This window comes from Anser brachyrhynchus, assembly GCF_964034855.1.
Source record: "Anser brachyrhynchus genome assembly, chromosome: 2".
Lineage (NCBI taxonomy): Eukaryota > Metazoa > Chordata > Aves > Anseriformes > Anatidae > Anser > Anser brachyrhynchus.
Window position 1 is genome coordinate 83625341 of NC_137695.1, and position 144179 is coordinate 83769519.

Below are 144179 nucleotides of genomic sequence, written 5' to 3' on the forward strand. Positions count from 1 at the left end.
TTGGTGTCATCTGCAAACTTACTGAGGGTGCACTCGATCCCCTCATCCAGGTCATCGATAAAGATATTAAAGAGGACTGGCCCCAGCACTGAGCCCTGGGGGACTCCACTAGTAACCGGCCTCCAACTGGATTTGGCTCCATTCACCACAACTCTCTGGGCCCGGCCATCCAGTCAGTTTTTAACCCAACAAAGCGTACGCCAGTCCAAGCCCCGAGCAGCCAGTTTCTTGAGGAGAATGTTGTGGGAAATGGTGTCAAAAGCCTTACTGAAGTCAAGGTAGATCACATCCACTGCCTTCCCCTCATCCACCAAGCGCGTCACTTGGTCATAGAAGGAGATCAGGTTCGTCAAGCAGGACCTGCCTTTCATAAACCCATGCTGACTGGGCCTGATCGCCTGGTTGCCCTGCAAGTGCTGCGTGATGACACTCAAGATAATCTGCTCCATGAGCTTCCCTGGCACTGAGGTCAAACTAACAGGCCTATAGTTCCCCGGGTCTACCCTCCGGCCCTTCTTGTAGATGGGCGTCACGTTTGCTTGCCGCCAGTCGACTGGGACCTCCCCTGATAGCCAGGACTGCCGATAAATAATGGAAAGCGGCTTGGCCAGCTCCTCTGCCAGTTCGCTCAGTACCCTCGGGTGGATCCCATCCGGCCCCATCGACTTGCGTACATTCAAGTGTTGTAGCAGGTCGCCAACCATTTCCTCGTGGATAGCGAGGGCCACATCCTGCTCCCCATCCCCTTCCAGCAGCTCAGGGTACCAGGTATCCAGAGAACAACTGGTCCTGCCGCTAAAGACTGAGGCAAAGAAAGCATTGACCACCTCAGCCTTTTCCTCATCTTTTGTAACTAAGTTTCCCCCCACATCCAGTAAAGGATGGAGATTCTCCTTAGTCCTCCTTTTTGTGTTGATGTATTTATAAAAACGTTTTTTGTTATCTTTAACAGCAGTAGCCAGATTGAGCTCCAGGTGAGCTTTGGCCTTTCTAATTTTCTCCCTGCACAGCCTCACAACATCCTTATAGTCCTCTTGAGTAGCCCGACCTCTTTTCCAAAGATTATACCCTCCTTTTTCTCCTAAGCTCGAGCCACAACTCTCTGCTCAGCCAGGCCGGTCTAGTTCCGCGTCGGCTCGTCTTTGGGCACGTGGGGACAGACCGCTCCTGAGCCATTAAGATTTCCTTCTTAAGGAGTGCCCAGCCTTCCTGGACTCCTCTGCCCTTCAGAACCTCCTCCCAAGGGACTCTGCCAACCAGTGTCCTGAACAGCTCAAAGTCAGCCCTCTGGAAGTCCAAGACAGCGGTTTTACTGGTCCCCTTCCTGACTTCGCCAAGAATAGAGAACTGAACCATTTCGTGGTCACTCTGCCCAAGACAGCTCTCGACCACCACATCTCCCACCAGTCCGTCACTGTTTGTGAACAGAAGGTCTAGCGTGGCACCTCCCCTGCTAGGCTGTCTAACCAGCTGCGTCAGGAAGCTATCTTCCACGCTCTCCAGAAACCTCCTAGATTGCTTTCTCTGGGCTGTGTTGTGCTTCCAGGATATGTCTGGGAAGTTGAAGTTGAGAACAAGCGCTGACGATTTTGCGGCTTCTGCCGGCTGCCTGTAGAACTCCTCATCAGTCTCCTCATCCTGGTTCGGCGGTCTATAACAGACCCCCACCAGGATGCTTGCCTTGTTGGCCTTCCCTCTGATCCTAACCCATAGGGACTCAACCTTATCATTCCCAGCCTCAAGTTCCTCAACATCTAAATACTCTCTAATATAGAGAGCCACACCACCACCCCTTCTGTGCTGCCTGTCCCTTCTGAAGAGCCTATAGCCAGACTTTGCAGCACTCCAGTCATGAGAGTGGTCCCACCACGTTTCCGTGATGGCAACCAAGTCATAGCCTTCCCGCTGCACGATGGCTTCCAGCTCCTCGTTTGTTACCCATGCTGTGTGCATTAGTGTAGATGCACTTCAGTCAGGCCATTGCCTTCTTCCCCGGCTTTGCCATTGTTCCCCCTGGCACAGCTCCAACAAGCCTTCTTTCAGCCCCATCCCCCTTCTTTCCTAGTTTAAAGCCCTCTCAACAAGCCCTGCTAGCTCCTGGGCTAGGATCCGTTTTCCCCTTAGAGATAGGGACCCATCTGCGGTCACCAGGCCGGGTGCCGAGTAAAGCGCCCCATGGTCAAAAAACCCAAATTTCTGTGTTGGCACCAGCCTCTGAGCCACGTGTTAATCAGGTGGGCTTTCCGTGTCCTCTCGGTACCCCTCCCTGCCACTGCAGGGATAGATGAAAACACCACCTGTACTCCCACTCCATCCACTAACCGTCCCAGTCCCCTAAAGTCCTGTTTGATAGCCTTCAGGCTTCTCTCATCAATATCATCACTGCCAGCCTGGACTATCAAAAGAGGGTAGTAGTCAGAGGGACGGACCAGGTTGGGAAGCTTCCTGGCAACATCCCTGACCCTGGCCCCAGGGAGGCAGCAGACTTCCCTACGGGTAGGGTCAGGTCGACAAATAGGGCCCTCTGTTCCCCTGAGAAGGGAGTCTCCTACTACGATCACCCTTCTGTCTTTCTTGGTGGAGGCAGTCTTGAGGCGTGGAGTCGGCTTCCTCGTCCTAGGCATCCTCCTGGGTAGACTTTCTACCTCGTCCTCACCCACCGGTCTCTCAAGCTCCAGGGCCTCAAATCTGTCACGTAAGGGCACCTGGGAAGGTGGGGCCGGTAGGGGGGGGTGTTGCCTGAAAGGTCGAGCAGGGACCTGTCTCCATCCCTCCTCAACTCTTAGGTCGCCTCCCTCTGCCCAACAGCGACAGGGCAGGGGGTCCATCCCCATTAGGGGTGTCTCACCCCGGTACCTCTCCTTCAGGCCCTGCAGGGAGTCACTCCACCAGTCTATCTCCCGCTCACACTCCCTGATAGCCCTCAACCTCTCCACCTCCTCTTTGAGTTCTGCCACCAGTCGGACCAGGTCATCCACCTGCTCGCGCCTCACACACACAGTGCCTCTGCCTCCCTCAGATGGCAGCAACAGGCTCAGACACTCCCTGCACCCAGAGACCTGAACTGCCGCATTGTTGAGCAGGCGGTCAGTCTGGGTGGCCACAGACTTTCTAGAGAGCGCTCTGCCTGGTGAAGACCATCGCAGCCTAGCTAGCGGTCGACAGCCGTTAAAGATGTTGTTCTTATGGGCGGGGGGGAAACTCTGCCCTCTCCGCCCACCCTGCTCACCCTGCCTGCGCGCACTGCCGCGCAAGCTGCCGTGCCCCGCCCTTCTGAGGCGTCACGCCCTGTTCGCCGCGCTCCTGGTCGCTCGCGCTCCCTAGGGGCTGCTTTTGAACGGCCGGGGAGGGGGCGCTGCTGGCTCCGCCTACGCCTCGTCAGCCTCCCTCGCGGGGGCTGCCGGGTCCTGGCGGCTCCCTCGAGCGGCCTCGATGTTGGAAAAAAAGCCCTGCCTGTCCCGATCCCCTGCTCTGCTGCAGAATGCGTCTGCCCCGGAGCCGATCGCCTCGGCAAGATTTACTTATAAAGTAAGTCTGTTTCATCCCCTGATATTTGAGGTCAAAGCATACAGTGTCTTGTCTGATCCTCTTCCAGTCATTGAATCAGGATGTGTGATGGGTACAACTCTGTTCTTTTTTTTCCTTAAATACTTTGAAGAAAATTGGCTAGTAAGGGAAAGCATGCTAGAATATGGATGTGCTTCCAATTATCCTAATGGACTATAGAGCTCCACAAAATCATTAAGGTAATCATGCATTCTAATGACTGTGCCCTTGACACAGAAGTAGCAAAACATGCAGCTGATTGTGAATAAATTGGCATAACCAGGAGACAGTTAGCACGAATTTATACCCTGTCCTTTGTGAAGGAAGTTGTATATAGATCCATAATTACAGCTGAAGCACAGAGGGTTAAAGGCACCTGCAGATTAAACCATTTTGCCAGCACCTTATTCAGGGATACCCTCTCATGTAAGGCATTGACGAATTCAGAACCAGTGTCTCTTTGATTAATGATCAGACAAAATTTGGATTCAGTGTTACCTCATGCTCTCTGTTTAGGTGCAAACCTTGTCTTTGCTGTTAAGTGATATGTACGGCTTCAGGCTGAATTCAGACTGCATGCATCCTACCTGTAAAGAGGCAAGGTATAAACCTGTAACAGTAACATTTTGGAGTGCTGCAGGATCCTAGGGGTGAAATCCTGACAGTCACAGGATAGTTTTGCTGCTCTGGGCACGTATTGGGAATGAAGGAGATCTGAATGCTGAAGCAGCTTTTCTCACGCTGAGGCTGAAGTATTGCGCTGAGTAGCATGAGACTGAAATCAATAGCTGGGAAACTTTAGATAGCAAAGTAGCATGCGTGTTTCAGTTAGTGGGGCTCAGCTGGGGAAGTAAAAGAAGGAGCTAAGCAGACAGGACGGTAAGCAGAGATTTCAGGGTTAGTAGCTAAAAGCTCTCCTTTAGCTGCTCATAAATTAAACAGTTTAGTCACACTCAAATATGAAAGCTGGAGTATTCTCAGTCAGACCATTTCTGATTAATGAAGTGCTACTGCAACAATACATGAATCTAAAGAAAAAGTCACCATTTGTGTAACTTAGGACACAAATTCCCTTCTGACTTTACTTCCAATGAGTGTAATCTTATATGTTAGAGAGCATCTACTCAGGGGAAAGTCTTTATTGTCACCTATGCATCATAGCCCTCTTTTCCACATCATTTCTGTCTGTGATCAATCACTACCATTTTCTCAAACTTCAGTTTCTCTTTAGCATACATGCAGCTTCAAAGGAGAGAAGAAATCTTACTGGTTTCCAGAAACGACTTCCTGGAAAACCTAGAAATATAGACTGAATTACAAATGGTTCTAAAATTCAGTGTTGATGGATTATCATTGGTAACCACTCAGGGAGGTATCAAATGGCTTTGCATGTAAGGCAAGCTTACTAATACTGCTGTTGTAACAGGCTATTACAATACAATCAACAGGTAGCTCTGTCACTATCACTGGAGTTAAAATATGATTGCCCTCACAACTACAGGCATAAAAAAAAAAAAAAACATAGTAACAATCCACAAGAGAGAAAAGAAATAGACTGGAGTATGTGATACATTTATTCCGTCTCTGATCACCCCCTGTTGCTTAGAGTAGGCACATTCAAGGAATTCACAAGATTTGCTGTTAATAAGCAAAGGCTGCCTGATGATCAAGTGTCATTTCATGTCACTTTTGTTGTCATACTTTTCCTTTTAAAAACAAGTAATTTGTATGTTTTCTTTTGCTTTTAGTGATACAAGTCTTCAGAGAGTCCTGACCTTCTCATTTGTACTTCCAAAATATAGTTTGATGGTTGACATGCATTTTCTTCATCCTGTATTTACTGGTAGTTTCTCATGCCATGAGTCAGCATGCTCAAGTTAAGTACTCAGCTTCTCTTCTCCTGGACACTTACTATGTATTCAAGCTTCGCGGCTGCAGATTTTGTTCTTGGAGCAGTGTGCTTTCTTTCTGTGGGGGCAGAAAGCATCTTCTAGATGAATTGACTGGCATACCTGGGGGGAAAAATATAACATAGATCATTTAGCTACAGAAAGTTGTGGTGCTTCAATTTGGAAAAAGAGGAAAAGTACCTTGATTCTTGACCCAGATAGGGTGTTAAGGAGCTTTACTTATGTAGGGGTTGGAAGACACAGAAGTTCTTCATAATTAAGTGATTTCTTTTTCTCCCATCTTGACAAAACAAGCTTGCTTACTTGCAGTCTATTGTCAGTTACTGTCATTGCCAGTAACAACTGTTTAACTTGCTTACAATAGAGTTTTCTCCATTATTTCCTTTTCATTAACTATTCTAGTGGGATAAAACTTAGTTAAAGTAAATATTTTTAAATTTTCACGTAAATGCAGACCTGAGTTCACAGTATGACCTTGTGATTTTATACAAGAGGTATGAGAAGCAATTCTACTTGTACCACAGAAAATATCATTCAAAAAAGCTAAAAGCACTTTGGTGTCAGTTTCTGTGCTAAGGGACTAAAAATAACTACTGACAAACCCCTTATATGTATACTGTAGCAGCCAATTCTAGGCTTATGTCTAGAAAAATATCATAAACAGTTGCAAATGATAACATTGGAAATATTCCTTTCTCCTTTTGAGAGGTTATATCTCGCAACTGAGAGATAGAACTGTAGGGTTTTCTGACGCAATTTCTAAAATATATCCAGGTCACAGGTTACATATTGTAGGTTAACAAATCTAGTGTGTGCCTGATGCAGTATGTGGTGTTGTTCTGAAGCAAGTCAAAGTTCTGCTTTGTGTTGTTTATATTAGCCATAAACCCAGTGACTCACATACAATAGTAGTTTTTTCACTTATCACTTCTGTAAATCAGAAAATCCACAAAGTAATTTTTTTCTGTAATTTTTTAATTGCTTTTAAATATTATGCATTGCATAGCAAAGTCTAAGTCCAAGTTACTCTATGAAATGTTTTGAGAATCAATGTTTCTGTCATGAAAAGCTGGAAGTTGGCTTTTTCTTAGTTTATAAACCTAGGGAATTTAAGCAATACAAATAATGGTGTTTTTTTTTTCTTTTTTTTTCTATATATATAGGAATAAAGAATACATGAAATAAAACATTTAAAGCATTTAAATTTTTTTTTTTAAGCTTGTTTAGTTGTAAGTGCCCAGGCGTTGTTCTGTTCACTAGTCTATTGGATTCTCAGAGCAAACTATCTTGCAGAAATGTCAGATGTTGTATAAATAACAGAATTATTTGCCTTTCTTGAAAACTAAAATAATCGCTTTCTTGTCTCCCTGAGCATATTTTCTGTGCAATACAACATTGTAGACTGCTAATACTTGTCTAGTCATAGTCAAGAATAGCTGTTTGAAGAAAAGGGCAGATTGTATATCAGCACCTTTGATGATTACTCCTTTATCTTATGATTTCTTCAGTTTTTTTTCCTCAAAAATATATATATATATGTATTTAACCATCATTCTCTCCTATTACTTTGAGCCTGGCCTACTTGTTAGGACTGTTGTGTTTCTTTCCTGTTTTTTGTTGTCAAACACTGGACAAATATAAATCTGTTCTTTTTTTTTTTCCCCTAGAAATTAATGCCACTGTTTTACATACTATCAGTACTGAGCGCATAGTAACAACATTGTTAGTGCCATGTGATGTTACTGGATAGAATCGCAGTATAGAAAGGTGCAAAAAGATGTTTTTTCTTTTTTTACTGACTCTTGTCTTGAGAAAAAAAACAGGTGAAGTGAAGAGATGAAAGTTTTTTAAACAGCGGAATGTCTGAATTGAACTTTTGAAACCCAGCAGAATGAAGAGAAGAGTTTCATGTTGTGATTTCAGAAAAGCAGTTTGTATAGATGAGACCTGCTTGACAAAATCAAATCCACAGTATGTGGCTGAAGTTAAAAATAAGAGCAATTTGAGAAACAAAAATGGAAGTTAATCAGAATTTCATTAAAAAAGGAAGATAGTGTCATCATTGTATTAAAAATTTGTGTTGTGAACTGCTCTTTGTTTCAATAAGGAAATGAGGTAGTTCTGATTTTCCTTCAGGTTCCAGGGCTGTCTCTAAGGCAGATTCACAGATTCACAGACAAACAACACACATCTAGGGGGAATACTTTTTTAACACCGTCTAGGTTCTTAGTATAAAATAACATAGGCTAGTGCTCAGGAGACAGGTTCATGTATTTCTGTCTAAAGTTAAGTAAAAAGAAACAAGATATTTGCATTGCTGTACAAAGCCTACTTTCTTTATGCAAATAAAGTATTCATACACTGTTTGCAAACATCTGCTCTTGTGAATGAATGTAAAGACTGTCAGCACTGAGTACTGCATTTTGATATAAAAATAATTAAAAAGGGGAGCAATGTCCAAGACATATCTGAATTTAATCAGTCTCAGCAAAGTGACTCATTCTTTGTTCTATGATATGCATTATATGAGGAATCAAAAACGGTATGTGTAGCTTCTAGCAGAAACTGGCATTATTCTGGACACTAAAAATATATTATAATTTATAATTTCATAAATATTTTGTATAAAACATACAAACTTAAGATTTGAGAAAGACTGTAAATACAAAAAAAAAATCAGTTGAGAAAGGCCAGTGAATCTGTATTTAACTGCTTGTGGAAAGAGAGTGGATGGAAAACTTAAAATGGGGAAAAAGAATGAGCACAAAACCAAAATTTAAGAAATGCATTCGTGTAGGTGAGGAATTATCTTTACAGATTTTTAGACTACAGTATGGTGTATCTGATTGTCAATATGACAAACACTAGTGGCCTACCACAGGTGCTCAGTGAAGAATGGATACTCCAAATAAATGTGTCCCAAGAATGCACACAGAGCTGTAACCTAGAGTAAGATCCAGGATATGTTTCATAGAAAGGAAGTGTACTGTGGAAAGTCTTGTTTCACTCTTTCACTCTTAACCCAATTTTAATAACAAATATGTTAACAAGCTATTTGTAAACACATGCCTTTTTATACCCATTTGTAGTGCTGGAGAAGGAAAAAAAGTGAAAAGACAGCGATTTTCATAATAAGAGGCATCATTCACAAAATATGTTCTGACCAGTTTCTTCTCTTTGGCAGTGTGTATTGCACGGTGGTTTGGGTCTTAATATAACAACAGTTCAAAGAGAGGAGGCTGTGTTCACTAAATGCAAATCTTGTTATGCAAGTGTTATAAAATTATAAGGCACATGGCCACAAATCTTATTAATGCATAATCAGTAACAGCAAGGGCAGATAGAATAAATACATTTCTTCGCTTGGAATCAAAAACATAATATTTGTGTGGTTGTACTGTAATTTCTGGACTGTTACTGCTTGAGTTAGTCTGCAGATCTTCTTGAGTAAAGACGAGCTTGAACAACCAAAAGGATTCATGGATAACACAGTAAGTGTTCTTATCAGAATTATTGAAATTTATTTATATTACATAATACTTTGTTTGGTTAAACCTAGACGGAGCTGAAAATAGTAGTGTAGCTAGCTTTCAGAAAGTGAGTAGGTATCCAAAGTGTATCTAATATATATAGTTGATGTCCTTATTATCTGTATATCTCCATAAAGCAAATGCAATTTGAAAGGCTGTCTGCAGCATTACACTACTGCAATTCTAATAATGCAATTCTAGTACAGCTCTTTCTGTTGAAGACTATTTAAAATAAATTATAATGGGGTTCATTTATTTTGTGAGAGGCTATTCTGTAGTTTTTTCACTTAATGAAGAGCACCAAATAAAATAAATAATAATAATAAAAAAGACAGCTGAAAGTGATGACTATAGTTCTATGTAAGTTCACTTCATTTAACTTCCAGCTCACGTCCTGAAACATAGAAAAAATGCAGATTTTTCTCCAAGATTAGATTTCAAGCAGGAAATCCATGACTTGCTAAAAATGCTTTGGTTAGGTCACCATTGTTTTTCATTTGTGTCAACATTTGATCTATCAAATTTATTTGCACAAAGGATGATGAAAGTAAACTCTGAACTCGCAAAACCATGTTATTAGGAAGTGATTATATTAATTAGACCATCAGATGTCATGTTTTTCTGTCAGGCTTCTGCTTCATTTATAATGGATAAATTAGATCAGCTTTGAGGATAATAGGAGCCTGCATAATATGCAAGACTTTTGCTTTCATTCTTTGCTGAAACTGACAGGTGCATATCATGTAAATCAAGGCATTTTAGAGAAAGAAAGCACAGTGATGTTATTCAAGGGGCTTTGGGCTATCCAGGAGAATCGAATTTATTCCTACTTCTTCTGAAGGTAGTGGTTCTGTTTGGGTCAGATTTATTATATGAATAAGATGCAGCCGTAAGTGGCTGAAACTGAAAGCCTAACTGTTATTGAATCCACAGCCAGTGAGCATGAGATGAACTAAAAGTAAAAAAAAACCAAAAACCAAAGCTTCATTGTTCATCTTGGCAACCAGTCATGAGAGAAGCCCATTCTGCAAACAGTAGCCTAAAATATTTTTCACTTTGTTCCCAGGGTGTGAAATGATTATGAATTCTACTTTGTACTCTGAAGGCTAACAATAAATAGACAAATAAAGCTCCCTTAACACATGCATGCATTCCAAGTGCAAAAAACAAACAACAACAACAAAAAAGCATTAAAAAAAACACATGAAAACCACCCCCCTTCTTCAGTATAAAATTTAGTACATATGAGGACAACACTGCAGAACAGCAGAACACTCCACCTAATTATTTCTCAATGTGGTGGTAAATTTACTACTAGGGTACAAATTAATAAAATAAAATCCGATGCTAAACCATTTAGTTAGGAGGCTTACTTTACCTCACTAATTATAAATCCCACAAAGTAGTTTAATATTGTGATTCAACATTTTTTAATGATAACCCTTGCAAACTTGCAAATTGGTAGCAATCAAGTGATGTCTTAAAACTGTTTAATCATGAACATCTAATGATCATCCATGAACATCTAATGAATGTTCAAGATTATTGCCAATACCTTGCAGCTGGTAATAAACCTTTAGTAAGGCTGTATATGTTTAAGAGGTGGATACACTTGATAAGATTTCCCTTTCACATTCAGTGTAAATTATGTACTGTAACAGTAGATCAAGACTTGGCATACATAAAAATTTGTTAGTTCATGTGCATATCCAGATATCTGAAACACAGACATTGCCCTGAGCACACATCAGCTAAACTAAATAACATGCCACCTAAAACAGGTTGGACTAAGTACCTTTTCAGCCTCTGTCTTCAGCTAATTCTGGATAGGCTGGGGTAGCAGGGTGTAGGGAGAAAGTACTGATGCCCACTGGGAAGGGGCAGGACTGGTTTTCATATATACTCCAAACAATAGTGAATGCTATGCTTACTTTGAGAGACAGAGAAATGTCCTAATTTTCAGTGAAAATTAATGTTACCTCAATTCCAGTGATTAAAGGATGGGTCATCCATATCTGTTTTGACTGTTGTTGATAGTTCTTTCATTCTGTTTATTTTCTAAGCAATTTGTGAGGGTTGTGTGGCCCTCCTTTTGTCAAGTTTGTAGATATCCCGTCTTCTCCTTTCAAGTATTTATTTCAACCAGCTCATTTTGGCTGGAAAATGCTAGCACCATTACAGTAAAAACTGATGAAATGATGCGTGACTTCAAGTCCTGTTATAGAGTACCAAGATACAAAGCTCTTCCACTTTTACTAGCTGATGTTCAACATCCTGGTGAACTAATGAAGAGGAGTTAGTTACTCTTCTTTCTGCAAATGCTCTGGCCATTATGGAGAAGGACATGTTATCAAATCCAGCACAGGAAGGAAACCACAAAAATCTTGGTAAATAAGCAGATTACAAAAAGTATTTCTCTTCCTTCTAATGTTGCTAAGCCCTGATCCTCTTCTTCTGATTTTAAATTTTTACTGGAAATTCTGTAAGGTACAAGATATGAAAAGACTGACTGTCATTGATACAAACAGAAAAATCGTTACCTACAAATATATGCTAGAATTTGTTCTTTGTCTTATTGTTACTTATTATTTCCCTGCATTTAAATAGTATTTGTGTACACACAGTCTTCAGAATGTTTGTTTGTGAACAGGAAGTCTTTGGTGAATGGAGAAAGCAGAAACTCCGAGCTTTCTCACCCCCTCCCCATGTAATACTTCAATTTTCTCCCATATTTTAGTTAAACTTTGGAGTTCTCCCATTTTGACTTAGTGCATGGTATTCTTTCAATTATTTACCCACTTCAGTGAACTTTAATCTTTTTTAGCAAAATGTTACCTTTGACCTTTATTCTGTGGATGATATTTTTATCACATATTTTCACTCAATTTCCATTATTTCAGTCACAAACACTGTTCTATCTAGCAGTCTGTAATGTATGGGGATTCCTCTATTCACCCATTACAGAAGTATTTATTCAACTACACAGATTTTCTTTCTTCATATATTGAGTAGGAATAGATTTCTGAATCCCTTTTCTGAAGTGCAATCTTGCTGTTCTATGCTCACCGCTTCAACTTTTACAGCAGTATATGTGTATTTTTCTGTTTATAGCCATTTGGTCTTCTCTATTCAGATACAGTCATCAACAACATTTTTTTTGTGTGTGTGTGTGTGTTTTGTTTGTTATTAAAACATGCTACTCCCTTGGAAATAAGGTAATTACATTCATGCTTTGTACACATACCTACTTCTCCGCATGTAGAACTTCTCTTCAATTTATCTCTTACTTTGAAAACTGTTCAGTAATTTCACTAGAAAAAGAGATAACAGGAAGCATAGAAAACAACAAGTTGCATGGGATCTCAGCAGATCATCTTTAGCAACCTTCAGCTGTATTGAGGGCTAGCTTCAAAGTTAGATCAATTATGCCAAGTGCTATCTAGCTATCTTTGAAAATCCTCCTGGGTAGAGGATTCAGAGCCTCTCTTAGAATCTCCGTTATGTCTCCCTGTGTCTAACCTCTGTCACTGTGAAGACTTATATTCTACTGGAATCTCTGTCTCTGTCTCTGTCTCTGTCTCTGTCTCTCTCTCTCTCTCTCTGTCTTTCTTCTCTCTCTCTCTCTCTGTAAAATTTGTTTTCTATTTGCAGCAGAGTTTTGTCAATCACTATATCAACATTATCTTCTGCACATCCAGGAACTTCTCCTGTGGAAGTTTTGTAACTGGGATGTCTGGGAATGATACAAATGTTGAGGTAATCCTTTAAACGTGTGCATCACTTGCAGCTGCACATTGTCCTGCAAAAAGTTCCAAAGATTTGCTGGGGACAGTAACTGAAATTCATATTGTTTTAATTGGATTTGTCTTTGGAAAGACCTTTCTGACTTTGATAGACTTATACTCAAAATTGCATGAAGTGATTTTATTCTTATCATAAACAACACCTGCAACACTTTTTGCTATGAATCTGCTGCTGCAACACAGACATTGTCCTGTACCACAGCTTTAAGTGATGTGAGTGCCTTTTGGAGATGCTGTGTTATATGCAGGGGATGTTGTTCCTTGTTTGTGCAGAATGAGCTTGGATCAAATCCATTTTATTCTTTTCATTAAGCAGCAGCCAGAGAGAGAAAGGAGGTACTGTTTTTCTGTTCCTGCTTTTTGTGTATATTCCAGACAAGAAAATATCTGCCAAGACATTGACAGTGGGCTTTCTGCCCTTCAAAGGAGAGTGAAACTTCCAGCAAGAGAATAATTTTTATGTAAGTGAATTTAACATCTGTCAAATTTCTGGTATGACGCACATGAAGCTCATGCTATTATTAGGTCATTTTTCTTGAATGTTAATGTAGAGGTGCTACCATCAGTGGGCAGATGAAGATGTGATATGACTGAGCATCTTCTGAATGATAGAGGGCTGCCATTTGGACATGAATCCAGATAGACCAAAGAGTCAGTAAGTTTTTCTTAGTCAAGGAGAAAGTGATCCCAAAGAAAAAAGTGCTGCATATCACTACTCACTCTTGTGCTAAGGAGTTTCCCAATGGAGCTGGGAGTTAGAAAAGATGAAACTGTCAATGTAAAACTGTATGAATGAGTTACTGAGGCAGATAACTTGCTAAGAAAGGTATGGAGGAAATTCCCCTGTCTGTATTGCCTGCCAACCTGCTAGTCAAAGCTGAATTCATGCAATTTTGACGTCTAGTTTCTACTGGGAGTGAAAGGTACCAAATTCAACATTAGTAATTCTTAACAACATTTATTTTCTCAATGATGTTTTATTTTTAACATGTATTCTTTTGGATTTGCTTGTTTGAATAATATCTCTTTAAAAAACAACTCAGATAAAATGCTATCCAAATGAGAGTTATGATTGTTGCTTCAGTCGCTTTGTTTTGGCTGTGACTGACAATTTTACCTTTTGCTGAGGGACGAAGTAGTCACTGCTATTTTTGCTGTCTTCATGACAAACAAATGAGTCTATGCTGTAACAGGTCATCACTCATCTTGTCGCTAGGACAGTTATTGCACTTATTTTTCTTTGCAGAAAAGGACTGTTGCTGAGCACATGCTACCTCAGGCTACTGTGTAATGCCAATGTCAATTGAGCTCTGAGTCATAGAATTTTCTTTACTGTTTTTAAAAGCCCTTTAATGGAGATGGCACAGTAAGTTTTCAGCTAACAGAGCTTTTATTGCTAGCACTGTTTGGGCGCATTTCTGCCTTAGTAAATTGCTGCCACTTACTGCTGGATTTTGTTCTTTGAGGAAATTGACCTGCATAAATCCAGACAAATTTGCAGATCAGCATTCAGATTTTGGGTTGCAGTATTGAAACAAGGTCTACAACAAAACCGAATGCATCATTTCTTCAGAAACTGCAGTCCTGAAAATACCATTAAGGATGAACTATGCCCACTGAAAGTAATCTTATAACTAATATTTTACTCAGTTCTATAAGTACCTGGGATTTATTTATATGTTACAGGAGTAATTGCCATTCACTTGTACTGAAGAAACAAACAGTATTTTCTTATAGTTTTTGTGTTAATGAGATTTTAAAATCCCCCCCCCCCCCGAAAGTATGAAGTTTGGTGGGTTTTTGGTATTAATGTATATATCTTTACTTTGAGTTAAAACTTGTATGTCAAGACACCTAAGTTAAAGAAATTGGTAACAAACCTCAAAAATTTTTGAAAAGTTTTTATATTAGAATCTCAGCATTTGATTGATATAGTGACTTTATTGAGAAGTATATGTTAGATTTCTCAATTTTTATCCTAGACTTTAAGGAAAACTAAAGAAACACGCAAAAATGAATGTAATTTTGAAGAAGACTGCTAAAACACCCAATGTCTGAATAATACTTTTTTAATTAAAATGACCTCAGTGTGCTTTAAATTTGTGACTTGGGTTAATCTGAAATAAGGCCACTTTAAATATAAAAACAAATATGTCTACAGAGGAAAGTACAGTGCAGATTGACTAATACTCTACAATAATACTTTTAGTTAAATTAATTTTTGAGAATCGTAATAGAGACAATAACCTTATTCTGAAAGTTTTGTGCTTATGAAATAGTATTATTCAGTGGTGGTTCATTAGCTTGTTTTTTAGATTTGTGGGAGCGAGAAAATATACTTGCACACAAAACTGGTGAGTATAAAGATTCTTAATTCAAACTGCCCATGTATGAATTTAAAGTAGATTAGCTAAACAATTAATTCATGTTATGCTCTTTTGTCCACAATGATTTCAGATGTAAATAAGCCTTAAGGCCATTTTGAGTCTTAGCATAAGTTCATACAAGATTTTAATGCAGCTTAAAGATCATTTTATATATATATATTTTCTTAGCAGAAGTGTTTGAATGTTTTTTTAATCTATTTTTAATTATATATATATATATTTATTTCATGTATTCGCTTAAAACCTTACCTGGGCTCCAAAATTATAAGTTAAAAAAAGAAATAGCCTCAGAATGGCAGATTCTACATCACAATTTGCAACGTAGAGTGTGTTATGAGTCAGGTGGAGTATCATACACCTGGTTTTACAGTCATCATATCTGTATGATGCAGTAGTAGTACATCTTGAACAAAAGGAGATGAGCTTTTTCAAAATGAATTGCCTGTAAATACAATAACAGATGCATGTATTAGTCTGAGCCAAGAGCCCGAGTTTTTTCTCTTCTGTTTGAATTCAGTCATAGAAAAATTATGCCATATTGCATCTTTATATACAGTTAGAAATGGACCACCAAAAACTGTTTGGAAAGCATCAGAATGAAACTGACTTGATTAATTATTTCATAAAACTGGTGTAAAGGAGACAGTGAGAGCTCACTGTGGCATGGACCTGATGCTGGTAACATCAGCAAGAGCTTCTGGAGCATTATACATGCCAACTGACTTAATAACACTACCCCCATCATCAGCTGTCAAAGTGGTGACAGGTCCCAGTAGACCTCTGGGCTGTAATGAGCTCTTGGCTAAAATTTGATTTTCTGAATTGGGAATCTATCTGTGAACCTTGCTGTTCCTATACTTAGAAACCTTTTCATTTCTTCTCTGAATGATTTTCCCCTCTACAACCATTTGTACACAAACCAACAAAATCCTCTGGCTCACTATCTCCTTCTCCTGCTTTGTTTTTAATCCACATCACTTTTAGCATTTGTGCTGCCATTCAGAGTGAGTTCTGCTTTTGACTGTATGTCTACCATCACATGTAGGAGTACAGAGAAATGACTTCTCAGCTAGTGCCGAGCAGGAGGCTGTGGCACATTACAGCCCTGGCAAGAGGCTCCAGGTACCAAATAACTTAAATGCATCTTTATGCTGGCATTACTATATTGCTTCTGGTTTAGGGTTTACACTTTCGATTTTTCCACACTGCATTCATCTTATTCTTATCTTAGTTTATTTTACCCAGAAGACAAGAGGGGTATCATAGTATGCTATACTAACCGAAGTTCAGTTTTGCATGGAATGTTTTTTCAAACTTTGTTTCCTACCTAAGTTATGCCTTCAGTGCGGACAAACATTCTAGAAAGAACACAAAATTAATGTTATGAAATTATTAGGTTTTCAGGTTTTCAGATACTCTCTGGAACTTCTAAATCATGGATAAGTCAGTTATCTTTTCATGAATTTGGATCACTGATTTATGAAGGTGACAAACGCTGAAGTTAAGTAATAAAATTCTGTCAAATTCTTAATAGTATGTGAGAAGGAAATTAGGTGCCTTTATGTCTCACTCTTTGAAAGGAGAAACATTTTTCCCCCACTCTATAATGTCTCTCCTTTCACTTAGACAGAAAATAAATGTATTACTGTTTTATTATTTTTCAAAACATAATAATTCCTTACACCTTTTGGACCTACATGTCAATATTAAACATAGCAACTTATAATTTAAGAGGATTATTACAGTATTCTACATAAGCAGGTTAATTAATTCCCTAAGGGAACTAATGATACTGTGCTTTTGGTATAATCGTGTTAATTTCCTGACTGTGTATTGAATGTACAAGCAATTGGATAAATGCAATAATAGATCCTCTTAGAAATCTGTAAGATTCTGTAAAGTGTTAAATGTGTTAACTAGCTGCTTGATTTCATGCTGGCACCCCCTGTTCAGAAAGCAACAAAATTGGTTTACCTGTGCCAATTAGATTTCTTTTGTATCAGTACTGAACCCCTATTCAAAAGAATCTGTTGGCACTCCTTAGTGAGGAAGGAATTAATGTGTTTATGTTGAAACTTTGGATCAATCTATTTGTTTCCCTGGACTATCTGGCTTTTTCTGATGGAGTAATTGAATCCACAGCAAAAAATCATTAGTTCACACTGACAGGACCAAGAAAATATATCCTGATTGTTTTTACCATAGTTACAGTCATTTTACAAAGGTAATTGAGATGTAGTAGTATTATACCAAGGTTCTCTAACATGTAAGTCTAAAGACTAGCATCTGTGATAATCAATCAAATTATTTCTTTCCACCAGAATGAAATTTTGAGAACACCAGGCCAAGGCTAGGGAATGCATCTGGTATGTGTTTTTTAGACAGACTAGGTTTCTGTGTACCTTGAGTACTTGATAAAGAACTGAATTAAAGCAGTCCTTAATATTTTAAGGACTTTTTTTTTTTTTTTTGAGAGACACACCACAAAATTTTCACTTCTACTAATTTTGAGTAAGATGGCAGTTTTCATTTATTCGCATAAAGCAATATAAAGAAATAAAATATCTTACCTTAAAAACAATGCTATAACACACCATATTTCCCGAAGAGTCAGCTTGTACTAAATAACACACAATAAACATAAAAATCAAATATATTTTGACCAAAACTCATCCTCTGTCCTGTAGTGAACAGATACTTACAAATTCATTTTGCCAATAAGGTAATCCTCAAAAGCAAGGAGGATATTTTAGGATTTTAAATGAAGACAGAAATGCTGCCTAGGTTATGTTTTGTTACTCCTCTAGGCTCAGCCTCTTTCTTCTGATGGCATTTTTAAAACTACAAACATCAGTTTCAGTACTATTGCAGTTGCTGCTTCAATTTGCATAGAAACAGATGAAAACATATTAAGTACTCCAGTCTTTAGAAATACCAGGATATTTTAATCTGATCAAAGTCTTTTGAAATACAGAGTTATTTTAATCTGAACATCTGTAATCTGCATAAACCAAAGATAAATTAGTAAAAAAACAAAACAAACAAAACAAATCCCCCAAGTCTGACTAAAACAACATATCAAGTCTTATGAAGAAAATTTTATAACAGTTTTTTCTCCCCCACAGGTTTAAGAATAATGAAGTTTGCTTTCAGGTCCCCTGACTTATCTCCTCTCAAAACACATCACAATATTGTAAGGTTTTCTAGTAGTGAGTAAGCATTTATAAGCGTTCTGCTGATAGTAAAAACACTATTCTCATTATGTAATGTACCTTGGTTACAGAATTAAACACATTTATTAGGTTTATTATAATTTCCCTATTTTCTCAAAGTGTAATTACACAAGACAAGATTTCTTTCTTTCTTTTTCAAGTAGAAGACCCATTTGTTTCTAACTGGATTTGTTTGAAAAGCAAGTTGTTATACAATCTGAATTATAAATAGAAATTCAGGGAAGTTTCAAGGAAGATAGCATGAGCATGTTCCCTGAAAAAAAATAGTATGCAACTGTTTTAGAGAGATAGCGAATGAAATCATTCCTAAGCAAACCTCAGGAGACAGTACCACTCAAAAAGTATCTGTACATATTTGGAAGAAAAAAGAAACAAACAAAGAAAACAATAATAATAATAAAAAAGAAACTAATACACTCAGGGGAAAAATAAGAAAAATAAAACCAACATGTATTCTAAGACAATTGCTTCATACTTTTTACAAGGAAGGACTATGGAAGAGCTGACTGATAGCTCTCTGAATTCCCACTGCAGGTGGAAATACAACTTTGCTGGTCTGACTGCAGTGCAGTGGGTGTACTTAGGTGTCTTAAAACCTAAAACAGCTTAGGCCCATCAGTGGGAATAACAAACTGCCCTGTGATGCTGAGGACTTCAAAATCCCATTGATTATCTTTTCTGCATTTTTCTGAGACATGACAATCTCCTTCAGTATGGAATTCCCTTATAAGCATATTTTGTTAACTTTGACGCTTTCGTGTCTCTAAATATAAAAGGACGTTCCTTTTCTTAATCTGAAGGATGAGTGTACTCTTATAAGTGTGCTCATACGTTTAAATTCTAATTTTTACCCACATAAACTTAAGCATGTGTTTTTTTGTATTCTGAAATATAATTTACACGTATGATTCTCTTCATTGTAGTATTATTCTTCTGAGTTAAATTCAATAGTCTGATGTTTATACCTAAGTATTGCAATGTCCTTCTACTTTCTCATTCTGCTGTACTACTGTCAACAACACCAAGATTTTCCATAGCAAGCCATTTTCATTAGAATATTTATTCTTTTATAATCCTTAAATTTCTGGCAAATATATTTTGTTCTTGAATAGGTATTTTCTATTTGAATACTTCATATTTTGTATATATTATAGGAATTATTTTGTGCAGTGTATTTGTCTGAATTTCAGATATAATGCAATTTTACTATTGTCTGCTCCAAATGTCAATACATTGCCATGTGCCATGACTGAATACTATTACAGTTACTTTCTGCTTGTTTGCAATGACTTGGACAATTCTCATATTGATTAAGATAATAGTAGTTTTACATTATAATCAGACTTATGAAAATTCTTATTTCTGGAATTTGATAGCTATACAATTAACTTTTTTTTTTTTTTTAATTTTTTTAGGGGTTTGTGTGTTTACCCAGTTATTTGCAGTAAAATCCTGGATCCTTTTGGAAATCCTTCTCTCTGACAACAGCATATAGTGTTATGAGACAGGTATTGCATTTGGAGGTGTTACACTCTGGTTTCATAATATTATTTTATATTCTTTCTGTATTACTTGCCTATTGCTTTGCAAAGCAATAACAGATTTTATGTAAAAGAACAGAAAAAAGGCAAGGAGGAATCTTGATTTCAACCTGCATACTTTTTAATAAGCTATTTGATAACAAGTTTGAACTCTAATGTTAGCCTCTTTGAATATTGCTTTTATAGTGTTATCTCATGATAGAGAAAAAAAAACTTTGTAATCACTGCATTACAAATACCATTCAGAAGCAAGAGAATTGTATACATGTTTTATGTATACATGTTTTATGCCCTGCTTAGTGCTTTGAGAAAAGATTTTACAACCCCCCAAGGAAGCAATAGCACTGTATGGAACATGTAGGCCAAAGACAGGAGTTAACTAGTTTTTCAAAGGGTGAAATAAGTCAAACTTGGATTGTAACAGCAGATATCTATACTCTGGAATAAAAAGAGAAGTCAAATTTTAAATCATCAGTACTCTAAAAAAGTCTTTGAGTTTCTCTGTTGGGGAAACTCTTTGTTAACTGAGGTCAATCCTTACTGCACCATGAATAAAATGACCAAAAGCAAGTGATGCACTCTTAAGCAGAAAATAATGCCAAAGCTGGGGAAGACAGGGAGTCTACACGCATTGGCATATGTTAGTTCTCAAGTAACCATTTTTCTGTTTCAGTTAGTTAAATACATCTTGTTTGTTAAGTTAATTTCTTTTTGTGTATATGGGTGGGATGGTGAGGAAGAGGATATTGAGTTACAGGGATTAGGGATCTAGGGATTAATGACAAATAGAAACTTGAAAGTAGCTGGTCCTGGACTTTCTGTTTGTGGAATAGTGTAGAGATGCTGTAAAGAAGGTGTATTTTCTTTAGGAGTCTTGTATTTGGAAACAGGCTTATGCTCTATCTTCAGATCTGTTCTCTCTACTTCTCTCTCTCTCTATAAAATTTTATACTCATTCCTATCAAAGTTTTCCTTTTGTAAGCAATCCTGCCTTTTATAAGCTATTCTGAATAGCTGAAAAATAGCTAAAAAATCTGCTGATTTGTGGTTTTCATTATAGTTTTTCATTTCAGTTAAGTACATGTAAAGAATATTTTTATTGATTTACAAATAGAGGTATGCACATGTTTTCAATTTGATATTAAATATTTGAAATAATATATTGAGACGTTCAATAATGAGCAAGAAAAGGACAGGAATACATGCCATGTTAAGGAAAATGGTGCATCTTTGGCAAATACCTAAAAATAAAACTGCTTCTATAAAACTAATGCTTTTTTTACATGAGTGTTATGTACACCTAGGGCCTATCAGAATCTCTCACATCTTAGACCAAAGCTAACATCAGTGGTTTTCTGTTTAAAAAATCATGGATTACAGATAATGCTTGTGCTTCCTTTGCTACTCTTCCAAGCTCAGTGTTTTCAGAAGGGCAGACTGGCAGACCCCTATTATTTAAGAGAATATACTGGAATTTCTCTGGCCATGCATTTGTTCCAGACTTTTTTTTTTTTTTTAACAATTCAATGAAAGTATGTGTTCTACTGTGTTGAAACCACTTAGAGAAGAACCACAAGTACTGGGGAAAAAAAATAGTCTTGGATATGTGCCCTCTGAAAAGTGTTTAACAGTCTCCAACAACTGCACCATGTGAAATATATTTACCCTTATTGCTACCCTTTGAACAAGGAGACGTTAAAACTCTTGAATTCAAGAAGCGTATGCTACACAAAGCACACACCTCTGAATTCAAGAAGCGTATGCTACACAAAGCACACACCTCTAAAAGATTAGCAATTTTTATCTTCTTACATTCTTTCAAAGGAGCTGATTAGACCAATTATTTGTTGTATTTCAAACAGAGCTCAGTATCAGCATTGACTTCCTCTAAAAGCAAGCTGCAAGAACAGATGAGCATTTTTCTTTTTTCTTTGACAACCTGGTACTTTATGTATCAAATCTTTATTGGATAGGAACCAGCAGGGTCCCATTACAATCTGATTATGGCAATGAAAGCTCTGATACCATACCCTCATTTTTTTTTTTTAATTTAAATTTTGGTTTTCTGTCTTTAGTTGCAGTTTCTTTTCTATTAATATTTTCTTTCAGGTGCAAAGTGCACTGCTCAATAATCAGTATTCCTTTAAAACTTTAGCTGCATTTCAGTCTTTTATACCTTGCTAGAAACATATTTACTACATAGTATAAAAGAAATAGCATCTCCAGGATTTCTCTTCCTCCAAGTTTTAAATGTAGCAATAAAGCAAGTTTCTTATAGTGTGGCTAGACATTTGTATGTCTACTACATAAAATTCTATTACACTCTGAAGACATGATGTACACATATTTTCCTCTTAACTGTAATCTACCTTTCTGTTACTACCATCCTTGGGGCAGTCACTCATCTGTTGTACTTTTACCGTGTATCACCAATACCAAACCTAAGAAAGCGTGTAAGTTAAAAATCATAAGCAACATGTTAATTTGCCATCGTTGTCTTATATTCAGTAATTCTATGACCAATCAGCTCTTCAACAGTAATATTCTAAGTATGTGATTGTTGTCTGATTTAATCTTTTAACATGTAGGACAGCAGCCTAAAATCAGTTCTCTGCTATGCTTCAATTTTAAGGCTGTTAAGAAGAGTGAATAAAAACTCAAGAGATGTAATGTCACAGTAAGGGTCTAATAATCACCATAAAAGCAAGGTGCTCAAGTTACCCAACATGTTTTTATCTGCTGTGTCTTGTTTATTCCAAATTCTCTAGTTACACTTGCATCTGGGAGGCTAGTAAATATTTTTTTCCTTTTTTTTTTTTTTCCCCAGCTATATTCTCATTAATAACTCAGCCTTGGCATTTGTTTATAGAAATTACTATTCTTATCTCTTAAGAAGAATAATTTCCATGGCTGGAATTTTGTGCACATGCTTATAGTATGGATGCTTTTTCTCTTCCTCATATATAGCTTAAAACATAGATCAAGTTACAAGATTAAAATGGATCATGTGTTTATCTTTAAAAACTAAAAACAAACAAAAAAACCCAACCCAAACAAAAAAAAAAAACTACAATGACAAAAAACACACCTGTGGGGATGTCTAAGTTATCCCATGTAGTATCTTTGCTTTTATAAACCTCAAATTGGAATACATAAGTATATAAAGAAGTACTTATATTTAAGGGATAAGAAGCATTTTTTCAATAATAATTTTCTTTAAGCTTGCTCACCCTCTTTCAAAAATCAGTTCCAAATATATTGTTCCTAAGTCATGCCTGCCTAGTATGCTGCTTTAATCTGTTGTGTCCCATATTAAAAGTACTTCTGATAATCTGTTATAAATCTTTTCTTATTTTCTATGTGGTAGCTACGAATGGTTCCTCTGTTTCCTCTCTGCTTTTTTGCACACGTAGTGACTTCTAACATCGGTAAGGAACAAACATTTTACAATGGTTACAGTCGCAATATTGTAGTTTGAGAGACACTCATGAAGCTTATGAAGCAGGCTGTGGAGATAGATCTGCAAGAGAAGAGCAACCTCCCCTTGAAACTGGCACACAAAATTCCTGTTCTGAAATCTCAATATTTGCAGTTCTGAGAAAGTTATCAGTAAGTTCATTTCCTACAGCAAATACATCACTGTTCTATATAACGATGTTCATACAGCCCACATCTGCAATCTGTCACTATCCTATGATCAGGAATACAACTTGCATTTCTGTGAGTATTACAAAATGAAAAGTCAAGATAACTGTATTTTTAATATTGGTCCTGCCTTGAAACTACATGTTTCTGACCATGTTCTAGATTTCAGTGCCTAAAAGTTCATTTTCATTTTTTTTATTAATCTGAAAAAAAAATAAAATTTGCTGATGTCTGTCTCCATTTCAATGTCTGATACAAAAGAAAATTCACACAGTGTGTGACTAAACATTTTCTCTTAATGCAGTGAAGGTTCTAACGCTTTTTAATTCACCATGTAACGATAACTTGGGGAAAAATACTTATTCTCTACCCTTTGACTTGACTGAATTCAGAAGACAGCTAAGCACTAGATTCTTTCAGCATAAATGAAGTGAAAAAGCCATAGTTAGTATCATTTGACTTTCAATGCTCAATATATCTACCTAACTATCTATCTGTTTTATTTATCTCTATTGTAATACTTACAGATTTTGGACAAAAAGGTAGTTGATATAGGGAAAGAGAGTAGTGGACCAACATAAAATCATTGGTCACATAGTAACAAATACCATTATGACGGATGGACATTGATTGTAGAAGACAGACAGAAGTGTAGCATAGCGGCATGTCAGTGTAGTAGTATAGTAGCTACGGTATAGCTTATAATCTGTACCTTTGGAACAAGAACAGTATTGTACCAGTGTTGTATTGCTTTCTTACTAGAGAAAAACAAGTGTTTGTAAGGTGTATCTTTAAGAATTCCATTCAAATCTTCCATTCATGAAGAATTTGTTTTTGCGTATCCACTATGAGAAATAAAAAAAAAATGTGATTTTTTGGTTTTGGAGATAGGAGAAAATGAGTGGAATTTTACAACAGTAGTTAACACATAGCTGTTATATGATGTATGAAAAAATCTTGGACAAAAATATGACCAAGATGGTTATCCCATTCTCTGTAGAAAGAATTCCTATACATAGTGCAAGTAAGACATAATCTTCAGAAATATAAAAAAAGACATTGTATATGTATCTGTAGGTTTAGCTGTGATTTTCGTTGTTTCAAACTCTGTAAGTATATATGAGGACTAGTTGATTGATCCATACTTCAATTACCATCCATTGCAATAGTTAAGGAGAATTAAGCATGTGGACAAATAAACTAAATTGGTTTTGCAGTCTTGAACCCAGAGAAAAAGCACTGTAACAATATTAGTCTATTTAGTTTCTTGTGAATGCAATCAAACAGTAGTAACAACTTTCCACACCACACTTCATACCTCAGCCATTTTCCCACATTTAAAATAAATTAATATTCAAATACAAGTGACAAAGGGAAAAAAGTATTCTTTTTACTTTCACAAACTTCAGTTAGTCCCATTGATTGAAATAATGTTAGTAGATCTTTCTAACGAGTGAGCCAAAAGTAAAAATATTTAATTTTCTTATAATATTATTCCTTTTATTTTTATTTTTAAATGTTTATTACACAATCACACTCAATACAAGGTCCTTCTTAAATATATCTTTATAAGCTATCTGCAGTAGATTACCATATCATGACCCCAAACTGAATTTAAGTATGCAGATTTGGAAAAGAAATCTTGTAAAGATGGTGTTTATTTGAAATTGTTCTACTAAGGGTAAAATAGAATTTATTTTACCAGGCATTTGCAAAATGTCACTGTTTTAAGAACTGATATTTAAACAGTTATTTTTTAAACTTTCCTAAATAATGTGAATGTGAAAAATGAGTTGTAGAATACAGCATGTGAAAAATTACTTTTCCTTAGCTAAACTACTCTAAAGTAAAAATCCAGGCCTTTTAATTTTTCTTTTTCAAGTTTTCTGACTCAGAAAATTAGAAACAAAACAAAATAAGCATTGTTTCAGTTGAACATTAATATCATAATTTAAATGATTTAAAAAAATATTTGTACGTTTACACTATCACTACAAAGATGAATAAGTGTATTCAGAAAGGTTCAAAATCAAGTGCATTAATTCTATAAAGACATTCTCATACAGCATGAGATTGCACTTTCTGAGATAGGATATCCATTATAGACCTTTACTTCCAACAAACCTTTGAAAGTACGGAGTGCTCAGTCATTTCATTTTGACAGTTTTGTAGGTGATTTCCATAAGGTTAAAATGTTGACCTTTAAGTGATGTCAACACTTCCAATTATTGGTAGAGGGTTACAAATTGTTCAATGCCAGTATTTTTAATTTAGCTTATACAGCTGAAGCTAGGAAATTGCCTGGTTTGCCAATTAGAGGTGTTAATATGACAGAAGAAATGAACAGAAAAAAGACACTGTACATGTGATTATAGGTGGTGGATGACACTGCCTGCAAATAAGGCTGTGTAACCTTCCAAGTGCAGCCAAAATGGCTTGAGTTTTAAGACTAAGTGTAGAAAAAATTGTATTTGTCCTCCTATTGTGAAAAGTGACATCTTTTCTTACCTATAAAGGTTCAGTCCAACAAGAAACCTGCAGTCCTGCCAGGACCTGGACCTTGCCTCTTTTGCTAACCTCATTAAAGTCCGTTCATCATCAATCAAATCTTCAATTATAAGCAGAGTGCAGATGGCAGTCCTGAATGACTTCCTGCATCTTAATAGGTGAAATCTCAGATGACTCTTTCCATACTGGCCACATGACAGTTTTTCTCAGTTTACAGTGCTAAAAGGTCCAAACTCCCTGATGTTCTCCACTGTTCTACAAGATTACAGCAAGAAAATAACATTTACATCCGGTCTCTGGATGTTCTCTCTCTGGACAGGAAAACAGTTCTCTCTGGACAGGGAAACTAGCAGGTGCTGGACCTCAGACCAATGTTCACGGATACCAGATACGTCAGGGAAAAGTAAGTGACTGTTTCCTAATCAGTGCCATGTGACAGTCACAAAAACGGCAGAAGTTCTTACCTAAAACGGCTGAAACATATAAGCACAAGGGGTGTGGGTTGCAGGGAATGCCACACGTCGACACAAATGAGAGCACCTACCACTGGTGGTGTGTTCAAGAAGCAAAACTGCAATCCCAAGGGTGGGAAAAAAACACTGTGAGGGAAAGGCAGCTTGCCATCACTATATGGGTGAGTGAGATTAGAATTTTTGAAAATCATAGAAGAGTTTTTAGGAATTTTTAGGTCTTCATTAAAATTTTCTAAGTCTCTAGGACTGTTTATCTGTTACAACGTTGATCCTGAATGTACAGGTCAATGATAGTAGGCTAATTACATATCATTAATAAATCAATAAAGCATTTCACTACCAATTTGTTTTAAACTGCATGAAATGAACAGTTTTCCAATGATCAGGATTTCCTATGTGCCTTCCGCATTGGTGTAAGTCAAGTAACAACTTAGTTTGTACTCTAGCAAGGGTCAATATTCCTAGAAAATCCTATGGCTTTGATATGAAATATTTTGATGCCAGTTCATCGAATTTCTTGTTAGTTTTCTCCAAAACATGGGAAAAAACACACCAATAAGTGTCTCGAAAAGAACATTAATCAATTTTGCAAAGTCAAACACTGAAAATTTGGCATATGAAAAGCCAGCGTGAGATAGTGCATTTTAAATGTTAAAATGTTAACAAATAAGGACCTAAATAAATACAGGCAATTATTTTCAGCACTTTCTAGCATATGGAGGATGACTTTACCACTCACCAGTATTCATATTATGGTAAGAATTCCATCTACTTATGGGTATTAATTGGCATTTTAAACGCTTCTGTCATAACATGGAATAAAAATTGTCTGAAAAACAGTGTTGCTCATCCAGAAAAACATTTAATGAAAGTGTAGTCAGCTCAGTGACAAGCATGTATACTTTAATGTGATCTGGTTTTGCAGGTAAAAAAATTAAGGCAAAGTCAGCTAGAGACATTTCCAAAATCACAGAGGACAGAAATGAATATAAAAGAGAAGAATCAAGCTTCACATTTTTTTTAAATAATGTTCCCATTATATTTCCAAAATATTAAGAACATATACACTGCTCTGTTTTCCAAAAAAATTTTCATGTATGTAGTAGTGAAAAAATGTATACTCTTTGTGGGCCTGCAGATCTTCTAAAGAATTTGTAGAGACTTGATAGAACAGTCAAATATATTTTTCACATATTGAACAAACTTCACTTATCTCAGTTTCTGGGTAAAGTATTTAAAGAACAAAGGAATTTTGCATTCCTCTTTCTGATCCATTTATAGAATTCTCAGACTCTGATTCTGTTCTTTCTTGTTTTCTGATTTTTATTTTTATTTATTCTAATGTCTTTTTTTCCTACGTACATGTTGGACAAGGGGAAAGGGAATAGGAAAAAGTATTTCTTTTCACTGGCACAACTAAACCTACCGCTTTAAACCTAAGCTGTCATGTCCAAAAACTGTCATGTCCAAAAGCACTAACTTCAAAAATCCTGTCTGCTTTTTTAGCATGCTTAGAACATCACTCATGTCTCTACTTACTTTGCTTGGGGAACCTCAGGTGAACTATTCCTATTAAAGAATCAGGGTCTGGACTTTATTTCCAAATAAAAATCATTTGGTTTCATGTAGAAACAGAGATATTCACTGTGAATGCTTACTACAGAATATCACTTTTTTTTTTTTAAACATCTTTGGCTTATGTAAGAGTACCCAAAACTTCTTGTGATTGTAAATGTGACTTTTACATCATCTTTGTTTACTGAACAGCCTTCTTGTGATACACTTGTGAACAAGACCAACATGATTGTGTGATCCACGGGAGGGCTGATGAAGATATTCTCAATAAATTACTAAGTCTAAGAACCAGCAGCTTAATAATGAAAATCTACAGACTATGGAAATGTAGGCTAGTTTACATAATAAAATAAATCAGAAGCTCGAGAGCCTATAAAGTTTGTTCTAATTTATTGAGAGTAATAAAAGGAAAAAAAAATGAACTAATAAACTAAACATATGATGATTAAGCAACTTTGGACTGAACAAGTTCTCTTTGTAATAGCTCATGATATTCACATTTTACTTTGTAGCATATTTATTTGATTTTTTATGACACTGCATAATCACACAGTATAAATTGAATCACCCCATCCACTCACATGGAATCTAAGCTCAAGTACAAATATAATTGCATACTAACCATGTTGTAATTATATGGTCATTATCTAGAGAACAAAATGTTATAAAACTTTAATAACCTTGATATTATTTCTTTTCATTCAAAAACATGGAAGTAAACAGATTATGTGAGATACTAATACAGAAGTCACTTATCTCACAGAAATATTTTTCTCAGAATTTGGCAGTAAGTACAGAAAATGAATGGAAGTCTTACCATAATTCAGATTAAAAACATTCATTTTACTTGCTGCCAGATAGTTCAGGTAAAAATACAAAAATAAGATGTTGATATTACTAGCATTAATATCAATTTCTCTCTGCTCCATCTCTTTCTGCTCTTCCTTCTCTTCACCCTGTATTGTGACACTTCTGTTTTCTTTCCCAGGAAAATGATGAAGAGCCTAATTGCTATTTTACTACTGAAATAGCTAAATTTAAAGTTTAAAGAGTTAAATTAGGAGCATAAAGGTTTTGGTCCTTCTTTTCTAAGAGACATATGTATATAATGAAACTTCAGTTCTTTCTTAGTTTACCTTTGAATTATAGGTTTATTTTCGTTAATTACCAAAAACATAGATGCAGTGCTAATCCAGAGGAGTTTTTTAAAGTTGGTCACTGTTTCTTGTCTCTTTCCCTATTATGAAAATATGAGATACATAGAATAATTATTGACATTGAATCATCATCAAAGGCATGCTGTAAGGTATAGATATGTGCACAAACCTGATCATTAATAACCTGTCACAAATCACTGAAAATTGAGCTGAAAAAATGACTGCAACATAAATATATTACAAAACGTTATTTAAAATTCAAACAGCAATCCTGTGTTTCCATGTAGATTCCTTTGACTAAATTTAACTGTGAGTTCTGGTTAGTTGTATTAAAGTGTTCATGTTTAAGCTACATAAAAATCTTCCCCTCTATTCTGTACTATACAACTGGAAACATGGCTTAGCAGAGGTATTTCTTAAACACATTATTTTTCCTCAAGAGCTTTGGGTCTTGAAAATAACTTGAGTCCTAAGAGACATCTCCACTCATCTGCATGAGCTCTTTTGTGACTCTATAGGGCAAAAAACTAGTTCATAAAAAGATGAAGTGATGCAGCAACAGTTCTAAAGCAGGCTTCATGGGGAATATAACTCAGATTGCTGCAAGTCTCAGTCAGTGCAAGCACAGAGTCATATTTTCAGCATGTATTCATATGCCACTAAAGATTTCCCCAAAATGAAGCATCGTTTACCATCCCCATTATTCTGAGTAGTTACATTGTGAGAGGCAATGCTAGAAAGCTCCTTTTCATGTCTTTGAACAGTGCTTTCTTTTCACTGTTTTTTCACCACTTACTGTGTTTCACTTACCATATATTATTTTTATATGAATATCACCCTCATGGTTATCAGACAAGAAAACTTAAAAAAGTATTTTTTAAATAAACAAAAAACAGCATTTCACAATCCTAATTGAAAATTTGTATAATTTTAACTTGCAAAGACATGAAAATCTGCTGTCTTCAGTGAATTCAAGAACTTATTGAATACCTTCACAAGAGTGGATTTTCTCTTCCTATTGGGATTTACATAATCATTTGGTATAATTATCTGCTTTTGTTTTGTGATGTTCTATGCAGGAAAACAAAAAAGCAACACAATGATCTTTATCTTTGAAAGCAAAGAACAAACAGACAAAAGTATTAGTTCACTCCTTTTAAACTCCAGAGGTGAAGACAAGAAGCTATTAGACAAAATTTTAATCAATTGTCACATCCCATAATACAAAAATGAAGATGTAGAGCAGGGAAGCAAGACTTTGTTCCAAATTACTGTGTTCTGGATCGCTTTCATCTTTGCAACATCAATTTTCAATCATGAATAACCAATGTTATTTAAACTTGTGTCTTGCTACTAAAATAAATGGCAATGAATTAACATTTGTTTTAGACAATAACAGCTGGAATGCTAAACATCGGTTCATATGGCAGCAGAAACAGTATATATAATGAGCAAAATGGCACAATGGAAAAACATTTTTTTGCTATCACAACTTCTAACAGTTTTCAAAAGAACAATAAAACTAGAAACCATAGATCCACTTCTGAGGTATGTTTTCTGTAAAAATAACCTTTGATGTTTAAAAAAGATATAGCGATATGTGGTATGTGTCCGTAGTTCTTTTCAGATAAATTTAAGTACATGTATGCAAAGCAGAACCAATGATAAATTTGCATGTAGCAAATACTGGAATAAAGAAACAAATAGGGAGTAAAGCTGTTCAGAACAGGCCAGTAGTGCCAGTGAATGAAAGACTGTTAAGCACTTCATGGTGTGAAACATGCTATTAAAAAATGCTACACAATGCAGTCATTTTTATTCTCTTCTCAACTGTAATAATGGGTTACAGCTAGGCCAAACATTTCACATGTAAATGAAGTCAGATCCATTAAGTAAAAGAATTTGACCTTGTAAAGATGTAATAGAAGATCCTTATGGCAGAAGATGGCTGACAATGGACAGGAGAATATTCTGTATCCTAAAGGAAGTCAAGCTGTGCACCATCATGAGCAAAATAACCACTAAATTTAAAATGAAAATTGTTTAACTGGACAATTCTTAAACAAAAATCTATGCAAACTGGTGTTCTATACTCAAGCTTGGAAACTAGTTAAAGGACATTATTCTATGCTGGCAATGTGCGCTTGCAGCCCAGACAGCCAATTGTATCCTGGGCTGCATCAAAAGCAGAGTGGCCAGCAGGTCAAGGGAGGTGATTCTCTCCCTCTACTCCACTCTTGTGAGTACCTGGAATACTGCGTTCAGCTCTGAGGTCTCCAGCATAAGAAAGCCGTGGTCCTTGTCAAGGACCTTGCCTTAGCAGCTGTGGAGGGAGAATGAGAGGCAGCAGTACTCACCCTTCCCCTACATAGGGTCCCACCTCCTCAGCAGTATATGAGCTCCAGCATTTCTCTTCTGAGAAAGTGTTTTCCATGGTTGTTATGTCTAGGAAGCCTCAGCACCTGTGAGGAAGAAAGAAGTGTCAGATTCTGCCCTTACTCTCACCGTCAGTAGGTATTTTCTTTAAATATCTTATTCCCCCCAAAAGTTTACTAATAAGTGGTTCACTAACACAATTGTGTCATAGTTATAAAGGTGACAGTTGAAATCAATGGATTTTAACTAAATTTCTTTCTTTTTCTTTCTCTTTTTTTCTTTCTCTCTTTCTTTCTTTCTTTCTTTCTTTTTCTTTCTGTCGTCTTTCTGTCTTTCTGTCTTTATTTCTGTCTGTCTGCATTTCTGTCTTAAAGCAAAATTTTAGGGCAGCTTTGTGAAAGGGGCTGTGGAAAGCACTCATTTGAATGGTCTACTGGGAAAAATGTGGAAAGACTGTTCAAGCTTGACAGTATTCTGTTATTTAGGGCAATGGTATATCCATAAATGAAAAATGTTTGTGAGTCTGTTTTCTTTAAAATGCTTAAATATTTTTTCAAGATCAATATATATTTACGGTTACACATATATCCAAAGATGTCAGCAGTCCTGTTGTCTCATTTCTGACAAGTCACAAGAAATATGGTCAAGTGTGTTTTCTATCTATGTCACTGACACAAATGATTCAGTATTTCAGTAAGTAAAAAAGTTGCTATATGGTGTTTGTCCAAGAGGACATGAAATGGATTTTTAATGTTCAATTCATAGGAGATACTATTTTTAAAACCAAGCCATATGCTAGAATGAAACCTGCAAACCTAGAAAGAATATTTCAATAGTGGATATACTCTTACCTCATCATGTGAGACAAAAAGACCTTTTCCTTTCTGTGGAGGTGGGAAGAGTGAGATGACTATGGAAATTTCTCCCTACCTTCAAGTGTTGTGGCTTTGTAGAGCTGCTCTTCTTGCTGTTAAAAGGTGATGACTGGCATAAAGCAAACGTCCCCGAGCACAGCTCTCGTTGCCTCCCATCCTTTGGCAACTGTAACCAAAGTGGCAACACCCATGCCCAGCCCAGTGTTCCTCCTGACATCCTCTGGGAAGGACCTCTGGAGTGGGGCTGGTGACACCCATTAGGGAGGCAAAAGAAGGAAGAACCTGAGGCTACAAGGTTGTGGACCGTGCTTTGATTTTATTTTAATATTTTATTTTATTTTATTTATTTATTTTATTTTATTTTATTTTATTTTATTTTATTTTATTTTATTTTATTTTATTTTATTTTATTTTATTTTATTTTATTTTATTTTATTTTATTTTAATTTTATTTTATTTTATTATTTTATTTTATTTTATTTTAATTATATTTTATTTTATTTATTTTATTTTTTGGTGCGCGTTGTAGTTGTATAGAGACCATTTCTGGCCCCAGAGCACTGCAGAGGCCCATGACTTTCATCTTTCTTCATTCAAAGGTCTAGGGTAGGTCAGGATGACAGATGCACGCGTTCAGTTACAGCAGAACTGTGGGCTTACGCACCTGGACCACCGTAACATTTCTGGTTTCAAATGGCATTGCTCAGTGCTGTGGTGAGAACCAGTATGCTGACCTGCCAGAAAAGAGTTGCTTGTATGTCCCCCCCAGCAACAAATCCTTATGTGACTGATCCTTAGCCCTCTACTGGACCTTTCTTTGTGTCATTTCCTAAAGGGATTAAACACACAAGTATATAATAAGGGCCATTCCTGGGAACACTAGCCTTTGCTTTTATAGCCTGCTGGACTGAGCAGAGGCACTGTATGCGAGAGCATAGCCTGCTGGGAGGCTGCTTCAGGCAGAGAAGCAAATCGTGGTGCAGCTCATGTTGGTATTGCCTGGAGGCTTCTGGTCCCAGTAGTCACCCCTGTGTCTACATCTGAACTTTTCTGCTTCACGAATTCATTGGCTGCTTTGCCTTAGACAGTGAAATAACCTGTATGCACTGGAGAGTGCAGGGGTATTGGAGCAGAACAGCAGAGGAAAGAAGAGTTCACTCAAAAGAAGAATGCAAATAGACCTTGCTATTTCAAAATATAAGTCAGGATTCAAGAAAGCATCTTCACAAAAGCATTTAAGCAAAGTTGTAAAACCTATAGATCCTCCTCCTATTCCACACTACTTCTAAGTAGGTGATATTTCTTCTTTAAAGACTAAGAAAGAAGGCAAATCATTTACTTACATTTTTAAGTATTTAACATCTACCATGGTAATGACGAAAAGTGACGTGGAATTCATGCCTAACAGACAATTAGGGGCACAGATGGCAATTTTAATCCTCTATACATACAGATCACCAGCATTCAAAATTATGTCTTGTGTCAGACACTTATATACATATATATATATATTTGACAAAAACAATTGCCTTTTTGAGGATGACATGTAAGCAGCGCTGCATTTTAAAGAAACACAGTTCACTTTGACATGAGGAGGTGGAAATTGCATATTAACAAATTTTATTTCACATAAAAATGTTCCCCTTCCTCTAATTTTAATTAAAATCTTGTTTTTCATTCCACCTATATACTTTAATTACAGAGCAGCAGAGACAGCATATTTATAAGTCACTGAATGAGTATCAGATAATTGGAATGGAATGGAATGGAAACAGAACAGAACAGAACAGAATAGAATAGAACAGAATAGTTGGAAGGGACCTTCAAAGATCAACCAGTCCAACTGCCTGACCTCTTCAATGCTAACCAAAAGGTAAAGTATATTACTAAGGGCATTATCCAAATGCCTCTTGAACAATGATAGGCATTGGACATCTACCCCCTCTCTAGAAAGCCTGTTCAAGTGTTTGACCACCCTCATGGTAAAGAAATTTTTCCTTATATCTGGTATTTCACCTCCCCTGGTGAAGCTTTGTGATGTTCCCACACATCCTGTCATTGGTTACCAGGGAGAAGAGTCCAGCATCTCCCTCTCTGCTTCCCCTCCCCAGGAAGTTGGTCGTCTCCCTCTACCCTGCACTGGTGTAGCCTCACCTCGACCACTGTGTACAGTTTTGGGCACCACAATATAAGAAGGACATAAAGCCATTAAATATCATCCAAAGGGGGACAGAAAAGATGGTGAAGAATCTGGAGAAGATGTATGAGGAGTGGCTGAGGTCTCTTGATTTGCTCAGCCTAGAGAAGAGGAGACTGAGGGGAGGCCTCTTGGCAGCCTACAGCTTCCTCATGAGGGGGAGCAGACGGGCAGGAGCCGATTTCTTCTCTCTGGTGACCAGCGATAGGACATGAGGGAACTGCATGAAGCTGCATCAGGGGGAGGTTCAGGCTGGATATTTGGGAATGGTTATTCCCTGAGAGGATGGCCAGGCGTTGGAGCAGACTCCCAAGGGAAGAGGTCATGGCAGAAAGCCCGTCTGAGTTCAAGAAGCACTTGGACAATGCTCTTAGACATAGGGTTTGATTTTTCGGTGGTCCTGTGTGGAGCCAGGGGTTGGACTTGATGATCTTCCAACTCAGGATGTTCTGTGATTCTATGAAATTAATCATGACTCACACACAGAGAAGAATGAGCTAAATTATTTCAGGAACAGCCTTGTCCCCCACTGGCTTGCACAGTGCCTTGGATGCCTTCTCTCTTTGTTTTGTGAATGGCTTTCTGCAACTCCATAGGCTGCTTTCCATTGTACCCCTTCACCCAAGGGCCAGGGGAGTCTTTCCAGAGTATCTGAGGCAGTATTTTTCCCCACTATTCCCATGCAGTTGCTCTCGTGCTGTTACTACCATGGCTTTGCACCTGTAAACCCCTATGGCATTGCTGTGATAGTTCTCATGGGAAATGATTTCTGCTGATAACTTCTTTCATACACCCTTTTTCCCAACCTATGGTTGTAGCTTTTGGTTTACATTTAGGGAGGCAATAATGTGCATGGAGAGAACTTAACAGGCAAGGGACTTGCAGTATCTGCCCTTGATTTAAGCATGCTTCAGTCAGCACTAACCGCGTCTCCTTCTCCTCACCCTCTCTCCTTCTCCCCGCCCCCTCCCCTTCCCCCCCCCAGCATTCTTGTTTTTCATTTTCCTCAAAAATAACTTCCCTGCTAATAAATCTTCATGCATGTGAACTTGTTTCCATCCCCCTTTATTTAACCATGGATAACCACCTTGTGCCAAAATGACACAAAACTGAAATCTGCTATCTTGCCATATGTTAATTAAGTCAAGAAATTTGTATACAGGCACAGTGAATTGATTCAGATGTTTTGTGATATTCCAAATGATAGCAAACAACAATATATTCCATCAGCACTTGAACTAAAGCTGGAATATCTATTGTATTTTTTTAAGTGCTTGAAATGTTAGATCATGCCATATGACACAGACATCTCATGAAATGATTGGGCACTCCAAGTGTGACTGTAAGGTCTATATTATATTGCAAATAACATTTCAACATATTTTTCCTACCTGTATTAATATTTCAATTATATATACAGAAAGTTATGAGAATCTTGAGAAGCTTTGATAAACAAAACCTTTATTATTTCCAGAAAAGAAATGAATACTACTCTGAGAACAGAATTGGGCACAAGTTTTCAGTTAATGTTATAATTAGATAATAAATCTTATAACACTAATTTGTTTAATTAATATGTGCAAAGAAGGAAATCAAACTGATTTAACTGTATCTTTTAAAGACATTTTTTTAGTTTGGGAGGTGATGATACTCATTCTGGGATACTTATAAAAAGAAGTTGATGTAATGCTCCTGTCACTAGCTTTATAAGTTTGCAAAAGTTATGTTTAAATTGATGGAAAAAGTTTCAAATATATTGCATGACATAAAAGCTATATATATATATATATTTAATAAGAATCAGACACTTTAGGGGAGAATATCATATTTGCATGACAGTCTTTGCGTCTGCTTTTCTGGAAAAAATCTGATATCTCACTTTATTCCTAACTAAGCAGTAAATTGTAAGTGTGAAAGTCTGATGTACATGTACATCATATAGAAGATGGTGTATGGAATAAAGATTTATCTGGCCAATTTTTATCTAGCAATCAAAAACATTTCAATCAAGTCATTTCAAATCTCATGAAAGATGATGCTTACTGTGCTTGGTTGATCCAAACACATTTCTATAAATTGATGACCATATTTAGGCACGAGAAATTCTACTCCTCAAAAAAAAAAGGTCAAAAAAAAATCTTACCGTTTCAAGTCTGTCTTGATTTATTATCATAATGGATAAACTCATCATTTTGTGTCAAAAGTGATATTTAGAAACCCTTCTTGCTCTAGTATGTATCTCAGTTGTCCTTTTCTTCCTTGTTCCTTTGCAGCACCTCCTAGGTAGAGCTGGCTGAAATGTTGGCTTCCTATTCTCTGAGATGTTTCCATATCAAAAGCTCAAGATTTGTCCAGGTGCATTTAAATCCCTTTTGTCTTGATTTTTCAGGGGAAAAAAATAATAATAAAAAAGAAGATATTCCAAGGAAAATTAAACAAAAGCAGCCCTTCCCTCTCCAGTAGGGAGCTGTCCCGTTGGGCTGTTAAGTAGCTCCCTAGACCCCATGCAGTGTTCCCAGCCTGATATCACCTGCATGGGGCTGCAAATCCTGGCTCTGTAGCACCCAGATGTTTTGTAAGTGGAGATCCCAAGACCAAACTTCACACCTTGGTATAACAGTTTTGTTCCAGACCCACACATCCTGAAATCAGGGTCTCTGGAGCAAGGCATGTGAGGTATAATACTGTCCCAAAGTAATTGATATTGATGGCAATGATGAAACATCCACCTCGTCATGATTCTAACAAGTCACTGGAAAACTGTGCTATTTTTCCCTATATTAATTTTTTCATCCCAAACATCTCTAACTGCAAACATCCTCTGCTTCAATTTCCTTCTGGCTGCTACCATCTCTGAAGCTTTCTGTGCACCCTTGGCTACTCACTGTACTGACAGTAACAGCAGGAGCTGTGCCATTCTATGCCTACAGTGTAATCTGAAGGTATCAAGCTAAAGGAGATTTACCTAATCTGTTTTTAAATTACACAGTTCTGGCATCAGATAGTACTATTTTGTAGAGTTGAATGGTCATTACTGAAGCATAGAAATCTGCCATAAACACATTTCAGGGGATTTTACATTGGCTCATGTTCTGAGTGCTGATAAGGATTTGGAGCACATTAAGATGGTCAGGAGATCTGTATCAAAAATTGTATTTCTGACTTGAACTAAGATATTCTTGTTGATACATCAGCATTAATATTCTGCACTTGGAGGTGTGTGGGGGTGAATGTGTCTATGTAAGAGCTCCATTTTAAGCAACAGGCCCTCTCTGGTTGAGTCTTAAGTACTTTTACCATGTTTATGCAGTATGGTTATCATTACTATTCTTATTTTACAGGCAGCAGTATCTAAGGACAAAAAGGTTAAGGTACTGGAGTATAGTTGAGCTAAGACAGTAAGTCAATATCTATATTTTTAAATGACTGAATTTTGAACACCCAAAATATTGACCTCTGTATTAGACTTTTTCTCCAACATAAACATCTGTGAGCAGTTATCCATGTGTTCCTGATTAAAGCCATTTAAAATAACTCAGTGGCTGCAGGTCTGTACCACTGTACCACCAAAAAGGTTAGATGTTGCCCATATATACTATATTTTTACTGATATATTTTCAGATATGCTCTCTTTTATATTCCCTGTTTTAACAGTAGACAGGAAGCTATTCTGCACAGTTTCAAAGGACGTTTGTGTCTGACTTCTAATGCTGTCTTTTCCTAAACATGTAAATGACTGTGAAGTTTCATTTCTAATAACCTGTAAATTCCTCTGAAAATTGCATATCAAAGGCATTGCTAGAATATATAGAACAATGGTCACACTGTATAACAATAGAAGGTATATTTAAAAATAATATCCATGTCACACTAAGATTATTCTTTACAATATAATCTAAATAATAAAGAATGATAATGCTTAGTAAAGTAATTCATATTTTCATAACTATTGCAGATGATTCTATTAAAATAAGTCATCTATTCCAATACTTATTCATTAGTAGTTGTGTTGAGTCTCTTTGACATTTAGTTATTCAATTCTCATTTACATTCCCTGGTACCTTTCCTGTATTCACAACTTCACAACTTATAAATACTAGAATTAGGCTTAATTTTTTTCCCCAAACCCATTTTCTACCAGAATTTCGTGCTTTATTTCATACATCATTTACAGCCTGCTGTATTGTAGCCACAAAGACACTATGCACACTATGTAAGTTGCAAACACAAAAGCAAACTAGAAAGCAGTATCCTTTTATATTTGTGGTCATGGTTCTGTTGAGAATGCCACTGATTACATGATAAATATGGTTACTTTTTGCCTTAAAAGCATGTCAAGGATTTTGGTAGGGTGTATCACAATGGTATTGCTATTCTGTGAATGGCTTACTGACATACATCAGAAAAGAAGAGAAATGAACAAGACACCCCAATCAAACACTGCATGTTGGTGCACTGATTCTACACAGAGCTCCCAAAAATACAGACATAATTTCTATGGAAAGGTTAATCAGGAATCTAAGCAGTTTTGGAAGCAAGAAAGGATGTTTGCAATTGTGGCAGAAGGACTTTCTCCATTAAAGATAACGATGTCAACTCATCTATGGGACTGACTTTGTTTCTCAAAGTGAATAATGACATACCTGAAAGCAAAAGTTCAAAAGTCAGCAAATCCATTGAATTATGTGAGCTCAAAGGTATGTCAAAAGCATCTTGAAGGAATAAGTTTTTCATTTCAGTATGTGTGTACTTATTAGAAGACAAAACTGATGCTACTTTCATAGCATATATCAGATATTCCATGAATCTTTGGTAGAACTCCTGTTGTTACTAGTTCACATGAATTAATGGTTAAATAGGTTAATTTTTTTTTCTCAATACAGCTCATTGTTCCATCTGAGTTGTTGATATTAATTATTAATGTTGTTGGTTTTTGTTTGTTTGTTTGGTTGGTTGGCTGGTTTTCCTGAACACAGCATTTCCATGATCCATGGGTAGCATTATTCCATGATCCATGAACACAGCATTTCTTTGCAATTTCACATAGGTTATAAGTATAAGATGGAGAGAACTGGCTGTCATTTTGCCTATCATCTGCTAACAGATTCACTTCATTACATAGTTACGTAAGCAATGTTCAAGCAATAATTTAGTATTTTATTTTCAGTGCATCCATTCTACAGTTCAAGGTATATCTGAGATGCTTCAAAAGAAAAAAAAAAACACATCATCCCCAACAAAAACCTCCAAAGCAAAAACTTGAAGACATTGATTTCAAACCAACCCCCCCCCCCCCCAAAAAAAAAAGTAAAAGACAAAAGACGGGTTAGGAATTTTATGACCTTAAGAAGTCTTAGGAAATACCATGAGTTTCAAAGTTGCTACACATCTAGTCAAAAATATCTGTTAAAAATTCCATAATATTAAGTGGTGGGTACTGAGATATGCCAACCTAAGATTTGCAGCTCCTTCTATTGAATACATTACTACTAAGTGGCTGAGCACCCTGTATGTTCAAAATGTATTTCAGGAGTTTGGAAATCCAGGAGGACTCTGGGAATTAATGATTTATATGCATTGATTAATACTGCATTTTTTTTTCCTTTAGAAATTCTTAATTTTTGATTGCTGATGATATTAATGAAATACTGATGATATACATTTACTAGGAATTTGGCTTTATGGCTGTACAATAAACCAACTGCGCTTTTCTTAGTATTTACAAAAAACATACTGTTCTACAGTTCCTCTATACCATATCTTAAATCAGGATTCAGAATAGCTGGACAGAAATGACCTTGAGCAGGAGTGAATTACGCTGTTGTATCTGTTTTGTTCTCTTTACTGGGGCAGTAATGCACATCCCTCTGGACAGGTAATATGGGAATTTAAATTAGTGGAAGCAGATGCTACAGCTTCAGGTATTTTAATAATACCTTTATTGTAAAGTCAAAATAATTACTTCATGAATTAATTAAACATTAAAAAAATAATAAGATCAAATTAAATAAATAGCTTTTTTTTTGTCACCTTGTAAATAAAGATAGAAATATTTGAAAAATATTCTGATTCCAGCAAAAATTCTAGTGTTTATAGTGTTTATATGCAACTGTAGATAGCCAAAATTTTTCCAGAAATATTCAGAATTGTCAATTAACCAGTCTTGAAACAACTGTCTTGGGAAGAGGGAGCATGCTAAACAAATAACAGGCATTGTGATTTGTGGTAACATTGATCATATATGAGAGAAAAACAGGTGGAAAGCATGAAACATTATCAAAAAAAAAAAAAGTAGGGGAACAGGTAGCTAAACATAAAAATAATAAGTTTAGAGAAATAACTGTATATTGCAAACCTGATCAAAGCTTACAGAGAGATACTCTTATGTAGTACATTATAACAACAACTTTATGAAGTGAATAATTCTGCAGATAACCATAGCAATGTGCAACTTACTTATAGTTTCAACCGTTTCCAGTGATGCTCTTTTTCTAGTGTGCTCACTGCTACTGCCATCCTTTGCTATTCTAAGGGATAGCTCTGATACAGTCACCTGTTTGTACCATGACCCAGATTACTTTCTCCTGTTACCTTTGTCTTTCCTAAAAACAAACCTAGTTTCCCTGCTATGAATTAAACTATTTTTCATTTGACAATTTTATTTTTCCTTCTCTGGTCTATTTCTAATCTGTTGTGTTGATTGAAATAGTCTCTTCTGTTTTCCTTTTTTCCTCTTCCCCTTCCCCTTCCCCTTCCCCTTCCCCTTCCCCTTCCCCTTCCCCTTCCCCTTCCTTTTTTCATTTTTTTTCTTTTTCTTTTTCTTTTTCTTTTTCTTTTTCTTTTTCTTTTTCTTTTTCTTTTTCTTTTTCTTTTTCTTTTTCTTTTTCTTTTTCTTTTTCTTTTTCTTTTTCTTTTTCTTTTTCTTTTTCTTTTTCTTTTTCTTTTTCTTTTTCTTTTTCTTTTTCTTTTTCTTTTTCTTTTTCTTTTTCTTTTTCTTTTTCTTTTTCTTTTTCTTTTTCTTTTTCTTTTTCTTTTTCTTTTTCTTTTTCTTTTTCTTTTTTTTCTTGTATTTTTTTTAAACAAACAAGCAAAGAGACCAATTTTGTGTTTTAGGGTTGCTTTTGTGTTGCCCTCAGAAATACCACATTCCCTATTATACATTTTTCTTCACCCCAATCCCTCATTACTTAACTATACCTACCTGAAATATATGAAATAACAGAGTGCAGACTCTTTTAATTATTTTATTTATTATTTATTTATTTATTTATTATTTTAATTAATTATTCCAGTTTCCTCCCATTACGAAGCAGTGACCACTGTCTATTAGTCTACTCAGTATTTCTTAGCCTGTTTTTCAACAACCTCCCAAGCAAAGCAAAGAGTAAATCTCCAGTAGTGCAGAAAAGCATGAAACAAAGAAAAGTTATCATAAATGAAATGATAAAATTTACTCAAATAACAATTTAACAGAAGTTATCAGAGATTTTGAATATCTACCTTGAAGTAGTGCCCCCCCAACAAGAAAAGACACCTTATAATGTCATTACATATTAAGCTAACTATTTGTCTTTTACCATATTTGAAGAATAATTTGTAAGTTATTTTCTGAATGTCTTTATTTAAAAGACTGTTTTGTTCAAAACAAGATTGCTGTTCCTCTCAGTCTCTCTGTGTACACTCTTCATGTAATGTTTGCAAAAAGTTCATGTTTCTTTTTTCCTGGATTAAGCAAACAAACAAACAAAGAAAACATGAATTTTACTCAATTTAAGTATTTTTAGTGTTGTACGTTATTTGAAGTTTCCGCTCAATGCTTTGTGAGAATCATTTTCATAATTTAAGGAACTACTGAAATTTCCTAGTATGCCTAATGAAGATGTTATTGTAGTTAATGTCTCAAAATCAGAATTCTTTTTCACTCTGTTTTCCTTCTGAGTACAGACAAAAAGACCCAAATGAACTCATCTACTCAGAAACAATCACTTCTTGTTCATCAGGGGCTAACATGTTGATTCAGAGAAACTATACATAAAAGGTAAACAACATTCGGTATTTTGCTGAACTAGTACATACACAGGAATGCTCCATTCAGAAACCTTTATGGTTCCATTTCTATCCTCAGCCAATTTGTGGAAGCTTAATGTTTAGCAAAGTCAATATTAGGTCAATACACAGGAGCCAATGAGGCACTTTAATGTTGTATTTGTGATTACTCCTTAGAGAAATTGCCTCATTCTGAATTGTAGATTTCAAATATTGGTTTACATTTATTCTAATCACTGTGAATAACTCTGTATTTATTATGATGAAACATCTATTCTTCTACTCTGTTCTAATACTGTCAAACTACTTTGTAGGTTGGTTCTGTTTGCTTTTCTGGTAGCCCATCTACCATTATGATTCTACTTAGAAAACTCATAAATCACAGAAAACCTAATCTGATATAATACAATAAGAGCCATACAACACATATGGAGAATTATGGAGGCTTCACAATTTTGTTGGTCAAAAAAAAACAACAGGAAGTTGCAATCAGCAGGAAGTACAATTGCTTGAAGACTAACAGATGATGCCTCATCAGTACAGGAAGCTGTGTGGTAAATCATTTGGAAACGTGCTGTACAACCCAGCAGGGGTTGTTACTGAGCTAAAACTTTCTATTCTGCCAAAGGCTGCACGCACACACATGCATGCACACACATACACCAAGGCATTCTAGGGATTCAGTTATGGTGATCACTGGAACTCGCTTCCATCAAATGACAGTCAGTATGCTAAAGATAAAAGTCAGTTACTTGTTGGACTTATTAAAGAAGGTGAGCATAGAGAAGCTTATATACAACCCATTTCCTTTCACCGTAGGTCTTGGCAAATCAAATCACAGGTGAATTCAGCCTGTACACTGTGTTTTGTAGGAGATTTGACTGAGTAATTTCATCTTTTCTGAGTCCAAAGAAAAGACTTTTGCAAGTACACTATGCCTAAGATATAAAACCTTCTATGTAAAATAAAAAAGAAATAAAAAGAAAAGTCTTTAGAAGGCCAACTTTTTCAGCAATCTCATCTTTTCTCTATTTAATCCCTGGCACTGCAGCTGTCATGTGATCCTTCTTTAACTTTGTTAAAGATGATCTAAAGAAGCTGATTCGTTCAATTCATAGTTTCACCCTGACTGGATCTTTTTTAGAGAAAAGGAAAAAAGTTGTCTCAAAGAAACAAGAAAGAAATGGGTCTTGTAAGTGATGCCAGAGTCACAATTCGTAAGAAGAGATAAATCAGCTGGTTAGGTTTAAAAACATTTTACTAAATTGGAAGATGGTATCTTACCATGGCAGTGACCTATCAAGTTCTTATAAGAATTTCTTATTTCAATAGAATTACTTTGCACTCTTGTTTTCAGATAGATGCAACTGGGATTATCTAAAGTGATGTACAGTCTGGTTTCATTTGTTTCTTGTCACAGAACCACACAATTTCATGCTTCTCTGTATGGATTTCATTGACGTTGGGTACTTACTCAGTTGTGATGGATCCATGTGTATTTCCTAGAGGGGGGACTTTGAAATAGACCATATTGCAAAGGACTGAAAATGTTGCACAAAAGTGCCATTTTTCCTGGCTAGGGACCAATGTACATTTATAGCCCTGGTAAGAATCAGCTTGTGCTCCATCGTCCACGTAATAGATATTAAGACCTTTATTTTCTTGTGCACCTTTTTACAAGCCCCAGATAGCAAAACAGATGTGAAGATAAAAAAATATTTCTTCTGGTTGATTTTATAGATACTAGGTTATCATAAGGTTGTTTTTTTTTTTTTTTTTTTTTTTTTTTTTTTTTTGGCCATCTCCTAGACTTCAGGTGCAAGTGGCTGCTATAGACGAAGCTGGGTGGAAATCACCCTTTAATCCTTAGTAGAGAAGTAAAAAGCAGCATTAAACTCTGATTTTAGATATCCTCTTTCAGAAAATGATTTTCAGAAGCTTCATTGTTATCTATACCAACTATAAGAGAAGTCCAAAATAATTATTTTGAAGGTACAGGTAGCACTATACACTTCCACAATCCTGCACATTCAATTCAGAAACTCCCATTCCTATCAACGTTCAAAGAATTGGTCAAAACAAGTTCATCCATACATGGAAAATGACAAATATGTTTGCTGAATTGTAGCAGTCTGTTGCCCAGAGAGAACAGTCTCTTCTTATTTGTGGTATATCTCACTTAAAATAAATTTGCATTTTATAGACCCACTGGCTCTCTTTCCCAACATCTACTCAAAAATTGGAGACTTGTCTGCAACAAAGAATATGAACTAAGCATATAGTACTGTCAAAAGTAGAAAAATTGTGAGTTGCTAGTCTTCCTAAAATCGTGGATCTTTAAAATCTAGTTTTATTAATATATATATATATTTTCAATATTTTTTCACTATATAACAATTATTCAAAACAGCTATCTACCATATTTTGTGTAACTTCTTTTTATGTAACACTTCTTTTAATATTCCAGCTTGTTCTAGAGTGTACCTTTGGTTTCTGAAAGCTGAATTTATAATCAAATCAGAAATAACGGTAAACTTCATTAATAGAAAGAGGCGGTATAACTTCCAACATCTCCCTGTTAAAAGAAAAAGTAATTTAGGGCTAGGAACAATTAAAAAAGTGATTCCCTTGAGAAGGAAAACACAAAACAACAACTGGCAAGTTGATAATTTTATCCATCAATTAAAAAATATAACAAAAATGTGCTGGTACTACAAAGATAGGAAGATAAACAGATTTGTCTGTCAGGTGCAGGGTTGTTACTAGCCATAATGTTATTTAATCTCAGAAATCTGTTTTAGATGTTATTTTCACTAATTTTGAGCCTCAGCCTTTCAAGAAGGAATAGCATTATTCAGTAAAGAGTTGCCCCACCATATCCCACTGTTTTCAAAGGGTTTTGGATCAAGCTAAGAATAGGATACCACATAATGTGAGAATCAGAACCCAAAATAGGTAATGATTTCATTGGAGATATTAAAAATATTACTTCTGTTGTATTTTAATTTGTAGATGAATTCAACAGAAAAGGAAACTTTGCATAATATTAAAACATATTCTTAATCATGGTTCCACTATAAGCTATGTATATAGGCTCCATAACAAACATTTGATATAATGGATAAAAACGGAGTGTTTTCTAAATGTATATAGATGACTATATATATATATTTTTTTGCTATAAAGCTTATGGCAAAAAAAAAGATCTGTTTTAATATTGTGATTTTTTTTAGTATTGTAAAATTAGTATACATTATTATACATTCAAATTTTACATTAAGTCAGGAAAGGAAGTAAATAAAGTTTTTTTTTTCATATTTATAAATTATTTGTTTAATCCTTAATACATTACTGAAAGAAAAGTGTACAGTACAGAATGGTCCAATACATGTTCCTTTGAGGTTGCACAGAAAACTAATATCTTCACCTGCCATACCCTCTCAATATCTCCTGAGAGGTTAAGGCAAATCTAATATCTCACATACCAAGGTCCTCAGCAAATAATAGTAATGAACATAGCCCTCTAAGTAAATCATTTCTCATTTACAATGCTAACACTACTCTTCATTACAATTTCACTGGCAGTTCTAAAAGAGGCCAAGAGGCAATTCAATTATTGTACTATTACAATGCAATTGTGTATATAAAGTTTGAGGGTTTTTTTTGTTTTTTTTTTTGTTTGTTTTGTTTTTTGTTTTTGTTTTTTTTTTTTTTTAGTTTTATTTTATTTTCCTTTCCTTTTCTCCTCCTAGTGAAGAAAATCAACCTTTTCCATCTTCAAAGACTGCAAAAGGTCTTCTGGTTATTTGCTGTTGCCATGTCAACTACTTTGCTCTCAGTTGTTGCTATGTCCTTATATTCTCATGTTGGAAATTTACTTGGAGAGATATAAAGACAATCTTTCCATAGTCTATATTATCAGCAAAAGAGTGGAAAGTGGGTTTGACTGTCTGACCATAGGATTATGATAACAATAAGTAAAGGGGAAGATAAGAATATGAATTCCATTCATTTATATTTTATTTTTAGTTCTTTCTCTCTTGTTCACTTCTTTTCTGTCTTCTAGCTCGTGTTGCTTTTTTTAAATTTTATGTTTTATTTTATTTTATTTTGTTTTGTTTTGTTTTGTTTTGTTTTATTTTAAATTTTTTCCCTGTAGGGCAAACAACTAGAAAATATGACATTTATAGTGTAAATACTCCATGATTCATGGGTCCCTAGAGATGCCCCCAAACCACCCTCAGGAGACTGGATAATGTCCAAACTTTTATTATAGGCTGCCCCTAAAATAAATGGGCATTGACTAAGAGCTTGCCTCATTTCTAGTATACATCTATTACTTCTTCAATAGTGTGGCTCAGACCATATGCCCTTTGTTCTGATATTGTAGCTTGGCAAAACATGAAACATAATGTTTAAGAAAAAACTCAGAAAAGAAGAAGACACAAAAATAATAACCTTCAGTTTTGCCATGTAATCTGATTTGTGTACATCTAACATCAAGTGTAATAATGACTGCTAGCAAGCATCTGTTCTTATTTGTCTTTGCTCCATAAAAAAGTTGGGAGGCATTAAAAAAAAGGCTTAATGCATATTTAATTCATGCTTGCATATTATTATTAATATGTATGAATATCAATATGCATATTGTTATGCATATTCTTACATTTTAGCTTCTTCTTTTCAAAGCAGCAGCCTAAATTGCCAAGATTGAGCTTAAAATGTATTTTTGCTCTTGCAGTTAGTTCAGGGTGTAGCTAGCTGCGATAACAATTAGCTCTTTAATTTCTCAAGGTGCAAATCACATAGATAAAATCAAAGTACATATATTTTCACCTGCAGCTTGTCTTAAGAAATTGAATATGGATAGTGAAATTTTATATTTACAAATATCAGTCTCTAAATTCAGTGTTGTAAATGTTAGGTCTGGTTCGTCTCTGTAAGTTACATATTTTTACTTGCTTTTAAAAATGTTTTCTCATGTCATCTACAAACACATCTTAATGAGACATGTAGGTTGACAATCAAATACTCTAGAGTACAATGTACACACCCCTTGTATGCACATTATAATCTTGTCTACTATCCTGTCCATGCTCCTCTCTCTTGGATGGACTTTGAACTCATATAGCTTTCTCTCCAGTCATGTCTCTGGCCCCATCTTCTTTTTCTGAACTCCTTGGATTGACCTTGGTCCTTGTTCTCTGCTTGTCTTGCTGAGGACAGTTTTGGACCTTATTACCAGCCTCTGTCTCTGCCCATGATGTTCAGACCCTGTGGTATGGTGCCATGCTGGTGAGGGCACAGACACTTGGCTCTTACATGCCTTCCCTTAGGAAAATGTTGGCCATTGCAACTCACTAATGGGTGGGCCTACAGCTGAATGAGGCAAGGGACTCTTTGACAAAGGCCATGGGAAAGGATGAGAAAAGGAAAGGGGAAAACGCCTTTTTTGCTTAGTCTTTGCTGGCAAGGTCTATTATTAGGCATCCCCGTCTCCTGAGCCTAGTGGCAGAGTCTGTGTGAGTGAAGTGTTATCCACTGTAGATGAACATCAGGTTACAGACTACTTAGGGAGAATGGAAGTGCAGAAGTCCAGGGGACAAGACAGGTCACCTCGTAGAGTGCTGGTAGAGTTGGACTACATCATTGTCAGCCCACTTGATTATCTTTGAAAGATTGTGGTTATTTATGGAGGTTCCAGAGAACAGAGAAAAAGCAAATATCAGTGTAACAAAATAATCTGTTAAGCAACAGATCAATCAGGCTGACCTTAATTCCCAGAAATCTCATGAAGCAAATCTGTCTGGAAGCAATGTCCAGGCACATGAAGGTGGCAGGGAAGAGGCAGCACAGATTTACAAAGGACAAATTCTGCATGGTCAACCTGGAACTAATTCTAGAAGGATACAACATGCCCAGGGATAAGGGAAGAAAAGTAGATGTTTATTTTGATTTTAGTGTGGTTTTTGATGCGGTATTCTATAAGCCCCTTAAAAACAATCTGGAGAGATATGGGCAGACTACAAGGTAGGTGAAAAACTGTCTGGACTGCTTTGATCACGGAGCTGCATTCAGTGGTTCAAATTCTACCACCAGCAGAGGGTAGCTAGGACTGTTTACTCCAAGGTCACCAATGGGGCCAGTATGGTTTGAAGTCTTCATTAGTGGGCTGAATGATGAGATAGACTGTCTCTTCAGCAAACTCATGGATAACATCAAATTGTGGGAAAAAGCAGATACACAGAGGAGTAGGACTGCCAGAAGGATCTTGATAAGCTGATGAAACGATGTTAGAGGAACAACCTGAATTCAGCAAATGCAAACTCTTGTGTCTCAGACCCCTTGCAGCAGTACAGTCTTGGGGCTGACTGGGAAGTAAACATCTCTGTAAAAAAGTACCTCAGGACTCTCATGCACAAGTTGAACAGCAGTGCACCCTTGCAGTGATGAGGTATATCCACATATTCAGTTGTATTAACAGAAGCATAGGTTGGAGGTCAAAACAATGATCCTTTCCCACTATTTTGCACTGATGAGACCTTGTCAACCTGGAGTATTTACTCCACAGTGTAGGGTCAACAAGGTGACCTGGGACTAGAGCACTAGATGTATGAGGAGAGGTTGTGTGAACTAGTTTTGTTCAGCCTGGAGAAGAAAGGGCTAATGAGGCCTTGGTATCTTACTTGCTCTAATGGAACAAAGGATTTGTGCAATTGCTGTTTTAAGCTAATCAGTAGCTAAAAATAAGGCAAGGCCAAGCTTCATAAAGATGTGCAGTGAAAGGATAATTTACAACACATACAAGTTGCAGGAAAGAAAATCCAAATTATTTGAAATTGTGCATATTACATATTCCAAGTCTACATATTTAAGGAAAAAATTGCAAGGGTGGTAAACCATTGAAAAAAAATTGCCCAAGTGGGCTGTGGATTCAGGACCTTGGAGATATTTAACTTGACTGAACAAGGCCCTAAGCAACCTGATCTAACTTCAAAGTCAACACTGCTTTGAGCGGAGGATTGTACCAGATTTTCCCTCAGAGGTCCCTTCCACCCTAAATTATTCCATAAGTGTAAGGAACAAAATGGCTGACATAAAATCTCACAGATTAAATTCCAGTGGACTTTTAAGGAATACTTATATTTTCCAAGCTCAAACTATTTATAACATGGGATTGTTTTTTTTTTTTGAGAATTTTTGTTGTTGTTTCTGTTTGTTTGTTTATTTATTTATTTATTTATTTTTGGTACAGACTTCTCACTTTCCCACACAGAACAATTCCCCGGTAAAAAGCTCGCATTAAACCTCTAAAGTTGCAGTACATGATGCTGCAGATAAAGTAACAACTATGAGTAAATTAGTCAGTTATAGGAGAGGTCACTTCAGAAATAACTCCACTGTATCTGCTCAATATTGGAACTGTCCTGGCCTGTTTCTACTCTGCTCCCGGGAACAGAGGTTGTTGGACATCTCCAACTGAGAAAAGAAGATGGACTGGGGTACTGTGTTATATCTATTTGTGATGTCTCTTCAGTCTTCTGTTTCCTCAAAACGGAAGAAGGGAGATAAGACAGAAGACATAGGCAACAAATCAGAGAATGAGCTGGGTTCTTACATTTCTTGCTCTGTCACTCTGAAAAGCTGACTATGTCTTTCAGACAACAGTGAGGAGCACAGCATTTTATTTCAACATTTGAGAAGTTATAACTGAGTGAAACAAAGGAATGATATATTTCCTGTGGTTTACTGCCTTCTCGGTATTGATACTGCCCTACAAAGAATGGTGACATTAGTTTAATACAAAGGATTTTTATATTCAAAATTGCTAGACTGTGTAAATCTAAGAGTCACTATCATCTGCCCAGTATGTTCTAAGCCAAGATGTTCTTTGCATAAATTAAATTAATTTAAATGTTGGATTAATGAGGCCTGTAATAAATGTGTTAGTTAATTTGACTCCAAATGAATTCCAACTAGAACTCATGTAGGTTCATGTTTAATAGAACTCCCCAAGCCTCTCACAAGTTAAAAATTGTCCCTAAATATAGCCTATTGGTTGTGTAATATTGTTAAAATAAATAAATAAAAATAAATATTGTTTTGTTTTAAGGTCAAATATTGTATATAAAAGAGTATTTTTTGTTCCATTAAGAAGAATAGGTGGAAAAAAAAAGTGGCTAAAAGTTTTCTACAATGCTTTTTAGTACCTTTGGGGAAATGTATAAAATAAAGGGTAAAAATTGGAAGAAAATTTGAGAACCTATACTCTGATTCTTTGATTGGTGACAATTCTCTGGATGAATATAAGGCAACAAAAGACAGGCTGCTGTGGTACTAATAGCTCCTCAGTTAGTCTTGCATTACGAAGGATGGAACTGAGAGGTTTCACAGTTGCACAGACTGGGTCCTAATGGCATTGTATTTAAAAATACTGCATAACTACCATATTTTTTCTCATCTGTAGGTCCCAAAACACTTTTCAAAGATTCTCAGTATCATTATTCCCACTTCAAAGATAGAAGAACAGACAAGTGAAAGATTAACTGGCAGGTTAGTTGTAAAACTGGAAGTAGAACAAAATCATCTGTAGTCTACAACAACTGCACTACTGAATGAAAAATACTGACAATTTACCAAGTCTTCCAGTTATTAAACATCTCTACATTCACTGTAACCATTTTCAGTAAAAGAATCAAAGTGTAACAAAGAAAAAAGCCCCAGCATGCTTTCTTTTTTACATCTTCATGTAGGAAGAGTGCTGAAGGAAAATTGTAAAGACAGGAGAAAAGCAATTTAATATAAAAATCAAACTTTGGTGACAAAACATGAGTCTGTTTAATTAATCTAACTTTCAAATCACCTTCTCTGCAGTATGTCTAAATCCAATCCACAATAATCAATTCCGGGGTGAACACCTCATATTTCACACCATTAAAATGCAGCACAATAGCATGTTTCTTATGTTTTGAAGCAATTGAGTTTTTATATTCATCAATATGCATCTCCAAGGGCAAAGAGTTTTCATGTTGGTTTACACAACAGGTCTTTTACAGAATAAAATAGATGAAGATGGAGAAGAATGTAGTTATTGTAGGCTATGGTGCTATGATGTAAATATCTATATGCAATTAGTTATTTATATTTGCATTGTCCTACTTTAAATTCACTTTTAAGCATGAGAAATTTAAAACTTCAATAAAAAAGAATTAAAAATCAGCATTTTTTACTATCTTGACAATATCTAGAGTCTTGATTAATAACTGTGCGAACGCATTACTCCAGCTCCCAGTGGGTGAGATTGAATCACGTATTCACTAACACAGATGTGTTTGAGGAATATTTCTCAATCTCCTTCTTCTTAATTTCTCTATATACTATAAAAATAATTTCACGATATTAAGAATCATTTTCAGCCAGTCTGAATTCATCTATCACATGCTCTTTGTGAAACACTAAGCATCTCTTTTTTGCTAACTGGATACCCGGAACTAGACATAGTGAGGTGTTTGATTTCTGGCTATGGCTTCTTCCCTCCACTGAGGGCAACCTTGTCAAACCAGCACAACTTTCTGCAGTTGCTTCAAGGCCATGCTTACAGGTGGTATACTACAGACAACAAGCAAATTCAGAAATATTTCAGAGGTAATGCCTTTTTGGACACAGTCAGAAGGGAGATCATTAACTAACCAAACAGTTTCTTTGGTGTATATGAACTAATTCACTCTGAAGACAAGCTGCAGGAGTATATCAGTGACTGCACAGTCCTCCAACAAACTAAAAGTCTGTTTGAGATTGGAAGGCATCTCTGGATGTCATCGGGTCTAGCTGTTCTCTTCTGCACTTTTGGCGGGTTACAGGAATGCAGTATGAAAAAAGGGAGAAATGAACATAGTTTGGAAGACAGAAAATGCACTATACAGGTTTGACTCTTATTCTTGCCAAACTGAAGGCATACTACAAGGTTTGGAGACCCACCCAGCTCTTCAGGCTTAGTGTTTTCTATTAAAAGACAACAGCCAGCTCAGAGAATCTGAACCAGTAGAAGCAGGAAAGATCTCCTTCTAAGGAAGAAGAAAATATAAAGGAACTTTCATTTAAGACTGGCCCACCTGGACTTAATTATTATTATTATTATTATTTTTTCATTTTTGGCTGCCTTGTTGTCCTGATGATGAGGAAAAGAGAGTTGGGAACGATGGGTTTTGAGAACATTATAAAAACATTTGGAGGAGTCTGTAAATCCTTTTATCCCCAAAATGTTCATGATCTGTTCCCAGTAGAGTTCAAGCCATCTCACATTCTTGCTTATAAAGGATCAGTCCTTATTTGTCTTGGTTTCATTCCTCTATAAACTAAGCTTTATGCTACTTGCCAAGTAGAATCATTAGATTTTTCTAATTTCTCAAGAGCTATCACCCTGGACTAGCACACTGAGGAGCCACTCCAAATGAAATGTCAGCTAACAAAAAAAAACTTCAAAAAAAAAAAAAGCAGTCAATGTGAAGACAGTGGAGAATGGTTTCCAAATACTGGGTATGGGAAACAGAATGATAACAAAAGGGAATGAGGCTTAAGAGATATGTCACAAGCAGTCTGCGATAGCAAAATCACTTTATTACTTCTCAAGCCAATTCTCCTCTCTTGTCCCTTCCTTTCTTATTCTGCCTCAAGAGCAGCCTCTCATATTGTGTTAAAGATTTACTGCTAGGCTTCACTTTAGCCCTTTCCCATGTTATGCTCACAGTCTCAGAACTGACTGCTTTTTTTTTAAACTTGTCTCCTATGCCTGCGAGTGCCCAGAAAAACTGTTCACAATTTTTCCATCCATCCCCTCCTGTAAAAGTGCTTCCTGTACAACCATTGGGGCTCCATCAGAGAGTTTGTCTTTAATGGGTAAGAATATAACATGTATTTGTCAAGGTGTCTATGAGAGTACCATTAATTTTGTTATGGGATATCAGAAGAAAAACATTTTAAAAAGAAATTAAGATTTAGGTATTTTGCCACAGCATTCTCAGAAACCAGTGTATAGATATGGAGATTTGGTGCAGTGAGAAATAGGAAATGTTTCAGTTCAGGAAGTAAGACTGAAGGAGTTTTAGTAATTAAATCTCTAAGAAAAGCCAAATACTTGTTTGTTTTTCCTTCTGTTCTCTCAGGTGGTGGTTCTCTCAGGGAAAACTCTTAAGTCCCAGTTCTGGGATATTTTCACTGGTCTGACATCTGCTAGAAGGATAACATGATGTAAGAACTCAAGAAGACTGAGGATGTCTCCATGATACCTATATAGAAAGAACTCATTGGAGATGTAATAGTCAATAGCAGCCTCAGTGGTAGTGGCCATGAAATGGAGATAAATATCCTGAGTGGAGTGAGGAAGGTGAACAGCTCACAACATCCAATAGTGAGGCCACTCTCTCTGTCTGAGACAGAGGCATGATGCCACTAAGGCATCTTCTGGAAGTGTCATACCAGATTTCGACCACTTCTATTTCCACTCTGAGGTCTCTCTTCCCTGTCTAGAAAGACATTTTCTATGTTACATGTCAACAATGAATAAAACTATAGCTGTTCATTACATAAAAGTTTACTATACTCTTAATCATAATGCTGCAGGTAACTACTCCTATAAAAACTTAACAAAGCAGCAATTTGGGGATACTAAAAACTGTACATGGATATGCTAATACAGAATTTCTAGAGTGTAAATGTAAATTTGCTTTAAGTGTAGCTGCACTGACATTTGAAACCAACAGTGAGAGCAAAATTTATGTATTAATGCTTTCTGATGAATATAAATGAACATTTCCTTTCTCCCCCCTCTGGCAAGAATATGAAATCAAAAGAAGTGTTCCTCAAACAGAAATCAGTGTATGTAAAATGCCAGGGTTTTCTAGTAAGTTGTCTTAGCGACTCTTTTAAATAAAAAATAAAAATAAAAAATAAAGAGAATAAAAAAGATGAAAGATTTCACTTTTGATGTATTTTTGTGCACAGTCCAGAATGCACATTTGACTTTTACTCATGCATTAAGACATTGTCATTTTTCTTTAAAGCAACTAGTTAGTAACAAATTTGACAGCACTAAATCCTTTAGTTAATTTTAAAAATATATATTTTGGTGTAAATTTACCAGTCATTCAATTCAACAATAGACATTTCTTTGATTTCAGTCAAAATCAGTTGGAGAGATAGCTGCACAAAACCTAGCATTACATATCTATCTGTCTTTTCATGTATTAAATACAGTCTGCAGACATTAGTATGAAGCTAAAATGCATTATTTGTGACTCTTAACAAAACAAGTATAACAGGACGATAATAACTGAATACAAAGAATGCATAGTTACAGAAAATACAGTAATGTGTTTTTAGAAGTAAAATTAATTCCTGTGAAGAGGATCATAAAAGATTATTAAGAAGTCTAAACAGTCAAAACATGATTAAAAATATGGTTATTAATATTAATATTTTGTAGGACATTCCTGTCAGTATATTTATAGGAAACTTTTATTGGTGTATTTTAAATGTAGTTTTAACATACTGATGAGCAATTCAAATTTGAATCAGAGGTAATCAACTCTTCAACTGAAAGTACACTGGAACAGGGAACTCCTAAGATTACTTTTGATTTCAGTGAAGACAAATCTTCTCACAGAGGCTGAATTTAATTTCTAAAAATTTTTGCTTAAGCCTGAGACATTTGAAGCAAGGATAAATGGCTGAGAGTTTTTCCTGGTCACTAGCATTAAACTACTGTTGTAAATGAAGAGAGTTGTGTTAAACACAGAGAATTCCTATCTGTAGGGTAATGTTACACAAAAGAATTGATTGACACTAGGGGAAAAACTCCTGAAATATCTGTCTGTCTGTCTGTCTATATCTATCTATCTATCTATCTATAAATTTTCAAAGATTCATGGAATATTTTGCTTTTACAACTCTTGCAAGGCTTTTAATATTTATAAACAAAATCTGAGCTACACAAACTTGGAAAAGCTTGTGCTTCAGCCAAAATCCTTTGCAAACTCATTTTATCAAAATGCTAAGCTCTAAACTGCAACCACACCAATACATTGTGTGCTATCTTCATTTACTTATTATAGTTTTAAAAATAGTGAAGATTGTTATCTATCAAAATTTCAGGGAAAAGTCCAATTATGATATTTTATTTGTTGGCCTTAGCTTCTTAAATTCTTATTATTTACTTTTTTAAACCAGCATTTTAATTGCTAGTACACTAAATGCTGACTGTCTCTATAACAGGCAGAAAATCGTATGCAGAATTTTTATTTATGTTAGAATACTTGACAGAATAACATTATTCCATTTTTTTCTATATTAAGTATATTAAGTAAGTACCGGAGAAACATTTGGTACCCAATTAAAATGTTCAGATTCTGATAAATCATTTGTCAGCTTGTGAAATGCTACTTTTTTTTTTTTTTTCCTACAGTTATTGTTTAGCATCATGGGTCACAAACAAATGAAGTTCAACTAAAAAAGAAACAACAATGGAGGGAAAAACAACTACATACTCCACACTATTAGGCTGTTAAAAACAAAGTGGCATTGCTGTCTTTTATGTAAGGTAATCAATAATGAAAACAGTTTGAAAATAACATAAATACTTATCATATGGGAATGATTTAAAGAATCATTAATCTTATTTTGTAGATAAATAAACTTGGGGCTGTAGTGATAAAGTGGCTTCTAAAAAAAAGTCTATAAAAACTAAGTGGTAAGGCTAGCTATATAACCAGCAATTCTGAAGTCATTGTTCTGTTCATTGCCTTCTGCTCCTCAGTAATTCATGTCCTGCTACCTAGCCTGGTAACAGAGCTGAAGTTCTCATTTTGACATAGAGCACAGACTCAAAGCAATGCCTCACAGGGAGGGACAGAGCTGACCCAAATGATGAGGCAGCAGCTATGTAGTTCCTGCTTCAGCATACATTGTGTGGAGAGGGCATTCTACTCTGCTTATAACAACGGGATGTTTATTGCTCCTCCAACCTCCACACCCCCTTTAGGGAACTGGAGATACATAATGTAGAAAAATAATTTAGAATGTGAAAAACAAAACAAAACAAAACAAAAATAGCTGTGGGAGACTTGTTTCAGTGTGCTAAAGCAGTATCCAGAAGCATGTTGGCAAAGGGAAAATCAATAAACCATCAGGAAACAGCAATAAGTACAGTAGACTTTTTGGTATTTCTCATTCTCCTCCAGAACAGCAGCAAATAAAAGGGGCGCTGATCCTTTCAGTGACCACCAATCAACTGAGGATAAGGTGTTTAAATCTATAAGAGGGCTAAATTGTGATTTTCTCATATTTGCCTAATTTTCTGTTTCTTGTCAATGTTGATTGTCTCTGTATTGTTTCACAATATAATGTAAGTTTCAATCTATATTAAGTATCAGATCCAAGTTTTGGAAGATATCAGACCCTACTACTCCAACTTAAAGATCATATTTCCTTCTACTTCTGAAGGATCTTCATCCAGAACTCCCGAATTTGTAAAGAAATTAAAAAGAAAAGCACTTCCTTCATGCCACCAAGCAAGGATGATTTCCAGGTCCTGATTTCCAGGTTTAAATCTCATGTCAGAAACTTGTCCACTCAACCTTTATCTTTCCTTCATTCATGGTAAGAACAAGTGCCTAATTGTTGAACACTAGCTGTTTATTGGCATTGTAGCAGAAGGAAAAAAAAAAGACTATATATCTTTAATGTTTCTAATTATATTATTGAGTCTATACTGACAGTTCTAAAAAAAAAAAAAAAGAGAGAGCGACAGACAGATTTACCAAGGTGGTTAGGTCTACTAAATAAATTTTATTGTAAATCATTCTTTCTTCTCCTTTTTGTAGGAAAATGATATATATTTGGGATTTTTTGTAATTCATAATCAATATATGTACATCCAAAGATAGTAACTGGAGGTCAACATGCAATCTACTTAATACCTGGTAACCTGATGATTTCCAAAACAGGAAGACCATTGAGTGGCCAAGAAAATTTATACAATGATTTTATGAAATTAAAGCTCTATGGAAAAGTATATTAAAAAGGACTTATTGGAAGAATGAAGAAAGGCGAAAGTATGAAGGAGGAAAGGGATGGAGGACAGAGAGGAGGAAGGGATATGGGAAGGGAGAGAGGGAGAAAAGAAATGAAGAAGGGAGGAAAGGAGGAAGGGAGAAAAGAGGAAGGAGGGAGAAAGGGATAGTGTGTGTGAGAGAGAGAGGAAGGGAGGGAAAATGACAAAGGTATATACAGTTTTTATATAATGAAAAATGAAGTATAGATACTTCTACCTAAAATGGAGCCTATACATCTCTCTCCAAGTCCCAGTCTGAGCCTTTAAAATAGATGCAGAACAAGGAAGCACTGTTAACATTTATCTTGATCTTTCTAGTTAGCTGTCCAGAACACAAATAAGATTGTCTGCAATTATTATATTTTCAGCGATTAATTTTAGTTTTACAATGAATGCTTTCTGTAAAAAAGCTATTGGTCTTCTTTCCTATTAGACACGTAAATGTTAATGGAATTTGAAAAACTTGACATTTTCAGAAGTTGCAAAAGCTCCTTCTAACTTAAATGATGTTTATCACCTCAGGAAAATTCCTCCAAAAATCAGCATGACTACCTTCATTGTATGTAAGTACAAACAAGCATTTGCCCTAATATATAGTTAAAATTACATCTTGAGTGATTTAAAGTGATTTAAAGTGATACACTTATTTTTGTATAGCAGAGTAATGCCCATACAACCTCTCTGAAATTTCTCTCAATATCAAATATCTCCCAAAAAGGGAAGGGAAGGGAAGGGAAGGGAAGGGAAGGGAAGGGAAGGGAAGGGAAGGGAAGGGAAGGGAAGGGAAGGGAAGGGAAGGGAAGGGAAGGGAAGGGAAGGGAAGGGAAGGGAAGGGAAGGGAAGGGAAGGGAAGGGAAGGGAAGGGGAGGGGAGGGGAGGGGAGGGGAGGGGAGGGGAGGGGAGGGGAGGGGAGGGGAGGGGAGGGGAGGGGAGGGGAGGGGAGGGGAGGGGAGGGGAGGGGAGGGAAGGGAAGGGAAGGGAAGGGAAGGGAAGGGAAGGGAAGGGAAGGGAAGGGAAGGGAAGGGAAGGGAAGGGAAGGGAAGGGAAGGGAAGGGAAGGGAAGGGAAGGGAAGGGAAGGGAAGGGAAGGGAAGGGAAGGGAAGGGAAGGGAAGGGAAGGGAAGGGAAGGGAAGGGAAGGGAAGGGAAGGGAAGGGAAGGGAAGGGAAGGGAAGGGAAGGGAAGGGAAGGGAAGGGAAGGGAAGGGAAGGGAAGGGAAGGGAAGGGAAGGGAAGGGGAGGGGAGGGGAGGGGAGGGGAGGGGAGGGGAGGGGAGGGGAGGGGAGGGGAGGGGAGGGGAGGGGAGGGAAGGTTGTTTCAGTTAGAACTGAGAGGTAGCTTTAGGATACTTTTACCTTTCAGTGGTGGAGAGGGGATCAGCAAGAAAATGGTAAAGTTAACTCCATCAAATTCTCAGCATCATAAACTGTTCTCAGCTTCGGTGGTAAAAATTCACAGTATAGCAAAGACTGAAATCATGTCTGACTATGTCACTACGAAATGGAGCAGCTTAGAAACAGGATCAAATCCAACACTACTTAACAGGAGAGAAAAACAGCACTTGTAAAAAAAAGTAAAAAGTAAAAGTAAAAAAAAAGTAAAGACATTAGAAAATGGATGGTCAAAAAGCCCGTGTGAAATAATGTTCAAATATAGATTGGAAGTAAAATGTATACATTATAAAAATGTATTTGTGCATGAAAAATGTTACACTGAACTATGTATAAATTTCAAAAGGTAAAAGGTGTTAACAGGAAGCAGAAAATAACAGTGATATACATAGAAAACAGAGAGAGGAAACAGTGTGGTATATTTAGAAAGAAGGGATAAAATATGTATGTCTAACTCTTACCCAGGAAAAGATAATGTAGAAATATAATGAATAATGATTTCTTGGGAAAATGCCAAGGATTCACAGCTACATCTAGTAGAAAGCAGAGGGAAAAAAATATCCTTGATTTTGCTTCTCTTTCTCTCATTATATATGTTCTTTGCATTTTTCTGCATTCAGCACCTGGTACCCAAAACTATGTTTTCAAGAAACAGGAGCCTCAGTATGTCTTCTCTTTTCAAAGTTCTCAGTTCCAGCATCTCTTCCCTTAATGTTTCTGAACAATAATCTGTTCACTATTTAGGAAACTGGAGGAAATATGAACTCCTTTATAGCTCCATTTGTCCACTTTCATTAAGTCTCACAGGTTTGGATGGGGCAACATGCAAACAGTAGTTTGTCAACATCTGTTTCTACATCTATTGTGACAGCAAAGATATTTATGACATTTATTATGGGGTTTAGTGTTTTTAGTAATGGATTTAGTGCTACAACAGACCATGAAGCATTTTGTGTACCCAGCATCTGCTATGCGTGTCATCTGCTCAGCCACATTTCTCTTCCTGCCAGTCAACACCCTGATTACCTTACCTGTAAGGTTTAATTCAGAAGATTTACTGGATCCTTAAAAAATCGTAATAGTACAATGCCTCTATCTTCTCTTACTCAAAGGTTGCAGCACTGGACTGCAGTTTGGTAGACCCAGGTAAAGAAAAAACAAACAAACAAACAAGCAAAACACCCAACACCAACCAACCAACCAAATGAAGCAAATAAAACCCTCACTTGCTTTTAAAGACCTACAATCATCTATTTTACAATCGAATCCTAAAATAAAACCATTATTTTTCTTTCTTTCTAGCTTAACATTTAATTACTCAAAATGGGACAGCTTGTGTAAAAGTAACAATGAATTTAATTTTTGAATGCATTTATAGGTAGGGTACTACTCTGAATTAGTGACACTGATGATTCACTATGCTTTGGGCACAGGAGATAGGTACTAGCACCACTCTTTCCATACACTCGTGAGTACATTTAACCTGCTATTTATTGGAGAAAGAAGAGATAACATCAACCTCTTCCTTTATGCCCAGCGTAGACACCAGTTCCAAAGGAGAAAAACAGATTATACCTGGGAACTCAGAGGGGTAGGATACTTAGATGTTGACAGAGGGTAAAACTGAAACATCTCTATTTAAGAGAGGCAGCTTTACAACATCTTCTTAGACATGTAAAGGAGACCAGTAGGTGGCAGGATGCCTAGAAGTCAAACACATGGTATTTGTCACACGTTACTGTGACTAATTCCTTTATGCATTTAAGATGTCATGACTGAATCGAATTGTGCTCTACTATATAGTAGTTGTTTTTTTAACTTTCTAAAAATAACAGATCAAAGCCTTTCCTCACTGTAGCCGTTCTTTTTGTGCAACACCTGTTCTAGAGTACACTACAGTCAAGACGAAGCCTTTTTTAGCACCTTAGATATGATGAATCCAACATACCCCCGGCAGAACTATCAAGGACAACCTAAGGCACTGGAAGCGTTAGCGTAGCAACCACATAACCACCAAGTGATTATATGAAGGTGCTTTATTCAGCGCTGGAAGCCGGGGCAGGTGCCCAAATCTGGCTTCAAGTCCCGTTACTTCCCAGCCATTATTTATACATTCAACATTACGTAAGGCATACATATTCATTACAGGTTGCAACATCAGCCTCGCATTCCATTCTAATTAGCTCTCCTCCCATTTGCACATGCGTGGTGCTCTCTGGTGGTCGTCCAGGTGGTCGTCCAGATGAAGTAAGGAATCTTCCTCTCTGCTAAACTTTTCACCTTTCTCACTCGACGCATGCTCCCTCCGCTCCTTGGTTCTGCTTCAACTCATTCCAGCACTTCCAGGCCCTTATCCAAGGTCAGGTTGTATCTGTTCCCTCCCAGGGTTCCCCTTCAAAGATTCATTTGACTGTTCAGTATACTCCCTAAGTTTCCCAGTATACATAGATTATTTGATAATATACTCCCTAAACTTCCCAGTATACATAAATTAATTGATAATGTAAGTACATTTGGCAATGCTTAATTATACTGTATGACCCATCACCTAAGAGACATTAATAAAACATCCATTCGATTCTCCCTAACACTAACAGAAGCACATTTTCTCCTTGCTGCTACACCAATGGTCACAGCCCCCAGACATCAACAGTGAGGGACACGTGCCAGCCCCAGGCAGTGCAGTCCTCTGGTACAGCTGGCAGTGGTGACAGCTGCACCAAAGTGAAAGACTGGGAGCTGCAGAGGCCACGGCTCAAGCACAGGTCTTGGTAACTGACAGTGTGGCAAGGCAAGCAGTCAATGGCTGTAATGTCTTAACCCATTGCACCTAGATTTGCCATAGCAGACCAGTAAATTAGCTGTCACAGAGACAAAATTCATTCCTTTATAAAAGTAGATGGTAATTAGGGGACTGCTAAGTCAGTTTGGTAGGTTTTTCAAGGCTTATAGTAGTAATTCAGCTTCATAAAGTGAAGTAAGTCTAAAGAAAAATGTGACAACAGAAGGGAAAATTATATATATATATATAAAAAAAACCAGCTATTGCTAACATATTCCTAAGACCATATTTTTGCAGTCAATTTAATCTGGTGCCACAGTCAAAGGTGCTCATCACTTCCTTCTCTTTCCTCTTTCTTTAACTTCCACCCTCCACTGTGTGCAGGCAGAAGCACTCAAGCAGGCTACATAGTACCAATGCATAGACGATATGTGTTATTAGTTTTAGTTTCTGAGTTAGCTATTTTTTCAAGGTGAAGCTTCTTTCATGTGGAAGAAAAGAAACATTTCCTGATGTTTTACATGAGAAATTATCAATTCCCAGGAAATAATAGTTTCTTTTTTTTTTCTTTTTTTCCCCTTTCTTTTTCCCCTTTCTTTTTCCCCTTTCTTTTTCCCCTTTCTTCTTTTTTTTCTTTTTCTTTTTCTTTTTCTTTTTCTTTTTCTTTTTCTTTTTCTTTTTCTTTTTCTTTTTCTTTTTCTTTTTCTTTTTCTTTTTCTTTTTCTTTTTCTTTTTCTTTTTCTTTTTCTTTTTCTTTTTCTTTTTCTTTTTCTTTTTCTTTTTCTTTTTCTTTTTCTTTTTCTTTTTCTTTTTCTTTTTCTTTTTCTTTTTCTTTTTCTTTTTCTTTTTCTTTTTCTTTTTCTTTTTCTTTTTCTTTTTTTCTTCTTCTTCTTCTTCTTCTTCTTCTTCTTCTTCTTCTTCTTCTTCTTCTTCTTCTTTTTTTTCTTCTTCTTCTTCTTCTTCTTCTTCTTCTTCTTCTTCTTCTTCTTCTTCTTCTTCTTTCTCTTTCTCTTTCTCTTTCTCTTTCTCTTTCTCTTTCTCTTTCTCTTTCTCTTTCTCTTTCTCTTTCTCTTTCTCTTTCTCTTTCTCTTTCTCTTTCTCTTTTTTTTTTTTTTCCATTTCCCAATCAGATATTAATTGATGCTACTTCATATCTCTACTGCTAAGACACTTAAAATGTCAGCATTAGTAGAGACTTGCTGGAGGTTTGCATTTCTACTTACACTTCAGCAAACCATATGATTGTAACACAGCAATACTTTTTATGCAATGATGTTGTCACAGTCTGTCTATGGAGTCCATTGATTTCAACAGCCTTAGGAGCGAGCTTCTTCTTATCAGGCTAAGGCTTTGCAAGAAGTTTCTCTATGTAGTAGGAATATTTAGAAACAGAGTGTTACAGCTGAACTGAAGACAGTATTATGCATGTGCTGTGAACTCATTTATATTGCTAAAAAAATGCAAATCCACTTCAATGAGTAATGTTAGATAGTGTGTTTCAGTAGTAATGCGTTTTCAGTAATCCATCTATCTTATGCATTACACCCTAGTGTACACCCTAATGGTATAATGTTGTGTTAATGCTCAAATATAACAACATAATACTTATTTTATTTTATCTTGTACCTCCTGTGATGTCAAAAGGAGTTAAATAGTTCTTTTTATAATGTTTCTAAACAGGATATGTGTATACCCAAGTTCAGAGGAAGCAAACCCCTAAGAGTATATTGAAACCGTCCATGGCAAGCAAACTTGAGCCTTTAAGAAATATAAGTTAAATGGCAGAATACTATTACCAGGATGTAGTAAATCTGCAAATAAATGTTGCTTTCCAATAAATACTGTTAGAATATACATATAGATTACGCATTTCTACAGTAGGTGTAGCTGTGTCCTGCTGCTTGAGAGCAGAAACATTTTCCTGTGCAACTTTTGTGGATCATATAGTCAAGTATATTCCACTGCTATGTGCATGTGTGCATGGTTTACATGGGTAGCGATTTCTGCCTCTCTCAAAAGCAAAAATTTTACCCATAAAGAAGTACAGAAAAGAAGAAGGACTGGGATGTATTATGTATTATGTATGGAAATATTTCTTTGTATCCCTGTTTGCTGTAATTCTGAGCAGCTGTGTTATCAGAAAGCATCCAGGCAAGGATCTCAAATTCCTGTTTCATGGATGATAATTTCAGCAGTACTTGTCTGGATGGTTTGCAAGTGGAACTGAGCCTACTGAAGGTGTGGATGGAACATCAGGTAATCAGTCACATAAGCATTTTCAAAATTAAAATATTGGGCATTGCAAATGAAAAAGCTCCAGCAGAATGTTCTCTGACCTTCCACCAAAATTATGTGGAGCTTTTGCAGTTTCAGAAACAATCTGAATATAGCTCAGTATCTTCTTGGCAATCACTGAATGCAGTGAACAGACTTGACTCTTCCTTCATTGAGAAACATGAAAAAAGGGATTTTTTAAAATGCCTACACCTGTGCAGATAAAACAAAATAGTCTTTTTGATGTTGAGGGAGAAGTGCTGCATCAAACCTAATAGCGTAAGGCATACAGAAATAAATGGGAAGGTTAATTAACCTCTTAATCAAGAAGTAGGCCAAGATGAAAGTCTGACACTGCTTTAGGGATGAATATAGAGTGACTGCTGAAGCACAGTCTGTTGATGGAGAACCATAAAGACCTAGCTCTCCCCCGGTTTTCCAAGGGATGGTAGTGACTAGCAAAAATGCCATCTTCAAAGACCAGACAAAGCAAGGACAAGAGGTGTCCAGGGAATGTTTGTCAAATACCACAAACTCTTACTGCTTGATAGCTGACCTGTGAAATTTGAGAAGCAAAAGAATACACTCTCTATTTTGCAGTATCTGTCCTCTTAGCTGGTACAGCTGTCATCATCAGAGAAAGCAGCACCAGAGGGAAGTCACAGGCAAACTATAACCAGTGTAACTGAGCATGTTGATCTGCTCCCATACATATTGATCCGCCCCATGCTTCCTAGATGAGATGCATATGGAAATGACAATACTGCAAATGACTTGGCTCCAGAAATTTTTCACTGGTAGGAAGAAGTCCTGGATAGGACCAGCTTTTTTTTTTTTTTTTTTTTTTTTTTTAAGGAAGCAGTGAGGCAGACCAGTCATCCTGAAACAGTTTTGAAATACCTTCATGCAACTCCATTCATCTCCTTTTTCTAGTCCAGGAAGAGAATGGATCATCCACAGGAAAGCTGTCCTTACACAGGGTTTTAGAATGAACCAAAAAACTCAATCTAAGAGATTTGCATTGGTTGCTGATAACACATAATGTGGGCAAATGTCCTTTAACTCAGCTCCAGGATTTCTGAGCCCTGTACCTAACAGAACTAAAGGGAGAAAGAGGGCGACTGGACTGATGCACCAAATGACTTTTAAGGAAAGGCCTCTGTGTGACAGTTGCTGTATGGTTACATATGATCATAAACAGTTAAAATAAAAGGAACTCAATATAGTAAAGGATCATTTCTGCTCTGATAGCAACAAAGAAATGCAGCTATGAGGTGGCAGATCTCTGGGAGCAGAGAGCACTCTAGTTTTGGTCTTCGTGCTGTGAGAACAGATGAAGATATCAGTGAATGTGAAGTTGGATGTCATGTATAAAAACAATAGATGTGTGGTAACCTGAGGACTTCCATATTACACTGATGTTGATTTAGTTGACATAGCCACATGGCAAAACTGTGTATAGGAATGTGGGGAATTGCACTGCTTTACCTTTGCTTTAACCAGACAGACTGGAGGTAAAATCAAACTTATTTTAGTGTTGCAGAGCTTGCTTCACTTGCTGAACAAGATTCTGTAGCAGCTGTCACAGAAAAGAAAATCCCAGACTTAGCATTATGATACAGGAAAGGAACTGGGGTTGCTGGTGACAGAATCAGCTATTCCTTGAGGATGCCAAAGCCAGCAGCATTAGTTACTCCAGCTTCTGTATAGCTGTGAGCCCTGCTGATACTAGCTAATGATGATACTGGCATATTGTTAACTGATTAAGGTAACTAAAGTAGGAGAAAAAAGAGTCTTCAAAATGTCTGAAAAGGTGTTCTTCAATTCTAAGTGCTGTCTGTTTACCATCCTCTTAAAGAGCTCCTTTAAAATGTCACATAACTGGGACTGAAATTTATAATAACATATGTCCCTTTAATTTTCTTTACTTTTTGTTTTCTGTTTACACTTTCTTTCTTTGTGGGTATGTATATTCCTTTTTGCACAGAGGAAATAGAAAAATAATTGTTTGAAATACCACAGGATTCTAACAGACGGTCTGAAAAATGAGCTGACCTAATACATTCATTTGATACAGCAAACATATTATTAGTCATTTTAGCTTCTAATATCCAGTATTTGTAATAATTGTAAATTCAAAGTAAAATATTTGACTTTACTAGTGACTTACATAAATTTATGTGAACAGTTATAAAACTACCTGCCACAATTGTAGACTATGAATTATTATGGAGTGATCTTAAACAACAGAAGTGTCTGGAACTTATGTTAATTTATATCTGTTGTATACACAACATCTTAAAATAGCCTTAAAAGAGGCTCATGAACCCAACACAGAAGTCACTATAAAATCAATTTATGAAACAATGCTTAAATTCCAGTTCATCAAAATATTCACAAAGTTGGCTGCCTTACTCTCAGTGTCTTTGATGACATCTCTGGATGCAAGGAGAATAAGCCATATCAGCATAGCTTATAAATTATTTATTTTATTTTATATATTAAAATAAATGGGAATAGAAATCAATTGAACACTTACTACAGATGAAGAATACAATAAGGTAAATTGACAAACCAGTTAAAAATGCAAAGTACTAATTGAAACATTGGCTGCTATAAAATACTTGCAGTAATTCACTTTGACTGTGCACCAGTGAGGAAAGGGCACAGTTTTCAAAGAAATCCATACATTTTAGAGACAATTTGTAACTAAATAGAGTAGATTGAGAAATACAAATAGTTGTTTTTAGAATAAAGCTGATTTTAATTTTGTGTTAAAATTTTCCTGATGAAATACATGTTCTGTTAAGGTTAATTCCATACATAATCCCTGCACTGATTTCAGGACTAGCATTACTTCTCATTAGCTGACAAAAGTAAATTGCACTAGAAATTTTCCAATAACATTCTTAATATCTTAGATAATACCCTGCCATGTCTCATGCACCCTCCAGGTTTATCATGGAACAGAAAAATAATTATACAGATTGCTTAATCTGCATCTCCAGATGGATACCTTTTGCAAAGGAACAAAATTGATTCCATCCTGGCAGTGTTCTGTGGGTGTAGAAGGTACTTCCTCCTTACATTTCAGTGTACAGGTATATACAGTAAATGCATAGTACACTTACAAAGAAATGCTTCTAAAATTGAAAAAAGAAGGTGAAGCCTTTCAGAAATGCTGACACTCAAAGTCAGAAAAAGAAGACTGTGATCCAGCAAACACGTTGCTGCATCACTGAGACATCTTAATGAAAATAAGACAGGTTATATCTGTTTTACTGAAGATAGAAAACTCAAGAGCTTCTTCCAAAGAACTTCTGTCATGTGTCATGGTGTCCATCTATTTTTCTCAGGTGACAAGCAATAGAATTTGAGGAAATGGTCTCAAGTTGCACCAGGGCATGCTTAGATTTGATATTAGGAAGACTTTCTTTTCAGAGATTGTGGTGAAACATTGTAATGGGCTGCCTGGGGAAGTTGTGGAATCCCCATCCCTGGTGGTGTTTAAGAGATGTGTGGACATGGCACTAAAAGGCATGGTTTAGCGATGGGACTCAGTAGGTAGGTTGACAGTTGATGATCTTGAAGATCTTTTCAAACCTAAATGATTCTGTGATTCTATGGCAGTCAGACATGCAAGTTCAGTCAGAAAATTAAGCTGGTAGAGCAACAGAGGGAAGAAAGGCAGAGTTGAACAGTCCATTTGAATTTATTTTTACTAGTGCTTGGCCCACATCATCTGTTCTGCATCTTTTCTCAGTCTCTTTGGGATAAACAGTACTAATGGTACTTTATAAGCAAACCATCACAGAACCAAAGCTACTCTGTGTGTTAAAGAGCTGAAAGACACATCAATGAACTTTGACTCTGTACCACTTCTAGAACACAATGACTGACATAGATGGCTTTCATCAATGGGAATCCTGAACATTGCTGTCAATTCTGTCTGCTGAATAAATTAGGCAGGACATCATTAAAACAGTGAAGGTGGAAATGCAGCAGTGTGATTTGCTCAGAGTCTACCAACTACAAACCTGCAAGCCCTACTCAGAGAATAAAAATACTTTTTTTCTCTATTGCTTTGCTGTGGGCAAATACAGTATAGTATTACCAAATAAAAGGAATCACCACGAGAAGGTAGACCAAATGACCATCTAGTTTAATTCGCTGTTTGTGTTAGCCTGAGATAGCAGATACTGAGGGAAAAGTGCAACAGCATCTGTACAGAAATTGTATTTCTTACTTAGAATCGTAGAATCTTTAAGGTTGAAAAAGACCTCTAAGATCATCTGGTCCAACTATTCCTCTACTACCAAAGTCACCCACTAAACCATGTCCCTAAGCACCATGTCCAACCTTTACTTAAACACCCCCAGGGATGGTGACTCCACCACCTCCCTGGGTGACCCGTTCCAATACCCGACTACTCTTTCTGAGAAGAAATGTCTCCTTATTTCCAACCTAAACCTCCCCTGGTGCAATTTGAGGCCATTCCCTCTAGTCCTATCACTAGTTATCCGTGAGAAGAGGATGACCCCCAGCTCCTCACACCTTCCTTTCAGGTAGTTGTAGAGAGCAATAAGGTCTCCCCTGAGTCTCCACTTCTCCAGACTAAACAACCCCAGTTCCCTCAGCCACTCCTCATAAGACTTGTGTTCCAGACCCTTCACCAGCTTCATAGCCCTTCTCTGGACACTTTCCAGGGCCTCAATATCCTTCTTGTACTGGGGAGCCCAAAGCTGAACAGAGTACTTGAGGTGTGGCCTCACCAGAGCAGAGTATAGGGGAACGATCACCTCCCAGGTCCTGCTGGCTACACTATTCCTTATACAAGCCAGGATGCCATCGGCCTTCTTGGCCACCTGGGCACACTGCTGGCTTGTGTTCAGGAGAGCATCAATCAGCACCCCCAGATCCTTTTCCTCTGCACAGCTTTCCAGCCACTCTGCCCCAAGCCTGCAGTGTTGTATAGGGTTGTTGTGGCCAAAGTGCAGGACCTGACACTTAGCCATGTTGAACCTTATCCCATTGGCCTCTGCCCATCGATCCAACATGTCCAGGTCCCTCTTTGGGGCCTTCCTACTCTTCGGCAGATCAACACTTCTCCCCAGCTTGGTGTCATCTGCAAACTTACTGAGGGTGCACTCAATTCCCTCATCTAAATCATCAATAAAGATGTTAAAGGGGGTGGGCCCCAACACCGACCCCTGAGGAACACCACTGGTGTTCCCCCGGTCACAAGCTGGATTTCACTCTATTCACCACCACTCGCTGGGCCATCCAGCCAGTTTTTAACCCAGCAAAGAGTACACATGTCCAAGACATGGGCTGCCAGCTTCTCCAGGAGAATACGGTGGGAGACCTTGCTGAAGTCTAGGTAGACTACATCGACAGCCTTTCCCTCATCCACTAGGCGGGTCACTAGGTCATAGAAGGAGATGAGGCTGGTCCGGCAGAACTTGCCTTTCATGAACCCATGATGACTGGGCCTGATCCCCCAATTTGTCCTGCATATGTTGCGTGATTGCATTCAAGAAGACCTGCTCTATCACCTTTCCTGGCACCAAGGTCATGCTGACAGGCCTGTAGTTCCCTGGGTCCTCCTTACTACCCTCCTTATAGATGGGTATCACATTAGCTAGTCTATGTTCTTACAGTTTTTGGCAATCATCAGTTAGCTGCGTATTGAGTGAAGAAATGACAGCAACACCTCACTTTTATGGCAGAGAGCTGCAAAATACATTCATGTGGACTCCTCCACCTGAATGGCAACATGGAACCCAAATGTGGATGTAATCAAAAAAAGTTCTCTCTGTCTTCAGATGGAGGCTTCTATCACTAAATTGTCAAATGGTAGAAATAAGAAGAAAGATAAAATTCTGGATGTGTGAAGCAAAGCTTTTTTTTTGTTTAGTAGGACATTAATTTCTCAACTGGGTTAATAAGACACCGACTTCTTCTTGGGTATAATGATCAAGTTTCCATAGTATGGTACACTATGACATGAGGCAACTGAGGCTTGTTTTCACACTCAGGGCCCTGATAGAGATGAAACGGGGCAAACATGATCTCAGATTGCAGGAACAGTCTATCTTCAACTTCAGTTTTGTTGTCCTGATGACTCTACTTGTGCACCACAGGCTCCTCTTTAAGAAATCAGGAGGCTCAATCCTTCCAGCCAAAAATCAAAGAGACTTCTCTTAATTTTATAGATTGATGGTCAGTTATGTGTCATATGATCTTACCTTCTGAGAGTGTGACACCTACCAGCTTTACTATTAACCAGAACTATGTGCTAGAGGTTCATTCAGTACTCTTGCTGAAGATGTCATAATTTGTGACTGGGACACAGGAATGGGGAAAAAAAAAAGAAAAGAAAGAAAAAAAAAAAGAAAGAAAGATCATGACCACATAGTCTAATGGTGAAAGCATTTCCCTGACAGACAAGGAGACCTAGCTTTATTTTGGACAAATTTTCCAGCCACTGAGCTACAGAATAAAAGCAGATAAGGCAAAACACATCATTTGCTATCCAAGAAAGGTTCCAGACCTCTCAGGTAAGAAGAATTTCTTGTTGTGGTAGTGAATTTAAGTTTAAACAGTGAGATGCCTTTAACATTTCAGGTCAAGCATCAGCTGAATGGAGTTTCTGTCAATCCAGCTTTTAGGCTTAGACACCTAGACAGATAAGTGAGTACCCAAAGAACAGGAATAAATGGTAATTAAAAAGTCTAGAGGTATGCATTCAACAATAAGGAAGATATTAGATCATCTGGCCTGTCAAAAAGCATGAACAATTGCAAAAAAGAGGTAGAGAAAAAGAATCATATGATAGCAATGAAATGCTTTAATTTATGCCACACTGAAAAAGTATAAAGAATTCAAACTTCAGCTGCAGATGGTTCCTTGCCTTACCATTTTTTATTTTCTCATTTCTTATCTACTACATATAGCATGACCTGAAGTGAAAATGACAGTGTTTACCTAGTTCTTACTGTAAAGAATCATAGCAACCTCTAACATTTTCTCTGCATACAGGTTGCCTTTAATAGCCTTTCCTCTTGAAATCTCATCCAGCTCACATCATTGAATAGATTACTACTTACAGGAAAAAAATAATTTATGATATTGTGCCAAACTGCTGAAGAGTAAGAGTTTCAAGAGCCACTGCTCTTGCAGTTATTTGCTCTCAGATCATGCTTGATATATATATATATATATAAGTTACTGTATACAATTACAATGATCATCTGAAGCAGAGTTGTTGCTGTATGCTGTTAACAGTTATAGCAATGATTAAAGATGAGTTATGGGTCACTTGTCGTTATGTTAAAATCCATTAAATTTCTTTTTCACTTCATACCAAAAAAAAAAAAAAAGGCACTACTTAGATATTTCAGTACCATTTTAACATCATTTCTCTGTAATTAATTAACATCAGAAAATTTATGGATAGTCATAGAAACATAGAATCATAAAATGGCCTGGGTTGAAAAGGACCTTAAAGATCATCTAGTTTCAACCTCCCTGCTCTGGGCAGGGTTGCCAACCACTACAGCAGGCCGCCCAGAGCTGCATCCAGCCTGGCCTTGAATGCCTCCCAGGGTGGGGCATCCACAACCTCTCTGGGCAACTGGTTCCAGTGCCTCACCACCCTCCAAATGAAAAACTTTCTTCTAATTTTGAGCCTAAATCTCCCCTGTCTTAGTTTAAAACCATTCCCCCTTGTCCTATCAGTATCAACACATATAAACATGCATTCCCCCTCCTGTTTATATGCTTCCTTCAAGTACTGGAAGGCCGCAATAAGGTCTCCATGGTGCCTTCTCTTCTCCAAGCTAAACAAGCCCAGTTCCCTCAACCTTTCTTCATAGGAGAGGTGCTCCAGCCCTCTGATCATCTTAGTGGCTCTCCTCTGGACCCATTCCAAAGAGCTCAACATCCTTCTTGTGCTGGGGGCCCCAGGCCTGCATGCAGTATTCCAGGTAGGGTCCCACAAGAGCAGAGTAGAGGGGGACAATCACCTCCCTCTCCCTGCTGGCCACCCCTTTTTTAATACAGCCCAGGACATAGTTGTCCTTCCGGGCTGCAAGTGTGCACTGCTGGCTCATGTCCAGCTTCTTGTCCATCAGGACTCCCAAGTCCTTCTTCTCAGGGCTGCTCTTGAGTTCTTCTTCTCCCAGTCCATATAAGTACCTGGGATTGTCCCAGCCTAAGTGCAACACCTTTCACTTGGCCTTGTTGAACCTCATTAGGTTCTCATGGACCCACTTCTGCAGCCTGTTTAGGTCCCTCTGGATGGCATCCTTTCCCTCTGTTGTATCGACTGCACCGCTCAGCTCTTTGGTAATAGGCACAATCTGACAAATAAATAAATAAATAAATAAATAAACAAACCATATTGCACTACATTATCCACATTAAATTGTCCTGAATTAACACTGCAGCTGCAATTATACAACTAAGTAACATGTTTATGTACAGTTGTAATAATTTCCTAAATTAATTAAAGAACCACACTAAAAAAAAAAATCATTTTTTGCCTACTCAAATATATTTCAAACAGTGTTTATAAACAAAACACATGAATAGAAAATAGAACTGATGGGAAATTTTCCCAATAAAACTAGTACGGGGTGAGGGGGTGGGGGAGGAGGGTGACAAGGGAACAAGAGCAGATCTCTCCCTTCATTCTTTCTGGGGATGGAAGGGCCTGGACCTGCCCTAATACTGTGTAGATCAGTAGCATATGTCATGTCTGTGAAAATAGTTCCATTCCTCCACGTCAGCATGAATAGATCTACATGCTAAAATGACAACATTTCTTCCATACCAAAATCCGTTCCATATTTATCATCTGTAAGACTGAAACAGAGCTGGAGCAGGTGAGCAACTTTCTATATTTGAGTATCCAACCACATCAGAAGTTTTTGAAGCCTTTTTTCAAAATTCTCCAGGTTTGAAGAGCTTTTGCTATACAAAGTTCTTCCAGTTTGAAAACAGACAGTTACTAGAATTTCAGTGTGCATGCTTCTGAGATACAAATGCTAAGTACGTTAGCCAGTGGCTGAGATGTCCGCAACTCCAGGGGCCTTTGATCCTCACAAGGACATCTCTCTGTTTCCAGGCTTCTTGTTTCAACCTCTCAAGTGTATTCCTCCCTTCTATATGAAGCAATGTATTAGGTAATGTTGTAGTAGTGAGTATCTGATGGTTTTGGATGTAAAATGGGATGTTAGGGCACAAAACTCACTAGCTTTTCAGTGTGTTTTCTTTCACACTAATTTATGTCTCAGTTGCAATGTGACGCAAATCATGCCCAAATCTCATTTCTACCCATCAGCAATCATTGTGCCAATCTATGTGATTACCACCAATTGCATGGAATAACAAAATGGGAGACAGACTGCAGTAAGGCACTGCAGCTGTGGGAGGATCTTGTCATAAAACTGATAAGGATAGAAATAATTTATTTGAGTCTCATGCCAAACCAGTTGCTAAAAAGACAAATAAAATTATCTTCCCAGGTCTATTGCTCTACATGGTCATCCTGGAAGGTTACTCTAGAGCCCTAACATTATATCTATTCACGGAAGGTCACATTTACTACTGTTGTTAGCTTTCAGATTGCTAAAATTTGCTTTACATATTTATTTGTTAAGAGTAGTTGAACTATTCTTTCTGGTGTACAGGAAATCTTGAAAAAAATCTGCTTTTGATTTGCTTCAAATTGAAATCAAGATAAGAATAAAGTTCCCAACTTCCTTGTGAAATACAAAAATGGATTTGTTTTTGGCCACTTCTAGTAGGTGGACACCTCAGCTGCAGTGCTGAGAGAAGTGTGAAGCAGCTGGTTATAGTCATGAATTTCAGACAGCAGTAAACCTTCAAAATTGAAATGAACCTGATGCATTGGACATTTTGTTCTATGTAAATCCAGTGAATTCTGAGCACAAATGAAGCACAAAAAGTTTAGTGAAGGCCGTAATTTCATATCAGGATTTCACTGTCATTTCACATGCTTTATGCAGAGTCCTTCAGAATAACTTTAAGCATTGGAAGAGTAGTTTTCAGAACACAGAGTCAAACTGCATAGAAAACAAACATTTTCTGAAAATATTTAAAAGAAATCTGTGATCCATAAACTGATTTTTAAAAAGTTTTTGTTCACTTATGAATTATTCATAGGTCAGTAAATATAAACAATGTCTTCATGCCTTTAACATAGCCAAGCTTATTATCAGTGGATTTTTTGATGTTCACACATGCAGTCCTTGAAACAGTAAATTATTCATTGTAAATTATATTTGAACTAGTTAAAAATTAACTGTCTTGAGAGTATAGTATCAAGACTCTTCATAGTTTTCTTGTCAGTGGAAGAAAAATAGTTTTTTATTTGTTATATACCGCTAAGTTAATTCTTCAACTACTTCAGTGGATGTCATTAAAACACCACAGGCTTCATCTGAGTTTTGTTGAAAATCTGATATGGTTGTTACTTTTTTGCATTTCACTATCAGCTTGAGGACCATATTAGATTATTGTGTGTTTCCATATAACTCAAAGGACCTGACTCTTTCTTTTAGGAATTGTACCAGGTAAGAAGCAGTAATAACAGAATGTTTCCCCAATATACTTCATCATTTTACCTCTGTCAGGCAGGTTTTCTGTAGCATAAGTTAGTTAGATAAAAACAAAATATAGGTAGTAGTGTATCTGCCTATAATTATCTACAAGTATAGGTTCTGATCCAAGCATTCACTTTGTTTCTGCATTATTGAAAGGAGCATTTTCATACTGACATTAAAACATTCAGATTACCTTGTTCTAGCCAAGAGACCCAATAAGCACATTAAAAATAAACACTCAGATCTCCTACAAAATTGATACCAAAAGTAATCTGGCAAATTTCCTAAAGTTTTTGAGCAAAGGAGCACTAAGATTTATGGCAGCTTTCTATATTAGGGAAACGTGTGTTTGACATTACACTTTAAACTCACCTGGAAAGTTCTTCAGTGCAATTTAGGAGTCTAGAATGTTGCAGAACATCTTTCTTTTTCCAACTCTTTCATAGGACCCCAGTCTTCTCTGTCTTTCACATATTGCTGTTATGTTTCAACAGTTTTCTTGGGAGAAGAAAGATTTTCTTGGGAGAAGAAAGATCCTTACAGGGGGGTGAGGTTGCATGGGTGGAATAGAATATTTCTCCATTAGAGAGCTGGAAAGTGGCTCTGCTGTTCCACTGAACTTACTTGTTTTGTTCCTAGTGCTAAAGTTAGATTGTTTGTTTGATCTGAATGGAAACTGTGTTTAAATGTATACAATCATTTGCACATTTTTTAAAATTATTGTTCAAAAGAAAAAATAATACCTGTGTAACTGTTCTTAGCCATAAATCTATACCAGGTAAAAAATGGTAACTTGAAGTGAATCCCAGGGGTCGGTGCTGGGTCCAGTCTTGTTCAACATCTTCATCGACCACCTTGATGAGGGAATAGTGTCCAACCTCAGCAAGTACGCCGATGACACGAAGCTGGGAGGAGTGGCTGACATGCCAGAAGGCTGTGCTGCCATTCAGCGAGACCTGAACCGGCTGGAGAGATGGGCAGGAAGAAACCAAATGAAGTTTAACAAGAGCAAGTGTAGAGACCTGCACCTGGGAAGGAACTACCACATGTATCAGCACAGGCTGGTGGACGACCTGCTGGAGAGGAGCTCTGAGGAGAAGGACCTGGGGGTCCTGGTGGATGACAGGTTGACCATGAGCCAGCAGTGTGCCCTGGTGGCCAAGAGGGCCAATGGGATCCTGGCGTTCATTAAAAGGAGCATGGCCAGCAGGTCAAGGGAGGTGATCCTCCTCCTCTTCTCTGCCCTGGTCAGGCCTCACCTGGAGTACTGTGTCCAGTTCTGGGCTCCCCGGTACAAAAAAGACAGGGATCTCCTGGAAAGAGTCCAGCGGAGGGCCAAAAAGATGATACAGGGCCTGGAGCATATCCTCTGTGAGGAAAGGCTGAGAGACCTGGGTGTGCTCATCCTCGAGAAGAGAAGGCTGAGAGGGGATCTTATCAATGTTTACAAATATCTTAAGTGTGGGAGACAGAGGGATTTGGTCAACCTCTTTTCAGTGGTTTGTGGGGACAGGACAAGGGGCAATGGTCACAAGATAGAGCACAGGAAGTCCCGCACCAGCATGCGAAAGAACTTCTTCGCGGTGAGGGTGACAGAGCACTGGAACAGGCTGCCCAGGGAGGTTGTGGAGTCTCCCTCAATGGAGGTATTCAAGGCACGTCTGGACGCCTACCTGGGCAGCCTGCTCTAAGGAGCCTGCTTTGGCAGGGGGGTCAGACCTGATGATCTTTCGAGGTCCCTTCCAAGCCCTTCGATTCTGTCATTCTGTGATTCTGTGATTCTGTGATTCCCCTTGAGGGTGCTGAATAGGGATAGGGATGGGTTGGTTATTGCCACTTTTATGATATATTCCTCTTCCTCCTCCTGGTCCCACAATGGCCCTCATTTAGAGTAGCCTGCCTCTTCTTCTTCTCCCTCCTTCCCCTTCTTAATAGGAGATTTTTCCCCTACTAAATGAGCGAACTTTTGCATCCATCGTTCAGTCTTGCATGGAGGGGTGACTGATAGCAACACGGGTTGGTTCTCTGGCCCTGCTGCAGTGCCTGCTGCGGGGGCTGGCATAGCCGTGGGGCCCATCACAGGGGTTGGAGTGGCTTCAGGGTCTGTTGCGGGAGTGGCCACAGTGCCTGTCATTTTGTTGTTGGATCCAGAAACCTTCTCTTCCCCTTGAGGGTGCTGAATAGGGTGGTAAACAGGGCTTGGCAGGCGTGGGCCAGGCCCCAGCAGTGATTCATGTCTCTCTGGAATTGCAAAGGTGACGGCATTTTTTATTTTTTAATATTTCTATTTTTTTCCAGGATTTTGCACTTATCCAGGGGCGAAGTTCCAAAATATTGGAGGTGCCCACTGTCCTAGGTACTTGCCCATATCCTCCGTCACACCCTGCTGCTCATAACTATCCTGCCTTGGGGCAGATATATGGGTAGTTTTCTTAAATAGTTGTTTAACTATGAATGAAACCTGAAACACATTCAGGAAACATAGCAACAGGAAAACGCAGGTTTGAACATCCAAAGGATATTCAAAATTCTCCAGGGCTATTGTGGCAAGCGTGAAAGAGGAACATGAAGGAGAAAGGAAAGGTGAAGGAGAAGGGGACAGTATCGCCCCCTTATCACCCCTATAGATTGGCTCCCTGAGGACAAAAGGTAGACAGTGTAGTTATTAATGGTGTCTCAAAGATGGCTCCTGAAGTACGGAGATGACAGCAATGCGGAATACAAACACCGCATTAGTCTCACGACTGGTCATTCTATCGTATCATAGGCGAGTGTTACACAGTACGGTAAAATGATAACTGTTAACCAGCCCACAGAAGCGATCAACAGCATGACAGGGAACATATACAGCAACTAAGGATTCTATAACACCACTCTGAAAACACACACAACAGCGCCTAAAGAAAATAAATCAACATTGTGACCAGCAATATTAAACTAATGTAATGCTTTTAACAAACTTGGCCAGACCTCTCATTAAAACAACTCTTTGTGCCCAGTCTTGGGAAACAAAAAGCAGTGTTGGAGTAGAACTTGGCAGGCAGCTAAGTACTGAGTAGCTGTTCTCTCAGTCCATTGCCCCCCAGCTCCAACAGTGGGATGGGAGAGAGTAAAAAAAGTAAAATTTTGTGGGTCGAGATACAGACAGTCTAACAGGACAGAAAAGGAAGGGAGAAAAATATTAACAATGAAAAAACAAACAAACAAACAAAAGGAAAATACAAAGCAAGTGATGCCCAGTGCAATGGTTCACCTCCTGCTGACCGACGCCCAGCCAGACCATAAGCAGCGGCCCCACCTCCCTGGCCAACTCCCCCCATATTTATTGCTCAGCACGATGCCGTATGGTCTGGAATATTCCTTTGGCCAGTCTGGGTCACCTGTCCGGGCTCTGTCCCCTCCCAGCTCCTGCTGCACCCCCAGCCTCCTCGCTGGCAGGGCAGCACGAGAAGCTGAAAAGCCCTTGGCTCTGGGTACGCGCTGCTCTGCCACAACTAAACCATCGGGGTGGGACACGATATTGTCACCCCAAATCCAAAACACAGCACTGCACCAGCCAATGTGACGAAAATTACCTCTATCCCAGCCAAAACTAGGACAAGCTGCCACTTCTTCACGAGGGTTGGGGGATGGCACAGCAGGACTCCCACAATCAGAAGGGGAGACGAGCCCGCACGCAGTCCCCAAAGTGCCAAAGAGGAGAGGAGAGCATTTTATCAGGTGGTCGTGGCGGTGGTTTCAACGTTTTATTGCTTATTTATTGCCCCGTCTTGGGAAGAGCTCCTCATGAAGCATCTCAGAGGGACCTCAACGCTGAACCTCAGCACTCCCTTCGTGGCAGACCTGAAGCCTTTTGCTTCTCCAGAGGAACTGCTGCCCCTCTCACTTCTTTGCTCAGTCTGCTGCTATGCTGTGGGCACTGCCCTGGAGGCTCTGGCTGCACCTTCAAGCACCCTCTCTTTAGCATTCTCGTCCCCAGACTGAGACACCTCCCAGCATCCCCCCTCCCCAAGCCCATGGTGGTCCTCTGAGGGACTCCTCCTGTGACACCAGTACAGCAGCCAGGTACCCCCCTCCCCTCTCCCTTCGGGCTGCATGAAGAAGAGATGCCACTTCTTCAAGTGGCACGGGAGGTGGGAAAGAAGAGCTCACACAAGCCTCAACAATTATCAAAAGAACTATTTATTTACACAATGTCTTACAGGCAAGCCTGCAAGGCATCCAGTCTGGTGGTTCTGCCCAAGTTAGTAGTGGGTGCGGAGGCTACGCTGCGCGTAGGGAGCTGTCCGGGCACTGCTGCAATGCTCTTGCCGGGCTCTGACGGTGGACACCAAAGACATGCCAGGGTAGCTCCATGCTTGTTCTCTCTGCGGTGGATCCACTTCCATGGCTTCTTCCGCATCTCGTGGTGGATCCACCTCCATGGGCTCCTCCCTGGTGGCTGGCAGATGGACATGCCTGTGTCCCTGGTTGTTGGCAGGACGATTGGTGGGCCGTGGTCCCACACCATTCTTTGTCCAAACGACAAGCCGGGGCCTCGCGTTGGTCGCTGCTGGCTTCAGAGCCACGCTCTGCGTTCCGCTGCTCACACGGACGCTGGCCATCGCCGTCTTGCCAGAATAGTCATTCGTTGTCCCGGTCTGCTGCGTTTGATTCTGGGGCCTCGCACTGCTCCCTGATGGCTTCACAGCCGCGCTCTGCGTTCCGCTGTTGACATGAACGCTGGCCATCGCTCTTGTGAGAGAGCTGATCTTCGTCCTCCTATTCCGTTTTTTCTTCTTACGACGCAGCCTCCTCCTTGGGCCTGAGAACAACGCCAATCTCTTCATTGCCGCACTCAATGATGGGCAGCCACCCGTCTTCCTGCTCTGGCTCCTCTTGCTTCCGAGCATCCTTTGCGCTTGAAAGCCTCGAAGCCTCGCAAGTGGTGGGCCAGCTGCAAGGCTCCTGTATTTATAGGGCCCAGGAGGAAAGGCGCAGTGGCGGTGGCTGCTGTGACATAAGCAGGCCACTGTGATGGCCATTGTGACGGTGGCCCACAGCTGTAGCCAAACATGGCCGTGTTGCCATGGCAAGGAGCTTCAGCCTGAGGGCGTCCCCCCTCCAGGCCCTAAGGACCTCGGGGGCCTCCAACAGTGGCCCTCTGTTGCGCTGGCCCACAGGAGGGGAAAGTTGCAAGAGAAGTTGAAAGGCAAAGAATTGTGCCCTGCTGAGAGACACGCTGGTACTACGCTAATCAGGAACTCCAAAAGCAGGCACTGGTTCGGAAGGTGTCGTGGTGGAAGCGGGCAGGCAGCTAAACCCCACAGAGCTGTTCACTCACTGCACTGCCCTCCACCCCCCGCAGTGGGATAGGGGAGAGAATTGGGAAAAAAAGAAGATAAAAACTCAAGGGTTGAGATAAGGACAGTTTAATAGGACAGAAAGGGAAGGGAGAATAAAAAAATTCCTAATAATAAAAAACAAAAGTACAAAGCAAGTGATGCCCAGTGCAATGGTTCACCTCCTGCTGACCGACGCCCAGCCAGACCATAAGCAGCGGCCCCACCTCCCTGGCCAACTCCCCCCATATTTATTGCTCAGCACGATGCCGTATGGTCTGGAATATTCCTTTGGCCAGTCTGGGTCACCTGTCCGGGCTCTGTCCCCTCCCAGCTCCTGCTGCACCCCCAGCCTCCTCGCTGGCAGGGCAGCACGAGAAGCTGAAAAGCCCTTGGCTCTGGGTACGCGCTGCTCTGCCACAACTAAACCATCGGGGTGGGACACGATATTGTCACCCCAAATCCAAAACACAGCACTGCACCAGCCAATGTGACGAAAATTACCTCTATCCCAGCCAAAACTAGGACAAGCTGCCACTTCTTCACGAGGGTTGGGGGATGGCACAGCAGGACTCCCACAATCAGAAGGGGAGACGAGCCCGCACGCAGTCCCCAAAGTGCCAAAGAGGAGAGGAGAGCATTTTATCAGGTGGTCGTGGCGGTGGTTTCAACGTTTTATTGCTTATTTATTGCCCCGTCTTGGGAAGAGCTCCTCATGAAGCATCTCAGAGGGACCTCAACGCTGAACCTCAGCACTCCCTTCGTGGCAGACCTGAAGCCTTTTGCTTCTCCAGAGGAACTGCTGCCCCTCTCACTTCTTTGCTCAGTCTGCTGCTATGCTGTGGGCACTGCCCTGGAGGCTCTGGCTGCACCTTCAAGCACCCACTGTTTGGGCTTCTCATCCCCAGACTGAGACACCTCCCAGCATCCCCCCTCCCCAAGCCCATGGTGGTCCTCTGAGGGACTCCTCCTGTGACACCAGTACAGCAGCCAGGTACCCCCCTCCCCTCTCCCTTCGGGCTGCATGAAGAAGAGATGCCACTTCTTCAAGTGGCACGGGAGGTGGGAAAGAAGAGCTCACACAAGCCTCAACAATTATCAAAAGAACTATTTATTTACACAATGTCTTACAGGCAAGCCTGCAAGGCATCCAGTCTGGTGGTTCTGCCCAAGTTAGTGGTGGGTGCGGAGGCTACGCTGCGCGTAGGGAGCTGTCCGGGCACTGCTGCAATGCTCTTGCCGGGCTCTGACGGTGGACACCAAAGACATGCCAGGGTAGCTCCATGCTTGTTCTCTCTGCGGTGGATCCACTTCCATGGCTTCTTCCGCATCTCGTGGTGGATCCACCTCCATGGGCTCCTCCCTGGTGGCTGGCAGATGGACATGCCTGTGTCCCTGGTTGTTGGCAGGACGATTGGTGGGCCGTGGTCCCACACCATTCTTTGTCCAAACGACAAGCCGGGGCCTCGCGTTGGTCGCTGCTGGCTTCAGAGCCACGCTCTGCGTTCCGCTGCTCACACGGACGCTGGCCATCGCCGTCTTGCCAGAATAGTCATTCGTTGTCCCGGTCTGCTGCGTTTGATTCTGGGGCCTCGCACTGCTCCCTGATGGCTTCACAGCCGCGCTCTGCGTTCCGCTGTTGACATGAACGCTGGCCATCGCTCTTGTGAGAGAGCTGATCTTCGTCCTCCTATTCCGTTTTTTCTTCTTACGACGCAGCCTCCTCCTTGGGCCTGAGAACAACGCCAGTCTCTTCATTGCCGCACTCAATGATGGGCAGCCACCCGTCTTCCTGCTCTGGCTCCTCTTGCTTCCGAGCATCCTTTGCGCTTGAAAGCCTCGAAGCCTCGCAAGTGGTGGGCCAGCTGCAAGGCTCCTGTATTTATAGGGCCCAGGAGGAAAGGCGCGGTGGCGGTGGCTGCTGTGACATAAGCAGGCCACTGTGATGGCCATTGTGACGGTGGCCCACAGCTGTAGCCAAACATGGCCGTGTTGCCATGGCAAGGAGCTTCAGCCTGAGGGCGTCCCCCCTCCAGGCCCTAAGGACCTCGGGGGCCTCCAACAGTGGCCCTCTGTTGCGCTGGCCCACAGGAGGGGAAAGTTGCAAGAGAAGTTGAAAGGCAAAGAATTGTGCCCTGCTGAGAGACACGCTGGTACTACGCTAATCAGGAACTCCAAAAGCAGGCACTGGTTCGGAAGGTGTCGTGGTGGAAGCGGGCAGGCAGCTAAACCCCACAGAGCTGTTCACTCACTGCACTGCCCTCCACCCCCCGCAGTGGGATAGGGGAGAGAATTGGGAAAAAAAGAAGATAAAAACTCAAGGGTTGAGATAAGGACAGTTTAATAGGACAGAAAGGGAAGGGAGAATAAAAAAATTCCTAATAATAAAAAACAAAAGTACAAAGCAAGTGATGCCCAGTGCAATGGTTCACCTCCTGCTGACCGACGCCCAGCCAGACCATAAGCAGCGGCCCCACCTCCCTGGCCAACTCCCCCCATATTTATTGCTCAGCACGATGCCGTATGGTCTGGAATATTCCTTTGGCCAGTCTGGGTCACCTGTCCGGGCTCTGTCCCCTCCCAGCTCCTGCTGCACCCCCAGCCTCCTCGCTGGCAGGGCAGCACGAGAAGCTGAAAAGCCCTTGGCTCTGGGTACGCGCTGCTCTGCCACAACTAAACCATCGGGGTGGGACACGATATTGTCACCCCAAATCCAAAACACAGCACTGCACCAGCCAATGTGACGAAAATTACCTCTATCCCAGCCAAAACTAGGACAAGCTGCCACTTCTTCACGAGGGTTGGGGGATGGCACAGCAGGACTCCCACAATCAGAAGGGGAGACGAGCCCGCACGCAGTCCCCAAAGTGCCAAAGAGGAGAGGAGAGCATTTTATCAGGTGGTCGTGGCGGTGGTTTCAACGTTTTATTGCTTATTTATTGCCCCGTCTTGGGAAGAGCTCCTCATGAAGCATCTCAGAGGGACCTCAACGCTGAACCTCAGCACTCCCTTCGTGGCAGACCTGAAGCCTTTTGCTTCTCCAGAGGAACTGCTGCCCCTCTCACTTCTTTGCTCAGTCTGCTGCTATGCTGTGGGCACTGCCCTGGAGGCTCTGGCTGCACCTTCAAGCACCCTCTCTTTAGCATTCTCGTCCCCAGACTGAGACACCTCCCAGCATCCCCCCTCCCCAAGCCCATGGTGGTCCTCTGAGGGACTCCTCCTGTGACACCAGTACAGCAGCCAGGTACCCCCCTCCCCTCTCCCTTCGGGCTGCATGAAGAAGAGATGCCACTTCTTCAAGTGGCACGGGAGGTGGGAAAGAAGAGCTCACACAAGCCTCAACAATTATCAAAAGAACTATTTATTTACACAATGTCTTACAGGCAAGCCTGCAAGGCATCCAGTCTGGTGGTTCTGCCCAAGTTAGTAGTGGGTGCGGAGGCTATGCTGCGCGTAGGGAGCTGTCCGGGCACTGCTGCAATGCTCTTGCCGGGCTCTGACGGTGGACACCAAAGACATGCCAGGGTAGCTCCATGCTTGTTCTCTCTGCGGTGGATCCACTTCCATGGCTTCTTCCGCATCTCGTGGTGGATCCACCTCCATGGGCTCCTCCCTGGTGGCTGGCAGATGGACATGCCTGTGTCCCTGGTTGTTGGCAGGACGATTGGTGGGCCGTGGTCCCACACCATTCTTTGTCCAAACGACAAGCCGGGGCCTCGCGTTGGTCGCTGCTGGCTTCAGAGCCACGCTCTGCGTTCCGCTGCTCACACGGACGCTGGCCATCGCCGTCTTGCCAGAATAGTCATTCGTTGTCCCGGTCTGCTGCGTTTGATTCTGGGGCCTCGCACTGCTCCCTGATGGCTTCACAGCCGCGCTCTGCGTTCCGCTGTTGACATGAACGCTGGCCATCGCTCTTGTGAGAGAGCTGATCTTCGTCCTCCTATTCCGTTTTTTCTTCTTACGACGCAGCCTCCTCCTTGGGCCTGAGAACAACGCCAGTCTCTTCATTGCCGCACTCAATGATGGGCAGCCACCCGTCTTCCTGCTCTGGCTCCTCTTGCTTCCGAGCATCCTTTGCGCTTGAAAGCCTCGAAGCCTCGCAAGTGGTGGGCCAGCTGCAAGGCTCCTGTATTTATAGGGCCCAGGAGGAAAGGCGCGGTGGCGGTGGCTGCTGTGACATAAGCAGGCCACTGTGATGGCCATTGTGACGGTGGCCCACAGCTGTAGCCAAACATGGCCGTGTTGCCATGGCAAGGAGCTTCAGCCTGAGGGCGTCCCCCCTCCAGGCCCTAAGGACCTCGGGGGCCTCCAACAGTGGCCCTCTGTTGCGCTGGCCCACAGGAGGGGAAAGTTGCAAGAGAAGTTGAAAGGCAAAGAATTGTGCCCTGCTGAGAGACACGCTGGTACTACGCTAATCAGGAACTCCAAAAGCAGGCACTGGTTCGGAAGGTGTCGTGGTGGAAGCGGGCAGGCAGCTAAACCCCACAGAGCTGTTCACTCACTGCACTGCCCTCCACCCCCCGCAGTGGGATAGGGGAGAGAATTGGGAAAAAAAGAAGATAAAAACTCAAGGGTTGAGATAAGGACAGTTTAATAGGACAGAAAGGGAAGGGAGAATAAAAAAATTCCTAATAATAAAAAACAAAAGTACAAAGCAAGTGATGCCCAGTGCAATGGTTCACCTCCTGCTGACCGACGCCCAGCCAGACCATAAGCAGCGGCCCCACCTCCCTGGCCAACTCCCCCCATATTTATTGCTCAGCACGATGCCGTATGGTCTGGAATATTCCTTTGGCCAGTCTGGGTCACCTGTCCGGGCTCTGTCCCCTCCCAGCTCCTGCTGCACCCCCAGCCTCCTCGCTGGCAGGGCAGCACGAGAAGCTGAAAAGCCCTTGGCTCTGGGTACGCGCTGCTCTGCCACAACTAAACCATCGGGGTGGGACACGATATTGTCACCCCAAATCCAAAACACAGCACTGCACCAGCCAATGTGACGAAAATTACCTCTATCCCAGCCAAAACTAGGACAAGCTGCCACTTCTTCACGAGGGTTGGGGGATGGCACAGCAGGACTCCCACAATCAGAAGGGGAGACGAGCCCGCACGCAGTCCCCAAAGTGCCAAAGAGGAGAGGAGAGCATTTTATCAGGTGGTCGTGGCGGTGGTTTCAACGTTTTATTGCTTATTTATTGCCCCGTCTTGGGAAGAGCTCCTCATGAAGCATCTCAGAGGGACCTCAACGCTGAACCTCAGCACTCCCTTCGTGGCAGACCTGAAGCCTTTTGCTTCTCCAGAGGAACTGCTGCCCCTCTCACTTCTTTGCTCAGTCTGCTGCTATGCTGTGGGCACTGCCCTGGAGGCTCTGGCTGCACCTTCAAGCACCCACTGTTTGGGCTTCTCATCCCCAGACTGAGACACCTCCCAGCATCCTCCCTCCCCAAGCCCATGGTGGTCCTCTGAGGGACTCCTCCTGTGACACCAATACAGCAGCCAGGTACCCCCCTCCCCTCTCCCTTCGGGCTGCATGAAGAAGAGATGCCACTTCTTCAAGTGGCACGGGAGGTGGGAAAGAAGAGCTCACACAAGCCTCAACAATTATCAAAAGAACTATTTATTTACACAATGTCTTACAGGCAAGCCTGCAAGGCATCCAGTCTGGTGGTTCTGCCCAAGTTAGTGGTGGGTGCGGAGGCTACGCTGCGCGTAGGGAGCTGTCCGGGCACTGCTGCAATGCTCTTGCCGGGCTCTGACGGTGGACACCAAAGACATGCCAGGGTAGCTCCATGCTTGTTCTCTCTGCGGTGGATCCACTTCCATGGCTTCTTCCGCATCTCGTGGTGGATCCACCTCCATGGGCTCCTCCCTGGTGGCTGGCAGATGGACATGCCTGTGTCCCTGGTTGTTGGCAGGACGATTGGTGGGCCGTGGTCCCACACCATTCTTTGTCCAAACGACAAGCCGGGGCCTCGCGTTGGTCGCTGCTGGCTTCAGAGCCACGCTCTGCGTTCCGCTGCTCACACGGACGCTGGCCATCGCCGTCTTGCCAGAATAGTCATTCGTTGTCCCGGTCTGCTGCGTTTGATTCTGGGGCCTCGCACTGTTCCCTGATGGCTTCACAGCCGCGCTCTGCGTTCCGCTGTTGACATGAACGCTGGCCATCGCTCTTGTGAGAGAGCTGATCTTCGTCCTCCTATTCCGTTTTTTCTTCTTACGACGCAGCCTCCTCCTTGGGCCTGAGAACAACGCCAGTCTCTTCATTGCCGCACTCAATGATGGGCAGCCACCCGTCTTCCTGCTCTGGCTCCTCTTGCTTCCGAGCATCCTTTGCGCTTGAAAGCCTCGAAGCCTCGCAAGTGGTGGGCCAGCTGCAAGGCTCCTGTATTTATAGGGCCCAGGAGGAAAGGCGCGGTGGCGGTGGCTGCTGTGACATAAGCAGGCCACTGTGATGGCCATTGTGACGGTGGCCCACAGCTGTAGCCAAACATGGCCGTGTTGCCATGGCAAGGAGCTTCAGCCTGAGGGCGTCCCCCCTCCAGGCCCTAAGGACCTCGGGGGCCTCCAACAGTGGCCCTCTGTTGCGCTGGCCCACAGGAGGGGAAAGTTGCAAGAGAAGTTGAAAGGCAAAGAATTGTGCCCTGCTGAGAGACACGCTGGTACTACGCTAATCAGGAACTCCAAAAGCAGGCACTGGTTCGGAAGGTGTCGTGGTGGAAGCGGGCAGGTAGCTAAACCCCACAGAGCTGTTCACTCACTGCACTGCCCTCCACCCCCCGCAGTGGGATAGGGGAGAGAATTGGGAAAAAAAGAAGATAAAAACTCAAGGGTTGAGATAAGGACAGTTTAATAGGACAGAAAGGGAAGGGAGAATAAAAAAATTCCTAATAATAAAAAACAAAAGTACAAAGCAAGTGATGCCCAGTGCAATGGTTCACCTCCTGCTGACCGACGCCCAGCCAGACCATAAGCAGCGGCCCCACCTCCCTGGCCAACTCCCCCCATATTTATTGCTCAGCACGATGCCGTATGGTCTGGAATATTCCTTTGGCCAGTCTGGGTCACCTGTCCGGGCTCTGTCCCCTCCCAGCTCCTGCTGCACCCCCAGCCTCCTCGCTGGCAGGGCAGCACGAGAAGCTGAAAAGCCCTTGGCTCTGGGTACGCGCTGCTCTGCCACAACTAAACCATCGGGGTGGGACACGATATTGTCACCCCAAATCCAAAACACAGCACTGCACCAGCCAATGTGACGAAAATTACCTCTATCCCAGCCAAAACTAGGACAAGCTGCCACTTCTTCACGAGGGTTGGGGGATGGCACAGCAGGACTCCCACAATCAGAAGGGGAGACGAGCCCGCACGCAGTCCCCAAAGTGCCAAAGAGGAGAGGAGAGCATTTTATCAGGTGGTCGTGGCGGTGGTTTCAACGTTTTATTGCTTATTTATTGCCCCGTCTTGGGAAGAGCTCCTCATGAAGCATCTCAGAGGGACCTCAACGCTGAACCTCAGCACTCCCTTCGTGGCAGGCCTGAAGCCTTTTGCTTCTCCAGAGGAACTGCTGCCCCTCTCACTTCTTTGCTCAGTCTGCTGCTATGCTGTGGGCACTGCCCTGGAGGCTCTGGCTGCACCTTCAAGCACCCTCTCTTTAGCATTCTCGTCCCCAGACTGAGACACCTCCCAGCATCCCCCCTCCCCAAGCCCATGGTGGTCCTCTGAGGGACTCCTCCTGTGACACCAGTACAGCAGCCAGGTACCCCCCTCCCCTCTCCCTTCGGGCTGCATGAAGAAGAGATGCCACTTCTTCAAGTGGCACGGGAGGTGGGAAAGAAGAGCTCACACAAGCCTCAACAATTATCAAAAGAACTATTTATTTACACAATGTCTTACAGGCAAGCCTGCAAGGCATCCAGTCTGGTGGTTCTGCCCAAGTTAGTGGTGGGTGCGGAGGCTACGCTGCGCGTAGGGAGCTGTCCGGGCACTGCTGCAATGCTCTTGCCGGGCTCTGACGGTGGACACCAAAGACATGCCAGGGTAGCTCCATGCTTGTTCTCTCTGCGGTGGATCCACTTCCATGGCTTCTTCCGCATCTCGTGGTGGATCCACCTCCATGGGCTCCTCCCTGGTGGCTGGCAGATGGACATGCCTGTGTCCCTGGTTGTTGGCAGGACGATTGGTGGGCCGTGGTCCCACACCATTCTTTGTCCAAACGACAAGCCGGGGCCTCGCGTTGGTCGCTGCTGGCTTCAGAGCCACGCTCTGCGTTCCGCTGCTCACACGGACGCTGGCCATCGCCGTCTTGCCAGAATAGTCATTCGTTGTCCCGGTCTGCTGCGTTTGATTCTGGGGCCTCGCACTGCTCCCTGATGGCTTCACAGCCGCGCTCTGCGTTCCGCTGTTGACATGAACGCTGGCCATCGCTCTTGTGAGAGAGCTGATCTTCGTCCTCCTATTCCGTTTTTTCTTCTTACGACGCAGCCTCCTCCTTGGGCCTGAGAACAACGCCAGTCTCTTCATTGCCGCACTCAATGATGGGCAGCCACCCATCTTCCTGCTCTGGCTCCTCTTGCTTCCGAGCATCCTTTGCGCTTGAAAGCCTCGAAGCCTCGCAAGTGGTGGGCCAGCTGCAAGGCTCCTGTATTTATAGGGCCCAGGAGGAAAGGCGCGGTGGCGGTGGCTGCTGTGACATAAGCAGGCCACTGTGATGGCCATTGTGACGGTGGCCCACAGCTGTAGCCAAACATGGCCGTGTTGCCATGGCAAGGAGCTTCAGCCTGAGGGCGTCCCCCCTCCAGGCCCTAAGGACCTCGGGGGCCTCCAACAGTGGCCCTCTGTTGCGCTGGCCCACAGGAGGGGAAAGTTGCAAGAGAAGTTGAAAGGCAAAGAATTGTGCCCTGCTGAGAGACACGCTGGTACTACGCTAATCAGGAACTCCAAAAGCAGGCACTGGTTCGGAAGGTGTCGTGGTGGAAGCGGGCAGGCAGCTAAACCCCACAGAGCTGTTCACTCACTGCATTGCCCTCCACCCCCCGCAGTGGGATAGGGGAGAGAATTGGGAAAAAAAGAAGATAAAAACTCAAGGGTTGAGATAAGGACAGTTTAATAGGACAGAAAGGGAAGGGAGAATAAAAAAATTCCTAATAATAAAAAACAAAAGTACAAAGCAAGTGATGCCCAGTGCAATGGTTCACCTCCTGCTGACCGACGCCCAGCCAGACCATAAGCAGCGGCCCCACCTCCCTGGCCAACTCCCCCCATATTTATTGCTCAGCACGATGCCGTATGGTCTGGAATATTCCTTTGGCCAGTCTGGGTCACCTGTCCGGGCTCTGTCCCCTCCCAGCTCCTGCTGCACCCCCAGCCTCCTCGCTGGCAGGGCAGCACGAGAAGCTGAAAAGCCCTTGGCTCTGGGTACGCGCTGCTCTGCCACAACTAAACCATCGGGGTGGGACACGATATTGTCACCCCAAATCCAAAACACAGCACTGCACCAGCCAATGTGACGAAAATTACCTCTATCCCAGCCAAAACTAGGACAAGCTGCCACTTCTTCACGAGGGTTGGGGGATGGCACAGCAGGACTCCCACAATCAGAAGGGGAGACGAGCCCGCACGCAGTCCCCAAAGTGCCAAAGAGGAGAGGAGAGCATTTTATCAGGTGGTCGTGGCGGTGGTTTCAACGTTTTATTGCTTATTTATTGCCCCGTCTTGGGAAGAGCTCCTCATGAAGCATCTCAGAGGGACCTCAACGCTGAACCTCAGCACTCCCTTCGTGGCAGACCTGAAGCCTTTTGCTTCTCCAGAGGAACTGCTGCCCCTCTCACTTCTTTGCTCAGTCTGCTGCTATGCTGTGGGCACTGCCCTGGAGGCTCCGGCTGCACCTTCAAGCACCCACTGTTTGGGCTTCTCATCCCCAGACTGAGACACCTCCCAGCATCCCCCCTCCCCAAGCCCATGGTGGTCCTCTGAGGGACTCCTCCTGTGACACCAATACAGCAGCCAGGTACCCCCCTCCCCTCTCCCTTCGGGCTGCATGAAGAAGAGATGCCACTTCTTCAAGTGGCACGGGAGGTGGGAAAGAAGAGCTCACACAAGCCTCAACAATTATCAAAAGAACTATTTATTTACACAATGTCTTACAGGCAAGCCTGCAAGGCATCCAGTCTGGTGGTTCTGCCCAAGTTAGTGGTGGGTGCGGAGGCTACGCTGCGCGTAGGGAGCTGTCCGGGCACTGCTGCAATGCTCTTGCCGGGCTCTGACGGTGGACACCAAAGACATGCCAGGGTAGCTCCATGCTTGTTCTCTCTGCGGTGGATCCACTTCCATGGCTTCTTCCGCATCTCGTGGTGGATCCACCTCCATGGGCTCCTCCCTGGTGGCTGGCAGATGGACATGCCTGTGTCCCTGGTTGTTGGCAGGACGATTGGTGGGCCGTGGTCCCACACCATTCTTTGTCCAAACGACAAGCCGGGGCCTCGCGTTGGTCGCTGCTGGCTTCAGAGCCACTCTCTGCGTTCCGCTGCTCACACGGACGCTGGCCATCGCCGTCTTGCCAGAATAGTCATTCGTTGTCCCGGTCTGCTGCGTTTGATTCTGGGGCCTCGCACTGCTCCCTGATGGCTTCACAGCCGCGCTCTGCGTTCCGCTGTTGACATGAACGCTGGCCATCGCTCTTGTGAGAGAGCTGATCTTCGTCCTCCTATTCCGTTTTTTCTTCTTACGACGCAGCCTCCTCCTTGGGCCTGAGAACAACGCCAGTCTCTTCATTGCCGCACTCAATGATGGGCAGCCACCCGTCTTCCTGCTCTGGCTCCTCTTGCTTCCGAGCATCCTTTGCGCTTGAAAGCCTCGAAGCCTCGCAAGTGGTGGGCCAGCTGCAAGGCTCCTGTATTTATAGGGCCCAGGAGGAAAGGCGCGGTGGCGGTGGCTGCTGTGACATAAGCAGGCCACTGTGATGGCCATTGTGACGGTGGCCCACAGCTGTAGCCAAACATGGCCGTGTTGCCATGGCAAGGAGCTTCAGCCTGAGGGCGTCCCCCCTCCAGGCCCTAAGGACCTCGGGGGCCTCCAACAGTGGCCCTCTGTTGCGCTGGCCCACAGGAGGGGAAAGTTGCAAGAGAAGTTGAAAGGCAAAGAATTGTGCCCTGCTGAGAGACACGCTGGTACTACGCTAATCAGGAACTCCAAAAGCAGGCACTGGTTCGGAAGGTGTCGTGGTGGAAGCGGGCAGGTAGCTAAACCCCACAGAGCTGTTCACTCACTGCACTGCCCTCCACCCCCCGCAGTGGGATAGGGGAGAGAATTGGGAAAAAAAGAAGATAAAAACTCAAGGGTTGAGATAAGGACAGTTTAATAGGACAGAAAGGGAAGGGAGAATAATAAAATTCCTAATAATAAAAAACAAAAGTACAAAGCAAGTGATGCCCAGTGCAATGGTTCACCTCCTGCTGACCGACGCCCAGCCAGACCATAAGCAGCGGCCCCACCTCCCTGGCCAACTCCCCCCATATTTATTGCTCAGCACGATGCCGTATGGTCTGGAATATTCCTTTGGCCAGTCTGGGTCACCTGTCCGGGCTCTGTCCCCTCCCAGCTCCTGCTGCACCCCCAGCCTCCTCGCTGGCAGGGCAGCACGAGAAGCTGAAAAGCCCTTGGCTCTGGGTACGCGCTGCTCTGCCACAATTAAACCATCGGGGTGGGACACGATATTGTCACCCCAAATCCAAAACACAGCACTGCACCAGCCAATGTGACGAAAATTACCTCTATCCCAGCCAAAACTAGGACAAGCTGCCACTTCTTCACGAGGGTTGGGGGATGGCACAGCAGGACTCCCACAATCAGAAGGGGAGACGAGCCCGCACGCAGTCCCCAAAGTGCCAAAGAGGAGAGGAGAGCATTTTATCAGGTGGTCGTGGCGGTGGTTTCAACGTTTTATTGCTTATTTATTGCCCCGTCTTGGGAAGAGCTCCTCATGAAGCATCTCAGAGGGACCTCAACGCTGAACCTCAGCACTCCCTTCGTGGCAGGCCTGAAGCCTTTTGCTTCTCCAGAGGAACTGCTGCCCCTCTCACTTCTTTGCTCAGTCTGCTGCTATGCTGTGGGCACTGCCCTGGAGGCTCTGGCTGCACCTTCAAGCACCCTCTCTTTAGCATTCTCGTCCCCAGACTGAGACACCTCCCAGCATCCCCCCTCCCCAAGCCCATGGTGGTCCTCTGAGGGACTCCTCCTGTGACACCAGTACAGCAGCCAGGTACCCCCCTCCCCTCTCCCTTCGGGCTGCATGAAGAAGAGATGCCACTTCTTCAAGTGGCACGGGAGGTGGGAAAGAAGAGCTCACACAAGCCTCAACAATTATCAAAAGAACTATTTATTTACACAATGTCTTACAGGCAAGCCTGCAAGGCATCCAGTCTGGTGGTTCTGCCCAAGTTAGTGGTGGGTGCGGAGGCTACGCTGCGCGTAGGGAGCTGTCCGGGCACTGCTGCAATGCTCTTGCCGGGCTCTGACGGTGGACACCAAAGACATGCCAGGGTAGCTCCATGCTTGTTCTCTCTGCGGTGGATCCACTTCCATGGCTTCTTCCGCATCTCGTGGTGGATCCACCTCCATGGGCTCCTCCCTGGTGGCTGGCAGATGGACATGCCTGTGTCCCTGGTTGTTGGCAGGACGATTGGTGGGCCGTGGTCCCACACCATTCTTTGTCCAAACGACAAGCCGGGGCCTCGCGTTGGTCGCTGCTGGCTTCAGAGCCACGCTCTGCGTTCCGCTGCTCACACGGACGCTGGCCATCGCCGTCTTGCCAGAATAGTCATTCGTTGTCCCGGTCTGCTGCGTTTGATTCTGGGGCCTCGCACTGCTCCCTGATGGCTTCACAGCCGCGCTCTGCGTTCCGCTGTTGACATGAACGCTGGCCATCGCTCTTGTGAGAGAGCTGATCTTCGTCCTCCTATTCCGTTTTTTCTTCTTACGACGCAGCCTCCTCCTTGGGCCTGAGAACAACGCCAGTCTCTTCATTGCCGCACTCAATGATGGGCAGCCACCCGTCTTCCTGCTCTGGCTCCTCTTGCTTCCGAGCATCCTTTGCGCTTGAAAGCCTCGAAGCCTCGCAAGTGGTGGGCCAGCTGCAAGGCTCCTGTATTTATAGGGCCCAGGAGGAAAGGCGCGGTGGCGGTGGCTGCTGTGACATAAGCAGGCCACTGTGATGGCCATTGTGACGGTGGCCCACAGCTGTAGCCAAACATGGCCGTGTTGCCATGGCAAGGAGCTTCAGCCTGAGGGCGTCCCCCCTCCAGGCCCTAAGGACCTCGGGGGCCTCCAACAGTGGCCCTCTGTTGCGCTGGCCCACAGGAGGGGAAAGTTGCAAGAGAAGTTGAAAGGCAAAGAATTGTGCCCTGCTGAGAGACACGCTGGTACTACGCTAATCAGGAACTCCAAAAGCAGGCACTGGTTCGGAAGGTGTCGTGGTGGAAGCGGGCAGGCAGCTAAACCCCACAGAGCTGTTCACTCACTGCACTGCCCTCCACCCCCCGCAGTGGGATAGGGGAGAGAATTGGGAAAAAAAGAAGATAAAAACTCAAGGGTTGAGATAAGGACAGTTTAATAGGACAGAAAGGGAAGGGAGAATAAAAAAATTCCTAATAATAAAAAACAAAAGTACAAAGCAAGTGATGCCCAGTGCAATGGTTCACCTCCTGCTGACCGACGCCCAGCCAGACCATAAGCAGCGGCCCCACCTCCCTGGCCAACTCCCCCCATATTTATTGCTCAGCACGATGCCGTATGGTCTGGAATATTCCTTTGGCCAGTCTGGGTCACCTGTCCGGGCTCTGTCCCCTCCCAGCTCCTGCTGCACCCCCAGCCTCCTCGCTGGCAGGGCAGCACGAGAAGCTGAAAAGCCCTTGGCTCTGGGTACACGCTGCTCTGCCACAACTAAACCATCGGGGTGGGACACGATATTGTCACCCCAAATCCAAAACACAGCACTGCACCAGCCAATGTGACGAAAATTACCTCTATCCCAGCCAAAACTAGGACAAGCTGCCACTTCTTCACGAGGGTTGGGGGATGGCACAGCAGGACTCCCACAATCAGAAGGGGAGACGAGCCCGCACGCAGTCCCCAAAGTGCCAAAGAGGAGAGGAGAGCATTTTATCAGGTGGTCGTGGCGGTGGTTTCAACGTTTTATTGCTTATTTATTGCCCCGTCTTGGGAAGAGCTCCTCATGAAGCATCTCAGAGGGACCTCAACGCTGAACCTCAGCACTCCCTTCGTGGCAGACCTGAAGCCTTTTGCTTCTCCAGAGGAACTGCTGCCCCTCTCACTTCTTTGCTCAGTCTGCTGCTATGCTGTGGGCACTGCCCTGGAGGCTCTGGCTGCACCTTCAAGCACCCTCTCTTTAGCATTCTCGTCCCCAGACTGAGACACCTCCCAGCATCCCCCCTCCCCAAGCCCATGGTGGTCCTCTGAGGGACTCCTCCTGTGACACCAGTACAGCAGCCAGGTACCCCCCTCCCCTCTCCCTTCGGGCTGCATGAAGAAGAGATGCCACTTCTTCAAGTGGCACGGGAGGTGGGAAAGAAGAGCTCACACAAGCCTCAACAATTATCAAAAGAACTATTTATTTACACAATGTCTTACAGGCAAGCCTGCAAGGCATCCAGTCTGGTGGTTCTGCCCAAGTTAGTGGTGGGTGCGGAGGCTACGCTGCGCGTAGGGAGCTGTCCGGGCACTGCTGCAATGCTCTTGCCGGGCTCTGACGGTGGACACCAAAGACATGCCAGGGTAGCTCCATGCTTGTTCTCTCTGCGGTGGATCCACTTCCATGGCTTCTTCCGCATCTCGTGGTGGATCCACCTCCATGGGCTCCTCCCTGGTGGCTGGCAGATGGACATGCCTGTGTCCCTGGTTGTTGGCAGGACGATTGGTGGGCCGTGGTCCCACACCATTCTTTGTCCAAACGACAAGCCGGGGCCTCGCGTTGGTCGCTGCTGGCTTCAGAGCCACGCTCTGCGTTCCGCTGCTCACACGGACGCTGGCCATCGCCGTCTTGCCAGAATAGTCATTCGTTGTCCCGGTCTGCTGCGTTTGATTCTGGGGCCTCGCACTGCTCCCTGATGGCTTCACAGCCGCGCTCTGCGTTCCGCTGTTGACATGAACGCTGGCCATCGCTCTTGTGAGAGAGCTGATCTTCGTCCTCCTATTCCGTTTTTTCTTCTTACGACGCAGCCTCCTCCTTGGGCCTGAGAACAACGCCAGTCTCTTCATTGCCGCACTCAATGATGGGCAGCCACCCATCTTCCTGCTCTGGCTCCTCTTGCTTCCGAGCATCCTTTGCGCTTGAAAGCCTCGAAGCCTCGCAAGTGGTGGGCCAGCTGCAAGGCTCCTGTATTTATAGGGCCCAGGAGGAAAGGCGCGGTGGCGGTGGCTGCTGTGACATAAGCAGGCCACTGTGATGGCCATTGTGACGGTGGCCCACAGCTGTAGCCAAACATGGCCGTGTTGCCATGGCAAGGAGCTTCAGCCTGAGGGCGTCCCCCCTCCAGGCCCTAAGGACCTCGGGGGCCTCCAACAGTGGCCCTCTGTTGCGCTGGCCCACAGGAGGGGAAAGTTGCAAGAGAAGTTGAAAGGCAAAGAATTGTGCCCTGCTGAGAGACACGCTGGTACTACGCTAATCAGGAACTCCAAAAGCAGGCACTGGTTCGGAAGGTGTCGTGGTGGAAGCGGGCAGGCAGCTAAACCCCACAGAGCTGTTCACTCACTGCACTGCCCTCCACCCCCCGCAGTGGGATAGGGGAGAGAATTGGGAAAAAAAGAAGATAAAAACTCAAGGGTTGAGATAAGGACAGTTTAATAGGACAGAAAGGGAAGGGAGAATAAAAAAATTCCTAATAATAAAAAACAAAAGTACAAAGCAAGTGATGCCCAGTGCAATGGTTCACCTCCTGCTGACCGACGCCCAGCCAGACCATAAGCAGCGGCCCCACCTCCCTGGCCAACTCCCCCCATATTTATTGCTCAGCACGATGCCGTATGGTCTGGAATATTCCTTTGGCCAGTCTGGGTCACCTGTCCGGGCTCTGTCCCCTCCCAGCTCCTGCTGCACCCCCAGCCTCCTCGCTGGCAGGGCAGCACGAGAAGCTGAAAAGCCCTTGGCTCTGGGTACGCGCTGCTCTGCCACAACTAAACCATCGGGGTGGGACACGATATTGTCACCCCAAATCCAAAACACAGCACTGCACCAGCCAATGTGACGAAAATTACCTCTATCCCAGCCAAAACTAGGACAAGCTGCCACTTCTTCACGAGGGTTGGGGGATGGCACAGCAGGACTCCCACAATCAGAAGGGGAGACGAGCCCGCACGCAGTCCCCAAAGTGCCAAAGAGGAGAGGAGAGCATTTTATCAGGTGGTCGTGGCGGTGGTTTCAACGTTTTATTGCTTATTTATTGCCCCGTCTTGGGAAGAGCTCCTCATGAAGCATCTCAGAGGGACCTCAACGCTGAACCTCAGCACTCCCTTCGTGGCAGACCTGAAGCCTTTTGCTTCTCCAGAGGAACTGCTGCCCCTCTCACTTCTTTGCTCAGTCTGCTGCTATGCTGTGGGCACTGCCCTGGAGGCTCTGGCTGCACCTTCAAGCACCCTCTCTTTAGCATTCTCGTCCCCAGACTGAGACACCTCCCAGCATCCCCCCTCCCCAAGCCCATGGTGGTCCTCTGAGGGACTCCTCCTGTGACACCAGTACAGCAGCCAGGTACCCCCCTCCCCTCTCCCTTCGGGCTGCATGAAGAAGAGATGCCACTTCTTCAAGTGGCACGGGAGGTGGGAAAGAAGAGCTCACACAAGCCTCAACAATTATCAAAAGAACTATTTATTTACACAATGTCTTACAGGCAAGCCTGCAAGGCATCCAGTCTGGTGGTTCTGCCCAAGTTAGTGGTGGGTGCGGAGGCTACGCTGCGCGTAGGGAGCTGTCCGGGCACTGCTGCAATGCTCTTGCCGGGCTCTGACGGTGGACACCAAAGACATGCCAGGGTAGCTCCATGCTTGTTCTCTCTGCGGTGGATCCACTTCCATGGCTTCTTCCGCATCTCGTGGTGGATCCACCTCCATGGGCTCCTCCCTGGTGGCTGGCAGATGGACATGCCTGTGTCCCTGGTTGTTGGCAGGACGATTGGTGGGCCGTGGTCCCACACCATTCTTTGTCCAAACGACAAGCCGGGGCCTCGCGTTGGTCGCTGCTGGCTTCAGAGCCACGCTCTGCGTTCCGCTGCTCACACGGACGCTGGCCATCGCCGTCTTGCCAGAATAGTCATTCGTTGTCCCGGTCTGCTGCGTTTGATTCTGGGGCCTCGCACTGCTCCCTGATGGCTTCACAGCCGCGCTCTGCGTTCCGCTGTTGACATGAACGCTGGCCATCGCTCTTGTGAGAGAGCTGATCTTCGTCCTCCTATTCCGTTTTTTCTTCTTACGACGCAGCCTCCTCCTTGGGCCTGAGAACAACGCCAGTCTCTTCATTGCCGCACTCAATGATGGGCAGCCACCCGTCTTCCTGCTCTGGCTCCTCTTGCTTCCGAGCATCCTTTGCGCTTGAAAGCCTCGAAGCCTCGCAAGTGGTGGGCCAGCTGCAAGGCTCCTGTATTTATAGGGCCCAGGAGGAAAGGCGCGGTGGCGGTGGCTGCTGTGACATAAGCAGGCCACTGTGATGGCCATTGTGACGGTGGCCCACAGCTGTAGCCAAACATGGCCGTGTTGCCATGGCAAGGAGCTTCAGCCTGAGGGCGTCCCCCCTCCAGGCCCTAAGGACCTCGGGGGCCTCCAACAGTGGCCCTCTGTTGCGCTGGCCCACAGGAGGGGAAAGTTGCAAGAGAAGTTGAAAGGCAAAGAATTGTGCCCTGCTGAGAGACACGCTGGTACTACGCTAATCAGGAACTCCAAAAGCAGGCACTGGTTCGGAAGGTGTCGTGGTGGAAGCGGGCAGGCAGCTAAACCCCACAGAGCTGTTCACTCACTGCACTGCCCTCCACCCCCCGCAGTGGGATAGGGGAGAGAATTGGGAAAAAAAGAAGATAAAAACTCAAGGGTTGAGATAAGGACAGTTTAATAGGACAGAAAGGGAAGGGAGAATAAAAAAATTCCTAATAATAAAAAACAAAAGTACAAAGCAAGTGATGCCCAGTGCAATGGTTCACCTCCTGCTGACCGACGCCCAGCCAGACCATAAGCAGCGGCCCCACCTCCCTGGCCAACTCCCCCCATATTTATTGCTCAGCACGATGCCGTATGGTCTGGAATATCCCTTTGGCCAGTCTGGGTCACCTGTCCGGGCTCTGTCCCCTCCCAGCTCCTGCTGCACCCCCAGCCTCCTCGCTGGCAGGGCAGCACGAGAAGCTGAAAAGCCCTTGGCTCTGGGTACGCGCTGCTCTGCCACAACTAAACCATCGGGGTGGGACACGATATTGTCACCCCAAATCCAAAACACAGCACTGCACCAGCCAATGTGACGAAAATTACCTCTATCCCAGCCAAAACTAGGACAAGCTGCCACTTCTTCACGAGGGTTGGGGGATGGCACAGCAGGACTCCCACAATCAGAAGGGGAGACGAGCCCGCACGCAGTCCCCAAAGTGCCAAAGAGGAGAGGAGAGCATTTTATCAGGTGGTCGTGGCGGTGGTTTCAACGTTTTATTGCTTATTTATTGCCCCGTCTTTGGAAGAGCTCCTCATGAAGCATCTCAGAGGGACCTCAACTCTGAACATCAGCACTCCCTTCGTGGCAGGCCTGAAGCCTTTTGCTTCTCCAGAGGAACTGCTGCCCCTCTCACTTCTTTGCTCAGTCTGCTGCTATGCTGTGGGCACTGCCCTGGAGGCTCTGGCTGCACCTTCAAGCACCCTCTCTTTAGCATTCTCGTCCCCAGACTGAGACACCTCCCAGCATCCCCCCTCCCCAAGCCCATGGTGGTCCTCTGAGGGACTCCTCCTGTGACACCAGTACAGCAGCCAGGTACCCCCCTCCCCTCTCCCTTCGGGCTGCATGAAGAAGAGATGCCACTTCTTCAAGTGGCACGGGAGGTGGGAAAGAAGAGCTCACACAAGCCTCAACAATTATCAAAAGAACTATTTATTTACACAATGTCTTACAGGCAAGCCTGCAAGGCATCCAGTCTGGTGGTTCTGCCCAAGTTAGTGGTGGGTGCGGAGGCTACGCTGCGCGTAGGGAGCTGTCCGGGCACTGCTGCAATGCTCTTGCCGGGCTCTGACGGTGGACACCAAAGACATGCCAGGGTAGCTCCATGCTTGTTCTCTCTGCGGTGGATCCACTTCCATGGCTTCTTCCGCATCTCGTGGTGGATCCACCTCCATGGGCTCCTCCCTGGTGGCTGGCAGATGGACATGCCTGTGTCCCTGGTTGTTGGCAGGACGATTGGTGGGCCGTGGTCCCACACCATTCTTTGTCCAAACGACAAGCCGGGGCCTCGCGTTGGTCGCTGCTGGCTTCAGAGCCACGCTCTGCGTTCCGCTGCTCACACGGACGCTGGCCATCGCCGTCTTGCCAGAATAGTCATTCGTTGTCCCGGTCTGCTGCGTTTGATTCTGGGGCCTCGCACTGCTCCCTGATGGCTTCACAGCCGCGCTCTGCGTTCCGCTGTTGACATGAACGCTGGCCATCGCTCTTGTGAGAGAGCTGATCTTCGTCCTCCTATTCCGTTTTTTCTTCTTACGACGCAGCCTCCTCCTTGGGCCTGAGAACAACGCCAGTCTCTTCATTGCCGCACTCAATGATGGGCAGCCACCCGTCTTCCTGCTCTGGCTCCTCTTGCTTCCGAGCATCCTTTGCGCTTGAAAGCCTCGAAGCCTCGCAAGTGGTGGGCCAGCTGCAAGGCTCCTGTATTTATAGGGCCCAGGAGGAAAGGCGCGGTGGCGGTGGCTGCTGTGACATAAGCAGGCCACTGTGATGGCCATTGTGACGGTGGCCCACAGCTGTAGCCAAACATGGCCGTGTTGCCATGGCAAGGAGCTTCAGCCTGAGGGCGTCCCCCCTCCAGGCCCTAAGGACCTCGGGGGCCTCCAACAGTGGCCCTCTGTTGCGCTGGCCCACAGGAGGGGAAAGTTGCAAGAGAAGTTGAAAGGCAAAGAATTGTGCCCTGCTGAGAGACACGCTGGTACTACGCTAATCAGGAACTCCAAAAGCAGGCACTGGTTCGGAAGGTGTCGTGGTGGAAGCGGGCAGGCAGCTAAACCCCACAGAGCTGTTCACTCACTGCACTGCCCTCCACCCCCCGCAGTGGGATAGGGGAGAGAATTGGGAAAAAAAGAAGATAAAAACTCAAGGGTTGAGATAAGGACAGTTTAATAGGACAGAAAGGGAAGGGAGAATAAAAAAATTCCTAATAATAAAAAACAAAAGTACAAAGCAAGTGATGCCCAGTGCAATGGTTCACCTCCTGCTGACCGACGCCCAGCCAGACCATAAGCAGCGGCCCCACCTCCCTGGCCAACTCCCCCCATATTTATTGCTCAGCACGATGCCGTATGGTCTGGAATATTCCTTTGGCCAGTCTGGGTCACCTGTCCGGGCTCTGTCCCCTCCCAGCTCCTGCTGCACCCCCAGCCTCCTCGCTGGCAGGGCAGCACGAGAAGCTGAAAAGCCCTTGGCTCTGGGTACGCGCTGCTCTGCCACAACTAAACCATCGGGGTGGGACACGATATTGTCACCCCAAATCCAAAACACAGCACTGCACCAGCCAATGTGACGAAAATTACCTCTATCCCAGCCAAAACTAGGACAAGCTGCCACTTCTTCACGAGGGTTGGGGGATGGCACAGCAGGACTCCCACAATCAGAAGGGGAGACGAGCCCGCACGCAGTCCCCAAAGTGCCAAAGAGGAGAGGAGAGCATTTTATCAGGTGGTCGTGGCGGTGGTTTCAACGTTATATTGCTTATTTATTGCCCCGTCTTGGGAAGAGCTCCTCATGAAGCATCTCAGAGGGACCTCAACGCTGAACCTCAGCACTCCCTTCGTGGCAGACCTGAAGCCTTTTGCTTCTCCAGAGGAACTGCTGCCCCTCTCACTTCTTTGCTCAGTCTGCTGCTATGCTGTGGGCACTGCCCTGGAGGCTCTGGCTGCACCTTCAAGCACCCTCTCTTTAGCATTCTCGTCCCCAGACTGAGACACCTCCCAGCATCCCCCCTCCCCAAGCCCATGGTGGTCCTCTGAGGGACTCCTCCTGTGACACCAGTACAGCAGCCAGGTACCCCCCTCCCCTCTCCCTTCGGGCTGCATGAAGAAGAGATGCCACTTCTTCAAGTGGCACGGGAGGTGGGAAAGAAGAGCTCACACAAGCCTCAACAATTATCAAAAGAACTATTTATTTACACAATGTCTTACAGGCAAGCCTGCAAGGCATCCAGTCTGGTGGTTCTGCCCAAGTTAGTGGTGGGTGCGGAGGCTACGCTGCGCGTAGGGAGCTGTCCGGGCACTGCTGCAATGCTCTTGCCGGGCTCTGACGGTGGACACCAAAGACATGCCAGGGTAGCTCCATGCTTGTTCTCTCTGCGGTGGATCCACTTCCATGGCTTCTTCCGCATCTCGTGGTGGATCCACCTCCATGGGCTCCTCCCTGGTGGCTGGCAGATGGACATGCCTGTGTCCCTGGTTGTTGGCAGGACGATTGGTGGGCCGTGGTCCCACACCATTCTTTGTCCAAACGACAAGCCGGGGCCTCGCGTTGGTCGCTGCTGGCTTCAGAGCCACGCTCTGCGTTCCGCTGCTCACACGGACGCTGGCCATCGCCGTCTTGCCAGAATAGTCATTCGTTGTCCCGGTCTGCTGCGTTTGATTCTGGGGCCTCGCACTGCTCCCTGATGGCTTCACAGCCGCGCTCTGCGTTCCGCTGTTGACATGAACGCTGGCCATCGCTCTTGTGAGAGAGCTGATCTTCGTCCTCCTATTCCGTTTTTTCTTCTTACGACGCAGCCTCCTCCTTGGGCCTGAGAACAACGCCAGTCTCTTCATTGCCGCACTCAATGATGGGCAGCCACCCGTCTTCCTGCTCTGGCTCCTCTTGCTTCCGAGCATCCTTTGCGCTTGAAAGCCTCGAAGCCTCGCAAGTGGTGGGCCAGCTGCAAGGCTCCTGTATTTATAGGGCCCAGGAGGAAAGGCGCGGTGGCGGTGGCTGCTGTGACATAAGCAGGCCACTGTGATGGCCATTGTGACGGTGGCCCACAGCTGTAGCCAAACATGGCCGTGTTGCCATGGCAAGGAGCTTCAGCCTGAGGGCGTCCCCCCTCCAGGCCCTAAGGACCTCGGGGGCCTCCAACAGTGGCCCTCTGTTGCGCTGGCCCACAGGAGGGGAAAGTTGCAAGAGAAGTTGAAAGGCAAAGAATTGTGCCCTGCTGAGAGACACGCTGGTACTACGCTAATCAGGAACTCCAAAAGCAGGCACTGGTTCGGAAGGTGTCGTGGTGGAAGCGGGCAGGCAGCTAAACCCCACAGAGCTGTTCACTCACTGCACTGCCCTCCACCCCCCGCAGTGGGATAGGGGAGAGAATTGGGAAAAAAAGAAGATAAAAACTCAAGGGTTGAGATAAGGACAGTTTAATAGGACAGAAAGGGAAGGGAGAATAAAAAAATTCCTAATAATAAAAAACAAAAGTACAAAGCAAGTGATGCCCAGTGCAATGGTTCACCTCCTGCTGACCGACGCCCAGCCAGACCATAAGCAGCGGCCCCACCTCCCTGGCCAACTCCCCCCATATTTATTGCTCAGCACGATGCCGTATGGTCTGGAATATTCCTTTGGCCAGTCTGGGTCACCTGTCCGGGCTCTGTCCCCTCCCAGCTCCTGCTGCACCCCCAGCCTCCTCGCTGGCAGGGCAGCACGAGAAGCTGAAAAGCCCTTGGCTCTGGGTACGCGCTGCTCTGCCACAACTAAACCATCGGGGTGGGACACGATATTGTCACCCCAAATCCAAAACACAGCACTGCACCAGCCAATGTGACGAAAATTACCTCTATCCCAGCCAAAACTAGGACAAGCTGCCACTTCTTCACGAGGGTTGGGGGATGGCACAGCAGGACTCCCACAATCAGAAGGGGAGACGAGCCCGCACGCAGTCCCCAAAGTGCCAAAGAGGAGAGGAGAGCATTTTATCAGGTGGTCGTGGCGGTGGTTTCAACGTTTTATTGCTTATTTATTGCCCCGTCTTGGGAAGAGCTCCTCATGAAGCATCTCAGAGGGACCTCAACGCTGAACCTCAGCACTCCCTTCGTGGCAGACCTGAAGCCTTTTGCTTCTCCAGAGGAACTGCTGCCCCTCTCACTTCTTTGCTCAGTCTGCTGCTATGCTGTGGGCACTGCCCTGGAGGCTCTGGCTGCACCTTCAAGCACCCTCTCTTTAGCATTCTCGTCCCCAGACTGAGACACCTCCCAGCATCCCCCCTCCCCAAGCCCATGGTGGTCCTCTGAGGGACTCCTCCTGTGACACCAGTACAGCAGCCAGGTACCCCCCTCCCCTCTCCCTTCGGGCTGCATGAAGAAGAGATGCCACTTCTTCAAGTGGCACGGGAGGTGGGAAAGAAGAGCTCACACAAGCCTCAACAATTATCAAAAGAACTATTTATTTACACAATGTCTTACAGGCAAGCCTGCAAGGCATCCAGTCTGGTGGTTCTGCCCAAGTTAGTAGTGGGTGCGGAGGCTACGCTGCGCGTAGGGAGCTGTCCGGGCACTGCTGCAATGCTCTTGCCGGGCTCTGACGGTGGACACCAAAGACATGCCAGGGTAGCTCCATGCTTGTTCTCTCTGCGGTGGATCCACTTCCATGGCTTCTTCCGCATCTCGTGGTGGATCCACCTCCATGGGCTCCTCCCTGGTGGCTGGCAGATGGACATGCCTGTGTCCCTGGTTGTTGGCAGGACGATTGGTGGGCCGTGGTCCCACACCATTCTTTGTCCAAACGACAAGCCGGGGCCTCGCGTTGGTCGCTGCTGGCTTCAGAGCCACGCTCTGCGTTCCGCTGCTCACACGGACGCTGGCCATCGCCGTCTTGCCAGAATAGTCATTCGTTGTCCCGGTCTGCTGCGTTTGATTCTGGGGCCTCGCACTGCTCCCTGATGGCTTCACAGCCGCGCTCTGCGTTCCGCTGTTGACATGAACGCTGGCCATCGCTCTTGTGAGAGAGCTGATCTTCGTCCTCCTATTCCGTTTTTTCTTCTTACGACGCAGCCTCCTCCTTGGGCCTGAGAACAACGCCAATCTCTTCATTGCCGCACTCAATGATGGGCAGCCACCCGTCTTCCTGCTCTGGCTCCTCTTGCTTCCGAGCATCCTTTGCGCTTGAAAGCCTCGAAGCCTCGCAAGTGGTGGGCCAGCTGCAAGGCTCCTGTATTTATAGGGCCCAGGAGGAAAGGCGCGGTGGCGGTGGCTGCTGTGACATAAGCAGGCCACTGTGATGGCCATTGTGACGGTGGCCCACAGCTGTAGCCAAACATGGCCGTGTTGCCATGGCAAGGAGCTTCAGCCTGAGGGCGTCCCCCCTCCAGGCCCTAAGGACCTCGGGGGCCTCCAACAGTGGCCCTCTGTTGCGCTGGCCCACAGGAGGGGAAAGTTGCAAGAGAAGTTGAAAGGCAAAGAATTGTGCCCTGCTGAGAGACACGCTGGTACTACGCTAATCAGGAACTCCAAAAGCAGGCACTGGTTCGGAAGGTGTCGTGGTGGAAGCGGGCAGGCAGCTAAACCCCACAGAGCTGTTCACTCACTGCACTGCCCTCCACCCCCCGCAGTGGGATAGGGGAGAGAATTGGGAAAAAAAGAAGATAAAAACTCAAGGGTTGAGATAAGGACAGTTTAATAGGACAGAAAGGGAAGGGAGAATAAAAAAATTCCTAATAATAAAAAACAAAAGTACAAAGCAAGTGATGCCCAGTGCAATGGTTCACCTCCTGCTGACCGACGCCCAGCCAGACCATAAGCAGCGGCCCCACCTCCCTGGCCAACTCCCCCCATATTTATTGCTCAGCACGATGCCGTATGGTCTGGAATATTCCTTTGGCCAGTCTGGGTCACCTGTCCGGGCTCTGTCCCCTCCCAGCTCCTGCTGCACCCCCAGCCTCCTCGCTGGCAGGGCAGCACGAGAAGCTGAAAAGCCCTTGGCTCTGGGTACGCGCTGCTCTGCCACAACTAAACCATCGGGGTGGGACACGATATTGTCACCCCAAATCCAAAACACAGCACTGCACCAGCCAATGTGACGAAAATTACCTCTATCCCAGCCAAAACTAGGACAAGCTGCCACTTCTTCACGAGGGTTGGGGGATGGCACAGCAGGACTCCCACAATCAGAAGGGGAGACGAGCCCGCACGCAGTCCCCAAAGTGCCAAAGAGGAGAGGAGAGCATTTTATCAGGTGGTCGTGGCGGTGGTTTCAACGTTTTATTGCTTATTTATTGCCCCGTCTTGGGAAGAGCTCCTCATGAAGCATCTCAGAGGGACCTCAACGCTGAACCTCAGCACTCCCTTCGTGGCAGACCTGAAGCCTTTTGCTTCTCCAGAGGAACTGCTGCCCCTCTCACTTCTTTGCTCAGTCTGCTGCTATGCTGTGGGCACTGCCCTGGAGGCTCTGGCTGCACCTTCAAGCACCCACTGTTTGGGCTTCTCATCCCCAGACTGAGACACCTCCCAGCATCCCCCCTCCCCAAGCCCATGGTGGTCCTCTGAGGGACTCCTCCTGTGACACCAGTACAGCAGCCAGGTACCCCCCTCCCCTCTCCCTTCGGGCTGCATGAAGAAGAGATGCCACTTCTTCAAGTGGCACGGGAGGTGGGAAAGAAGAGCTCACACAAGCCTCAACAATTATCAGAAGAACTATTTATTTACACAATGTCTTACAGGCAAGCCTGCAAGGCATCCAGTCTGGTGGTTCTGCCCAAGTTAGTGGTGGGTGCGGAGGCTACGCTGCGCGTAGGGAGCTGTCCGGGCACTGCTGCAATGCTCTTGCCGGGCTCTGACGGTGGACACCAAAGACATGCCAGGGTAGCTCCATGCTTGTTCTCTCTGCGGTGGATCCACTTCCATGGCTTCTTCCGCATCTCGTGGTGGATCCACCTCCATGGGCTCCTCCCTGGTGGCTGGCAGATGGACATGCCTGTGTCCCTGGTTGTTGGCAGGACGATTGGTGGGCCGTGGTCCCACACCATTCTTTGTCCAAACGACAAGCCGGGGCCTCGCGTTGGTCGCTGCTGGCTTCAGAGCCACGCTCTGCGTTCCGCTGCTCACACGGACGCTGGCCATCGCCGTCTTGCCAGAATAGTCATTCGTTGTCCCGGTCTGCTGCGTTTGATTCTGGGGCCTCGCACTGCTCCCTGATGGCTTCACAGCCGCGCTCTGCGTTCCGCTGTTGACATGAACGCTGGCCATCGCTCTTGTGAGAGAGCTGATCTTCGTCCTCCTATTCCGTTTTTTCTTCTTACGACGCAGCCTCCTCCTTGGGCCTGAGAACAACGCCAGTCTCTTCATTGCCGCACTCAATGATGGGCAGCCACCCGTCTTCCTGCTCTGGCTCCTCTTGCTTCCGAGCATCCTTTGCGCTTGAAAGCCTCGAAGCCTCGCAAGTGGTGGGCCAGCTGCAAGGCTCCTGTATTTATAGGGCCCAGGAGGAAAGGCGCGGTGGCGGTGGCTGCTGTGACATAAGCAGGCCACTGTGATGGCCATTGTGACGGTGGCCCACAGCTGTAGCCAAACATGGCCGTGTTGCCATGGCAAGGAGCTTCAGCCTGAGGGCGTCCCCCCTCCAGGCCCTAAGGACCTCGGGGGCCTCCAACAGTGGCCCTCTGTTGCGCTGGCCCACAGGAGGGGAAAGTTGCAAGAGAAGTTGAAAGGCAAAGAATTGTGCCCTGCTGAGAGACACGCTGGTACTACGCTAATCAGGAACTCCAAAAGCAGGCACTGGTTCGGAAGGTGTCGTGGTGGAAGCGGGCAGGCAGCTAAACCCCACAGAGCTGTTCACTCACTGCACTGCCCTCCACCCCCCGCAGTGGGATAGGGGAGAGAATTGGGAAAAAAAGAAGATAAAAACTCAAGGGTTGAGATAACGACAGTTTAATAGGACAGAAAGGGAAGGGAGAATAAAAAAATTCCTAATAATAAAAAACAAAAGTACAAAGCAAGTGATGCCCAGTGCAATGGTTCACCTCCTGCTGACCGACGCCCAGCCAGACCATAAGCAGCGGCCCCACCTCCCTGGCCAACTCCCCCCATATTTATTGCTCAGCACGATGCCGTATGGTCTGGAATATTCCTTTGGCCAGTCTGGGTCACCTGTCCGGGCTCTGTCCCCTCCCAGCTCCTGCTGCACCCCCAGCCTCCTCGCTGGCAGGGCAGCACGAGAAGCTGAAAAGCCCTTGGCTCTGGGTACGCGCTGCTCTGCCACAACTAAACCATCGGGGTGGGACACGATATTGTCACCCCAAATCCAAAACACAGCACTGCACCAGCCAATGTGACGAAAATTACCTCTATCCCAGCCAAAACTAGGACAAGCTGCCACTTCTTCACGAGGGTTGGGGGATGGCACAGCAGGACTCCCACAATCAGAAGGGGAGACGAGCCCGCACGCAGTCCCCAAAGTGCCAAAGAGGAGAGGAGAGCATTTTATCAGGTGGTCGTGGCGGTGGTTTCAACGTTTTATTGCTTATTTATTGCCCCGTCTTGGGAAGAGCTCCTCATGAAGCATCTCAGAGGGACCTCAACGCTGAACCTCAGCACTCCCTTCGTGGCAGACCTGAAGCCTTTTGCTTCTCCAGAGGAACTGCTGCCCCTCTCACTTCTTTGCTCAGTCTGCTGCTATGCTGTGGGCACTGCCCTGGAGGCTCTGGCTGCACCTTCAAGCACCCTCTCTTTAGCATTCTCGTCCCCAGACTGAGACACCTCCCAGCATCCCCCCTCCCCAAGCCCATGGTGGTCCTCTGAGGGACTCCTCCTGTGACACCAGTACAGCAGCCAGGTACCCCCCTCCCCTCTCCCTTCGGGCTGCATGAAGAAGAGATGCCACTTCTTCAAGTGGCACGGGAGGTGGGAAAGAAGAGCTCACACAAGCCTCAACAATTATCAAAAGAACTATTTATTTACACAATGTCTTACAGGCAAGCCTGCAAGGCATCCAGTCTGGTGGTTCTGCCCAAGTTAGTAGTGGGTGCGGAGGCTATGCTGCGCGTAGGGAGCTGTCCGGGCACTGCTGCAATGCTCTTGCCGGGCTCTGACGGTGGACACCAAAGACATGCCAGGGTAGCTCCATGCTTGTTCTCTCTGCGGTGGATCCACTTCCATGGCTTCTTCCGCATCTCGTGGTGGATCCACCTCCATGGGCTCCTCCCTGGTGGCTGGCAGATGGACATGCCTGTGTCCCTGGTTGTTGGCAGGACGATTGGTGGGCCGTGGTCCCACACCATTCTTTGTCCAAACGACAAGCCGGGGCCTCGCGTTGGTCGCTGCTGGCTTCAGAGCCACGCTCTGCGTTCCGCTGCTCACACGGACGCTGGCCATCGCCGTCTTGCCAGAATAGTCATTCGTTGTCCCGGTCTGCTGCGTTTGATTCTGGGGCCTCGCACTGCTCCCTGATGGCTTCACAGCCGCGCTCTGCGTTCCGCTGTTGACATGAACGCTGGCCATCGCTCTTGTGAGAGAGCTGATCTTCGTCCTCCTATTCCGTTTTTTCTTCTTACGACGCAGCCTCCTCCTTGGGCCTGAGAACAACGCCAGTCTCTTCATTGCCGCACTCAATGATGGGCAGCCACCCGTCTTCCTGCTCTGGCTCCTCTTGCTTCCGAGCATCCTTTGCGCTTGAAAGCCTCGAAGCCTCGCAAGTGGTGGGCCAGCTGCAAGGCTCCTGTATTTATAGGGCCCAGGAGGAAAGGCGCGGTGGCGGTGGCTGCTGTGACATAAGCAGGCCACTGTGATGGCCATTGTGACGGTGGCCCACAGCTGTAGCCAAACATGGCCGTGTTGCCATGGCAAGGAGCTTCAGCCTGAGGGCGTCCCCCCTCCAGGCCCTAAGGACCTCGGGGGCCTCCAACAGTGGCCCTCTGTTGCGCTGGCCCACAGGAGGGGAAAGTTGCAAGAGAAGTTGAAAGGCAAAGAATTGTGCCCTGCTGAGAGACACGCTGGTACTACGCTAATCAGGAACTCCAAAAGCAGGCACTGGTTCGGAAGGTGTCGTGGTGGAAGCGGGCAGGCAGCTAAACCCCACAGAGCTGTTCACTCACTGCACTGCCCTCCACCCCCCGCAGTGGGATAGGGGAGAGAATTGGGAAAAAAAGAAGATAAAAACTCAAGGGTTGAGATAACGACAGTTTAATAGGACAGAAAGGGAAGGGAGAATAAAAAAATTCCTAATAATAAAAAACAAAAGTACAAAGCAAGTGATGCCCAGTGCAATGGTTCACCTCCTGCTGACCGACGCCCAGCCAGACCATAAGCAGCGGCCCCACCTCCCTGGCCAACTCCCCCCATATTTATTGCTCAGCACGATGCCGTATGGTCTGGAATATTCCTTTGGCCAGTCTGGGTCACCTGTCCGGGCTCTGTCCCCTCCCAGCTCCTGCTGCACCCCCAGCCTCCTCGCTGGCAGGGCAGCACGAGAAGCTGAAAAGCCCTTGGCTCTGGGTACGCGCTGCTCTGCCACAACTAAACCATCGGGGTGGGACACGATATTGTCACCCCAAATCCAAAACACAGCACTGCACCAGCCAATGTGACGAAAATTACCTCTATCCCAGCCAAAACTAGGACAAGCTGCCACTTCTTCACGAGGGTTGGGGGATGGCACAGCAGGACTCCCACAATCAGAAGGGGAGACGAGCCCGCACGCAGTCCCCAAAGTGCCAAAGAGGAGAGGAGAGCATTTTATCAGGTGGTCGTGGCGGTGGTTTCAACGTTTTATTGCTTATTTATTGCCCCGTCTTGGGAAGAGCTCCTCATGAAGCATCTCAGAGGGACCTCAACGCTGAACCTCAGCACTCCCTTCGTGGCAGACCTGAAGCCTTTTGCTTCTCCAGAGGAACTGCTGCCCCTCTCACTTCTTTGCTCAGTCTGCTGCTATGCTGTGGGCACTGCCCTGGAGGCTCTGGCTGCACCTTCAAGCACCCACTGTTTGGGCTTCTCATCCCCAGACTGAGACACCTCCCAGCATCCTCCCTCCCCAAGCCCATGGTGGTCCTCTGAGGGACTCCTCCTGTGACACCAATACAGCAGCCAGGTACCCCCCTCCCCTCTCCCTTCGGGCTGCATGAAGAAGAGATGCCACTTCTTCAAGTGGCACGGGAGGTGGGAAAGAAGAGCTCACACAAGCCTCAACAATTATCAAAAGAACTATTTATTTACACAATGTCTTACAGGCAAGCCTGCAAGGCATCCAGTCTGGTGGTTCTGCCCAAGTTAGTGGTGGGTGCGGAGGCTACGCTGCGCGTAGGGAGCTGTCCGGGCACTGCTGCAATGCTCTTGCCGGGCTCTGACGGTGGACACCAAAGACATGCCAGGGTAGCTCCATGCTTGTTCTCTCTGCGGTGGATCCACTTCCATGGCTTCTTCCGCATCTCGTGGTGGATCCACCTCCATGGGCTCCTCCCTGGTGGCTGGCAGATGGACATGCCTGTGTCCCTGGTTGTTGGCAGGACGATTGGTGGGCCGTGGTCCCACACCATTCTTTGTCCAAACGACAAGCCGGGGCCTCGCGTTGGTCGCTGCTGGCTTCAGAGCCACGCTCTGCGTTCCGCTGCTCACACGGACGCTGGCCATCGCCGTCTTGCCAGAATAGTCATTCGTTGTCCCGGTCTGCTGCGTTTGATTCTGGGGCCTCGCACTGTTCCCTGATGGCTTCACAGCCGCGCTCTGCGTTCCGCTGTTGACATGAACGCTGGCCATCGCTCTTGTGAGAGAGCTGATCTTCGTCCTCCTATTCCGTTTTTTCTTCTTACGACGCAGCCTCCTCCTTGGGCCTGAGAACAACGCCAGTCTCTTCATTGCCGCACTCAATGATGGGCAGCCACCCGTCTTCCTGCTCTGGCTCCTCTTGCTTCCGAGCATCCTTTGCGCTTGAAAGCCTCGAAGCCTCGCAAGTGGTGGGCCAGCTGCAAGGCTCCTGTATTTATAGGGCCCAGGAGGAAAGGCGCGGTGGCGGTGGCTGCTGTGACATAAGCAGGCCACTGTGATGGCCATTGTGACGGTGGCCCACAGCTGTAGCCAAACATGGCCGTGTTGCCATGGCAAGGAGCTTCAGCCTGAGGGCGTCCCCCCTCCAGGCCCTAAGGACCTCGGGGGCCTCCAACAGTGGCCCTCTGTTGCGCTGGCCCACAGGAGGGGAAAGTTGCAAGAGAAGTTGAAAGGCAAAGAATTGTGCCCTGCTGAGAGACACGCTGGTACTACGCTAATCAGGAACTCCAAAAGCAGGCACTGGTTCGGAAGGTGTCGTGGTGGAAGCGGGCAGGTAGCTAAACCCCACAGAGCTGTTCACTCACTGCACTGCCCTCCACCCCCCGCAGTGGGATAGGGGAGAGAATTGGGAAAAAAAGAAGATAAAAACTCAAGGGTTGAGATAAGGACAGTTTAATAGGACAGAAAGGGAAGGGAGAATAAAAAAATTCCTAATAATAAAAAACAAAAGTACAAAGCAAGTGATGCCCAGTGCAATGGTTCACCTCCTGCTGACCGACGCCCAGCCAGACCATAAGCAGCGGCCCCACCTCCCTGGCCAACTCCCCCCATATTTATTGCTCAGCACGATGCCGTATGGTCTGGAATATTCCTTTGGCCAGTCTGGGTCACCTGTCCGGGCTCTGTCCCCTCCCAGCTCCTGCTGCACCCCCAGCCTCCTCGCTGGCAGGGCAGCACGAGAAGCTGAAAAGCCCTTGGCTCTGGGTACGCGCTGCTCTGCCACAACTAAACCATCGGGGTGGGACACGATATTGTCACCCCAAATCCAAAACACAGCACTGCACCAGCCAATGTGACGAAAATTACCTCTATCCCAGCCAAAACTAGGACAAGCTGCCACTTCTTCACGAGGGTTGGGGGATGGCACAGCAGGACTCCCACAATCAGAAGGGGAGACGAGCCCGCACGCAGTCCCCAAAGTGCCAAAGAGGAGAGGAGAGCATTTTATCAGGTGGTCGTGGCGGTGGTTTCAACGTTTTATTGCTTATTTATTGCCCCGTCTTGGGAAGAGCTCCTCATGAAGCATCTCAGAGGGACCTCAACGCTGAACCTCAGCACTCCCTTCGTGGCAGGCCTGAAGCCTTTTGCTTCTCCAGAGGAACTGCTGCCCCTCTCACTTCTTTGCTCAGTCTGCTGCTATGCTGTGGGCACTGCCCTGGAGGCTCTGGCTGCACCTTCAAGCACCCTCTCTTTAGCATTCTCGTCCCCAGACTGAGACACCTCCCAGCATCCCCCCTCCCCAAGCCCATGGTGGTCCTCTGAGGGACTCCTCCTGTGACACCAGTACAGCAGCCAGGTACCCCCCTCCCCTCTCCCTTCGGGCTGCATGAAGAAGAGATGCCACTTCTTCAAGTGGCACGGGAGGTGGGAAAGAAGAGCTCACACAAGCCTCAACAATTATCAAAAGAACTATTTATTTACACAATGTCTTACAGGCAAGCCTGCAAGGCATCCAGTCTGGTGGTTCTGCCCAAGTTAGTGGTGGGTGCGGAGGCTACGCTGCGCGTAGGGAGCTGTCCGGGCACTGCTGCAATGCTCTTGCCGGGCTCTGACGGTGGACACCAAAAACATGCCAGGGTAGCTCCATGCTTGTTCTCTCTGCGGTGGATCCACTTCCATGGCTTCTTCCGCATCTCGTGGTGGATCCACCTCCATGGGCTCCTCCCTGGTGGCTGGCAGATGGACATGCCTGTGTCCCTGGTTGTTGGCAGGACGATTGGTGGGCCGTGGTCCCACACCATTCTTTGTCCAAACGACAAGCCGGGGCCTCGCGTTGGTCGCTGCTGGCTTCAGAGCCACGCTCTGCGTTCCGCTGCTCACACGGACGCTGGCCATCGCCGTCTTGCCAGAATAGTCATTCGTTGTCCCGGTCTGCTGCGTTTGATTCTGGGGCCTCGCACTGCTCCCTGATGGCTTCACAGCCGCGCTCTGCGTTCCGCTGTTGACATGAACGCTGGCCATCGCTCTTGTGAGAGAGCTGATCTTCGTCCTCCTATTCCGTTTTTTCTTCTTACGACGCAGCCTCCTCCTTGGGCCTGAGAACAACGCCAGTCTCTTCATTGCCGCACTCAATGATGGGCAGCCACCCATCTTCCTGCTCTGGCTCCTCTTGCTTCCGAGCATCCTTTGCGCTTGAAAGCCTCGAAGCCTCGCAAGTGGTGGGCCAGCTGCAAGGCTCCTGTATTTATAGGGCCCAGGAGGAAAGGCGCGGTGGCGGTGGCTGCTGTGACATAAGCAGGCCACTGTGATGGCCATTGTGACGGTGGCCCACAGCTGTAGCCAAACATGGCCGTGTTGCCATGGCAAGGAGCTTCAGCCTGAGGGCGTCCCCCCTCCAGGCCCTAAGGACCTCGGGGGCCTCCAACAGTGGCCCTCTGTTGCGCTGGCCCACAGGAGGGGAAAGTTGCAAGAGAAGTTGAAAGGCAAAGAATTGTGCCCTGCTGAGAGACACGCTGGTACTACGCTAATCAGGAACTCCAAAAGCAGGCACTGGTTCGGAAGGTGTCGTGGTGGAAGCGGGCAGGCAGCTAAACCCCACAGAGCTGTTCACTCACTGCATTGCCCTCCACCCCCCGCAGTGGGATAGGGGAGAGAATTGGGAAAAAAAGAAGATAAAAACTCAAGGGTTGAGATAAGGACAGTTTAATAGGACAGAAAGGGAAGGGAGAATAAAAAAATTCCTAATAATAAAAAACAAAAGTACAAAGCAAGTGATGCCCAGTGCAATGGTTCACCTCCTGCTGACCGACGCCCAGCCAGACCATAAGCAGCGGCCCCACCTCCCTGGCCAACTCCCCCCATATTTATTGCTCAGCACGATGCCGTATGGTCTGGAATATTCCTTTGGCCAGTCTGGGTCACCTGTCCGGGCTCTGTCCCCTCCCAGCTCCTGCTGCACCCCCAGCCTCCTCGCTGGCAGGGCAGCACGAGAAGCTGAAAAGCCCTTGGCTCTGGGTACGCGCTGCTCTGCCACAACTAAACCATCGGGGTGGGACACGATATTGTCACCCCAAATCCAAAACACAGCACTGCACCAGCCAATGTGACGAAAATTACCTCTATCCCAGCCAAAACTAGGACAAGCTGCCACTTCTTCACGAGGGTTGGGGGATGGCACAGCAGGACTCCCACAATCAGAAGGGGAGACGAGCCCGCACGCAGTCCCCAAAGTGCCAAAGAGGAGAGGAGAGCATTTTATCAGGTGGTCGTGGCGGTGGTTTCAACGTTTTATTGCTTATTTATTGCCCCGTCTTGGGAAGAGCTCCTCATGAAGCATCTCAGAGGGACCTCAACGCTGAACCTCAGCACTCCCTTCGTGGCAGACCTGAAGCCTTTTGCTTCTCCAGAGGAACTGCTGCCCCTCTCACTTCTTTGCTCAGTCTGCTGCTATGCTGTGGGCACTGCCCTGGAGGCTCCGGCTGCACCTTCAAGCACCCACTGTTTGGGCTTCTCATCCCCAGACTGAGACACCTCCCAGCATCCCCCCTCCCCAAGCCCATGGTGGTCCTCTGAGGGACTCCTCCTGTGACACCAATACAGCAGCCAGGTACCCCCCTCCCCTCTCCCTTCGGGCTGCATGAAGAAGAGATGCCACTTCTTCAAGTGGCACGGGAGGTGGGAAAGAAGAGCTCACACAAGCCTCAACAATTATCAAAAGAACTATTTATTTACACAATGTCTTACAGGCAAGCCTGCAAGGCATCCAGTCTGGTGGTTCTGCCCAAGTTAGTGGTGGGTGCGGAGGCTACGCTGCGCGTAGGGAGCTGTCCGGGCACTGCTGCAATGCTCTTGCCGGGCTCTGACGGTGGACACCAAAGACATGCCAGGGTAGCTCCATGCTTGTTCTCTCTGCGGTGGATCCACTTCCATGGCTTCTTCCGCATCTCGTGGTGGATCCACCTCCATGGGCTCCTCCCTGGTGGCTGGCAGATGGACATGCCTGTGTCCCTGGTTGTTGGCAGGACGATTGGTGGGCCGTGGTCCCACACCATTCTTTGTCCAAACGACAAGCCGGGGCCTCGCGTTGGTCGCTGCTGGCTTCAGAGCCACACTCTGCGTTCCGCTGCTCACACGGACGCTGGCCATCGCCGTCTTGCCAGAATAGTCATTCGTTGTCCCGGTCTGCTGCGTTTGATTCTGGGGCCTCGCACTGCTCCCTGATGGCTTCACAGCCGCGCTCTGCGTTCCGCTGTTGACATGAACGCTGGCCATCGCTCTTGTGAGAGAGCTGATCTTCGTCCTCCTATTCCGTTTTTTCTTCTTACGACGCAGCCTCCTCCTTGGGCCTGAGAACAACGCCAGTCTCTTCATTGCCGCACTCAATGATGGGCAGCCACCCGTCTTCCTGCTCTGGCTCCTCTTGCTTCCGAGCATCCTTTGCGCTTGAAAGCCTCGAAGCCTCGCAAGTGGTGGGCCAGCTGCAAGGCTCCTGTATTTATAGGGCCCAGGAGGAAAGGCGCGGTGGCGGTGGCTGCTGTGACATAAGCAGGCCACTGTGATGGCCATTGTGACGGTGGCCCACAGCTGTAGCCAAACATGGCCGTGTTGCCATGGCAAGGAGCTTCAGCCTGAGGGCGTCCCCCCTCCAGGCCCTAAGGACCTCGGGGGCCTCCAACAGTGGCCCTCTGTTGCGCTGGCCCACAGGAGGGGAAAGTTGCAAGAGAAGTTGAAAGGCAAAGAATTGTGCCCTGCTGAGAGACACGCTGGTACTACGCTAATCAGGAACTCCAAAAGCAGGCACTGGTTCGGAAGGTGTCGTGGTGGAAGCGGGCAGGTAGCTAAACCCCACAGAGCTGTTCACTCACTGCACTGCCCTCCACCCCCCGCAGTGGGATAGGGGAGAGAATTGGGAAAAAAAGAAGATAAAAACTCAAGGGTTGAGATAAGGACAGTTTAATAGGACAGAAAGGGAAGGGAGAATAATAAAATTCCTAATAATAAAAAACAAAAGTACAAAGCAAGTGATGCCCAGTGCAATGGTTCACCTCCTGCTGACCGACGCCCAGCCAGACCATAAGCAGCGGCCCCACCTCCCTGGCCAACTCCCCCCATATTTATTGCTCAGCACGATGCCGTATGGTCTGGAATATTCCTTTGGCCAGTCTGGGTCACCTGTCCGGGCTCTGTCCCCTCCCAGCTCCTGCTGCACCCCCAGCCTCCTCGCTGGCAGGGCAGCACGAGAAGCTGAAAAGCCCTTGGCTCTGGGTACGCGCTGCTCTGCCACAATTAAACCATCGGGGTGGGACACGATATTGTCACCCCAAATCCAAAACACAGCACTGCACCAGCCAATGTGACGAAAATTACCTCTATCCCAGCCAAAACTAGGACAAGCTGCCACTTCTTCACGAGGGTTGGGGGATGGCACAGCAGGACTCCCACAATCAGAAGGGGAGACGAGCCCGCACGCAGTCCCCAAAGTGCCAAAGAGGAGAGGAGAGCATTTTATCAGGTGGTCGTGGCGGTGGTTTCAACGTTTTATTGCTTATTTATTGCCCCGTCTTGGGAAGAGCTCCTCATGAAGCATCTCAGAGGGACCTCAACGCTGAACCTCAGCACTCCCTTCGTGGCAGGCCTGAAGCCTTTTGCTTCTCCAGAGGAACTGCTGCCCCTCTCACTTCTTTGCTCAGTCTGCTGCTATGCTGTGGGCACTGCCCTGGAGGCTCTGGCTGCACCTTCAAGCACCCTCTCTTTAGCATTCTCGTCCCCAGACTGAGACACCTCCCAGCATCCCCCCTCCCCAAGCCCATGGTGGTCCTCTGAGGGACTCCTCCTGTGACACCAGTACAGCAGCCAGGTACCCCCCTCCCCTCTCCCTTCGGGCTGCATGAAGAAGAGATGCCACTTCTTCAAGTGGCACGGGAGGTGGGAAAGAAGAGCTCACACAAGCCTCAACAATTATCAAAAGAACTATTTATTTACACAATGTCTTACAGGCAAGCCTGCAAGGCATCCAGTCTGGTGGTTCTGCCCAAGTTAGTGGTGGGTGCGGAGGCTACGCTGCGCGTAGGGAGCTGTCCGGGCACTGCTGCAATGCTCTTGCCGGGCTCTGACGGTGGACACCAAAGACATGCCAGGGTAGCTCCATGCTTGTTCTCTCTGCGGTGGATCCACTTCCATGGCTTCTTCCGCATCTCGTGGTGGATCCACCTCCATGGGCTCCTCCCTGGTGGCTGGCAGATGGACATGCCTGTGTCCCTGGTTGTTGGCAGGACGATTGGTGGGCCGTGGTCCCACACCATTCTTTGTCCAAACGACAAGCCGGGGCCTCGCGTTGGTCGCTGCTGGCTTCAGAGCCACGCTCTGCGTTCCGCTGCTCACACGGACGCTGGCCATCGCCGTCTTGCCAGAATAGTCATTCGTTGTCCCGGTCTGCTGCGTTTGATTCTGGGGCCTCGCACTGCTCCCTGATGGCTTCACAGCCGCGCTCTGCGTTCCGCTGTTGACATGAACGCTGGCCATCGCTCTTGTGAGAGAGCTGATCTTCGTCCTCCTATTCCGTTTTTTCTTCTTACGACGCAGCCTCCTCCTTGGGCCTGAGAACAACGCCAGTCTCTTCATTGCCGCACTCAATGATGGGCAGCCACCCGTCTTCCTGCTCTGGCTCCTCTTGCTTCCGAGCATCCTTTGCGCTTGAAAGCCTCGAAGCCTCGCAAGTGGTGGGCCAGCTGCAAGGCTCCTGTATTTATAGGGCCCAGGAGGAAAGGCGCGGTGGCGGTGGCTGCTGTGACATAAGCAGGCCACTGTGATGGCCATTGTGACGGTGGCCCACAGCTGTAGCCAAACATGGCCGTGTTGCCATGGCAAGGAGCTTCAGCCTGAGGGCGTCCCCCCTCCAGGCCCTAAGGACCTCGGGGGCCTCCAACAGTGGCCCTCTGTTGCGCTGGCCCACAGGAGGGGAAAGTTGCAAGAGAAGTTGAAAGGCAAAGAATTGTGCCCTGCTGAGAGACACGCTGGTACTACGCTAATCAGGAACTCCAAAAGCAGGCACTGGTTCGGAAGGTGTCGTGGTGGAAGCGGGCAGGCAGCTAAACCCCACAGAGCTGTTCACTCACTGCACTGCCCTCCACCCCCCGCAGTGGGATAGGGGAGAGAATTGGGAAAAAAAGAAGATAAAAACTCAAGGGTTGAGATAAGGACAGTTTAATAGGACAGAAAGGGAAGGGAGAATAAAAAAATTCCTAATAATAAAAAACAAAAGTACAAAGCAAGTGATGCCCAGTGCAATGGTTCACCTCCTGCTGACCGACGCCCAGCCAGACCATAAGCAGCGGCCCCACCTCCCTGGCCAACTCCCCCCATATTTATTGCTCAGCACGATGCCGTATGGTCTGGAATATTCCTTTGGCCAGTCTGGGTCACCTGTCCGGGCTCTGTCCCCTCCCAGCTCCTGCTGCACCCCCAGCCTCCTCGCTGGCAGGGCAGCACGAGAAGCTGAAAAGCCCTTGGCTCTGGGTACGCGCTGCTCTGCCACAACTAAACCATCGGGGTGGGACACGATATTGTCACCCCAAATCCAAAACACAGCACTGCACCAGCCAATGTGACGAAAATTACCTCTATCCCAGCCAAAACTAGGACAAGCTGCCACTTCTTCACGAGGGTTGGGGGATGGCACAGCAGGACTCCCACAATCAGAAGGGGAGACGAGCCCGCACGCAGTCCCCAAAGTGCCAAAGAGGAGAGGAGAGCATTTTATCAGGTGGTCGTGGCGGTGGTTTCAACGTTTTATTGCTTATTTATTGCCCCGTCTTGGGAAAAGCTCCTCATGAAGCATCTCAGAGGGACCTCAACGCTGAACCTCAGCACTCCCTTCGTGGCAGACCTGAAGCCTTTTGCTTCTCCAGAGGAACTGCTGCCCCTCTCACTTCTTTGCTCAGTCTGCTGCTATGCTGTGGGCACTGCCCTGGAGGCTCTGGCTGCACCTTCAAGCACCCACTGTTTGGGCTTATCATCCCCAGACTGAGACACCTCCCAGCATCCCCCCTCCCCAAGCCCATGGTGGTCCTCTGAGGGACTCCTCCTGTGACACCAGTACAGCAGCCAGGTACCCCCCTCCCCTCTCCCTTCGGGCTGCATGAAGAAGAGATGCCACTTCTTCAAGTGGCACGGGAGGTGGGAAAGAAGAGCTCACACAAGCCTCAACAATTATCAAAAGAACTATTTATTTACACAATGTCTTACAGGCAAGCCTGCAAGGCATCCAGTCTGGTGGTTCTGCCCAAGTTAGTAGTGGGTGCGGAGGCTACGCTGCGCGTAGGGAGCTGTCCGGGCACTGCTGCAATGCTCTTGCCGGGCTCTGACGGTGGACACCAAAGACATGCCAGGGTAGCTCCATGCTTGTTCTCTCTGCGGTGGATCCACTTCCATGGCTTCTTCCGCATCTCGTGGTGGATCCACCTCCATGGGCTCCTCCCTGGTGGCTGGCAGATGGACATGCCTGTGTCCCTGGTTGTTGGCAGGACGATTGGTGGGCCGTGGTCCCACACCATTCTTTGTCCAAACGACAAGCCGGGGCCTCGCGTTGGTCGCTGCTGGCTTCAGAGCCACGCTCTGCGTTCCGCTGCTCACACGGACGCTGGCCATCGCCGTCTTGCCAGAATAGTCATTCGTTGTCCCGGTCTGCTGCGTTTGATTCTGGGGCCTCGCACTGCTCCCTGATGGCTTCACAGCCGCGCTCTGCGTTCCGCTGTTGACATGAACGCTGGCCATCGCTCTTGTGAGAGAGCTGATCTTCGTCCTCCTATTCCGTTTTTTCTTCTTACGACGCAGCCTCCTCCTTGGGCCTGAGAACAACGCCAGTCTCTTCATTGCCGCACTCAATGATGGGCAGCCACCCGTCTTCCTGCTCTGGCTCCTCTTGCTTCCGAGCATCCTTTGCGCTTGAAAGCCTCGAAGCCTCGCAAGTGGTGGGCCAGCTGCAAGGCTCCTGTATTTATAGGGCCCAGGAGGAAAGGCGCGGTGGCGGTGGCTGCTGTGACATAAGCAGGCCACTGTGATGGCCATTGTGACGGTGGCCCACAGCTGTAGCCAAACATGGCCGTGTTGCCATGGCAAGGAGCTTCAGCCTGAGGGCGTCCCCCCTCCAGGCCCTAAGGACCTCGGGGGCCTCCAACAGTGGCCCTCTGTTGCGCTGGCCCACAGGAGGGGAAAGTTGCAAGAGAAGTTGAAAGGCAAAGAATTGTGCCCTGCTGAGAGACACGCTGGTACTACGCTAATCAGGAACTCCAAAAGCAGGCACTGGTTCGGAAGGTGTCGTGGTGGAAGCGGGCAGGCAGCTAAACCCCACAGAGCTGTTCACTCACTGCACTGCCCTCCACCCCCCGCAGTGGGATAGGGGAGAGAATTGGGAAAAAAAGAAGATAAAAACTCAAGGGTTGAGATAAGGACAGTTTAATAGGACAGAAAGGGAAGGGAGAATAAAAAAATTCCTAATAATAAAAAACAAAAGTACAAAGCAAGTGATGCCCAGTGCAATGGTTCACCTCCTGCTGACCGACGCCCAGCCAGACCATAAGCAGCGGCCCCACCTCCCTGGCCAACTCCCCCCATATTTATTGCTCAGCACGATGCCGTATGGTCTGGAATATTCCTTTGGCCAGTCTGGGTCACCTGTCCGGGCTCTGTCCCCTCCCAGCTCCTGCTGCACCCCCAGCCTCCTCGCTGGCAGGGCAGCACGAGAAGCTGAAAAGCCCTTGGCTCTGGGTATGCGCTGCTCTGCCACAACTAAACCATCGGGGTGGGACACGATATTGTCACCCCAAATCCAAAACACAGCACTGCACCAGCCAATGTGACGAAAATTACCTCTATCCCAGCCAAAACTAGGACAAGCTGCCACTTCTTCACGAGGGTTGGGGGATGGCACAGCAGGACTCCCACAATCAGAAGGGGAGACGAGCCCGCACGCAGTCCCCAAAGTGCCAAAGAGGAGAGGAGAGCATTTTATCAGGTGGTCGTGGCGGTGGTTTCAACGTTTTATTGCTTATTTATTGCCCCGTCTTGGGAAGAGCTCCTCATGAAGCATCTCAGAGGGACCTCAACGCTGAACCTCAGCACTCCCTTCGTGGCAGACCTGAAGCCTTTTGCTTCTCCAGAGGAACTGCTGCCCCTCTCACTTCTTTGCTCAGTCTGCTGCTATGCTGTGGGCACTGCCCTGGAGGCTCTGGCTGCACCTTCAAGCACCCTCTCTTTAGCATTCTCGTCCCCAGACTGAGACACCTCCCAGCATCCCCCCTCCCCAAGCCCATGGTGGTCCTCTGAGGGACTCCTCCTGTGACACCAGTACAGCAGCCAGGTACCCCCCTCCCCTCTCCCTTCGGGCTGCATGAAGAAGAGATGCCACTTCTTCAAGTGGCACGGGAGGTGGGAAAGAAGAGCTCACACAAGCCTCAACAATTATCAAAAGAACTATTTATTTACACAATGTCTTACAGGCAAGCCTGCAAGGCATCCAGTCTGGTGGTTCTGCCCAAGTTAGTGGTGGGTGCGGAGGCTACGCTGCGCGTAGGGAGCTGTCCGGGCACTGCTGCAATGCTCTTGCCGGGCTCTGACGGTGGACACCAAAGACATGCCAGGGTAGCTCCATGCTTGTTCTCTCTGCGGTGGATCCACTTCCATGGCTTCTTCCGCATCTCGTGGTGGATCCACCTCCATGGGCTCCTCCCTGGTGGCTGGCAGATGGACATGCCTGTGTCCCTGGTTGTTGGCAGGACGATTGGTGGGCCGTGGTCCCACACCATTCTTTGTCCAAACGACAAGCCGGGGCCTCGCGTTGGTCGCTGCTGGCTTCAGAGCCACGCTCTGCGTTCCGCTGCTCACACGGACGCTGGCCATCGCCGTCTTGCCAGAATAGTCATTCGTTGTCCCGGTCTGCTGCGTTTGATTCTGGGGCCTCGCACTGCTCCCTGATGGCTTCACAGCCGCGCTCTGCGTTCCGCTGTTGACATGAACGCTGGCCATCGCTCTTGTGAGAGAGCTGATCTTCGTCCTCCTATTCCGTTTTTTCTTCTTACGACGCAGCCTCCTCCTTGGGCCTGAGAACAACGCCAGTCTCTTCATTGCCGCACTCAATGATGGGCAGCCACCCGTCTTCCTGCTCTGGCTCCTCTTGCTTCCGAGCATCCTTTGCGCTTGAAAGCCTCGAAGCCTCGCAAGTGGTGGGCCAGCTGCAAGGCTCCTGTATTTATAGGGCCCAGGAGGAAAGGCGCGGTGGCGGTGGCTGCTGTGACATAAGCAGGCCACTGTGATGGCCATTGTGACGGTGGCCCACAGCTGTAGCCAAACATGGCCGTGTTGCCATGGCAAGGAGCTTCAGCCTGAGGGCGTCCCCCCTCCAGGCCCTAAGGACCTCGGGGGCCTCCAACAGTGGCCCTCTGTTGCGCTGGCCCACAGGAGGGGAAAGTTGCAAGAGAAGTTGAAAGGCAAAGAATTGTGCCCTGCTGAGAGACACGCTGGTACTACGCTAATCAGGAACTCCAAAAGCAGGCACTGGTTCGGAAGGTGTCGTGGTGGAAGCGGGCAGGCAGCTAAACCCCACAGAGCTGTTCACTCACTGCACTGCCCTCCACCCCCCGCAGTGGGATAGGGGAGAGAATTGGGAAAAAAAGAAGATAAAAACTCAAGGGTTGAGATAAGGACAGTTTAATAGGACAGAAAGGGAAGGGAGAATAAAAAAATTCCTAATAATAAAAAACAAAAGTACAAAGCAAGTGATGCCCAGTGCAATGGTTCACCTCCTGCTGACCGACGCCCAGCCAGACCATAAGCAGCGGCCCCACCTCCCTGGCCAACTCCCCCCATATTTATTGCTCAGCACGATGCCGTATGGTCTGGAATATTCCTTTGGCCAGTCTGGGTCACCTGTCCGGGCTCTGTCCCCTCCCAGCTCCTGCTGCACCCCCAGCCTCCTCGCTGGCAGGGCAGCACGAGAAGCTGAAAAGCCCTTGGCTCTGGGTACGCGCTGCTCTGCCACAACTAAACCATCGGGGTGGGACACGATATTGTCACCCCAAATCCAAAACACAGCACTGCACCAGCCAATGTGACGAAAATTACCTCTATCCCAGCCAAAACTAGGACAAGCTGCCACTTCTTCACGAGGGTTGGGGGATGGCACAGCAGGACTCCCACAATCAGAAGGGGAGACGAGCCCGCACGCAGTCCCCAAAGTGCCAAAGAGGAGAGGAGAGCATTTTATCAGGTGGTCGTGGCGGTGGTTTCAACGTTTTATTGCTTATTTATTGCCCCGTCTTGGGAAGAGCTCCTCATGAAGCATCTCAGAGGGACCTCAACGCTGAACCTCAGCACTCCCTTCGTGGCAGACCTGAAGCCTTTTGCTTCTCCAGAGGAACTGCTGCCCCTCTCACTTCTTTGCTCAGTCTGCTGCTATGCTGTGGGCACTGCCCTGGAGGCTCTGGCTGCACCTTCAAGCACCCTCTCTTTAGCATTCTCGTCCCCAGACTGAGACACCTCCCAGCATCCCCCCTCCCCAAGCCCATGGTGGTCCTCTGAGGGACTCCTCCTGTGACACCAGTACAGCAGCCAGGTACCCCCCTCCCCTCTCCCTTCGGGCTGCATGAAGAAGAGATGCCACTTCTTCAAGTGGCACGGGAGGTGGGAAAGAAGAGCTCACACAAGCCTCAACAATTATCAAAAGAACTATTTATTTACACAATGTCTTACAGGCAAGCCTGCAAGGCATCCAGTCTGGTGGTTCTGCCCAAGTTAGTGGTGGGTGCGGAGGCTACGCTGCGCGTAGGGAGCTGTCCGGGCACTGCTGCAATGCTCTTGCCGGGCTCTGACGGTGGACACCAAAGACATGCCAGGGTAGCTCCATGCTTGTTCTCTCTGCGGTGGATCCACTTCCATGGCTTCTTCCGCATCTCGTGGTGGATCCACCTCCATGGGCTCCTCCCTGGTGGCTGGCAGATGGACATGCCTGTGTCCCTGGTTGTTGGCAGGACGATTGGTGGGCCGTGGTCCCACACCATTCTTTGTCCAAACGACAAGCCGGGGCCTCGCGTTGGTCGCTGCTGGCTTCAGAGCCACGCTCTGCGTTCCGCTGCTCACACGGACGCTGGCCATCGCCGTCTTGCCAGAATAGTCATTCGTTGTCCCGGTCTGCTGCGTTTGATTCTGGGGCCTCGCACTGCTCCCTGATGGCTTCACAGCCGCGCTCTGCGTTCCGCTGTTGACATGAACGCTGGCCATCGCTCTTGTGAGAGAGCTGATCTTCGTCCTCCTATTCCGTTTTTTCTTCTTACGACGCAGCCTCCTCCTTGGGCCTGAGAACAACGCCAGTCTCTTCATTGCCGCACTCAATGATGGGCAGCCACCCGTCTTCCTGCTCTGGCTCCTCTTGCTTCCGAGCATCCTTTGCGCTTGAAAGCCTCGAAGCCTCGCAAGTGGTGGGCCAGCTGCAAGGCTCCTGTATTTATAGGGCCCAGGAGGAAAGGCGCGGTGGCGGTGGCTGCTGTGACATAAGCAGGCCACTGTGATGGCCATTGTGACGGTGGCCCACAGCTGTAGCCAAACATGGCCGTGTTGCCATGGCAAGGAGCTTCAGCCTGAGGGCGTCCCCCCTCCAGGCCCTAAGGACCTCGGGGGCCTCCAACAGTGGCCCTCTGTTGCGCTGGCCCACAGGAGGGGAAAGTTGCAAGAGAAGTTGAAAGGCAAAGAATTGTGCCCTGCTGAGAGACACGCTGGTACTACGCTAATCAGGAACTCCAAAAGCAGGCACTGGTTCGGAAGGTGTCGTGGTGGAAGCGGGCAGGCAGCTAAACCCCACAGAGCTGTTCACTCACTGCACTGCCCTCCACCCCCCGCAGTGGGATAGGGGAGAGAATTGGGAAAAAAAGAAGATAAAAACTCAAGGGTTGAGATAAGGACAGTTTAATAGGACAGAAAGGGAAGGGAGAATAAAAAAATTCCTAATAATAAAAAACAAAAGTACAAAGCAAGTGATGCCCAGTGCAATGGTTCACCTCCTGCTGACCGACGCCCAGCCAGACCATAAGCAGCGGCCCCACCTCCCTGGCCAACTCCCCCCATATTTATTGCTCAGCACGATGCCGTATGGTCTGGAATATTCCTTTGGCCAGTCTGGGTCACCTGTCCGGGCTCTGTCCCCTCCCAGCTCCTGCTGCACCCCCAGCCTCCTCGCTGGCAGGGCAGCACGAGAAGCTGAAAAGCCCTTGGCTCTGGGTACGCGCTGCTCTGCCACAACTAAACCATCGGGGTGGGACACGATATTGTCACCCCAAATCCAAAACACAGCACTGCACCAGCCAATGTGACGAAAATTACCTCTATCCCAGCCAAAACTAGGACAAGCTGCCACTTCTTCACGAGGGTTGGGGGATGGCACAGCAGGACTCCCACAATCAGAAGGGGAGACGAGCCCGCACGCAGTCCCCAAAGTGCCAAAGAGGAGAGGAGAGCATTTTATCAGGTGGTCGTGGCGGTGGTTTCAACGTTTTATTGCTTATTTATTGCCCCGTCTTGGGAAGAGCTCCTCATGAAGCATCTCAGAGGGACCTCAACGCTGAACCTCAGCACTCCCTTCGTGGCAGACCTGAAGCCTTTTGCTTCTCCAGAGGAACTGCTGCCCCTCTCACTTCTTTGCTCAGTCTGCTGCTATGCTGTGGGCACTGCCCTGGAGGCTCTGGCTGCACCTTCAAGCACCCTCTCTTTAGCATTCTCGTCCCCAGACTGAGACACCTCCCAGCATCCCCCCTCCCCAAGCCCATGGTGGTCCTCTGAGGGACTCCTCCTGTGACACCAGTACAGCAGCCAGGTACCCCCCTCCCCTCTCCCTTCGGGCTGCATGAAGAAGAGATGCCACTTCTTCAAGTGGCACGGGAGGTGGGAAAGAAGAGCTCACACAAGCCTCAACAATTATCAAAAGAACTATTTATTTACACAATGTCTTACAGGCAAGCCTGCAAGGCATCCAGTCTGGTGGTTCTGCCCAAGTTAGTGGTGGGTGCGGAGGCTACGCTGCGCGTAGGGAGCTGTCCGGGCACTGCTGCAATGCTCTTGCCGGGCTCTGACGGTGGACACCAAAGACATGCCAGGGTAGCTCCATGCTTGTTCTCTCTGCGGTGGATCCACTTCCATGGCTTCTTCCGCATCTCGTGGTGGATCCACCTCCATGGGCTCCTCCCTGGTGGTTGGCAGATGGACATGCCTGTGTCCCTGGTTGTTGGCAGGACGATTGGTGGGCCGTGGTCCCACACCATTCTTTGTCCAAACGACAAGCCGGGGCCTCGCGTTGGTCGCTGCTGGCTTCAGAGCCACGCTCTGCGTTCCGCTGCTCACACGGACGCTGGCCATCGCCGTCTTGCCAGAATAGTCATTCGTTGTCCCGGTCTGCTGCGTTTGATTCTGGGGCCTCGCACTGCTCCCTGATGGCTTCACAGCCGCGCTCTGCGTTCCGCTGTTGACATGAACGCTGGCCATCGCTCTTGTGAGAGAGCTGATCTTCGTCCTCCTATTCCGTTTTTTCTTCTTACGACGCAGCCTCCTCCTTGGGCCTGAGAACAACGCCAGTCTCTTCATTGCCGCACTCAATGATGGGCAGCCACCCGTCTTCCTGCTCTGGCTCCTCTTGCTTCCGAGCATCCTTTGCGCTTGAAAGCCTCGAAGCCTCGCAAGTGGTGGGCCAGCTGCAAGGCTCCTGTATTTATAGGGCCCAGGAGGAAAGGCGCGGTGGCGGTGGCTGCTGTGACATAAGCAGGCCACTGTGATGGCCATTGTGACGGTGGCCCACAGCTGTAGCCAAACATGGCCGTGTTGCCATGGCAAGGAGCTTCAGCCTGAGGGCGTCCCCCCTCCAGGCCCTAAGGACCTCGGGGGCCTCCAACAGTGGCCCTCTGTTGCGCTGGCCCACAGGAGGGGAAAGTTGCAAGAGAAGTTGAAAGGCAAAGAATTGTGCCCTGCTGAGAGACACGCTGGTACTACGCTAATCAGGAACTCCAAAAGCAGGCACTGGTTCGGAAGGTGTCGTGGTGGAAGCGGGCAGGCAGCTAAACCCCACAGAGCTGTTCACTCACTGCACTGCCCTCCACCCCCCGCAGTGGGATAGGGGAGAGAATTGGGAAAAAAAGAAGATAAAAACTCAAGGGTTGAGATAAGGACAGTTTAATAGGACAGAAAGGGAAGGGAGAATAATAAAATTCCTAATAATAAAAAACAAAAGTACAAAGCAAGTGATGCCCAGTGCAATGGTTCACCTCCTGCTGACCGACGCCCAGCCAGACCATAAGCAGCGGCCCCACCTCCCTGGCCAACTCCCCCCATATTTATTGCTCAGCACGATGCCGTATGGTCTGGAATATCCCTTTGGCCAGTCTGGGTCACCTGTCCGGGCTCTGTCCCCTCCCAGCTCCTGCTGCACCCCCAGCCTCCTCGCTGGCAGGGCAGCACGAGAAGCTGAAAAGCCCTTGGCTCTGGGTACGCGCTGCTCTGCCACAACTAAACCATCGGGGTGGGACACGATATTGTCACCCCAAATCCAAAACACAGCACTGCACCAGCCAATGTGACGAAAATTACCTCTATCCCAGCCAAAACTAGGACAAGCTGCCACTTCTTCACGAGGGTTGGGGGATGGCACAGCAGGACTCCCACAATCAGAAGGGGAGATGAGCCCGCACGCAGTCCCCAAAGTGCCAAAGAGGAGAGGAGAGCATTTTATCAGGTGGTCGTGGCGGTGGTTTCAACGTTTTATTGCTTATTTATTGCCCCGTCTTGGGAAGAGCTCCTCATGAAGCATCTCAGAGGGACCTCAACGCTGAACCTCAGCACTCCCTTCGTGGCAGACCTGAAGCCTTTTGCTTCTCCAGAGGAACTGCTGCCCCTCTCACTTCTTTGCTCAGTCTGCTGCTATGCTGTGGGCACTGCCCTGGAGGCTCTGGCTGCACCTTCAAGCACCCTCTCTTTAGCATTCTCGTCCCCAGACTGAGACACCTCCCAGCATCCCCCCTCCCCAAGCCCATGGTGGTCCTCTGAGGGACTCCTCCTGTGACACCAGTACAGCAGCCAGGTACCCCCCTCCCCTCTCCCTTCGGGCTGCATGAAGAAGAGATGCCACTTCTTCAAGTGGCACGGGAGGTGGGAAAGAAGAGCTCACACAAGCCTCAACAATTATCAAAAGAACTATTTATTTACACAATGTCTTACAGGCAAGCCTGCAAGGCATCCAGTCTGGTGGTTCTGCCCAAGTTAGTGGTGGGTGCGGAGGCTACGCTGCGCGTAGGGAGCTGTCCGGGCACTGCTGCAATGCTCTTGCCGGGCTCTGACGGTGGACACCAAAGACATGCCAGGGTAGCTCCATGCTTGTTCTCTCTGCGGTGGATCCACTTCCATGGCTTCTTCCGCATCTCGTGGTGGATCCACCTCCATGGGCTCCTCCCTGGTGGCTGGCAGATGGACATGCCTGTGTCCCTGGTTGTTGGCAGGACGATTGGTGGGCCGTGGTCCCACACCATTCTTTGTCCAAACGACAAGCCGGGGCCTCGCGTTGGTCGCTGCTGGCTTCAGAGCCACGCTCTGCGTTCCGCTGCTCACACGGACGCTGGCCATCGCCGTCTTGCCAGAATAGTCATTCGTTGTCCCGGTCTGCTGCGTTTGATTCTGGGGCCTCGCACTGCTCCCTGATGGCTTCACAGCCGCGCTCTGCGTTCCGCTGTTGACATGAACGCTGGCCATCGCTCTTGTGAGAGAGCTGATCTTCGTCCTCCTATTCCGTTTTTTCTTCTTACGACGCAGCCTCCTCCTTGGGCCTGAGAACAACGCCAGTCTCTTCATTGCCGCACTCAATGATGGGCAGCCACCCGTCTTCCTGCTCTGGCTCCTCTTGCTTCCGAGCATCCTTTGCGCTTGAAAGCCTCGAAGCCTCGCAAGTGGTGGGCCAGCTGCAAGGCTCCTGTATTTATAGGGCCCAGGAGGAAAGGCGCGGTGGCGGTGGCTGCTGTGACATAAGCAGGCCACTGTGATGGCCATTGTGACGGTGGCCCACAGCTGTAGCCAAACATGGCCGTGTTGCCATGGCAAGGAGCTTCAGCCTGAGGGCGTCCCCCCTCCAGGCCCTAAGGACCTCGGGGGCCTCCAACAGTGGCCCTCTGTTGCGCTGGCCCACAGGAGGGGAAAGTTGCAAGAGAAGTTGAAAGGCAAAGAATTGTGCCCTGCTGAGAGACACGCTGGTACTACGCTAATCAGGAACTCCAAAAGCAGGCACTGGTTCGGAAGGTGTCGTGGTGGAAGCGGGCAGGCAGCTAAACCCCACAGAGCTGTTCACTCACTGCACTGCCCTCCACCCCCCGCAGTGGGATAGGGGAGAGAATTGGGAAAAAAAGAAGATAAAAACTCAAGGGTTGAGATAAGGACAGTTTAATAGGACAGAAAGGGAAGGGAGAATAAAAAAATTCCTAATAATAAAAAACAAAAGTACAAAGCAAGTGATGCCCAGTGCAATGGTTCACCTCCTGCTGACCGACGCCCAGCCAGACCATAAGCAGCGGCCCCACCTCCCTGGCCAACTCCCCCCATATTTATTGCTCAGCACGATGCCGTATGGTCTGGAATATTCCTTTGGCCAGTCTGGGTCACCTGTCCGGGCTCTGTCCCCTCCCAGCTCCTGCTGCACCCCCAGCCTCCTCGCTGGCAGGGCAGCACGAGAAGCTGAAAAGCCCTTGGCTCTGGGTACGCGCTGCTCTGCCACAACTAAACCATCGGGGTGGGACACGATATTGTCACCCCAAATCCAAAACACAGCACTGCACCAGCCAATGTGACGAAAATTACCTCTATCCCAGCCAAAACTAGGACAAGCTGCCACTTCTTCACGAGGGTTGGGGGATGGCACAGCAGGACTCCCACAATCAGAAGGGGAGACGAGCCCGCACGCAGTCCCCAAAGTGCCAAAGAGGAGAGGAGAGCATTTTATCAGGTGGTCGTGGCGGTGGTTTCAACGTTTTATTGCTTATTTATTGCCCCGTCTTGGGAAGAGCTCCTCATGAAGCATCTCAGAGGGACCTCAACTCTGAACATCAGCACTCCCTTCGTGGCAGGCCTGAAGCCTTTTGCTTCTCCAGAGGAACTGCTGCCCCTCTCACTTCTTTGCTCAGTCTGCTGCTATGCTGTGGGCACTGCCCTGGAGGCTCTGGCTGCACCTTCAAGCACCCTCTCTTTAGCATTCTCGTCCCCAGACTGAGACACCTCCCAGCATCCCCCCTCCCCAAGCCCATGGTGGTCCTCTGAGGGACTCCTCCTGTGACACCAGTACAGCAGCCAGGTACCCCCCTCCCCTCTCCCTTCGGGCTGCATGAAGAAGAGATGCCACTTCTTCAAGTGGCACGGGAGGTGGGAAAGAAGAGCTCACACAAGCCTCAACAATTATCAAAAGAACTATTTATTTACACAATGTCTTACAGGCAAGCCTGCAAGGCATCCAGTCTGGTGGTTCTGCCCAAGTTAGTGGTGGGTGCGGAGGCTACGCTGCGCGTAGGGAGCTGTCCGGGCACTGCTGCAATGCTCTTGCCGGGCTCTGACGGTGGACACCAAAGACATGCCAGGGTAGCTCCATGCTTGTTCTCTCTGCGGTGGATCCACTTCCATGGCTTCTTCCGCATCTCGTGGTGGATCCACCTCCATGGGCTCCTCCCTGGTGGCTGGCAGATGGACATGCCTGTGTCCCTGGTTGTTGGCAGGACGATTGGTGGGCCGTGGTCCCACACCATTCTTTGTCCAAACGACAAGCCGGGGCCTCGCGTTGGTCGCTGCTGGCTTCAGAGCCACGCTCTGCGTTCCGCTGCTCACACGGACGCTGGCCATCGCCGTCTTGCCAGAATAGTCATTCGTTGTCCCGGTCTGCTGCGTTTGATTCTGGGGCCTCGCACTGCTCCCTGATGGCTTCACAGCCGCGCTCTGCGTTCCGCTGTTGACATGAACGCTGGCCATCGCTCTTGTGAGAGAGCTGATCTTCGTCCTCCTATTCCGTTTTTTCTTCTTACGACGCAGCCTCCTCCTTGGGCCTGAGAACAACGCCAGTCTCTTCATTGCCGCACTCAATGATGGGCAGCCACCCGTCTTCCTGCTCTGGCTCCTCTTGCTTCCGAGCATCCTTTGCGCTTGAAAGCCTCGAAGCCTCGCAAGTGGTGGGCCAGCTGCAAGGCTCCTGTATTTATAGGGCCCAGGAGGAAAGGCGCGGTGGCGGTGGCTGCTGTGACATAAGCAGGCCACTGTGATGGCCATTGTGACGGTGGCCCACAGCTGTAGCCAAACATGGCCGTGTTGCCATGGCAAGGAGCTTCAGCCTGAGGGCGTCCCCCCTCCAGGCCCTAAGGACCTCGGGGGCCTCCAACAGTGGCCCTCTGTTGCGCTGGCCCACAGGAGGGGAAAGTTGCAAGAGAAGTTGAAAGGCAAAGAATTGTGCCCTGCTGAGAGACACGCTGGTACTACGCTAATCAGGAACTCCAAAAGCAGGCACTGGTTCGGAAGGTGTCGTGGTGGAAGCGGGCAGGCAGCTAAACCCCACAGAGCTGTTCACTCACTGCACTGCCCTCCACCCCCCGCAGTGGGATAGGGGAGAGAATTGGGAAAAAAAGAAGATAAAAACTCAAGGGTTGAGATAAGGACAGTTTAATAGGACAGAAAGGGAAGGGAGAATAAAAAAATTCCTAATAATAAAAAACAAAAGTACAAAGCAAGTGATGCCCAGTGCAATGGTTCACCTCCTGCTGACCGACGCCCAGCCAGACCATAAGCAGCAGCCCCACCTCCCTGGCCAACTCCCCCCATATTTATTGCTCAGCACGATGCCGTATGGTCTGGAATATTCCTTTGGCCAGTCTGGGTCACCTGTCCGGGCTCTGTCCCCTCCCAGCTCCTGCTGCACCCCCAGCCTCCTCGCTGGCAGGGCAGCACGAGAAGCTGAAAAGCCCTTGGCTCTGGGTACGCGCTGCTCTGCCACAACTAAACCATCGGGGTGGGACACGATATTGTCACCCCAAATCCAAAACACAGCACTGCACCAGCCAATGTGACGAAAATTACCTCTATCCCAGCCAAAACTAGGACAAGCTGCCACTTCTTCACGAGGGTTGGGGGATGGCACAGCAGGACTCCCACAATCAGAAGGGGAGACGAGCCCGCACGCAGTCCCCAAAGTGCCAAAGAGGAGAGGAGAGCATTTTATCAGGTGGTCGTGGCGGTGGTTTCAACGTTTTATTGCTTATTTATTGCCCCGTCTTGGGAAGAGCTCCTCATGAAGCATCTCAGAGGGACCTCAACGCTGAACCTCAGCACTCCCTTCGTGGCAGACCTGAAGCCTTTTGCTTCTCCAGAGGAACTGCTGCCCCTCTCACTTCTTTGCTCAGTCTGCTGCTATGCTGTGGGCACTGCCCTGGAGGCTCTGGCTGCACCTTCAAGCACCCTCTCTTTAGCATTCTCGTCCCCAGACTGAGACACCTCCCAGCATCCCCCCTCCCCAAGCCCATGGTGGTCCTCTGAGGGACTCCTCCTGTGACACCAGTACAGCAGCCAGGTACCCCCCTCCCCTCTCCCTTCGGGCTGCATGAAGAAGAGATGCCACTTCTTCAAGTGGCACGGGAGGTGGGAAAGAAGAGCTCACACAAGCCTCAACAATTATCAAAAGAACTATTTATTTACACAATGTCTTACAGGCAAGCCTGCAAGGCATCCAGTCTGGTGGTTCTGCCCAAGTTAGTGGTGGGTGCGGAGGCTACGCTGCGCGTAGGGAGCTGTCCGGGCACTGCTGCAATGCTCTTGCCGGGCTCTGACGGTGGACACCAAAGACATGCCAGGGTAGCTCCATGCTTGTTCTCTCTGCGGTGGATCCACTTCCATGGCTTCTTCCGCATCTCGTGGTGGATCCACCTCCATGGGCTCCTCCCTGGTGGCTGGCAGATGGACATGCCTGTGTCCCTGGTTGTTGGCAGGACGATTGGTGGGCCGTGGTCCCACACCATTCTTTGTCCAAACGACAAGCCGGGGCCTCGCGTTGGTCGCTGCTGGCTTCAGAGCCACGCTCTGCGTTCCGCTGCTCACACGGACGCTGGCCATCGCCGTCTTGCCAGAATAGTCATTCGTTGTCCCGGTCTGCTGCGTTTGATTCTGGGGCCTCGCACTGCTCCCTGATGGCTTCACAGCCGCGCTCTGCGTTCCGCTGTTGACATGAACGCTGGCCATCGCTCTTGTGAGAGAGCTGATCTTCGTCCTCCTATTCCGTTTTTTCTTCTTACGACGCAGCCTCCTCCTTGGGCCTGAGAACAACGCCAGTCTCTTCATTGCCGCACTCAATGATGGGCAGCCACCCGTCTTCCTGCTCTGGCTCCTCTTGCTTCCGAGCATCCTTTGCGCTTGAAAGCCTCGAAGCCTCGCAAGTGGTGGGCCAGCTGCAAGGCTCCTGTATTTATAGGGCCCAGGAGGAAAGGCGCGGTGGCGGTGGCTGCTGTGACATAAGCAGGCCACTGTGATGGCCATTGTGACGGTGGCCCACAGCTGTAGCCAAACATGGCCGTGTTGCCATGGCAAGGAGCTTCAGCCTGAGGGCGTCCCCCCTCCAGGCCCTAAGGACCTCGGGGGCCTCCAACAGTGGCCCTCTGTTGCGCTGGCCCACAGGAGGGGAAAGTTGCAAGAGAAGTTGAAAGGCAAAGAATTGTGCCCTGCTGAGAGACACGCTGGTACTACGCTAATCAGGAACTCCAAAAGCAGGCACTGGTTCGGAAGGTGTCGTGGTGGAAGCGGGCAGGCAGCTAAACCCCACAGAGCTGTTCACTCACTGCACTGCCCTCCACCCCCCGCAGTGGGATAGGGGAGAGAATTGGGAAAAAAAGAAGATAAAAACTCAAGGGTTGAGATAAGGACAGTTTAATAGGACAGAAAGGGAAGGGAGAATAAAAAAATTCCTAATAATAAAAAACAAAAGTACAAAGCAAGTGATGCCCAGTGCAATGGTTCACCTCCTGCTGACCGACGCCCAGCCAGACCATAAGCAGCAGCCCCACCTCCCTGGCCAACTCCCCCCATATTTATTGCTCAGCACGATGCCGTATGGTCTGGAATATTCCTTTGGCCAGTCTGGGTCACCTGTCCGGGCTCTGTCCCCTCCCAGCTCCTGCTGCACCCCCAGCCTCCTCGCTGGCAGGGCAGCACGAGAAGCTGAAAAGCCCTTGGCTCTGGGTACGCGCTGCTCTGCCACAACTAAACCATCGGGGTGGGACACGATATTGTCACCCCAAATCCAAAACACAGCACTGCACCAGCCAATGTGACGAAAATTACCTCTATCCCAGCCAAAACTAGGACAAGCTGCCACTTCTTCACGAGGGTTGGGGGATGGCACAGCAGGACTCCCACAATCAGAAGGGGAGACGAGCCCGCACGCAGTCCCCAAAGTGCCAAAGAGGAGAGGAGAGCATTTTATCAGGTGGTCGTGGCGGTGGTTTCAACGTTTTATTGCTTATTTATTGCCCCGTCTTGGGAAGAGCTCCTCATGAAGCATCTCAGAGGGACCTCAACGCTGAACCTCAGCACTCCCTTCGTGGCAGACCTGAAGCCTTTTGCTTCTCCAGAGGAACTGCTGCCCCTCTCACTTCTTTGCTCAGTCTGCTGCTATGCTGTGGGCACTGCCACGGAGGCTCTGGCTGCACCTTCAAGCACCCTCTCTTTAGCATTCTCGTCCCCAGACTGAGACACCTCCCAGCATCCCCCCTCCCCAAGCCCATGGTGGTCCTCTGAGGGACTCCTCCTGTGACACCAGTACAGCAGCCAGGTACCCCCCTCCCCTCTCCCTTCGGGCTGCATGAAGAAGAGATGCCACTTCTTCAAGTGGCACGGGAGGTGGGAAAGAAGAGCTCACACAAGCCTCAACAATTATCAAAAGAACTATTTATTTACACAATGTCTTACAGGCAAGCCTGCAAGGCATCCAGTCTGGTGGTTCTGCCCAAGTTAGTGGTGGGTGCGGAGGCTACGCTGCGCGTAGGGAGCTGTCCGGGCACTGCTGCAATGCTCTTGCCGGGCTCTGACGGTGGACACCAAAGACATGCCAGGGTAGCTCCATGCTTGTTCTCTCTGCGGTGGATCCACTTCCATGGCTTCTTCCGCATCTCGTGGTGGATCCACCTCCATGGGCTCCTCCCTGGTGGCTGGCAGATGGACATGCCTGTGTCCCTGGTTGTTGTCAGGACGATTGGTGGGCCGTGGTCCCACACCATTCTTTGTCCAAACGACAAGCCGGGGCCTCGCGTTGGTCGCTGCTGGCTTCAGAGCCACGCTCTGCGTTCCGCTGCTCACACGGACGCTGGCCATCGCCGTCTTGCCAGAATAGTCATTCGTTGTCCCGGTCTGCTGCGTTTGATTCTGGGGCCTCGCACTGCTCCCTGATGGCTTCACAGCCGCGCTCTGCGTTCCGCTGTTGACATGAACGCTGGCCATCGCTCTTGTGAGAGAGCTGATCTTCGTCCTCCTATTCCGTTTTTTCTTCTTACGACGCAGCCTCCTCCTTGGGCCTGAGAACAACGCCAGTCTCTTCATTGCCGCACTCAATGATGGGCAGCCACCCGTCTTCCTGCTCTGGCTCCTCTTGCTTCCGAGCATCCTTTGCGCTTGAAAGCCTCGAAGCCTCGCAAGTGGTGGGCCAGCTGCAAGGCTCCTGTATTTATAGGGCCCAGGAGGAAAGGCGCGGTGGCGGTGGCTGCTGTGACATAAGCAGGCCACTGTGATGGCCATTGTGACGGTGGCCCACAGCTGTAGCCAAACATGGCCGTGTTGCCATGGCAAGGAGCTTCAGCCTGAGGGCGTCCCCCCTCCAGGCCCTAAGGACCTCGGGGGCCTCCAACAGTGGCCCTCTGTTGCGCTGGCCCACAGGAGGGGAAAGTTGCAAGAGAAGTTGAAAGGCAAAGAATTGTGCCCTGCTGAGAGACACGCTGGTACTACGCTAATCAGGAACTCCAAAAGCAGGCACTGGTTCGGAAGGTGTCGTGGTGGAAGCGGGCAGGCAGCTAAACCCCACAGAGCTGTTCACTCACTGCACTGCCCTCCACCCCCCGCAGTGGGATAGGGGAGAGAATTGGGAAAAAAAGAAGATAAAAACTCAAGGGTTGAGATAAGGACAGTTTAATAGGACAGAAAGGGAAGGGAGAATAAAAAAATTCCTAATAATAAAAAACAAAAGTACAAAGCAAGTGATGCCCAGTGCAATGGTTCACCTCCTGCTGACCGACGCCCAGCCAGACCATAAGCAGCGGCCCCACCTCCCTGGCCAACTCCCCCCATATTTATTGCTCAGCACGATGCCGTATGGTCTGGAATATTCCTTTGGCCAGTCTGGGTCACCTGTCCGGGCTCTGTCCCCTCCCAGCTCCTGCTGCACCCCCAGCCTCCTCGCTGGCAGGGCAGCACGAGAAGCTGAAAAGCCCTTGGCTCTGGGTACGCGCTGCTCTGCCACAACTAAACCATCGGGGTGGGACACGATATTGTCACCCCAAATCCAAAACACAGCACTGCACCAGCCAATGTGACGAAAATTACCTCTATCCCAGCCAAAACTAGGACAAGCTGCCACTTCTTCACGAGGGTTGGGGGATGGCACAGCAGGACTCCCACAATCAGAAGGGGAGACGAGCCCGCACGCAGTCCCCAAAGTGCCAAAGAGGAGAGGAGAGCATTTTATCAGGTGGTCGTGGCGGTGGTTTCAACGTTTTATTGCTTATTTATTGCCCCGTCTTGGGAAGAGCTCCTCATGAAGCATCTCAGAGGGACCTCAACGCTGAACCTCAGCACTCCCTTCGTGGCAGACCTGAAGCCTTTTGCTTCTCCAGAGGAACTGCTGCCCCTCTCACTTCTTTGCTCAGTCTGCTGCTATGCTGTGGGCACTGCCCTGGAGGCTCTGGCTGCACCTTCAAGCACCCTCTCTTTAGCATTCTCGTCCCCAGACTGAGACACCTCCCAGCATCCCCCCTCCCCAAGCCCATGGTGGTCCTCTGAGGGACTCCTCCTGTGACACCAGTACAGCAGCCAGGTACCCCCCTCCCCTCTCCCTTCGGGCTGCATGAAGAAGAGATGCCACTTCTTCAAGTGGCACGGGAGGTGGGAAAGAAGAGCTCACACAAGCCTCAACAATTATCAAAAGAACTATTTATTTACACAATGTCTTACAGGCAAGCCTGCAAGGCATCCAGTCTGGTGGTTCTGCCCAAGTTAGTGGTGGGTGCGGAGGCTACGCTGCGCGTAGGGAGCTGTCCGGGCACTGCTGCAATGCTCTTGCCGGGCTCTGACGGTGGACACCAAAGACATGCCAGGGTAGCTCCATGCTTGTTCTCTCTGCGGTGGATCCACTTCCATGGCTTCTTCCGCATCTCGTGGTGGATCCACCTCCATGGGCTCCTCCCTGGTGGCTGGCAGATGGACATGCCTGTGTCCCTGGTTGTTGGCAGGACGATTGGTGGGCCGTGGTCCCACACCATTCTTTGTCCAAACGACAAGCCGGGGCCTCGCGTTGGTCGCTGCTGGCTTCAGAGCCACGCTCTGCGTTCCGCTGCTCACACGGACGCTGGCCATCGCCGTCTTGCCAGAATAGTCATTCGTTGTCCCGGTCTGCTGCGTTTGATTCTGGGGCCTCGCACTGCTCCCTGATGGCTTCACAGCCGCGCTCTGCGTTCCGCTGTTGACATGAACGCTGGCCATCGCTCTTGTGAGAGAGCTGATCTTCGTCCTCCTATTCCGTTTTTTCTTCTTACGACGCAGCCTCCTCCTTGGGCCTGAGAACAACGCCAGTCTCTTCATTGCCGCACTCAATGATGGGCAGCCACCCGTCTTCCTGCTCTGGCTCCTCTTGCTTCCGAGCATCCTTTGCGCTTGAAAGCCTCGAAGCCTCGCAAGTGGTGGGCCAGCTGCAAGGCTCCTGTATTTATAGGGCCCAGGAGGAAAGGCGCGGTGGCGGTGGCTGCTGTGACATAAGCAGGCCACTGTGATGGCCATTGTGACGGTGGCCCACAGCTGTAGCCAAACATGGCCGTGTTGCCATGGCAAGGAGCTTCAGCCTGAGGGCGTCCCCCCTCCAGGCCCTAAGGACCTCGGGGGCCTCCAACAGTGGCCCTCTGTTGCGCTGGCCCACAGGAGGGGAAAGTTGCAAGAGAAGTTGAAAGGCAAAGAATTGTGCCCTGCTGAGAGACACGCTGGTACTACGCTAATCAGGAACTCCAAAAGCAGGCACTGGTTCGGAAGGTGTCGTGGTGGAAGCGGGCAGGCAGCTAAACCCCACAGAGCTGTTCACTCACTGCACTGCCCTCCACCCCCCGCAGTGGGATAGGGGAGAGAATTGGGAAAAAAAGAAGATAAAAACTCAAGGGTTGAGATAAGGACAGTTTAATAGGACAGAAAGGGAAGGGAGAATAAAAAAATTCCTAATAATAAAAAACAAAAGTACAAAGCAAGTGATGCCCAGTGCAATGGTTCACCTCCTGCTGACCGACGCCCAGCCAGACCATAAGCAGCGGCCCCACCTCCCTGGCCAACTCCCCCCATATTTATTGCTCAGCACGATGCCGTATGGTCTGGAATATCCCTTTGGCCAGTCTGGGTCACCTGTCCGGGCTCTGTCCCCTCCCAGCTCCTGCTGCACCCCCAGCCTCCTCGCTGGCAGGGCAGCACGAGAAGCTGAAAAGCCCTTGGCTCTGGGTACGCGCTGCTCTGCCACAACTAAACCATCGGGGTGGGACACGATATTGTCACCCCAAATCCAAAACACAGCACTGCACCAGCCAATGTGACGAAAATTACCTCTATCCCAGCCAAAACTAGGACAAGCTGCCACTTCTTCACGAGGGTTGGGGGATGGCACAGCAGGACTCCCACAATCAGAAGGGGAGACGAGCCCGCACGCAGTCCCCAAAGTGCCAAAGAGGAGAGGAGAGCATTTTATCAGGTGGTCGTGGCGGTGGTTTCAACGTTTTATTGCTTATTTATTGCCCCGTCTTGGGAAGAGCTCCTCATGAAGCATCTCAGAGGGACCTCAACGCTGAACCTCAGCACTCCCTTCGTGGCAGACCTGAAGCCTTTTGCTTCTCCAGAGGAACTGCTGCCCCTCTCACTTCTTTGCTCAGTCTGCTGCTATGCTGTGGGCACTGCCACGGAGGCTCTGGCTGCACCTTCAAGCACCCTCTCTTTAGCATTCTCGTCCCCAGACTGAGACACCTCCCAGCATCCCCCCTCCCCAAGCCCATGGTGGTCCTCTGAGGGACTCCTCCTGTGACACCAGTACAGCAGCCAGGTACCCCCCTCCCCTCTCCCTTCGGGCTGCATGAAGAAGAGATGCCACTTCTTCAAGTGGCACGGGAGGTGGGAAAGAAGAGCTCACACAAGCCTCAACAATTATCAAAAGAACTATTTATTTACACAATGTCTTACAGGCAAGCCTGCAAGGCATCCAGTCTGGTGGTTCTGCCCAAGTTAGTGGTGGGTGCGGAGGCTACGCTGCGCGTAGGGAGCTGTCCGGGCACTGCTGCAATGCTCTTGCCGGGCTCTGACGGTGGACACCAAAGACATGCCAGGGTAGCTCCATGCTTGTTCTCTCTGCGGTGGATCCACTTCCATGGCTTCTTCCGCATCTCGTGGTGGATCCACCTCCATGGGCTCCTCCCTGGTGGCTGGCAGATGGACATGCCTGTGTCCCTGGTTGTTGGCAGGACGATTGGTGGGCCGTGGTCCCACACCATTCTTTGTCCAAACGACAAGCCGGGGCCTCGCGTTGGTCGCTGCTGGCTTCAGAGCCACGCTCTGCGTTCCGCTGCTCACACGGACGCTGGCCATCGCCGTCTTGCCAGAATAGTCATTCGTTGTCCCGGTCTGCTGCGTTTGATTCTGGGGCCTCGCACTGCTCCCTGATGGCTTCACAGCCGCGCTCTGCGTTCCGCTGTTGACATGAACGCTGGCCATCGCTCTTGTGAGAGAGCTGATCTTCGTCCTCCTATTCCGTTTTTTCTTCTTACGACGCAGCCTCCTCCTTGGGCCTGAGAACAACGCCAGTCTCTTCATTGCCGCACTCAATGATGGGCAGCCACCCGTCTTCCTGCTCTGGCTCCTCTTGCTTCCGAGCATCCTTTGCGCTTGAAAGCCTCGAAGCCTCGCAAGTGGTGGGCCAGCTGCAAGGCTCCTGTATTTATAGGGCCCAGGAGGAAAGGCGCGGTGGCGGTGGCTGCTGTGACATAAGCAGGCCACTGTGATGGCCATTGTGACGGTGGCCCACAGCTGTAGCCAAACATGGCCGTGTTGCCATGGCAAGGAGCTTCAGCCTGAGGGCGTCCCCCCTCCAGGCCCTAAGGACCTCGGGGGCCTCCAACAGTGGCCCTCTGTTGCGCTGGCCCACAGGAGGGGAAAGTTGCAAGAGAAGTTGAAAGGCAAAGAATTGTGCCCTGCTGAGAGACACGCTGGTACTACGCTAATCAGGAACTCCAAAAGCAGGCACTGGTTCGGAAGGTGTCGTGGTGGAAGCGGGCAGGCAGCTAAACCCCACAGAGCTGTTCACTCACTGCACTGCCCTCCACCCCCCGCAGTGGGATAGGGGAGAGAATTGGGAAAAAAAGAAGATAAAAACTCAAGGGTTGAGATAAGGACAGTTTAATAGGACAGAAAGGGAAGGGAGAATAAAAAAATTCCTAATAATAAAAAACAAAAGTACAAAGCAAGTGATGCCCAGTGCAATGGTTCACCTCCTGCTGACCGACGCCCAGCCAGACCATAAGCAGCGGCCCCACCTCCCTGGCCAACTCCCCCCATATTTATTGCTCAGCACGATGCCGTATGGTCTGGAATATTCCTTTGGCCAGTCTGGGTCACCTGTCCGGGCTCTGTCCCCTCCCAGCTCCTGCTGCACCCCCAGCCTCCTCGCTGGCAGGGCAGCACGAGAAGCTGAAAAGCCCTTGGCTCTGGGTACGCGCTGCTCTGCCACAACTAAACCATCGGGGTGGGACACGATATTGTCACCCCAAATCCAAAACACAGCACTGCACCAGCCAATGTGACGAAAATTACCTCTATCCCAGCCAAAACTAGGACAAGCTGCCACTTCTTCACGAGGGTTGGGGGATGGCACAGCAGGACTCCCACAATCAGAAGGGGAGACGAGCCCGCACGCAGTCCCCAAAGTGCCAAAGAGGAGAGGAGAGCATTTTATCAGGTGGTCGTGGCGGTGGTTTCAACGTTTTATTGCTTATTTATTGCCCCGTCTTGGGAAGAGCTCCTCATGAAGCATCTCAGAGGGACCTCAACTCTGAACATCAGCACTCCCTTCGTGGCAGGCCTGAAGCCTTTTGCTTCTCCAGAGGAACTGCTGCCCCTCTCACTTCTTTGCTCAGTCTGCTGCTATGCTGTGGGCACTGCCACGGAGGCTCTGGCTGCACCTTCAAGCACCCTCTCTTTAGCATTCTCGTCCCCAGACTGAGACACCTCCCAGCATCCCCCCTCCCCAAGCCCATGGTGGTCCTCTGAGGGACTCCTCCTGTGACACCAGTACAGCAGCCAGGTACCCCCCTCCCCTCTCCCTTCGGGCTGCATGAAGAAGAGATGCCACTTCTTCAAGTGGCACGGGAGGTGGGAAAGAAGAGCTCACACAAGCCTCAACAATTATCAAAAGAACTATTTATTTACACAATGTCTTACAGGCAAGCCTGCAAGGCATCCAGTCTGGTGGTTCTGCCCAAGTTAGTGGTGGGTGCGGAGGCTACGCTGCGCGTAGGGAGCTGTCCGGGCACTGCTGCAATGCTCTTGCCGGGCTCTGACGGTGGACACCAAAGACATGCCAGGGTAGCTCCATGCTTGTTCTCTCTGCGGTGGATCCACTTCCATGGCTTCTTCCGCATCTCGTGGTGGATCCACCTCCATGGGCTCCTCCCTGGTGGCTGGCAGATGGACATGCCTGTGTCCCTGGTTGTTGTCAGGACGATTGGTGGGCCGTGGTCCCACACCATTCTTTGTCCAAACGACAAGCCGGGGCCTCGCGTTGGTCGCTGCTGGCTTCAGAGCCACGCTCTGCGTTCCGCTGCTCACACGGACGCTGGCCATCGCCGTCTTGCCAGAATAGTCATTCGTTGTCCCGGTCTGCTGCGTTTGATTCTGGGGCCTCGCACTGCTCCCTGATGGCTTCACAGCCGCGCTCTGCGTTCCGCTGTTGACATGAACGCTGGCCATCGCTCTTGTGAGAGAGCTGATCTTCGTCCTCCTATTCCGTTTTTTCTTCTTACGACGCAGCCTCCTCCTTGGGCCTGAGAACAACGCCAGTCTCTTCATTGCCGCACTCAATGATGGGCAGCCACCCGTCTTCCTGCTCTGGCTCCTCTTGCTTCCGAGCATCCTTTGCGCTTGAAAGCCTCGAAGCCTCGCAAGTGGTGGGCCAGCTGCAAGGCTCCTGTATTTATAGGGCCCAGGAGGAAAGGCGCGGTGGCGGTGGCTGCTGTGACATAAGCAGGCCACTGTGATGGCCATTGTGACGGTGGCCCACAGCTGTAGCCAAACATGGCCGTGTTGCCATGGCAAGGAGCTTCAGCCTGAGGGCGTCCCCCCTCCAGGCCCTAAGGACCTCGGGGGCCTCCAACAGTGGCCCTCTGTTGCGCTGGCCCACAGGAGGGGAAAGTTGCAAGAGAAGTTGAAAGGCAAAGAATTGTGCCCTGCTGAGAGACACGCTGGTACTACGCTAATCAGGAACTCCAAAAGCAGGCACTGGTTCGGAAGGTGTCGTGGTGGAAGCGGGCAGGCAGCTAAACCCCACAGAGCTGTTCACTCACTGCACTGCCCTCCACCCCCCGCAGTGGGATAGGGGAGAGAATTGGGAAAAAAAGAAGATAAAAACTCAAGGGTTGAGATAAGGACAGTTTAATAGGACAGAAAGGGAAGGGAGAATAAAAAAATTCCTAATAATAAAAAACAAAAGTACAAAGCAAGTGATGCCCAGTGCAATGGTTCACCTCCTGCTGACCGACGCCCAGCCAGACCATAAGCAGCAGCCCCACCTCCCTGGCCAACTCCCCCCATATTTATTGCTCAGCACGATGCCGTATGGTCTGGAATATTCCTTTGGCCAGTCTGGGTCACCTGTCCGGGCTCTGTCCCCTCCCAGCTCCTGCTGCACCCCCAGCCTCCTCGCTGGCAGGGCAGCACGAGAAGCTGAAAAGCCCTTGGCTCTGGGTACGCGCTGCTCTGCCACAACTAAACCATCGGGGTGGGACACGATATTGTCACCCCAAATCCAAAACACAGCACTGCACCAGCCAATGTGACGAAAATTACCTCTATCCCAGCCAAAACTAGGACAAGCTGCCACTTCTTCACGAGGGTTGGGGGATGGCACAGCAGGACTCCCACAATCAGAAGGGGAGACGAGCCCGCACGCAGTCCCCAAAGTGCCAAAGAGGAGAGGAGAGCATTTTATCAGGTGGTCGTGGCGGTGGTTTCAACGTTTTATTGCTTATTTATTGCCCCGTCTTGGGAAGAGCTCCTCATGAAGCATCTCAGAGGGACCTCAACGCTGAACCTCAGCACTCCCTTCGTGGCAGACCTGAAGCCTTTTGCTTCTCCAGAGGAACTGCTGCCCCTCTCACTTCTTTGCTCAGTCTGCTGCTATGCTGTGGGCACTGCCCTGGAGGCTCTGGCTGCACCTT

At 46.0% G+C, this 144179-nt stretch overlaps 1 long non-coding RNA gene across 2 annotated transcripts; it reads left to right on the forward strand.

Annotated features, from left to right (window-relative positions):
* The first annotated feature begins 1580 nt into the window (after positions 1-1580).
* Positions 1581-61884, forward strand: LOC308189848. Of its 2 annotated transcripts, none has more exons than XR_013946645.1 (5): positions 1581-3528; positions 56262-56396; positions 57299-57454; positions 58342-58471; positions 59268-61884. It is a non-coding gene; the product is annotated as an uncharacterized lncRNA (long non-coding RNA). The 2 variants fall into 2 exon arrangements; XR_013946646.1 differs by lacking the exon at positions 1581-3528 and adding an exon at positions 37130-38154.
* The last annotated feature ends 82295 nt before the right edge of the window (positions 61885-144179 follow it).